This window comes from Coloeus monedula (genome assembly GCF_965178545.1).
Source record: "Coloeus monedula genome assembly, chromosome: 6".
NCBI classification, from domain to species: Eukaryota; Metazoa; Chordata; class Aves; order Passeriformes; family Corvidae; genus Coloeus; species Coloeus monedula.
In genome coordinates this window covers 9882693-10026488 of record NC_138786.1, presented here as the reverse complement: position 1 = coordinate 10026488, position 143796 = coordinate 9882693, and the positions used below count along the sequence as shown (strand labels likewise).

Sequence of the window (143796 nt, the reverse complement as noted above, 5' to 3'; positions counted from 1 at the left end):
AAAGTCACTGGGGGGAGGGATGGTGCCTTCGAGCTCCCTGGACATAAAATATGGTATCATGCAGGTGCTCACCCCTCTGTTCCTGTGCTTGCAGCAGAACTTCACCTTTCGAGCAGAGAGGAGGATCCAGTTTCAGAAAAAATGGATGTTTGGGTACAGGAGTTTTGCCCCCAGGACTGGGAGTAGAGATACAATCTCCTGCCACCACCACATGTATTCTGAATCTGCAGGAGGTCACTTTTATTTCCTTTCATAGCATTCATCACCCGTGGCAGAGGGATAAGGGCAGCAGAACGCTGCTGGGCGACTGATGCGTTCGTACTGCTCTGCACTGAGAACTGAGGTTTGTGCATCCCTCAGCTTACATACTCCTAGTACAGCCTCTTACAAGAAAGAAATTGAATGACGTTTTGCTCCCACTTTGCTCAGGTTGCATATTACACCGAAGAAGTGAAATATGCCAAGTACTCTTAACAGTAACAAAGTACAAGTTTGGCCTTTGTATAAAACCGTGTGAGCTGTTATGCTGATTTCCAACAGTTTTTCTCTTGCTTTCCCGGTGTCACTCTCAGCAGCCCCCTGCCAGCTCTGATGTCAGAAACAGCCCTGCAGGAAACAACCATGTGCTGCAGAGATCTGCCCAGGTGAAACACCCCCAGCACTGGGCATCTGCCCTGACACCGAGGGCTCAGCTGCCTGCCCAGGACCTACTGCTGGGTTTTCCCCAAGTCGAGTCTACCTGTGATGGTAATTGGTGTGTTCTCTGCCTTATCCAGCTTCAGATGGCAGTGACAGAGCAGCTTTGGTGGGCACCTTTTGCCAACCCACCTCACACTGCTGCTCAACACACATGAAATTCAGCAGGGTCCCCCTCTTGTGAAGCAGGGACCAGGTATTTATACATTACCAGCAAGACAAAATAAAGTACAGGACTGTAAACCACAGGATCACACTGCTGGTATTTCCAGTTTGAAGTAGTAAAACAAAATCTCAATTTTAGTTCCTTAGAGCATCCAGCTGGTGGTGCCAAATAGTAACTGCAAAGGTCATTTTTTCTGTATTTTGAATGCTTGGAATACAAGTTGTTTGGACAAACAACTTAGACTCTTTTTAGCAACTGTCCTTCTCACTCTCAGTGAACTTAGCAGGTCAGCTTCTAAAAGTCAACTGTTGTGTGTTTATGCCTCACACCAAGGGATATGACCCCTTCTGCTCTGATTTATTTGACAGCTCATTCTGTGCACAGGCTGTAGAAGATGTATATACATGTACATGATCATAAGCAGTGGAAGATCAGGCCCAGGACATTTTGGCCTGGCATAATATGTTTCTTACTTCATAAATCACAGGAAACCTTAAGAACACATACACCTGTTTCCTTGGGTGGTGAGTAGCTCTGTACCTGGCACTTACAACTTATGTGCCCTTGTGGCCTGTCCAGGCTCTTTATGAGTCCAGGCTGCTGATGAGTCAGCTTGTGAACTTCTTTTCCTGTGAAGTTCAGTAGTTTAAAGTATTTAGCTTGGAAGAAGACACCTGTTTTCCAATGTAAAAGGGGGGGGGCAAGGGGGAAGTGGTGAAGGAACACTACTTCATGTGTTATGTTTCATTGGCCAAACAGTGACCTATAAAATGTGCTGGTGAGAACAGAAAATGTAATGCACCATTGGCTGCGGCCACAGTTGGTTTTCATTCTTTTTGATATTTGATTATAAGGGTTAGAGCAGGAGAAAGGGAGTGCTAGCCTGAAGTGCCACCTTTCCTGCGGCTCCCTGCCACCTAAGTCAGTGCTGATTGGAAAGGGTCGTGTTCTTTGCTGCCAGGCAAGAGGCAATGAGGAACAAACCCCAGGAGGGTCACCTTTTACAGCAGGTCATACACATGGTTATTTTAGGGAGTGTTTTGCCCTGTTCTGCAGGGTGCCACTGTTCCCATGGGCCTCCTGCTTCTCGTTGAGAGATTGCAAAGAGCCTGCTGCTTGCACAAGCAGTGCTCTGCTGAGAGCAGCCAAGCAGGTGGCAGAGTGCGAGCAGTCAGGGCAGGGAAAGTGTCAGAAAGGTGAGTCAGGCAGAGAGTGACGTGGAGAATGACACAGCCAAGCCATGCTTGGACTCCAGAACTGCTGGACTCGTGGCCGATACAGCTCATGCAGGCACTGTGACAGTCATTTTCCAAAGAGTAGTTTCCATATCTTTGGCTACTGAAACAGAGCAAGAAAATGTTTGAACACTAAGAAGGACCTGGCTCCAAAGGCATAAGATTGCCACTTTTCCATTTACCAAAGTAATTCCTTACTTGATTCCAGGGATGAAGGCACTTCAGTTATGGGTGTTTATGGTAACATGACGTGAAAAGGAATAGCAATTATATAGTAAAGAAAAAATTTATGTATAGATTCTGGTGCAGTAAAATCAATCAGTGTGCTTGGTTTGTTTAGTATTTTAAAAACACACTGTGCAGTAGAAGTATTAGAGGAACAGCTCACTCTGTTCTGAGATCATGTGTCCAGCAAGCGTGACTTTGTCTGTGTTGTTTTGCTCTGGTGAAGCATACCTCGTAAAATCTCCCAAAGTATTCCCTGTGCCACTCTGGAAGCTAATGATTTTACTCAGACTCATTAAGAAAATTAAATCCTCCTCAAAGAATTAGACCCAAACATTCTGCAAATGTTTTGCAACCCAGCGGCTGCACTCTGCCCCAGTGGCTCTTGCAAAACGCAGCTGTGGAGAAGGGAGGCTGCGTGTGAGGACGGGGCTGGAGCACAGCTGGATGAGCACTTACAGCTCACCTTTCCAGCATCTCTCCAGGGAACTGGGGGGTATCACTTGCTCTTCTCTCCACAGAGCCCTGAGCCTGTCTTACAGCAACGGCCTGAGATGCAGCAAGGAACAAGCAGTGCCAACTTTTACACCCACATGAACAGTGAGCGTGTTTGAGCGCAGGGAGGTAAAACAGCCGTGGCTGGTTGAGCTCTGATTCTGCTTGAGCTGCTCAGGCCCAGGCTGCACAACTGCAGCAGGGAACAGAGTGTGGCTGCCTGTCCTCATGTGCATGTCCAGTCAGTCACCAGCCACCATTTGATGAAATCAAGAGGATAAATTGTGCCATGGATGGAAGATCTCAAGCTCTATACGTGCTGCCTTTTCCCCTGGGTGTTTAGTTAAATGAGGTTTTCCTTTTCCTGCAGGCCAGCAAATAGTTTCCCTTTTCCTTTTGATGTCTCAGGACTCTGTTTTTCAGCCTGCCTGCCTTACCTTAATTCCTTTTGATAAAAGAGCCTTTTATCATGCCTCCTAAAATTGTTGGATAGGTCTATTTTCCATGCCAGGATGAAACTAAATAAGCAGCTTTTTACACCTTGGATCAGTTCATTTTTCCATAAGTCTCATCAATGGATTTTCACAACATCACGGGAGTGTCATGATTTTTGGAGGGGATTTTTTTGTTGAGCTCCAGCTTCTGGATTTTTTACCTTAAAATAAACATGAAAAGAGCTTACATATCAAGCTGTTGTGGTTGCTGAAAAGGACTGAATAACCTGCTCAGTTTTATGAGAAAAGCAAATTACAGGCATATTTCTTGCGAGAAAGCTTCAGACTAGGGCCATGATTATAAAATGCTTGGGATCAATGATATTTCACTCACAGTTGTTTGTTGTTTGTGAGCAGGCAAGCAACAAGACAGGACTACTGGGAAATTTTGGATTAGGAATTGAATGACCATTTAGACATACTTACTGACTGTGCTGTCTCAGGCACATGGTTGTTTTCAGCATATCTAGAAATGTGACTAGTAATTTAGCCAATTACTATAAAAATTAAATGTATTTATGGGCTGGTCAGATGATCTCTTGTTTAGGAGTTTTTCTAAACCAGGAATATCTGAGCTACTTAATGAGCGTAGCCTGTAGTTACTGGGAAACACCTACAATGAACACTGTATTTTAAAGAATGACTAGAAAAAATAGGGTTTGTATAACTTTTTGAAAATAAAATTTTTTATTAGATATTGAATTGTAAAAAACACCCCTCAACATTCAAGGTTTTGCTTGGATGAGGGTGTTTTTTTCTTCCAAAGCTATTGCGTGGCTTGAAAACAGCAACCTATTTTTATACCCTGTCACATTTATTTTAAACAAATAACTTTGCACTCAAGTTTTCAGTTCTAACCTAATTAACACAGAGTTTTGTGCAGTAAATAATGGTTGCATCTCCTTCTCTTCAGACAGAAAGTATAGAAAGATACTTCAATTAGTGCCTTGATTTTCCATTTGTCTAAACTAAGTTTTAGAAACTTGTTTGAAGCACTGGAAAAGTATTACTACAGACCTTCAGCCTGCAGGGATTTAAGTACATATGGGACCTTGATGGACTATAATGATGTAATTCAGCAAGGTCAGTTCTTTCATTATATTGTGACATTTTTGCTCTTAGCCAACACTCCTGTATTTCTGACTTGTGCAGCTTTTCAAGATCTTAGGATTGAAGCTTTTAATGAATTACTTTAATGTGAAGGTTTGTTCAAAACCTTGAATTTTGCATCAAACCTCCTGTAATGAGGGAGGGGGAATTTTATGTGTTTATCAGGACTGAAATCAATACACAAGCACAGAAGACACATTTATCTGTGAATCTGCTGTGGGAGCAGGGCCATGCTGTTGTAAAACAGTTTTCATTTCATAACCTCGGTTTTACAAGCCCTGTATCACTGCAGCCTATCAACAAGAGTTGACTCATTATGCAACTATTGGAAATGAACTAAGAGGGACAACAGGAAGTGATGACTTCTAAAGAAACATCTGTACCAAATGTTTCCCTCACCAGGGCAAGCATGTTTGACTTGTGATTTATAAAATAGATGGATTTATTTTATAAATAAAGGACAGATTCGGAACAAAGTTTGATTCTTAATTACATGCTAAAGATTGTTCCTTCATGCTGCACTGTTCAGTAATTGAACAATTACATGTAGTTTTCAGACAGGCAGGAATTTATGAACTTACCATTCATTCTCTGGTCTTGCCTAGTTTTTCTTCCAATAGTAGCTGAATCTTCATTGTACACTGATCTACAAAACCAGCATTAATTGCTGTTGGGGTTTGTTTCTGGTCTCATTTTTATTACAATGAAAAAGTAAAAAAAAATATTTATAATAACTGGCATTCATCCTTCGTGCATAAATTGAATAAACCAGATTCCAGGTCCAAGTCATTGTTTTCTTCCTCTTTTATTTCCAGAATACTTTAAATTTTTCTGTGAGTGTTTATTCTCTCAGTGAGAGAAGATGTGTAAGCAACAGGGCAGAGGCTTTTTAATGACAAACACCAGCCTAAACACAGCAGGCCTGTAGCAGAAATAGTCATGGAAAATTAGATAACCTTTTTTCATTATCCAATATCAAACTTAGCAGTGACCAAGAAAACAATTCTCACCTGGCACATCCATAATCTGCCCAATTTTTTAGAATATATTTTGTTTGGAGACCTTTTCCTGCTCAGTTTCTTCTCCCCACCCCCACATAACCACACAAAACTTGTTCAAGAAATGCAACTATTTTCCCTGAAATTAAACTTCCAGTGCTTTACACAGAAGGTAAGAGGGCAAATCCACAGCCAAAATTGTTCAGGTGGCAAGGGCAGGGTAGCCTAGCTAAGCTGAGGGCTGCAAACACTCATTGCTCAGCTTTTAAATTAAAGAGCAGCTTCTCCCTTTCAGCTCTCCTGTTTCTAGCATTATCTTGATGGTTGTTAGAGGTAAAAGCCTCACAGCATTTGCATGCTGAGGTATCCAGTTTGGAGGATGAAGGTTAAGCAAAAAGGAGGCTTAGAAACAAAAGTGGTAAAACACTAAAATAGGCATTGGGTCAGGGCAGAGTACAGAATATTTGTGTCAGAAGAAAGACTGCTAGATTCCAGTCCCTATCTTTTGCAGATTTACTTAGCTTTGCATGCTGATTAAAATCCTTTGAGGCTGATAGGACTGAATAGTTGTGGGTGACTTTAAGCTGATATCTAAGTCCTGAAATGCTGCATATTCCTAAGAGTCAGGTTCTCTCCACAGCCAGCCTAACTTTTTTCTTGCTTCTGCTCTGTCTTTGATAGATATAACCAAAGTTGGAATTTGTTGAATGTTCCAGTTCTGACGCTGGTCCTGCAACATCCCATTTAACCACTCACATGATGAAGTTATTTGCAAATGTTAAATCTTTGCAGGATTATGATCTAAAGGAGTATTAGAGCCTGATCCAGCTACTTCAGAGGCCTGCCCTAGATTTTGGTGATCAGTGTATCAGAGCCATACTAACGGGATTAAGATGCTGCCAGTGCTTACTGAAGATATGGTTTGCCTAAAAGCACAGTCCAGTGTCCTGGCACTGCCACACCCAGGGCACATCACATGGAGCAGCTCACCCTGCTCAGGCTGGCACCCCTCTGATGGGATGCAGTGGCTCCAGTAGCCTTCTCTTTATTTATGCTTTCATAATCCAAATGCTTAGCAGTGTAAATATTTCCTCTGTGTGGCTCCACAAAGAGTGATGGATTTACTTATACAGTGTGTGAGGCCGTGTCCTGGAGAAGTATCAGGGCTTTGCCAGTGTCTGTCTGACACAAGTGGGTCACCTGCTGCAGTGACAGGGAGGTCACCACCTCCATCCACTTGTATCCTTTCACTTTACCTCTCTGCCTTCCTGGTGTCCCTTTGTTTCACAGGTGTGGCAAGCAGAAAGGGGGAAACGATACAGGGAGAGATTTGGCTCTTTTTTCTTTCACCAGCTGGCAGGAGATACAAGATATCCTACAGTGGGAGAGCGATGCCCTGAATGTCCAGGTGACTGAAGAGTAGGCAAAAAACCCCCCAAAATCTCTTGTTTTCTTGTGGTGAGTTCTTTTTCTGTGTGTTGTAAATCTACTATTGCACCAGAAAGGCTGGAGGCCCAGAAAAGGAAAGCAACATGCCAGACTGAAAAACTTCATGTGCAGAAAGAAAGGGTATTTCTTTTTACCCCATGTGATTTGCCACTTATTTCAGACCTACAGAAACGATGTTGTCTTTTCTGATGTGATAACAGCCCAGTTATGATGTGTTATATGGTGTGTATGTGTATCCAAGCAGTTTTGCACCCGTCACAAACACACATTAGTTCTGCTAAGAACACTAAGGGAAAAAAACCCTTTTATCACTTCTCTTTTGTGGTGAGGGTCTGTGGTGTAGCTGTGTAGCATATGGGCATGAAAATTTTGTGGCAGCCAGAATACAAGTTCCCTTGCCAGATCTCAGTGTCTAGTTTAGGAATATTTCCTTTCTCATTATGTTACATCATCATGAACAAATGATATTAAATGGTGTAAAATAACCATTCTTGCATAATACCTTTACCTTTCATCTTGGATTTCAAAGCACTTTACAGTCATTATTCTTTACCTCTTAACCCACTAATCACATGAGAAAAGCCTTCCTCAAAGAGAAAAAAACATTTCTAAATACTTTTACATCCTGTTGAAGATGAGAGGAGAAGCCAAGTTTACCCAGACAGGAACTGGGATTAAAACTCGGTCCATCTGCTGTCCTTGAGCATCTTTCTTCCTTTCAAATGTATCTACAGATCCAAAAGACCAAATAAATATTGACATGTAGGTGGTTTTGGTGCATATCTGAAACCTGATGCTGCTGGGTTTAAATTTAGGATCTCCAGCTGACACAGTTCTGTTGCTCTGCAGAGAAATAATTCTGTTGTGTCACGTGTGTCGTCACAGCTGTCTTGTTTGCTTGTTCCACAAACAGCTTTCTTCACAAGCTGGAGTTTGTTCAGTATGCATTACCAGTTCTGGCATATCAGTCCAGCAGTGTTTGGAACAAGAATAATACTTAACCAGATGAAGAATCCTCTCCCATGTGAATAATCAGTGACTCCTAATCCACTCAATCATTCTGTACAAAGCATACAAACAAAATCTATCAATGGGACAGGAACAGAGCTTAACTCAAAAAAAGCTTTCAGAACATTAACTGCAAGTTACTGGAAGATTTAAATTCTTCATAAAAGATAAAATACTGCTGTGACTTTGAAAAGTCAAGCACTATTTGTCATGTTCTGTGTGCTGATTTTGCCCTGGTTTTTAGTGTCATACTTGTATGCTCAAAGGTGAATGGGCTTAGGGCCAGTGTAAAAGTGGACTTAGTGTCTGAGAGCCAAGAGTGTCAAGCCTGTAAATGAAGTTATTTCTTCTGATGGAAGAAATGTGTAACTCTGCCACACAAATCCATAATATCAGGTTTTGATCCCTTGCATAGCTACTGTGTGTGATCTAGTGCAGCCTTTCACTATCTGCTTCTGCAAAGTCTTGACCATCCTTGTTGTTTGTTTCTCATGACCAAAAACTGCCTCTTTGATATTATTTATCTCTAGAAGGAATAGGATTGGCAACAATTCATTGCCAGAAAACCATGTGGCACTGAGGCCTTCTAAATATAACCAGTTACTGAATTTACTGATTCTATTTTTTTTCTTTATATGGAATTACTTTTCAGCTACTGTACCCTTTTGGGTTCAGGCTGTTGTGCTATTTTTTAATCTTCCCACTGAAGAACAGTATTTCAAGCATTTGAACATTTTTCTTTTCACCACTTCTAGGAGAGTCCTAGGCTTTGACCCTGTCACCACCCGAGATGTTTTGAAACTTGTCCACACCTTTATTTACTTCAGACTGGATTACTGTGAGCCCTGCCAAACTTCCTGCTCAGACACTGCTGTTAGAAGGTTTTACTATAGTCAACACAGTGAGAGCAGAAATTTATAATCTTTTTTAGTTTTCAAGTCACTTTTTTATTGATTCTTTGCATTATGGGATGACATATGTCCCTCTTGTATATTATTTTATACACAAAAACATGTTTTCAGCTTTGATTGTAGTCTAATAATTCAGGCATATAGCTGGAATGATTAAAGAATTGTTTGATCAAGCAGCATTTTTACCAAATTGTAGGATAAAAATAGATGACAAATAAGTATTTAAACTGGGAAAAGGTATGGATAAGGAACTTCAGAATAGTTATTTGAAGACTGCCAGAGGCAAAATAAGACAAAACCCGAGACAGTTTGCAAGAGGAAAATAAATAATTGATGGTAACATAAACAATATCAGTTGACAAAGTTTTATGGGTGATAGAGCTTGACAACAGACATGTACTGTGTATTTGTAAGTGTGCTGTATAAACACACCTGTGTTGATTGAATACATGATTCAATTGTCCCAAGAACACTGGACATTCTGATAAAAAAAAAAAAAAAAAGGGAGAGAGAAATGCAACGTTCAATACCTGGTTAAGTGATAGTAAAGGAAAGGTGACAGTCAGCTCCATAATGCAGCAGAAGAAACACCCTAAATTTGGAAGTAGAAACTAGATACTTTCAAGCTACAAATAACCTGCAGCAGCGGGGGTTTTTTTATTCTGAGGCACACTAGTTCGTGGTGCAGTTTTCTTTGGTATTCAGAAGCTTCTTTAACACTTCAGCCTTTTTAATTAAGGCTAAAAGACTTCTAAAAGGGGTACTATAAAGCTATATACAGAAAGTGTATGGTTAAAAATTAACAACCCACATTAGATAGGAAATCAAATTAAATTAAGATTCCTCAGATATTCATTTATGTATGTATCTTCCTTTGAGTTCTATTTTCCTTCTGACTATTACTAATCTCTGCTATCAGGGGTATATTCAACATGAATTGAAGTGGTAAAAGACATGGCTCCATTCCTGCTATCTCCACACACACATAAAACAATTCACACAGAACTTTACCAGGACCAGTGAAGTAGTGAATGGTTTTAAAAGAACTCAATACTTTGAGTGTTTTAATGTCCAGTTTCATTAGAGCATGACTTAAGATGATCCATTAACTTTGCCTGACAATGGCATTATTGTAGGATGAGGTGCTGCATCTGGGGCAGTAGCAACCCCCAGCCAACAGGACATAACTGAGTTCAGAAATCACTTAACCTGTGCTATCTACAGCCCTTCCTTTTTGTCATATGTGACCAGTTCCCCAAAGAGCATTGAAGAATATGGTTATAATTTGTTGTAAGAAAATAAGCTATTTTCTCATCACCCAGATGCAAAGCTGATCCTGCAGCAGTGAAGCCTGTGGAAGTGGGATGAGGCTAAACGGGTGTTAATTAGTCTTGTGAACGTTTTGTGTGTGCAAAAATGTGCTCAGGCTGCATCCCTGCAGGTTAGGGGACAGAGTTCCCTCAGGGGACAGTGAGGATCTTCCAGGGCAAGTTAGGGAAGAAGCTTTAATCTGACTTGTCTGCCTCTTCTCCTGCGGTATTGGTGCTTCTTTTGGCACTATTTCTGGCACAATTCACAGATTCTTGCTTCCTAAGCATTTCTTAACCAAAGACCACTGGATCTATTGCTCCTTGGTGAGGGGTTTCATTGTTCTATCTGACAGGAAATATTTATATTTTTTATACACACAGCAGTTTGTTGTGTATCTTAATTTGCCTTGTCTCAATGAAGTTTGCTGCTGTGGTTTCCCAGGAAAGGTACATGGAAGTAACTGTGGATGGGATGTAGCCAAGCTGAACTCAAGCAGTTTTGCTCTTTGCATCCACATCCAAACCTACCATATCAGGGCATGGGGAAAGTGCAAAGGAGAAACTAAACAAGTTACCTTGCACAGAAGAGAGTGAAGGACTTTTTAAGAACACAAGAGAAACAAGGGCCTTGGAAAGTAACACTGGTGGCCAGTGTTACTTTTTGTTCTGTACACAACTTATTTTGCTCCATCTAATCTAAAAAATGCAGTTGTATAATGACTTTTTGTTAAATAAAAGGTACACTGTCAAACTGTTTAATTATACTTTGGCTGACTTGCATGCATTTCCAAATCCTTATTTCCTAAGAACCTTAAAGCAGATGAGTTTTCCAAGTTCCCTCTTTAATTATTTCACCTGTGTTTACTTGGAGACTTTTATTTTTAATCCAATTTCCCCCCTCTTTCCCTCTTTCCTTCTTCTTTGCCTCTTTCTTCTCTGTTGCAGAATGCAGCACAGGCATTCAGACTTAGGCAGTTGTCCAAATCTATTTTAAAACAAAATTTAAAATCAAAACTTCTTGCAGCTATAGGGGCAAGGGTCATGTGTGCTTGCCCTGGGTCAGCAGGAAAACTTGTGAAGACATTGCAGGCCCATCTCTCTGTCCACTCCCAGTAAATATGTGCATAATGTAAAGCTATAAAAATGCTATTTTTCAAAAGAAGTCAAGGTCACCTTGTCCCATATAGGACCAGTTGAAAGATCTCTGCCTTGGAAAAAAGAGGGAAGGTAGGTATATTTTACCTAATTTTTCCTGATTAAGAGCAAAGACTTAGCAAAGCATGTCTAGATTTTGCAGAGTTAACGAGCAGTTTCACTATTACCATAATAATATCACTCAGTATCTGAGGCAGAAAACTGGAAGATGAAATGCCAAGGAGAGATGGGAGAAACCACAGCATTTTGAAGATACTGAGATATACAAAGCTTTTGTAAGTGCAAGTTCACTGCTCACACCTGTCAGTTTTCCATCCTGAACTCCCAGTGAGCCTGCAGTGATGCAGAAAAGTTGGTACTTGGGACAAAACTTGGAGCAGAGATAGATGTTAACACATTAGAAACTGCACTTGTAGCTCAACACACGCCGGTATTTTGACTTTGCCCCGGACGTTTCTATGGTAGTTATCCTTGCATGCTTTCCATCTGCTCTGGAGCCCCTGCTGCAGTGCTGGCTGTGGCAGTGAGAGAGCAGCTCCTGCAGAGGAAAGAGCAGCAGCGATAGTGCTGGAATGTGACCTCGGCCGTTTATCACAGTGACATTGTCAGTCAGGCCATGCCGCATCCTTGTTCTGCCGACCACTTCTGGCACGAAATCAGGGCAGGGCAGGATGGGGGCATCTATTGCCATGCCATGCATATGCCCATAAATGGCCTATGGAGACTCTCAATATGAATTTAGCTTAGTTAATGTGGAAAAGGTTTAATTTCAAAGGCTCTCTCTCATGTATAGGTATTTACCATGTTCCTCTGCCACTTCCAACCCGTTTTAAGGACCTGCATGAAAGAAAGCCAGTGGGATTCGAGAAAGGCTGTTTAGTCACTCTGAAAAAAATCCTAAATAAATTGAAATAGATACCAAATGAAGGTAATTCCCTTGCTGTGAATCATAGGTATTTTTCTGCTCAATAGACCACGGTCTCATAAACTCCAAGACATTATGCAGGTTCCAAAGGGTCAGGAATATTCTGGGGTTTTGTTAGTGCAAACACATTAGGACAAGACATGCAGGTGAGGCTGTCTTTAAGCTAAATGGCTGAAATGCCAGAAATGTGGTGCTTTTACATCTGGACAAAAGGAAATATTTCTCTTTTTTCAGCTGTGGAGTGTGGAAGAATTTCTGCGGTTGTAGCCATGATGAACCATGCAGATCGTAGTTATGCATGAGTTTCTGTTTTAGGATGGAACTCCATCCTTAATTTTTGATAATCCCTCTGCTCTTGAAAGGGCAATTGAGAATGCTTCTGCTCTGTATTCCAGTTCCATCTCTTAATTTTTTTGCAGATGAATGCGCTGGAGGAGGTTTATGGATGATTATTTAAATAGCGTTCATTTTTGTGCATAGGAAATGTAGCAACATCTCTCATATTCTAAAGCTGAAAAAAAAGTAGTGAGTTAGTAAATAAGCTGAAAATTACAATTTTAGCCAGTTATGTCTGTAATTCCAAGACAGTTTCTTATGCAAGCTAAAAGGATCAAGTACTTCTTCATAATAATGCCCACCCCAGACCAAAGAAGAGCAGTGGGAGACTTGTCCATGTCACAGTTTTTGGCCATTGCTTTTGAAATAAAATATTGTGGTAGAGTAATTACAGAGACAGAAAGCATTTCACAGTGAATGAACAAGCAAAATATTACCATTCTTGGTGAACAAGTACCTAAGTGCTCCCAATGACAAGGTGAACAATTTCTAACATGTACCTTTAGAACCAAAAAAAAGAGAATCAGTTTAAACAGTGTTTTGACTCATCAGTCAAGTTTTGAGCATGCTCATGATTTTCTCCCTAGTTTTGAATCCCATGTTTGGGAAGTGACTGGACTGATTGGCTGAGTCATTTTCTGGTGTCTGAACAGGAAACATACTGCAAAAGGCTTAGGGGGGGTTATAAATAGAACATGTTCTGAGGGAAAATTGTTACTCAGAGAGCAAAATCTGTTGATATATGACTGCACAGACCTTGTCTGCTGTACACCACCAGTATTTTAATGAAAACTTTCCTTTTTTTTTTCTAACTGAAATCCCTTTAATACTTACTACTATTTCTTTACATCTTTATTTTATTTAGATGAATGCATAGGGAGAATAATCACTTCATAACTTTAAAATAAACTGCCTCGATAGCTGTCCTTTTGTTTTCAGGGCCTATACTTTTGATTCCAAGAACACATATTTCATTAAACTTGTTAAACTGTCAAAATCCTGATTTCCTGTGCACTTCCTGTGTGCTCTCTTCTGTGACACAGTCTGTGTATGCCACATGTCACTCGTACAGGGAGAGAAAGGAATGGGGCATCAGCTGGGAATTCCTCTGTTGGTATTACTTCTGCCACTGTCAAACTAGGGAGTCACATTAGACACATTTTCTTATAATTTCCCTATAATTTCCTAGAGCTGTGATTTATCTTCACTTTGCTCTTCTGGAAAGGTAGGATAACCTCTATTCCCCCATTTAAGCATACTGAATACAGAGAATAATAGGATACTGTGTGATTCCCCTGAAGCCAATGATTGTCCACAAACCCAGAAAGAGCCTCTTTTTTCCCTTTTCCATCTAGCAGCAATCTTAGGATTCCTATCTGGTCCTATTACAGTGTAATTTACTGACAAATGGATCACTTGACTGGAAAGAGCAGTTCTGTCATTGTTTAAAAAGGAGCTATGTTGTTAACACAGGCAAAAAATATTGTGGACAAATAATGGAAATAAAATCAGACTCCCATAATTTACAGCTGGATCCAAAGCTAACCCAAAGCCAGTAGGAGTCTTTCCACTGACTTCATTAAACTTTGCATATTTGTCCTCAGAAGTGCTGGTAATAGAGCCCAGCCAGGCCCTGGGAGATGCTCCAAGCCCTTGTTCTCAGCTGACCCCCTTTGGCCAGAGCTGTTAGGGTGAGAGTGGTGCTAACACACAGTACCAGGGGCAGGCAAAGTGAAATTCTGGGACACAAAAATACTGCAGAAAGACCCACTCCAAACCATAAAAGGCTACATATAAATAACAGTACATGGTAGCAGGATCATGGGCTCCTTTGCCTCAGGGCAAGCACCTACACATTTATAAATAATGACATGCAAACATTAGTTTAGTTTAAGATGCTTATTGGTGCTTTGTAGACTAATGTTTTAAGCAAAACAGAAGGCAAGAGTGGGCAAATTTCCAAAGTCTGGATATGTTGTGAAATAAAAAATATAAAAATAAAAACTTTCTCTCCACGAGCACACAGCGAAATGTATGTGCTTGCTAAAAATCCTAATACTGTGCACTACGAAAAAAGCCCTGCTCTGTCGCTGCCTGGAGTACATGACAAGAGAAGTGGCATGAAGGAAACCAAGCTCTTTAACTCAATTAATTAAAATGGGAGTCTGCTCGAAATGCAGAACTTTTTTTTTTTTTTTTTAAATAAGGAAGTTTCATCTGTGAAGTTTCACAATAAACCATTCTCTGAAACAGTTTTGGATAGCATTCACATTGTATTGAAATTTAATATGAATTATCCATGTACAACTGAACTTTTGCTTACCATCTGATAACAAATATTTGTCTCTGTGGGTAAAAGTAAAAGGCCAGTGATCTCTTGATCACCAGGAAGTAAATAAACCATTTAAATCCCGTGGAGACATTTCAAACTGACTTTTTTTTTTTTTAAATTCTGAAAATGCCTTTTAGTCTTTATCTTATACATTGCTAAACAGCGTGTTGGTGAATGGGTGATGGCAGATGCTTATCTTGAAAGAGCAGCATAATTGCTGCTCATTAAGAAATTGCAAGGATGCAGTATAGGGAGCTAAAAGGAGCACTTCACATGCAGAAGGAAGCGCTTGCAAATCAGGAAGGCTGAACGGCAAAAGAAGGCTTATGAGCTGCGCTGAGTTTCACAGGTCCACCCCATGTGTGAATTGCAAATACTGCCAGATGAAGGGCACTTAAAAGAAACGCCAGTTCTGTGAGCAACGCGGAACAATCCTGCAGCGAGCTGATGGACTAAGTTTCTGCTCAACAGGACTTCCCCTGGGAATGTGGCGTTGTTAATCTTCATTTCAGCTGTTGAGGAAACGCACTTGTGCCCAGGCTTTGTTTTCTCCCCAAGCGCTCCTGTTGCCATCCCAGGCAGGTCTAAGTGGTTTTGCTCTCGGTGTATTCAGGCTCTTCCTCCACTAGCTGAGAGCTGTTGTTTCAAACTCTGGGTGTAGAGGAGCAGGAAGGGATGCCATCTGCCCTGCTGACACATTTGCAGATGCACGGGACCTTTTTTTTTAAATTAGAGAACACTTTTTTTTAATGCTGGCACTGACACAGGAAATCTACTGGCAGATGGTGCAAGTCTGAAAAGGTCTCCCTGCAAGCTATGCTTGTTTGTTTGAAGTTGCTAACGTGACATGTTTAAACACTAAACGATGAAGTTCATAAAAATATTTTGCAGGTTGTCAGGAGCAATATTGCTTGTGCTGTGATCCGGTGAGATGGCGTGAGCTGAGGAAAGCCAGGGAAGGGAAAGGAGGCTGTTCAACAAGCCCTGCTGTTACCCTGGGAGCTGGTGGCCATTTGTGAGGTGGCACCTCTTTGCCAAGCACTGAGCTAATGGCCAAGCAGGAGACGTGGTGCTGCAGAGCCTGGCATCCCAGGAGAGGCAGCAGCTGCAGCATCCTTGACATCCCCAAAACTACAGCAGGGAGGAGAATGACCATGGCCTTATTCCACACATGGTCTCAGCATTGTCAAATGCTTGCTAAAAACCTTGTTTTGCTGTGCCAGGTGGGCTGTAGCACAGGCTTTCCCTCTCATAAGCAGTGCTGAAGAGGATTGTACCCTCCTGAGCCACTCTGAAGGCGGCAGAGGGGTTTTGGCAGCACCGATGAACGTGCGCGGCCTGCATCAGTGAGGCAGCGCTGAGCTTCCCTGGGAGCAGAGATGTTATGTAAACCTTCCCTACAGGTTTATGGAAAACTGACAATGCTGGCACGGGGCCAGTTTAACTGGGAAAACTGAAGTTGACCAAGCTTGAACAACTTAATTATCCCACAAGGTTAAACAGGTAAATGGCTTTAGGCTCCATTTAAGAAACCAGGGATGAAAGGCTGGAAACAGGAATAAGCTGCATTTTTTTTTTTCTGTGATCAGATAAGAAAGAGAAATCTTCAGGGCTGCTGTAGATGGATACAAAATTTAAAGAAAACCCCTAGAGTTGCAGTGAGTAGTTAAAAAGCAATTAAACTTTGAAAAGCATATTTCTGAGTAGCAGGTTGAGAACACGGTCGTATTTTTACCCAGCAAGAAGTGCAATCTTTTGAGGATAATTTTCCTAAGTTTAAGGTAGTGATTAGAGACCTATAGCTCTCAACTTTGTAACACCAGGTTTAGGGGAAAGTCTCTTGTGTGTCTGTACTGTGGGCAGCCTGCCAGTGCCAGGAACACCTTCAGGTTTAGCAGTTGTGTTGCTGTGCTGCCATTTGTCATACTTTTTCGTTTTTTCTTTTTCTTCTTTTGTTTTTCCTCTTTTTTTTTGGTAGTTGAGCAAGTTCAGAAGAAAAGCTGGTTACTGGTTTAAATGGGCATAGAGCTGACTGCAGTGAAATGTATGGGGCTGGATGAATTTTCTCTGTCAACAATAAGAATAGTAGTGAAAAATATCAATATACACATTTCACTGGGCATACCCTCTTAACTCCTGGACCATGAAAACTGCTCAGTTTTGAACAAAGTTTACAAATACAATATCTGTAACATATATAAATCATACTGAAATGCAAACCTATAGGTAAACCTATTTTTTATAATTATCAACACTTCTTGCTGAAGTACTTTAACTATAATGAGCAAAACTTATGTGCAACCTGTAGGTCTTCAGTTATTCCCCTCCTATTGACAGGATCCTTTGAAAATCCATAAATGGCATTAAACGTGCATAACTCTTGTTTCTTAGCAACCTTATTTTTTAAACAAAGGGGGTTTGAATACATATAATTTATTAATTTTATGCTGTCAGGACAGATAGTAATGTATAACAGACAAAGCTCATGCCCAGCAGTTGCTGGTTGTTTTCTATTATCTCCATAGAGCAAGTCAGAAACATTTGTGCTAGATAACTTTTAAAAAGGACTGTATCTTCTTCCTAGCCATTCCTTCCTGGCCGAGCATGAGAAGTGAGGTCACCTCTCCTCTAATACAGTGTAATATAGCACAGCAAATGATCAGTCACCTGAATCTCCCAAAGTAAACTCTGGCATTGCCAAGGAAAGTACCTCCTTCCCCAAGATTTAGCACTGACCTTCTAACATGGGTTTGCTCGCGTGTATGGAGTCACAGTCATTAAAGAAAAAATTTCAGCAGCACAGACTAACTACAAGTGTTTAACTTAAAATGAAAGATGAGACTCTGAGACTGGAAGGATGGCACTTAGAAGTGTTGTGGTTTCATCTTGAGTTAGGCAAATATGTCTGTGTTCAGCTGTCTGAGAAACAGGGATTTCCCTAAAAAGATCTCTGCATTCAGACTTATCGTGATGGTCCTCCCTGGTTCAAACTCTCTGTCATTCTTCCATTAATGACACTCAGGGAAGTCTTTGTTCAGTAACACCCACAAAACATAAATAACATTTAATTAAATAAAGTCTCTGCTAAGATTTAATATGCTAAGATCAAAGCATGTGGAAAGTGATCTTTGTCTCTGACAGAAGGTTTCCCACAGACAAGAAATAATCTCAGGTTCTTGCTGACAACACATACAGAAAAGTTAATTTGTATTAAGAATATGTTTACAGAATGTTCCCCTTACTCACTGGCAGTCACATTCTAGGAACTGTTTCCATGCAGGTGTGTGAGTTATTTCTATTGTTTGTGTGTTTGGGTTTTTTTTCCTTTTTTCACAAAATTTCCTGTATTTTTCTCCTGATATGATCTGAACCCTCTCTGTCTGTTTTGCAATGTGACAATCCTTCAAGCAGCTGGCAGTTACTGGCTCATGCAGATGTTTTAGCACCCCAACAAAGCAGAATCTATTTCCCGGCTGCACACAGCATGGAACCACTTGGCTCGGAAGAGTGAACATTAACTTAAATTCCTTTATCACTTTATCACATTGAAGTTTCATTTTTCTCTGCAAAGTCATAATCTGAAATCAAGTATGACCAAAGTCAGAGCACATTTTCAGGGAAGGTGTTAGCACAGCAGTGCAGGAAGGAAATCTTATCAGCTTTGCTGAGCTCGGTGGGTTAGTTTTACAGAGAGTCGTTTGTCAGCACAATCCAAAGCAGCAAAGCTGCAAGCACTGGCTGGGGAAATGAGGCCTGATCCAAAGCCTATTGGAATCCATGCAAAACAACACTTAATTACTTGATCCTTTTCTCTCTGAAGTCAGTGAGATGTTGACATTTATTTCAACAGAAGCAGCTCCATGGCTTTGATATCTCTCATGTATTTCTCAGACTACCGACTTCTGCAAATCAAAGAATCAAAAGCTTCTTTTTTTATTCTTTTGAGCACACAAACCCAAGTGTCAGAAATGAAAATATAAAATATCTGTGGAGTAAACTCTGATGACTCAACATGAATAAAATAAAGGCTTTTAGTGGTATTCCTAAGGGTAACAATAAAAACATACCCTTATGAAAGACTTAATCTTTTAATAGCTGACTAAAAGACTGGCTACAAGAAGGAAAGAAAAAGATGCAACCCTTTGTAAGAATGGTTTATTCCACCCTTCATAATGTCCACCTCTTTTGATTATCTGTCAAATCTTCTCAAAATTCAAACACACCTTACAAGATGATATGTGCCCCATGAGAGGTTTGAAACTTCTTAAGGCTGTGACTGTTGCTTTCCAGAACTCTAAAAATGTTTCCATGATTTGTAATTACAACATCACCAGTGCTGACATTATCCCTTAATGAAATAAAATGACACTGAGACGTGACTCCATTATAGGAATAAATATGGGACTGTAATTCCATGCCTTACTGAAATTAGAGTTATCCTAGAGATTGAGAGGCTCATTTCTTCTGTGTTCAAAATCAGGAATTTTTTTGATTCTTGAGCTGAAGATTTTGAAGGGGCTGGTGCTGGCTAGCTGGCCTCTCTCTGTGAAATTGCATTTAGCAGTGTCTTAGGGAATGAATCAATTAATGTTGAACAATACCAGGGGCAAGATATCATCCTGTGCCCATATTTGGTGTATTATTAGAAATTTCACATCTGTAAAATCCTTCTTAGCCTCAGGGAAATTTAGCCAGCAAAGGCTTGTGACCCAAGGAGTGAAATTTCCTAGATTTGTGTCAGTAATCTGCATCACAGAAGCTCTAGCTCCTGTTTGTTAAAAAGGCAGAGAAAATACACATGGAAAAACTAAAACCACCCACACACATGCCCAAACCCCAAACATCAATCTTCACTTTGAGGGAAGAAGGACTAATGCTACCAGCTCAGGGGTGTGTTACTGACCAGGTGTGCTGAGGGATGGTTTGTTAAAGCTCTTAAAGGACAGAGGCAACACAGGGCAAACACAAACCCTGGCAGTGTGGGAGAAGCTCCCTCCTGTTTCTGCAGCAGAAGCACTGAGTGTGTGAGAAGCTGCTCACAGGAGGAAGGTGGGATGATGAAGGACCCATCCCCAAACTTCCCTAACAAATGAACTTGGAGTCTCCCGTGGGAAGAAGGCTAGAAAATTAGCTGTGCAGGCTTCAGAGGTACTTCTGTCTGCTTTTTCTAATGAACCAAAGTGTTTTGAACTCTTCCGCAATAGACCTGTGTAAATCTGTTAATGTGCTTGGAAACTTGAACAGAAATGTTGTTTAGAAGGTGTCTCACAATAGAATAGTTCCTTTATATGCTAAGGGTATTATCTGATACACCCAGGATTGGGTAGGAAGAGCTATTTCCTGCACATGTGGTAAGAAAATCCAGCTATTCCAAGCTCCAGGAAAAGTATATGCTCCCACGTAAAGAATCCAGCTTCCTTTCCTTAGATCTGTTTTCTTTTCCTCACGCTAAAGCAAAATTCCTTTAAAAGGACCACTCTAATGGCTTTCTATGTTGATGTAAACCAAAAAGCATTAATGAAGGAAGAGAACATGAAAATTTGTATTTAACTACTGATCCTCACCAGAGATGAGTATGATGAGCAACTTCAAACCAAGAGCAGGAAAATACCAAGCCACCCATAGTGGCCTTTATATGATGCAGCAGAATGTCAAGCTTTCACCCTCATAACAGGGGTTTCACCCTCATAACAGGGGTTTCACCCTCATAACCCCCACAAGGGAAGGGATTCCTATTACCTGCACCCTATAGACCACAAACTGATACACGATGAATTCTCAAAGTCATAAAGGAAATAAATAATTGAAGAGGGAGCTCAGCATGGTTTCCTGAGAGCCAGGCCACATCTTTTGTATGAAAAAATCAGTTAACTTTGAAGACATCCACAGTTCCTCAGAAAGGATCAGACAAGTTGTTTGAATACCACAAGAAGGGCTTTTGTTGTGCTGGATATGTAGATAGGATTCCATTTACAAGAATTTGAATAGATAGGCTTGCACACATCAGGAAAGGGAGCGCTGCACATCGCCAGCCACAGAGAGGGATCAACATCCTACAGCAGAGTTAGCAGGCATGGCTTTATACCACTTGATAAGGCTGGATGGTTTTTGTAAGGACTATTCTTATTCCTTTTTCCTATCCTTTCAATGGATAGGATTGAACAAAAAAATTACAAAGCAGCTGCACTGTTAAAAACAAGGGTTAGGAACTTGTTCTCAGGGGAAGGGGAGGCTGTGCAGCACCCGGGGAAGTTGCTATTTCCCTTTATGCTTGTGGGTCCCACACCTCAAAGAAGGAAGGGTGGGCTAGGATATCCCACAGAGCCCCAAGTAATGCCAGATTGGTGGTTTCTGATGAATGTTTTTAATCTAATCTTTAACTGATGTGTGTTCATCAGCCCAGAGTGACTAGACTGTATCTCAGTTATGTTTTCCTTTGGAGGTAGGTGTGACTGTGAATAAAGAATTTCTTAATTCTGGTTAAGTAACATCTAATGAAACATAATTTTTAAAGATGATTGTGATAATAGTTAAGATTAGTGTGAATTATACATTCATCTTTCAGCCACTTTCAAAGATCAGATAGTTAAGGACGATGAGTAAATACACTAATTACAGTTAATAAAGAGCAAGGTTCCTGGTGGTCTTCATGCAGCCCCCGATGATGCAGATAAATTTTGGTTATTAAAATTTATTAACTTTTTCTGAGAGTCATGGAGGGAAGAGAACAGTTGGGAAGGTGAACAGACATGTGGGAGACCAGTGCTGTAACCATCTTTCCTAACCAAAAAGGACCATCTATCCTAAAGACTGAAGTTTTGGAATATTTCCCAGTAGGGGCTAAATTCTTTAGACTTCATATTTTTTGGGTTCTCTGGCTCTCAGTGGTGGACTGAAACTAGCAAGACTTTGTAAAAATCATATAAATATGATTTCTTTTGTACACACATCCCCCTTTGCTAACTACAGATCATTTTTTTCCTGGAAGTTTGCCAAGAGGATTTTCTCATTCCTTGTTTTTGCCTTCCCCAAGGCTGCTAAAGATGATAAGTCTTTTAGATAACAGGGAAATTGTATGCACCACTATTTCTATATTCTTGCTTTTATCACTTTGAGGAAAAAGTACAGTTAATCTCCTGAAGTTAAATAAGCAGACAAACATACTGCAATTCAAAGTTAATGATTGAGTAAAACTTGGGTTCAGCCAAGCATGATGCAAAAAACTGGAAGACAAATTTCAACCCAAATGAGAGGTATTTTCTACAACAAAATTCCTTCCTTAAGATCAACAAATTATTTTAGAGAGTTGGCTAAACCACTTGGGTCATTGGAGATTATGTTACGTTCAGCTGTGCATGGATGAAAAGGGCCACATTCACACTTGTTTTCTCTCCACCTTATCCCAAGCCGCTTCAAATTTGGCTCAAGTGTGAAAAGGGTCAGAGCTCATGTCGTGGCAGCCCAGGGTCCCGCTCCTTTGTTCTGCCACAGCCTTCTGCAGCGTCACTTAAGCGTAGTGACTGTGTGGCACATGTCAAAATAGGTATGACCGGTTGAGGTTACCGATAAATTGGGCCTGCTGGGGCTTTCGTCAAGCCTTTAGATTAGCAGATATGAGCTTTAGCTCATTTGCCCTCCCTGTTGCAGCACTTCAAGTGATTCCTGATTGTTTTGCTCTGTTTCTTTTCATACAACTTCACTTCTGCATCCAGCAAGATGTTCCTGTTGATGGGAGTCGGGGAGTCGCAGCGTCAGTGCTGTGAGCTGATCTTGAAACTTTCTCCCCAGCGCTTTTCTATTTGCCTGCTGACCGAAACCTTTCTGAACCTGCGGAATACGTGACAACATTTACGCTTCCTCAAACACAGAACTTAAGCAGCCGACAGCCAGCGCCCCGAGCTCCCCAAGCCGCGCTGTCCCGTGGCAGGTGGCGGCTGCTCCGTCCCGCTGTGGCCAGACCCTCGGGGCCCGCAAACACAGGCGCGGCCGTGGGAAAGCCACACACCAGCCCCGATGGGGACAGCGGGGGACGCGCACCTTGCGCGGGCACACCGCGCCCGGCGGGGCTGGCACGGGGCCGGCGCCGGGGCCGGGGCGGGCCGGGGCCGGGCTGGGGCTGGGGCTGGGGCCGGGGCGGGCGGGGAGGCCGCGAGCCCCGCCCCGAGCCCGGCGAGCCGCGCTGAGCCCGCGCCGGCAGCATGAGGAGCGGCGGCGCCGCAGCCGGTGGGTCCGGGGCAGAGGCGGAGCAGGTGCGGCGGGGCCGGGAGGGGCAGCGGGGCCGGGAGCGGGACCCGCGGGCTGGCGGCGGGCACGGCGGTCCCTCCGCGGGCTGCCGGGAGCGCCCCGAGCCGGGCTCTGCTCCGCGGGCGGCGGCGCTCGGGGCCGGGCGGTGTGTGCCGAGCCGTGCCGGGCAGTGCGGAGCCGAGCCGTGCCGGGCAGTGCGGAGCCGAGCCGTGCCGGGCAGTGCGGAGCCGAGCCGTGCCGGGCAGTGCGGAGCCGGGCCGTGCCGGGCAGTGCGGAGCCGGGCCGTGCCGGGCAGTGCGGAGCCGAGCCGTGCCGGGCAGTGCGGAGCCGAGCCGTGCCGGGCAGTGCGGAGCCGAGCCGTGCCGGGCAGTGCGGAGCCGAGCCGTGCCGGGCAGTGCGGAGCCGAGCCGTGCCGGGCAGTGCGGAGCCGGGCTGTGCCGGGCAGTGCGGAGCCGAGCCGTGCCGGGCAGTGCGGAGCCGGGCTGTGCCGGGCAGTGCCCCACTGGCGGGTCCGGACGCGGGGCTCCCCGAGCCCTCCCGGAGCGCTGTCCGAGCCCAGGGCTGTACCTGCCCCGCGCGTCCCGGGCGCTGACGCCGCGCTGGCTCGGACGGCCACGCAGGAAAAGTCAAAATAATCTTTTCGTACCGTGAGTACCTTGCGATTCAGGCAGCCGAGTGCTTTCCAAATGTGTTACAGCACTGGAGCGGGCTATTAGTGTGGACGCGTCCTAATGAGTGTGTTAATCAGCATAACATCCTTCTCTGCTCACCTTTTGGGCTAATTGAGGATGGCATCTGCTGAGTTTCTCTTCGCGCTTTGAAGTGTTTGTTAACCTGTGATAGTGATTGTCTTGTCACGTTCATTCCGTTTTTCATGTGTAAATTCAGCATGTGACTTAAATTCAGATAGCTGGCTCGCGGAGTGGTGATTGTAGATTTATTTGCCCCTACGCCTGTAAAGTTGAACCAGTATCAAAAAGTCTTAATTGGGAAATATCTGGAGGTCTCTGTCGACTTTAAAAACTGTTTACAATTGGCAGCCTTGTTGGTACCTTCAGCCAAAAAGAGATCTGAGCGTGGAAACGGGCCTGCATTCTTGTACCTAAGGATGGTCCCTTGCAGGTCAAAACGGAGGTATGTTGGCATGGCCAGGAGGCTTCATGGGAGCGTGGCCTTCTTTTTATTTTTTTTATTTTTTATTTTTTTTTCCCTTTAGAGACACTAAACCTTGCAGTAAGGTGGAGCAGCGCAGTCCTCTGCTGGGGTGTAGCTGCCCCCTCTCTGACTCTCCTTTTGGTTTTGAGGAAGTTCTTAATCTCCCTATGACTCAGTGTCCTAATCTTTAAAATGGCTTAATAAGACTTGTCATGCTTGCCTCCCAGGGACAGTAACATCTAATTGATGCTCATGAAGTGCCTTGATCTGGGAGAAAAGAGGGCGTCTTGCTTCCCTCATTTTGCCACTTTATGTTGGGTGCTAATTATATTACAGGGTTGGAAAACAGATTATCTGACAACAGAACTGGAATTCGTGTCTGTTATCATTGGCACGGGCACTCTAAGTTAAAGCGTATGCCCACTTATGCTTAGTTTGAGGTGTCTGGATGTTTCTCTAAAAACAGTGGGGTTTATCCTTTCTAGAGGATGCATTTGAGAAATTTGCTCCTAAAGTACCGCATTGAAGCACTAATAGACTTTTGTTCCTGACTCTAGAGATACTACACAGCTTTCCTCTGTGTATTATGAGGTCAGTAAAGGTTTTAAGAACTAAAACTGTGTTGACTCAACTCTCAGCATGTCCCTGATCTTCAGTCTTACTCTGCCTGAGTCTTACGGCAGTCTCAGTTTTTGTCATGTTTCACTTCTCTAGAAATAGGGAAAACATACAATTTTACAGTTCTCCGCTTGAAAATACAAGCGTTAGAATATAAAATGTATCTTTTTAACCATTTTACTTGCTGCTCAAAGGAGTAATTAGCCATTTTACTCCCCTGACTTGAATCTTGCCCCACCTCCTCCTTATCATTGCTGCCTCCCCCTCGGGCAGATAGAAGAGACTGCGGTGGCAATAGCACAGGGCTGGGATGATGGGGTCACCTACAACACACACCAAAAGACACCAGTATTCCATAAATCAGCTGCTGTGAGTGGACACGCTGCCTTACAGCCCAGGCACAAGGGTCTTTTTCACCTAAAACTTTGAGTTGCTAAATTCTCAGTCCTTTTCCTACATCTTGGTTCCTGTGTACTGCAGGTCTGTGTGCTGGGAGGCTGCTTTGTGACGCGGTATTTGACTCATATGTTTGATTCAGTTCTCCTTTTCAGCACTGTTGCTGCAATATGTCCTTTCCTGTGCTAAACAGACCTTTAGTGTTGATACCTGACAAATACAGCTTTTAAAATGCTGTTCGACATTTCTTAGTGCTGTTCTCTTCATAGTACTAGGAAAAAATATTGTATCTTAGAGTGTGTGGTGGAGAAATGAAGTTCTGAAGGGAAACTGAAGCATGCTGCATTCCGCTTCCTCTTGCCATGTGGTCTGCAGCAAGTGATGTTACTTTTCCTGCCCTGTCTGTAAAATCAGGTGAATTCTTAACCAACAAGTATAAAGAGAAGTATACAGAAATGGGAAGTTATCTCTGTTTCACTCTGAATTGCTTTTTTGTTTGTTTGTTCTTAATTGCCTTAATGTTGTTCTGAAGTTGTATAGCAGTACCACATCCCTGACATCAGGGTCCTGCTCTTTGTGGGGAGATCAGTTTTCCTTCAGTTTCATCTAGAATCTAGAAGTAAGTATGATCTGAAAAGGTTTTGTCTTTACTAAGATATGCTGAAGCAGGGTTTTCTAGTCTTGTGTCGACATCCCATTTCTCGTGGAGATGAGAGAGCCTATGTGTTTGGTGGAGATGTTCTTTAAGTGTAAGAAACCATAAAATAGGAGAGGTGATTGCTATCCAGTTTCTCCATGAGTATGCTTTAAGTCTTTCACCTCTTTTAGCACATACCTTGTATCTGCTCCAGCTGTCTCACTGCTCTGGTATTGTATAATTAGTATCTTGAAAACTCAAGGGAAAACTTTCAAATGCTATATATTTCCCATCCAGACTCTTCCACGTGGCTGTGACATTTGTTGTGAGTCCTTGGTAACCTGTATCTGTTCCTTCACCTCACTTTGATTCCCCTGGCGTCAGCAGAAAAGCTCTCTTTCTTAGTGGAAGAGGCTTTGTTTCTTAGGGGCATGGTGCGTTTTGATTCCCTTAAAATGAAGACAATTTCAGGTGACTGAAATTCAGATCTGCCTCCCAATGGTCCTGTTTTCTCAGCTTGCTCACGTGTTGGATCTGGAGTAAAGGAGCTACAGAAACGCTGAGAGATTGATGTGTTGGGCTGCTTTATAATAGATGTGTACCTGTATAATAGGAATTTGGCATCTGCATTTTGTGTGTGAGCAAATTCTTGGCTCCACCTTTCCTGTTCAAGCTCCTTCTGTGTGAGGAGCCCGTGAATTTGTAAAGCGCAGCCTCTGCTCTGTGTTGGGCAGCTCAGCTGTGCAGGGAGGGCACACTGGTTCTTGTCACTGGGAGCAGTTTTAGAGGTGTTTATACAGCAAACTGACTCTTTCAGAAGTGGTATTAGTAGTTCAGGGTACATTAGACTGATTCCAGAAAATACAGATATTCTAAATTAAGGCTATTAAGTGTCCACTGATTCAGTGACTGTGCAGACACACAGTTAATATTGTATTGTGACACATTCTGGAAATTGCTGCGTTTATTTTTGACATGGACAAGATGACTAACTCTTTCATCTATGCATAGTTACATTTACAAGCAAGTAAAAACTTCCCCAAAATTATCTTCAGACTCCTAGTTCCATGAAAGGAAAAAACTTCAGACTTGTCCTTAAATCTGAGCTGTGTGTGCCATTGAGCCCTCTTCCTGCTCTGGGTTGATAACCCTGTGTTTGGTGGGGGTTATGTTTTTAGGGGTTTTATTTATCTCCTCCAAATTTCTGTGGGCAATTTACTGTGGGGAGAGGAACAATAGCAGCCCCATCTGTGTTGGGAAAGGTAGGTGGTACCACAACACAAATTAGAAGACGCTGCTGCCCTAGCTTATATTCAGTTCAAATTCTGATTGTCCTTATTTCAATGTCCCAGTAGCACTGATGTAACTGGGAGGAAACTTGGGTTTGTTTCTTCTTGCTTTTGGCCTCTTAGAACTGTGATGGCAAAACCTGGCGAGGCAGTTGGTTTAAGGAACTGTGTGATGGAAGTATGTGGACTAGATTTAAGCTTTTGTTCTTGGCTCTGGCATCTCCTCCTCCGTGGCCTGGAGAAATAATGGCAGCAGTTTCTCCAATGGCTGCATTCAGCCAAGGGGACATTACCAATTCAGCTTTTAAAATGACTGTGCCTGGCATTGTGTGTTGTGGAGTTTTGGCTTCCTAAAAAGCAGTTTCTTTGGATCCGTTAGTCCACGATAAATCCTTCTCAGACCTTTTAAGCTTGCAGCTTATTGCCTGTTTAGACTGTAGTAATGCCCAAAGGGGTGGTGCAGTTCACCATCCTGTATTGCTGCCATCGCCAAGCATCAAAATAGAATTTCCGAAGCCATGTGAAATTTTTGTTGGGAATAAACCGGGATGTTTTGTATTCAACTTTAAATATTCTTAATGGTAACTCAACAGACCTTAGACCACCCTTCCACTACCAAAAGGGGCTACAAGAGAGCTGGAGAGGACCTTTTACAAGGGCAGGTAGCAATAGGACAAGGGGTAATGACTTTAAACTGAAAGAGGGCAGGATTAGATTAGCTGTCAGGAAGAAATTCTTTGCTGTGGGGGTGGTGAGACACTGGAACTATGATATTTTTGTTATATAGTGTTTCTTTTAGAAGACTAAGAACATTAAAATACCTGGTTCAGATAACGTATTTTGTCATTTTCTTACCTGAATAGTTGACTCCCATAGCTATCTGGAAGGCTTTGAAATCTTCCAAGATTTTTTTTCCTAGCCTATAATGTACAAATCATATATGATGGAGTCCAGCAAAAAAAATACAAACGGTTTTGTAAACAGCAAAGCAGAAGGTGCAGCAGAAGACAAATTTTCCTCTCACTCTGAGAAGACTCGTTTTTGGCAGATAGTGGAATTCTTTTTCCCGTGTAATCAGATAAGAGTGTATTGCAAAGACCATAATCTTTGTTACTGGCTGAGGTGAGCCCCATCTGTCAGTGGTGCTAGGGATGTGCAGTACCCTTGCCCTCTAGACTCATGCATGCAGGGAGCAGCACAGAAGGATTTACAGAAACAAATGCAGGCTCTGAAGGCAGTTGCTAAAAGCAAAGGGAGGAATTCATAATGGAATGCAATGTTCTTTGCTGACACCCTTTCTAGCTGAAGAAACCCTCTGGTTAAACAAGAACTTTACAAGATACTGGGTATTTTTTGGTTTCTGCTTATTTGTGAGTTTGACTTTCATACGGGTTTACCTATTGTATGTGCTTGTTATCAGGCTGCTTTTTATGGATTGTCTTTATGGCACCTTGAGCTGATCTGGGGAGTAATTTTAAGTAGCAATCTGAGCTGATGAGAAGAAAATAGAGGGCTTGTGTTGGGCTTGACTTCTTGGTAGTAAATATGTAGTCAGTGCTAATCACCCCCATGTCATCATTCACCCCAGCTGTGGGTCAGACACAGGATCTGCTTGTGCACTTAAATTGCCATTGCTCCTCTCCTTTTAGAGGCAGTAAACGAGTGAGCATCCTGACACAAGAGCGTACTTCTCCATGTCTCATTTCCATCCTAGGTGAACTGAAAGAACTTCTGATGGAATGTGATATTTGGGCTTGGATAATTTATGTGAGCAAGTTCTCATTCAGATCTGATCTCCTGGCCTTCTGCTTGGTATTTGATTTTCCCCTTTCACTGAGTGCTACAAATTCCTATGGTTACCACCTATGCAACCAGCTGTTTCTGTCAGTTCAGAAAATTGTTTCAGTAATTACATGGCTGTAGGGACAGAAGAATATTGAAGTCTGGAGCCTCTTTTAAGATTTCAAAGTGAATGCAGAGTGTAGGTTCCTCCCATTTCAATCTAGGGATTTTTAGAAGTAACAGCTGCCACCCCTCTGTACAGTATTTGTGTTCAGAACATTAACGTGGTTGAATGAATGTTAGAAACATGCACATGGTTAAAGCTTGGACACAAGCTCCATAAATATGAACTTTTGATCCATTCAAAAACTGAATTTGTGGATGTAATCAAATACCTCTTGCTATACTTACTCTCTGAAACTCTGCCCTTGCACTGAGTCAACATTAGGTGTCCCAGCAAATGCATTAGGAAGAGTAAGACTTGTGTAAAGAGCTAAATACATCCCAGTGAACCTGTTCAGACCAAAGAAACCATCTTTCTGTTGTTGTTGGGGGGATGTGTGTGAGAGGGAAGAAGGGTTAGGGTGGTTAACTTTATTTCCTGGAAATGAATAGCATACATTTTTCAGTGCACAGAGCGGATATTACTCAGTTTGTGACCTGCTTCCTTGTAAAAGTGTCGTGGGACAGGGATTGGTTTGAATCTGTTGCTGCACTGCTGACATGCAGCACTGTGTGATGCTGCCCTGTCGCAGAGGCACGCCTCGTGCCTCGATGTATAAATAACCCTGTGTGGCAAAGGGAATTGGAGACAAAAAAGGGAATTGTGCCAAATATTTACTGATGTGCTGGGCCTTGTCCTGGGCACCTGGGCTTTATTTGGGAGCAGGTGTCCGAGCTGAAGCTGCAGCACAGGGGTGATGGGTAATGTAACACTCCCCAGCACCTACTGGAGAGCTGCTCTGCACTGAACAGAAAGGCACAACCACGCAGTGCCACAGGTCAGCCACATCTTATTTGTAGCTGTGATGCTTAGATAAGCAGACAGGAAAATAGGTTAATGTGCACCAGGCCAGCTTTGTGCATGTCGTGGGGAAAAAACTGCCTTTAGTATCCCCTGTGGAGTAATTCTGATGACTACTTCACATATCAATTTTCAGGTTAAAGATAGAATAGAACAGAGGGGAGCAGGGTTATTCCTTTGGCAGCATTGCTCTCCCCTGCTGCTCTCTCCCAGCATCTCAGTGGGATGCTGACTGCGGCCAGTGCAGGTTTGTGCTTCAGAGCAGAGTTAGGGTGTCCTGGGGCTGACAGCCCTGGGAGGGAGATGTGGTGCAGTAGGTGCTGGCATGGGCAGGAGGAGCAGTGTCAGGCACTGGGAGCTTGGCAGAGCTGGGTGCTGGCGCCTCACTAAGAGAAAAGGGTTTCTTTCTGGGTTTCCTTCCCACCTGGGAATGAAAAGTCACAGTGGAGCATTCACCTCTGTGTGTTTATGTGGGAAAGGAGAGCCACAAGGTTTTTATCTCACACTTACCTAGGCAAAAATGCAAAGGGGCAGTGTTATTTTCTTTCTCTCCGTTTTCTTTTTGGCTGAGGAAGGAGTTGTAATTGTTTGCTGAACACATCCACACAGAGGACTCCAGCGTTGCTGAATGCATGCACACAGAGGGCTCCAGCAGTATTTGTGATGCTATTTCATCACAAATGCAGAAGCTTGACATCTTAAGGCCTTATTTACACATGCATTTAGATATAGACCACCACACCTGTCTGTAGCTACTTTGTCAGCTACTACCTGGCTTAATGACTGATGGTATTAGTAACTTGTGTGTAGAAACATCTTCAAACTCAGTTATGGAATCAAAACATGTCTCCCAATTACTTTGTTTATCAGGCATTAATAGGGACCAAAAATAATTACATGGCTGTTTCAGAGCAAGGTGAGAGATTTTTGTGTTGTTCACAATGCTTTTCCCTTCCAAAGGTAAGTCCAAGGTTCTATCTGATGCTCAATAAAATACTTGAATGATGTAATGCTGTGTTTGACAGAGTTTCTTGAGTCAGCTTTTTCTAAGGGAGCATTTGTATGCACCCTTTGGATGGTCAGGTGGTTCTGCAAAGTTTCAATATGAAACTCCTGCCCTTTCTGGTGAAGCTTTGTGGATTCTGACCCAGAACTCGATAGGATACATGTTTGTGAGGCAATTTGGCTCGTTTGAAATCTCAAGCCAGTAGATCTGTGAACACCAGCTTCTGGAAAACAACTGTACAATTATCTAAGTATCTCTCTTAGTTCATTAATTTGCAAGATAAATCCAGGCATGACATATATAGTACAGCAGGTTTGCATTTGCACATGAGATTTAATTTAGAGGTAAATATTAATGCAGATGTATCACAAGATTTTTTGCTTTAGTAGTTCTAGTGAACAAAGAATGTGAACGGCTAGTTTTCAGTTTTATTGGCTCTACTGAAGTAGCAAAGGATGGCAAGGTTTTCCTTGCCTCTCTGCCTAATCAGTTGTTATCCAGACAGTAGGCCAACCCACATGTAAAATTTATTGAAAGTGTGGGCAAGAGAGAGTTACTGGGACTTCAACAAAGCCAGGTTAGTTCATGACTTTATCTGACTTCCCTGCTAGGTATCAAGAGGCATTGTAAGGTTGTGATCAGTGCTTCTGATGAGTTCATGGAAGCCTTCACTACATTTGTTTTTAATGACTGTTTCTCTAATGAAAAAAAAACCCACCTTTTTCCATACTAAGGAGCAGCTGGTGTTTGGAATCCAAATTTTCTACATTTCTTTTGGGTTTTGTCTGTTGAATAATATTTAGCTGGGATATTGTGCCAGTCACAGGGCTGAAATAAATGTATTTTTTAATTTTGGAGGAGGAGATGAAGTCAAACAGTGTTTTCTTCCTTTTGGCTGAAATCCTTCTATTATGATTTTAATGATGATTCTGATTTCTTCGGGAAAAATATCCAGAGGAGTGAGAGCTTTTCTCTTTTTTGCCAGGTCTGGGGAATTTAAAATGAAAACTAATAGATTATTTTGGACCTCATCACTAGAAAATAATATTGGCGACATAAATATTACCTCTCACAATTAGAATGAAGCAAAAAAAGATAACATTTACTATTTATTTAATTACCTAACAGATCAGTATACACATGGAGAGTCTCTGTTAAGTGTATCTGCATTCCCCCTTTTATTTTTGGAAGTGGGATCCACATTTCTGATATTTCTTACTTAATAAAATTTAATCTTAAAAAGAGTATTTGTAGTCATTGTCCTGTGTGTTTTGCATGTTGGGGTTTTTTTTTCTTCTTAAAGGCTCTCAAACTTCATTTGCAATGCTATGTCTTTCCCGTGTTCACAGATTAGTGGGAGGGCAGGAGATAAGGAGAAATTGCCTTTATTTTCAGATGAGTGGCTGGGTTCTGGCATACCCAATACGTGCTTAGTCATGTGCTGTGCTGATGGCGGGTTTCGCTTGGCACACCCTGGCAGGTGCAGTCCCTCCCCTGTTTTCTGCAGAGCCATCTCTCCGTGGTGCAATTGTAGATGACTGGGTTTGTTTTACAGCAGTGACAGTGTAATGATAACCTTGCCAACGTTCAGGGGAGGTGGAGACAGCTGAACTTTTTGCTTGTATAGCATGTTTAAAAATTTCACTCAGGATACTGTGACTTGGAACGTTTTGGTCAGTGTCACTTACAAGACTGTTGTGAACTTCTGTCAGAAAGTATCGGAGTGGCAACGAGAGTTGGGCTAAAGCTTCTTCTTTCTTCCACCAAAATTGTATTTTGATTGTTCATTCAGTTTCTTTGCCTTTACCTGTTACCTCTTCTCTCCTCCAGGCCTGTATTCTAGATTATGTTTTTATCACTTTTGATTAAAATTCCAGCAGTAAAATTGTCATCTTTGAGCTGTGAGATGCATTGGTGTGTGCAACCTCAGAGGGATCAGAAAAATAGGGCGTAGGCAAGAAAGGGGAGAAAGCCACCTGGTAATTGTGTTGGTAGCTGTTGCTAAAATCTGGGCTTTCTGTCTGGGAGTACAAGGAGGTTGTATTTACTGTATTTAACACCAGAAGTGCCTGTGCTTGTGCAGTCATACAGTCTGGCAGAGCTGGGTGGACTCTTCCCTCTGTGCCTGTAGTGCCTGTGAGCACAGGGTGTTTTCTCTCCCCACTCCAGCGCTTTGCAGACCCGGAGCAGTGAAGCCACGTTAGCAGTGGCCGTGCTGAGCGTCCTTGTGGTGATCCTTGCCCCTGCCTGCCGGGCTCTGCCTTAAGCAGATTTACTCACCTGACCTCTTAACCCGCTGGAGATGATCAGACCTCTGCCAAAGAGCTGCCAGACGAGACGGGGTGACTCCGGAGCGGCCCTGCCAGGAAAGGTAAAACGAGCAGGCACGTAAGAGCAGCTGCCCCAGCAGCCAGAAGATGGGCTGGAAGGGGCTTGTGCAGAGCTGTCAGCTTCTGTTTTTGGAAGGCAAGGGTGCTCTCTGCCTGGTGCTGCACTGACCTGAAAATACTGACGTGAACTGTTCGTGTGTTGCCATACGCTGCCTGCCAAGATGCCTTGAGGAAATGGGCTCTGCAAAAGTTGATTCATAATTAGCTGATATGCTGGATATTAGGAATCCAGTGCACTTTTTTCCTAGCAACCTCTCTTAAACTCTGTTTATATATTCATTGACAACATAAGGAGGGTTTGTAGTGGCCAACTCAACATCTCTAACTTGTACCTTTTCACAATTTTTCAGTCTTCTGTTATGCAAACCTATGGCATCTTTTGTCCAGTGAGGAAAACAGGATTCTAGAACTATTAGCTTGTCCTGTCAGTCACAGAAAACTAGGACTAAACTACTCTGGATGTCACTGGCTTATACATTAGGGCATCTGGTAAGAAAACCCTTCGTTACCAAGGCTTTTCATGTTTTTCTCAGTGTTCTCTTGTGTTGCTTCCCCAGGCAGGGTACTGGTTGTGGTCTCTGGCAGGACTGGTGGTCAGCAAAGGGCCAAGGTGGAAGAGCCCCTGCTGTGTGTGCTGGAGGGAGGAGGAATTCTGATCATGGAGGACAGATAAACCATCAAACAAAATACAGCAAAAGTTTCTCATGGAAGGCTGCACGTCATTGGTGGCAGCAGGAGTGCTGGGATATGTGCTCACAAGGCAAATCCCTGTAATATTCCCTGGATCTGTCTGTGTGGTTTTAAATATGGCAGTTTGAGGTAGCAGGTTGATCTGGCTAGAGAGGAGCCCATTTTCCCCAGTCACAGACTGTGGTCTGTCTGATGGGCCCCGTTTAAAAGGAGTTCCCTGAAGTTGATAGCATCAGTGAAGAAGTCTGCTCAGTCTGGCTTTGGTACGAACATGAGAGCCCTGCCCAGCTGCACCAGGCACCAGGAGCAGCACCAAAGGGACTGGGATGTTCCCAGCCTGTGCTGGGATAATCTGTGCTGCACATGGGAGTTGCTGGAGGATTTGAACTTAATGTACTTCACAGTGCCCTGTGCTGGCAGGGGTAAAACCTCACAGGTTGTACCTTAAGGAAAGGGACTCACTCAGTGGCAGTTGCAGTCACTTCCAGACTTCTTTCATAAGGTTTTCTGATTTAGAAATGCATTATGGAAATACCTGGCCTGGCATATGAGCTTTTTTATGTTGCTGTGCCTTTTTTTCTTCTTCTCTTTTTTTTTTTTTTTTTTTTTTTTTTTTTTTTTTTTTTTTTTTGTCTGGCTACTGGTTTGAGAGTTTTCTAGTAGTACCTGGCTGTAGTATGACTTGCACACAAAAGAAAGCACTGTTTCTTGAAATTTTTGCTTGCAGAGCTGATATAAGTACCCTTTAAACTTCACCTGAGATTTAGTTTTTATGTTGACTCAATTTTCTTTTTTCCCCCTTGATTCGGGTGAGCTCATAACATGCAAATTGTATCCTTCTGGACCTGGTGTGCCAGATGTCCAAAACTTTTTTTATGCAGTGTATCGCTTGCTTGATCTCTTTGGTAATCCAAGTAGCAGTTTGGGGGGGGGAGGGGAGGGGGGGGGGGAATAAAATATATTAAAAAAATCCCTGTCTTGGTAGAAAAGATGAGTTTCTGTGCTGTTTTCATGGGTTTATGACTGCTCAGAGCCTGTTTAGTGAGCTCCAAGGATGTCTTACTTTTGAAAGATGCTGCAACAAAGCCTGTTCTGTGCATATGGCTTTTGGGCCACTGGTTGTGTTGGTATTTAATCACAGTGCTAATACAGTATTAGGACATTAGCCAGCTCCTTATTTCTAGTAAGCTAAACCTTGATAACTGGAGCACAGATAAAGATCTGGTTACACATTTCAGTGAAATAAAAGCAGTACTGTTTACCTGTATGCAGAAGAGGGAGAAACCTCTGCTAATATGGAAACAGAATGAATTCCAAGCCAGCATTAGGTCTTGGGCTCAGTAACAAAATGGGTTTTTTTTTTTTTAAAAATGGTATTTGTTAAGTGGAGAACTAAGCAGTATTTCTTTTTTAATAGTTTAGATTCACACATTTTTCTCTCAGTCCTTTTTGTGAAGGTCAGTTCTCTGTTTTCCTTCTTGGTGTCTCTAAACTGGGGATTACTAAAGCTGTTGGAACTATACATTAAGGAACTATAATAGTGAAATACATCTTCATATCTTCAGTTGATCTGCTTTGTGTAGGCACATTGGATGGATGGATTTTGGGTCTCCTGATCAGCAGTTAGATAAAAACTTTCAGTATTCTGACAGTTCCCATTCCCCAGTCCCTGCTCTTGGCAGAGCAGGCACAGTGAGGGAGGAGCATGGTGCCCAGGGGATCAGTGGTGCAGGCTCAGCTAAAGCAACACCAACTTGACCCAAGATGTTCCTGCAAACCACTTGCCTTCCTAAATTGTTGGTTTCTCTAACAAAGCCAGTTCTAATCAGCACCTTGGGCACTGGGCACTCTGTGAACCCAGAACCAGTTAATCCCTTCCCTTTCTGAAATTTACAGGCGGTTTGGAGAGTTGGGGCACCAAAGCAGCTTTAGCTCTGTCTTGCTGTAGGAAGAAATGTGATGCCCCTTATCTACTCTGTCCTGAAAACACCACGCTCAAGTAAGCACCATGTAGTCACACGTGGCAGCATTTCAGGATCCCCAAACAGCTGTGGCTGCTCCACATAACCTCATGTCAATATATGGGAATGAACCGGCATCACTGCCTTAAAACTTGCTGGGTCTGTGTAACATACCTGTGATGTTTTTGCACTTACACAGGCTCAACTCTTTAAATGCACTGTTCACGTTGCCTTTCAGGTATGTGTGTTGATGCTTGCCACAGATGCATGATTTCACTAAGAAATTTTGACTCTTCTGTACAGTAAAATGGATGTTAGGACTAGATGACAGTGATAAAAATCAGCTTTTTAGAAAAAAATTGACATTTTCCTTGGTCGTGACACTTCAAAAGTGCTTGCATTCCTACAGTGTCTGCCCCCTTACATGCTATGAAATACAGGTACATGATAAAGTAAGTTTTCCAAATGAATGGATGACTGATGAAGAGCATGATGATAACATCTACATATTACAGCGCAGGTCATCCAGTTTGGTTGATGACCGGAAGCAAAGGGACGTTGTTGCATAAAACCTTCAATAGAGAAGGTGCAACCACCTCTGTTGACAGGACTTACACAGAGAATTTAAACCTTAGGCTTCTGGAGCCAGGCTGTGTGATGAACAATTACTATCAAGAAGTGGTTTTTTTTGGTATTTCACAGATTCTGGTAAACCTCGTTGTGTTGGAGACGATGAATCATAATTTAATCCTGACTATATCTCAGTTTGCCTTATGAAAACAGTGATTCATTTGTCATCCCTCCTGTTGTTGGTTAATGATATTCTGCCCTCATTTGGATTTTTTTTTTGTTCCTTCGTGGGACTGCTTCCTAACGTATTACTCCCATGGGTCTTTTTAAAATTTTTTTTTTCTTTTTCCGGTGGATATCCCAAAACTAATGTTTCAGGATGTATTCTATAATTTGACTGTGAGGATTTTTCTGCAGCAGAAATGGATCATGTTTTTGTAACTCTCTTGGCATCTTTGTTTGGTTTTTTTTTTTTTTTTAAACTTTGTTTTTCTTCATTTTTTGGGAAGTCTGGGCAGAGGGAGGGTAGAAATTGGCCTGCACATTTTCTTCCAAAAATACTGTTTCTACTTTCAGAAACTATGTCTTTTCCAATCTCTTCTGGTAACTGTGGGTCCAGTTTACAAGGACAAAAAACATAACACAGATAGAAAACTAACACAGTAGCTTTCTTTCTGTTTTTGTCTTTTCATGTAAATTCTCCTTGGAGCAGAGTTTGGTGTTTAAGCTAATCTTCTGGTTTCCCATCACCCTCTGGCTGACTTGTCTGGGTGCGGCTTCTCAGTTCTCCACTGTCATTCAATGGCTGTTTTTTGGTGGTGAATTGGCATTGCTGCAACCAAGGAACCTATCATTTACAACTCAGAACTGCTTTTGGGTTTCTTTGATTTTTTAACTTTGTGATTCCCATGGATTTCAGTGTGACTGATAACATTAATGTCCCAATAAAACACAGGAAGAACTGTGTGCTACCTTGTGTTTAAAAAAAAAAAAGTAATGGAGTGTGTTCATTCCTAAAAATGTGTGTGTATGCATATGAAATATTGCCCAGAACGTTTTGTTTCTTTGATCATTGGCAAAGCAATCCTGTCTGTGTTTTCAATGGATTAATCCTTACTACTGATCTGGAAGTCTGATGTCTGCAGATGAGGGCAGCTCTGCCAAATGAATTATTGTGGACTGGAGCCCTCAGGGTCTTGCAGCCCCAGTGCTGGCTGTTTATTCCTCTTGGGTAATTGCCACAGCCCTAGTAACCAGAGGGACACATGCTGGAGAGCAGAGATCTACAGATCCATGCTGGGAAAGATGATCTGAAACATACTCTTGAGAGCTCTTGGCACATATCTGGGAAAACTAACACTGGTGCTGTTCTTTTTCTCCCCCAAAACATAACCTGGAGTGTTTGCTTCAGCACAGCCATAATTTCATATTTTTGCTTCAAAAAACCCTGAACAAATATTAATTTCCTTTCTCACAGAAATCCTGAGGAGTAACAAAAGACAGCCTTGCTTTGGCATCCAGTGTTCTCTGAGGGCACTTTCCAGTGTCTCCAGCTGACGTTTTTGGGCAGCTCTCAGTTAGAAAAGCAGCATTGCTGCTCTTCTTTGCTCTCTGGGTTGGGAGTGATCACAGTAAGGGGACAGACAGGCTGTATCTGGGCATTGGGTGGCTTCAAGGAATCAACACTGGTGGCACTGTTTGTTGCTTGCTCCCTGCTGAGGTCCGCCAGAAATGTGATGGCTCCTCCAAGGCACTCCCAGAGGCATTGGCGGTCCCACGTTGCTGTGTCAGTCCATGGCCTATCTCACTGCCCCATCCTTCTGGATTATTCCTATTCTCAGAGTGCCATAAACCAACATTATTCCCATGATTGCTGACTAAGAGAGTCTGCTTTTTACTGCTTCATATGTTTGTTTTCTTTTATAGTGTATTTACATCTGTAATTATGTCCCCATGCATACAAAGGGAAAGCTGTACTAGAGGAACTGCTGCCAAATGTGGCTCGGTTTTGTTGGGATAGCTGCATATATACCAGGGGTTTTGCTGACAGAGCTCTGTCAGCTAGAGGGTACACTTTTTTTGGTGTTCCTCATGGTCACAGTTGCGCCATCCAAGTTTTCTCTGTGACCTGAGGGTGAGGAACAGAGAGGAGGACACAGGGCTGTGAGAAGAAGTGGGATGTTGAAGTTCCCACTGGCAGCTGGGCAGGAGTGGTGCCAGAGTTCCCTCTCCATCATCCCCTCGTGGCGTCCATCCCTGATCAATGTGTCTGGCCCTGCCATCTCCCTGCTCCTGTGATTTTGGGAATGGAAAATAGGGTATTACTTGCCCTCCAAATTAGTCTGGCTCAGTGGCTACATTCCTACTGAAAGTAGAAAATCTTGTGCTGATCAAAAGACAACTAGCACTGCCTATTCTGTGATTAACTTTAATATCTACGCTGTTCCAACTTGTGAGCTTGAAATTATAAGTGTCACTATAGGAAAAGAAAGGCAGGAGTTTCAAAGAGTTAAAAGACTGTCCTTTTAATTGTTTTCACTGGGACTCCTTCATAACATCTTTCTAGCTTAAATAACAGGTGCTTTTTCTTAAGAGGTATGCTTCCTTGTAGGCTGATGTTACCCTTATGGTATACTTTCTTCCTTTGTTCTTGTGATCCTAACCTAGGAAAACATCAGCATAAACTTTCTACTGTTGTTTATATTGTGTTTCTGATCTACTACAACAGAGCTGAAAAATGCTCTTCCTTGTAACCAGTCTAAACAAGAGTCAGGTTTTAATATCTTGTTTATGCATAGCATTAACCCCAAATGACTGTGGCATAATCATCTACAGTTACCTTTGAAGATGTAGACTATATGGAAACTTGGGACTTTGCAGCAGAGCTTTTAGCAGCCCTGTAAAAAAAAAAAGATTTTTAAGTACTTACTGTAATCCATGCACAGAATAATAGAGCTACAGACATTTCTCCTTAAAACCATTTGATTTGAAGGTTTAGAATTATAATTTCTACTGGTGTGGGTACGACAACATTGCTTTAAAATAAAAAAGAAAATTTCTTTATTTTACAGCTCATTCTTCAGAAATTATGGTATTTCTGATGAGTAGTTTGAGTATATACTGCACAAAAACGCCTGGAAAGCTCCGTATTGTCATTCATTTGAAAAACCTGTGCCTTTGCTTTGCAAAATGAGCATCGAAGGGTTTTAGTGATGCTCACAGGACAGGACTTCTTGTGCAGGCAGGGGAGGGGTGTCACCCCTGTGGCTGCCAGTTTTCTGTTGGGGTTTATCTGAAACCTGGGAAGTGCTGTGTCCTTGGGCCCACCAGTAGCTGGGGCAGAGGCCTGAGCCTCCATCCCTGGGATTGCACATGTGGACCCTGGGGCAGCACCCCATGCTTTCCCCATGCCAGCACTGTATGTTTCTGTGAATGGTGACACATGCAAGCTGCTGGCTTACGGGGCTGATCTCATTTTACTTGTCAGTGTCTTAGTGCATTCCCACAGTAAAGCTCCGATCAGGAACATCCAGAAACAAACTGGACTATTTTTAAAGCTTCCAGCTTTAAAATGTGTGGAATGTGACTCAGTCTGTGTGGCAGATAAAATCCTACAGATAGGTCATTTTATTTTATGCTTCCTGTGAACATATCTAAAATATTCACTGCCAAGCCTTGGTGTACTCGTGCACATGTTTCCAGCTGTATTTTATCATGGATGCTTGCAGCTGCAGCAGGTTAAATGGGCACAGCAGCCCTGGTTGGAAGGCCTGTGTTTGAAATGTCTCGTATAACCACTGCAAAACAAGCTGATAGCGTGCACGGTAACCTTGTAAGTTCATAGGCACAGAGTGTCGCAGTAGGAGCTGTTTTGAATTCCATACTTGGCCCGAAAAGTTATTTTGCAGGAGTTCTGTGGAAGTCGGCTTTTTATAAAAATACAGAGGAGTAATCTGGCTGTTTACAGAGACAGTTGGAGAGGCTTTGTTCAGAGGCAGCTTCCCTTCACTGATGTTTCTGGTAGGACTGTGCATCTTAAGGAATGTGTTGACTGTCTGTCGCCAGCACTAAACAAGTATTTCAGACCAACGTGCTTTTAAAATAGTTTTATAAGCAAAGCAAATGAGAGCTTCACTTGTCACCAGAATCACATATAATTTTTCTTTCCTTTTATGTCATTTTTAGGAAAACATGCAAAGAAACCAAACCATCAAAAAGCTGTGTTTCCTCCAGATAGAAATGTTTACATTTAAAATAGTCTCCACCAAAAAAAAAGTGCATCACAGTAGAAACTAAGCTGAAAAACTCAGAAGGTCCTGCAACATGGCCAGTTTCACTTGCAAACTTCATTTTTTGTGGTGGTATTGATCTGTTAGACAGTTCAGCCAGGGAAAGAGGCAGCAGAAATATTGTGGTTATAACTGATGATGAGGAAGGGCCCAAGTAGATGAGTACTATGATTACCACAGACATTGCAGAACCCAGCCTTTTGTTTCTGTTGTTGTTTCTAACCTTAAGCAAACAATAAATATATTGTATCCTGCGTGCCAAACTGGAGTCTTAATAAAAGAATTTATTCTTGGTAAACATGGCAGAATTAGGGCTGTATTGAAAATGGAATCAGGATTAGTAGTATTGAAATGCAAGGAATTTAATCTTTTCCTGATCTTCCCGAGGACCATGTTCTCAAGTATTAGAAGCAGCACATTAAGGGACTGAGGAAGAACTTAAGTGCTTCAAGTTTGAATTAAATTAGGGTTGCTCTCATTCCAGTGGGGCAAATAAGCCAAAAGAGGTTTTTAATTTTTGCAGACAGTACCTCAAGACCTTGCTGACAAGCAATTTGCGTGGTGCTGCTGTCAAAAAGTTTTATTATTTTCCTGTAACGACTCATATGTGTCAGCTTTACTGCTGGCTGCTGACAGACTCCATGTGCAGATGTGAACCAGCTCCATACATCCATCTGACTAGAGATACTTAGTGGAATTGCTCTGACAGTGGAGCTGCTTTTTTCAGTGTTCTCATAAATTGTCTGCAGTAGCAGAGCTTGGGGTTTTTTTCTGTCAGGAAATATCAGCCAGGACTGGAGACATTAGCTTTCCTGTGTATACATCTGTACATGCACCACTGCTTTAATTTCTGCTTTCTCTCTGCCCCTTTGGCACTGCTTTCCTTTTAGTTGTAACAAGATCTTCACTTTCTCTTGGGCAGCCACCAGGCATGAGCAGCACTTCTCAGCTTTCCTTATCTGACATTCCTGTTTGCCCTGCTGGAGGCAGAAAGGAGGCCAGGGATAACTTCTGACAGTGGAGGGGGCCATCGAAACAGAACCCTTCTTCCCAGTGTGTTTTGTGCCCTGGAGCCCTCCAGAGACTCCTGTAATCCCATGGGAAGCTGTGTGGAAGGCCAAGTTCTTGTATGTGTTTAATGCATCATGCATGGGACCAAAAATGGCAATTCTTGTGCCTAACCCACGGATGCTTCAGTTCTGACTTAAAAGAACTTTTTGCCCAGACTATTTCCTGCTCTCTTGTTCTTTTCCTTTCACTGACCCAAATTTTTATTGGGCTCTGCAGCACTTCAGTGAAGTTTCAAATAAAATGCATTTTATTTTTGGATTGTGCTTCTAGAGGAAGCTCAATAGTCACTTAAAAATGCATAGTTTGCAGTTTCAGCATCAGTACTCACCTTGATGAAGTTTTTGGCTCTGTATTTCATCCCTAGAGTGATTTATATGATGGAGTAAAAGGATAAATTATAATATTCTAAGAATTCCTGTACTTTGGCAAACACTGTTAATTTTTCTACTGCAGGTAAGCAGTTCATGCATTGCCTCTTAAGTCTCAGAGACTGTTACAGGACAGGAAACTTTAATTATCGTCAAGAATGACTCTGCTGAACTTCTTATCCTTATTGCATTATCCTTATTTCTGGTGACTTATATACAATACTGCAGTGAAATATCAGTGACTCCTCACAAAAAAATGCATACTTTTCCATCAGCTGCATATACTTACAGCACCATCTTCAGCTCTGTCATCTGTCAACACATTGTTCATGCCAAAAAAAAAAAAGAGAAGAAAATAAGTGGTGTTTCCAGCAATCCAGAAACCTTAGTAACCAGAGTCTCCTGTCTTACCCTGCTTTTTAACCACAAAATTGTGAGTTTTTTGGAGAGTATGACCTCTGACACAGCAAGGAGAAATGCTTCACTAGTGAGCAAATGTCTCTACTGAGATGCCACTCCTCAGTTTTTCAGTATGGACAAGATGGGAGTGTATTGGAAGTTCATGAGGAGAAGATTTTGTGCCCAGAAAAAAATAGTCTAATTTTTGGCTTTGTGGTGTTGGAGAAGGGAGGTTTTAAGGCTGGAGAAGGTGTTCTGACTGTCCTCCCCAGTGGAAAGGCAGAGGAGGGCCAGGCCAGGCCTGTATGTGTGCAACACCTACTTCCACTCCATGCTAAAAATGCTTTTGTCCCTTTCCCTTTGCCTACAGTGGCTCCTGCCTTGTCCTCGCTGTTATCAGCACTGTCACACGCTGCTTTTCTTCTTTGGTTGGTTCAGATACTGCTCTCATCTCTTAGCTTTGCTCTTCCCCCACTTCCTTGCTGGATGGCAACAGCTGAGGCCATAAAACTCTCGTCTCTGTGAGCAGAAAAAAGCACTGAGTCAAAGAGCTTGTGATCACACTCGCTTATCAGTTGTGCCAAGAGTTAATGTTCAAAGATACTTGTGTTTTATGAGCACGACCACAGTCTTGGGGTGAGCTAATAGAACAGTGGAGAGGAAGCACTGTTTTATAGCTCTTGTGTTGGTCAAAGTCTCTCATAGCTCCGACTGAGGCAGCATAATGTGAGTTTGTGGTGACACAGGAGAGAGTATCTGGTTGCCAATCCCTCAGACAACGTGTCTGCGGTGGGACATTTCACTGACTCTTCCCTGCTCCCCAAGGAGCTGCTCATAATTATTTTGAGAGAAAAGGAAAATACTTTGACTTCTCTGTTATAAAAATAGCTCAGGCAAGTATAAAAGTCAGGTGAAGTAAGTGTTTAGCTGTGATTTTAAGTATTTTTTTTTTTTTAATGGGCCCTCACATCCTGAGGTTCATGTATATCAAGCTGTTCAAACCTCATCGTAGCGTCTTGCATTGTGTTGCACAGTTGTTCCCTGTCTTTCCCATGGAACTTTTGGATCTGTTGGTCCTTTTTGGACTGACCTAAACCCATTGTGTAGCTCTGCATTCTCAAAGCCAACACCGGTGAGGGGAATGCTGGGCCTCCCTCGCACCCGCACCAGGGTGGCAAAGCCAGGCTCCCTCTTGCTGGCACATAGTTCTTGGAGGGGTTTGCTCATTAATCTTCGAGGGCTCGAACCTGGGAAGGTGCAGGATGTCCTAAACTCCTTTTGAGTCAATGGGAGTTCATGGCACTCAGCTGCTTGAAAAGTTAGATCTTCTGAAAGGCGTGGCACACAAAACATTTGTGCTTTTACCTCACAAAGCCACAAGGCTCTTCAGAAAAGGGCATGAAACGTACTATAAATGAAGTATTCAGAGGGGAAAACAAAAATTTCCTGACTTATTCTTGGCACCAAGTATTTCATCATGACATTTGGTCTAAGAAAATGTACAAACTCTAAACATTGCCCATTTATTTTACCCACAAACCCACAACAGACTGATGATGTGCATACAAAGGTTATTTATTTTGAGCTCAGACAAGGAATGTGAGTATTCCAAATGCTTCCTTATATCTCTCCGTGGGATTTCTTTAATAAGTGCATAATATTTTTTCTGTATTAGAGGATGGTAAGATAGACATGGTGGGTCTCTTCTCTACTTAAATACATTGGTTATGTTTTCTCTTTTCTTCTCTGAAGGAATTGCAAGCAGAGAATGAATAGTTTGCGAACAGTATTAAACTGAAAAGCATGACTTCAAAGGCCTTTCTAACAATTTATTCTAAAACTATCAGCCAACAGATGATGTTCCAAGTAAAATAACTAATTATGTGGGAAGTTAAGCAAGCATTGATTTAATTTTTGGTTTCTTTGACTGGCAGATAATTCTTTAATAGCAAGAAAAAGAATACATGACTTAAATTTCTGAACTTGAGTCCAGGTAAAGCTTCTTCTGAGGACAAGTTTATACATAACCTGTAACAATTTTCTTGGAAAATGTGAAAGCCACTTGGATATTTTCTGTGGACCTTGGCTGACTCTAATATGCTCCCCATTAGAGATGAAGAACAAGGTTAAAGAAGGATAAGGGAGTGCCGCAATGAAAGTGTTTTAGTTGTTAGAAACTTGTGTTAATTTAGAATAGCATTGCTCTTGCAGAATGTAAGGATATTTATCTGGAGTATCAGGCACAGTTTGACAGTGATCATGTTACTAGGAAAAGCCAGTGGGGCTTAGCAGGCCAAACATCATTACTTTATATCATCAGCACATGACAAGGTAAGACTCCAAACACATAACTTCAGCACTGAACATGTGGAGACGTGGAGATAAAATTCCTTTCTATGCACCGGAGCACCAAACCCTTTCTCATTTTGGCAAGAGTGTTAGGAAAAGGGGGGCTCTCTGTGATTACTTGTTTTCTGGTTTCTTCAGTTCTGGTGTAACTTGTGATGATGTTTCTGCTTCGCCTGTTTTGTGCGTTTGCTTGTGGCAAGTGATTGTGCCAATACTAAATTGCTTGGCGTCAGCTGCACTCTTGGCCCTAACTTGTGCAACAGCATAAAAAAATCAATGAAACAGCATTGACTTTTGGCTGCAGGTTTTCATGAGTTCTTAAGACCAAAATGTCACTTGCTGATACATAAATTCTGCTTGGGGAAAGAATCTGGACATTTGGGGTTTCTTCATCAGTAATCTAGGACTGAAAAAAAAAAAGAAAATTAAAGAAATGCTCAGGCTCTCAGTGAAGCTGGTTTTTCTTGAAGCAGTAGGCTTGAGTTAGCGGGGTTTTTATAACAGTCTTTGTGAGTGCAAGTCGTGACAGCACGAGTATGTTATGTTTGTAACACTTGGGTGTCACTACTTAGACTTTTTGTGCCTGCTTGTCTATTCATTGTATGCTGGGTTTTTATGTTCATATTGTATGTGCAGTTTGTGTGTTTAATTTTATCACGCAGAACCTGCTCTAATGTGACCTGCATTGGTCTTTTCTAGGGATAATATGTATGGAAGTACTTGCTATTGCTGATCACCTGTACCCCGGCACAAGAGCTCCAGCTTAATCCTCTTCAAACTCTTCTCTTAGAACATGGGGGAAAATGATGATGAAAAATACAATCAGGCTGGCCAGATATTTGAAAACTTCGTACAAGCATCAACATGCAAAGGCACCATTCAGGCCTTCAATATTCTCACTCGCCAACTTGAGTTAGACCCTTTGGACAATAGAAACTTTTACACCAAACTGAAATCGAGAGTGACCACGTGGAAGGCCAAAGCTTTGTGGAACAAGCTTGATAAAAGAGCGAGTCACAAAGAATATAAACGTGGAAAGTCTTGTATGAACACTAAGGTAAGTGGAGTTCAGTTTTGGATTTCATAGCTTGGAAACTTTTAAGCTTGTTTTTCTGCAGAAGCAAGGTTTCTACCATCACATACAGTGTGTCTGTTCATGTAGCCCTTCCTTTAATATGCTGAAACTGGTTATCAACTGATTTGGTCGAATTTTAAGGTATTTTTTTTTCTGAAAGTTCTGTGGAAACACTATATAAAAGAGTGGGCCTTAAAGCGTCCTGCTTTCTGGTCTATCTCAGATATTCTGTCCTTTTTATACATCATCACCAAACAGGCATGAGATGCAAACTTCTGAAGAAGTAGGCTGCATTCATTCCAGGCTCTCAAGAACTACTTACTTTATTAAACAGGGCTTTGCAAGGTACAGACTGTAACATATTCAGCAGGCTCCTCAGCTTTGTGCGTGCCGTAAGAGATCGGGCCTGGCCAAATGTCTTCCAGCAGCAGTTCCTAAGCTGCTCTCTGAAAGTGCTGCTTGGAGGTGTGGGGATTTGTTTTTGTCACCTGGCATTGGCTCTAGTTGCTAAAAAACAACAAAAGAAAATCCTGCACTACTGATGGATTGAAGTCCTTTCCTGGCAGTGCTTTTTGCAAGCGGAATGTGGCTGATTGCTCTGTGGTAGCTACTGAAGGAGGCTTGGTTGTGGAGAGGACAGGAAATTATCTTCTTTTCACAGAGAATGCCATACATGTTTTGATAGAGAGCACTACTGAACACTGGTATAAGTCTTGCTGACAAAACTGTACAAAATACTCCCTGCCAGTTGTTTCATCTGGCTATCATAGAGTATTTCTACTAGCTTTGTCCCAAGAGCAATTCACTTATTTACTGCCAAGTGATGGCTAAATGTTACCCAAGAAGGGTAACTTTGTAAGAAGCTACTCAACTGTATAGAGACAGAACGGAGAGGAGGGACATACTGAGGGGTAACGAGACACCAAAATGTGGAGGACTTTTTAATTAAAACTGTCACTGAAGTGTTCTTTCATGGACTCAGTAGATAGGCAGTTTTGAAGGTCTCTTTCTTCTGGTTTGCATCATTGACCGAAAAGTCTCAAAAGCACAAGGGAGAAGGACACCAAGTTACCTTCAGTACATGTAGAGTCCTCTGCTTTTATTCATTTTTCATAAGCTCCCAATGATTATTAATGTTTTCTAAGGTCATAAGGGTCCTTAATATAGTTTTATTTAGTAAAGGAGTATCACTGCCGCTATCTACACTGTTTTCCTGGCAGGCTCTGTTTTTCTCCTTTCCTTTTTCCCTTCATTTCCCTTTTTGACCTGTGCTTCCTTCCTCCCTTTTTGTTCTTTGGAAAAGTCCATGAACATATGTCATGGAGCATCTTTGTGATGAAAACAGACAGGAAAGGGAAGGAATGAGAAAGTGTCTGATGATCAGCCAATTATAGGAAATATTCCACATGTACCTCACCATACACATACAGCCGCAGGTCCAAATTTCTATGGTCGTGAGTTTGAGGAAGTATTTGCAAAGCAAAAAAGCAGTTTTAAGACCCATGTGAAATATAAAATCTAAGTCTTCTCTCAGGGTGACATTACAAAACCAAGGCTTTGTTCTGTAAACTTACGAAGCAAAGCGATTAATTTTTATTTTGTGAGAAGTCTTGTGGAAATGGGTTGGTACATAAAATGTATAGCCTGTGTAACTAATGCTTTACAAGGTTGCCAAGAAGAATGCTAATCAACACCTTCCACAGTGTGGAAATATGGTATTACTGCCCCTTGAGATTAAAGATTTATTTTTAGTGGCATGGTGTAATGAGTACTTGCAGAAATTAATGGACATTTCAATGATGCGTACAAGACCAACTTGCAAATGGATATAGAATGTCTGTATGTGAAGAGTGTGGGTATAGATATTCCATGAAATACTTGGAGATGTTCATCATGAACCTGGACCGTGCCCAGACCTGCACTTCACTGTGTCATCGCTGATTTAACGAGAGAAACATGAATCTTCAGATTGCTGGGAAGGAGAGCAGCAACCACAGTCTGCGGGCTCGGTGGGGATATCTACCAAACATTCCTCGGGTGTGAATCACAGGCTGCTGCAAAGCCTATCTGTGCCTTTCCCTGGGGAGAGGAGGCCTGATGTGCTGGGAGAGGAGTGTGGACCCCCTGATCATTGCGGTGGTGGGCTCTGACAGCCCCTGTTACAGATTAGGGATTCTCAGAAATGCTGGCGCCCCAGCCAGTGCAGAGAGATTAGGCTGCAGCATGCATAGCACCCTTTCTCTCCAGTGCAGCTGGTGATTTTAGCTCTGTCTTACCTGTGTGCTGTGCCAGGTGCTGTTTTCAGCCGTGAAACAGGAGTTCACAGCTAAATCCTGGCGGTGGTGCCCAGCACTCACCTCTGTGGGACTGCCTGGGGACTGCTGGAAGTAGATCAACCCAGAGTAAAAATCCTACTTGTTAAAGCAGGATCACAACTTGAGCAATGAGCTAAGTGGATTTTTGCAACTGCAGCTCTGTAAACAGAGCCAAGGTTGCTAGTAGGCATCATTTAAAAAGAAAAAAAAATACATGACTTGAAGGCTTTAAATGAGGTTGTGGCCTTGGACGCTCAAGCTGAGCCTGCAGCTCATGGTTCTTAGATACGACTTTGCAATCTTCCTAATCTTTGGAGGAGATATGGGAGATATAATGTAATTGGGTTCTAAATTACTCAGAGGAGGTTTTTGATTGTTTTTTGGTTTTTTGTTTTTTTGGTTTTTTTAAAACAAAATGAAAATCTGCTGCTTCATCCCAAAACTGTTTGGGTGGGGTTTTTTTTTTTTTTTTTTGCATGGTATTTAAGAGCTGAATGCTGTACTTGTTGATTTTTGTTCTTATAAACTCTTCAGCCACACTTAAGTTACTCATTGCAATATACGCAAGTTTTATACATACAGACCGTTCCACTCTGGCTAAATAACAATAATCCTGTGTCTTAACTACTCTTGAAGAACATTGCCAAATATGGCTCTCAGTTTCTACAATGATACAATTTTAAGCTGGATGAATAAAACCAGTTGAGCAATTTTTAAGAAGTTCAAACCCACTGCTCTTTCAGAGTTGTCTTACTGGGGGCATTATTTTGCCTTGAATTCTTTGTAGAAGAAAAAAACCCCACAAACGCCCCAAAATAAAACCAGAGTCCTGTAAAAAGACATACACAGAATTGGGGCAGGAATGAAATTTCTGAAACTGTAGGAGTCCACCTGTATGAGTGTTAAATCTGTACAGAACATGAGCTTCCTTCACTCTTGAGCTTGTAAGCTGAGAATGAGTCCTGTTCAAAATTTGTTTCTGGAGCTGGCACTTACCCAGTTCACCAGCGTTAGAGAGAAACAGAAGTTTGTACTAATCAGGCAAAAGTGTAGATACCACACTGTGCTTTTTGCAAATATGTCCATAAAAAGCACAAATTTTTTATACTGACAAAATTTCTCTCTAGTTTTCATCTTTTACTAATTAATGCAGAGGAGCACAGTTGGACTCTGAAGTGGACAATTGAAGAACGTTAAAGGTTTAATGCATGTTGTTCCCTATGCCAACAGTTTGAATGTTAGGCTAAATTTCTGAACATGCAAAACATGATGCAATGATGACCAAGAATTCATCCAGCTAGTGTTAGTATATTCATTAGCCTTTTAAAGACATCTGCGTTTCCTCTCTGTATGGAGCAGATTCATTACTTGCACTTGATTTATGTTTACTTTCAGTTTACCTGTGTAAATGATACCAATATGTGCATGCACATATAAATGAGACTCCCTCTGATGTTTGAGATAGGTATAAATATGTATCAGGGGGTAGGACCTGGCTCATGCTGTGCATCTGAAATTCTGTCACTCCCATGCTTCAAGAGAGCAGAGATTTCTGCACATGAAAACATCCCAGGCTTACTCTGAGAGGAGGTGTTGGTTCTCTAAAGCATGCAAATACGTAGTGTTGCCTTCCCCTTCAAAGGTCCATGCTGTTTTTGCAAAACACATGCTTACACCAGAGAACTAAGGAAACTTTGCATAATTATCAGCTGCCTTGGTAGACTCTGGCATTTCTCTCTGGATGGACAAGTTTTGGATCAGTGGAGGAGGGACAAATTCCTGGGCACAGCTTTGGTCTTCTGAGCATTGTCTGTATTTTAGACCCCACCTTGGGCACAGTTTCTGGGCAGGGGACTTGTACAGTCTGAGCTGTTGTTTCAAGGCTGAACAATATTAGCATAAAGCAAGGAAATAAAATTAAGCTAAGAAGTTTTGACAGCTGTGCATTTAAAAATATACATATATGCATTTGTAGGTATATGTGTATATGGAATCATATAAAATCCTGAAAAACAAATTCAATGATCTTGAAGTCTATCATAGAATCATTAAGGTTGGGAAAGGCCTCTAGGATTGAGTCCAACTGGTTAACCCAGTACCACTTGTATTCACCACTAAACCAGGTCCCCAAATGCCTCTCTTGTTTTACCCACTCCTGAACTTGGCCTTTCAAATCTTATTTTACAATAGATGAATTTTCCTTCCAAAAACTCCTGTTGGGAGACTTTTTGCAAGAGAATGACTCTAAAATTATTTTTAACCGTGTTTCCAGGACTTAGATAAGAAGGGAGTGGCTCTTTTTGGCACTGTCATGTGCTGTCAGTCTGACTGGGACTCGGTGGCATCGGTGTCCCTGCTGCACAGAGGGCTCCACGGTGATGCTTTAGCCTACGCAGCATTACAGAGAGCTTGCGGTTTCAGGGGAGTTGGGCCGGGGTGAGTCAGCAGAGGAGGAGCCCTGGGTCAGAATTGGGGTTGGAGGTTTTGTGACTGAACCTGAGCTGTGCCTCCCCGTCCTAACCACACTGGTGTACCCATGAGTGATAAAATGGGGGATGGTCTTTATCTGCAAACCCTTTCCACTCCTTTTCACATTGTCTCCATTTCTAAGGATGGCCAAATGAATGCCTTGGGAGTTAACAAGCCTACTTTGCTGGTGCTCTCCTTCCCACAGAGCTGAGAATGGGAAAGGAGCTCCTGGTCTGTGCCGGGTGCTGCCGTGTTCCGTAGCCGCAGGGTGATCACAGGACGAGCAGTGGGTGCCAGGTCTCTCTGCTTGTTGTGAGGTAGAAATTGGCTTCCTACCAGTCCTCACTTGTTTACAAACATCCTATTCTGCAGCCTTGCCCCTTGTGGTAAATCAGGGAGGTTGTTTTCCACGAGTCTTCCCACCTTCCTCTGTCATGCTAGACAAATACTTGTCTCTTAATTAAGCAAATCATCCAGCGTGTATAAACCTGCAGGTAAGGTGGCCAAATTTCCTCTCCAAGGGCTGACACTTGTTGAGCCTTCAGAGGCAACTGAGATTTTCAGCCAGGTTTCTCCAGTGCTGTGCATACCAGTACACAAGCCACTGAGTTGGAGTGTTCAGCTGACCTGACTGATTGCATCCCTCAAGACAAACATTTGGTTTTTAATTGAGTAATTGAATTGTAAGATTAAAGAAAGGAAAGCCAGTTATGCTCCAATGGAAAAATATCCATATTATAATGAAAACTTTTACCTCTTTACTCCATAAAGAGTAAGCCCATCCCTTTTTCTAGATTTACTAATTTCTTCGAAATAATTATGGAATGGGGAGATTTCCGAACCTGACAACCAGGGTTTATAATGAACACACCAAACTCGTTGCAGATTTATTAGATAGTGTTGCTAGCTTGCTTATCTTTATAGAAAGGCATTCTCTGTGAAGTCCACAAGACTTGAACTAGTCAGCTAGAAGATGACTGCCAAGTTTAGGAAGCTGAGCGAATGAAAGGTTGTGGCTTTTTACAAAGAGACATTCAGCTGCTTTTTTGTGTGTGTGTGTGTTGTTTGTTTTAAAAAAAAAAAAAAACAACGAAACAATCAGTGCTTGAGTAGTAGAGTCCAGAAGCTGTCAAGGTTTTTGGGAGTATTAAAGGCCACATGTTCTACTGACTTTTTAAGTGGCACCTAGGTGTGTTTGGTGTACTTGAAATACAAGCTGTTTATCTTGATATTGGTGCTTCTTTGTTTTTGCCTTTTAGGACAGGGCTTCTAAAGCATTGCACTGGATTTCCATTGTAGATTTCTTTTAAAGGATTTTAATAAGCAACTTCTATTTCAAAGCTGGAGAAAATATGGGACTAATGAGGATGAGTGGCAAGGAAGATTTGCTTGAGATGAGTGGAGAAGCAGTAAAATTACATATGAACATGCAGGGAAACCACAACTGTTGAACACTGCATCCGTGTTCATTTCTCGAAGGATTTTTAGAGAGGGGATAGGGAGAAGTTGGGGTGATGACAGGACACACAGCAGACAGTTCTTTGAAAACAAAACAAAGTATTTGACTCTTTGTGATGTGTTTTATACTGAGATTAGGCCAAATTACATCAGCAAAAGCAAATGTTTGGCATGTGATTTGGTAATGAAATCACTTTATTTTCATTATCTTGGAGACACTTCCACAAACATACAGTTTTTTCAGCTTTATCAGTCATGAAAAGCAATGAAGCCTGGCCAAAGCAGAGTAATCAGACAGTCTAGATAAGACTTTTTAGGCATTTGGAATGTAAATTTCTTTTGTCTTGGAAGGTAACAGTAGCTTTGCATCTGTATTTTAACAGAACTGTGCTGTTTCTGTCCCTCACGTAATGGCTTTGCTAGTAATCGAGAGAAGGGAACTGTCCCACCCTGACCTGATTTCCTAGATATTTTATAAAGATTCCCACAGGGAGTGACATGCAGTTACTTTCACACAAACCACCACTATTGTCACCGCAAGTGGCTTAATTAGGTCTGAATGAAACAAAAGGCTATGACAGGGTGTGTTCCCCTGACCCTGGCTTTGTAGGGCTTTGGGGTTTGGTTCTTTGAGGCAGCTGGGCCGTGTCCATCCACCAGGCAGGCTGGTGTGGGGGGTAAGGGGGGCTCCAGGGTGGGATGCTTTACTCGGATCAGGTCTTTCTCCTGCCTTCCAAGAGACCCATGTGGATGTTACAGGGTCGGTGCCAGGTGTGGTCGTTAGGGGTTTGTTGTTAGCTACACTTTCAGCTTCGCTCTGGTAATGTTTGTGTACTGATAAGTGAGGAAATACATAACTTTTGCTACCAAGAAGTGATTAAACATTTGGCTGCTAAACCCCAGATTTCAGACAATAAGGCAATTTCCTGTCTCCTGCAGCTGAGGTCCTTCCCGAGGTTCCCATGTCTGCCCTGAGAACAGGGGGTTTTGGGATGTGGTTGCTGTCTTTCTGCTGACAAATGTAATTCTACATTATCTGCTGTTTAGGTCTTAGTGCAGATAGCTTTTAATACACTTTTCATAGAATGTAAAATACCACAGTTCTAAGGTGCTGTATAAGAACAGAAAATATATATTATCTTAAGCAAACAAGAATATTTCTATTTGCGTTTTCTCTCTAAAAAGCCATAACAGTGATGGTGTTCATGGTGAAAAAAAGAAGTTTAGCTGGTGTATGTTGAAAAGAAAAAGTAGGAATTCCTTTTTAATGCACCTGAAATTAGTTTAATTTGCTTTACTGTCTTTTCTACACTGTTTAAAGGTGGATTATTTTTGTCAGACAGTTCTTGAAATTCCCACCTTCCCTAACAAGTTTGCACTTACAAAATTTGTTTGTGTCTACAAACAGCCAGGTTTCTGCAAACCGTTTGTCATCTCTGGGATATGTGTGTCATAACCTGAGAAAAACAGGGTAAAATTGCCAAAACCTACTAGAAGATTATGAACCTTCCAACAGAGGAGTGTAATACGTGGAGAAGATTTGGAATATGCTGCAGAAAATGATCTGGTGCTTGTAAGGACCCACAAATCCAGCCACCTTCTTGGTGCAGGTGAAACTCCAGCTAAAATAGTCTGGCAGATAAACTGGAACAAGTCCAGAGCAGAGCAGCAGGAATGGTCAGAGCTTTGGAGAATGTGACCTCCAGGAGAGGCTTCAATACCTTCACCTAATCTATGTTAGGGAAGGCCCCAAGGGGAACACCACAGAGTTACTTGGAGCACAACCAGAACTGCTGTGGCATTTCACCTTCTGTCTCTTGTAGTCTTGCTGACGCTGATAGATCAAGTTCTGATCAGCTTTCCAAAGTTTGCGTTTTGCCCTGGACATTGCTACTCCTGAAGAACAGCTCGTGTTCTTCCAAGGGTGCGCTGTTTCTACTTGACAAACCAACCCAGAGATACTGCCTGACTTGTCTTGCATCACTCTCTGGATTTGTTCATCTGACTGAGATACTGTCTGAGCAGGAACCGTGTGGTTCTGCCACGCTGTGAGTTAGCCTTGCGTTGTTTCGTTCTCCTGCCCCTTTGAAAGATTTACGAGAGCAGCTCTGAAAGGACCTGTGCAACAGCAAGTGCTCCTTCCTCCCGGTGCTGTCCCAGCTGCACTCTGCCATCCTTGCAGGATTTGCAATTCAGATAAAACCACTGCTCCGGGGTGAATTGCAACTCAGATTAGAAAACAGTTGCAGGAGATGGCGCTGAGCTTCCTGCCAAGGCCTGCACACCCAGAGCAGTAATAACAAGTTAAGCACATCAGCAAGGGCTCAGTGGAAGGCAAAGGCATTTCTCTCAGGTTTCTTCTCCCCCACTTTTTCTCTTATTTGTGCTTTAGCAAGGTAGGAAATAATGGCATAGAGTAGGAAGCCGTTCCTGGCTGCTGGGGCTGCTGCAGGGTCTGCTCCCTGCTTGGCCAGCCATGGTTCTGCGTGTCCTACCTGGCTGGAGGCACCTGGGGTAGGAAGTTCACTGCCTGCCAGCCCAGATACAGCCCTGATAGTGGCAGAACAAGCACAGCCGGTGTTGTTGAGGCAGGTGCCTCCATCTGAATTTCTGCCTGCCTGGAATGTGAAAACAGACTCATTAGTACGTGTAAATAAACGCTGGTCTTCTCTGTATGTTTATCTCCCTTCTATTGTGTCGGATGTTTGTGTAAAAGAGACGATTACACCTCATGATGTGTAATTTGCTGCCAAATTTTATGTCCTCAGCTCTCTGCCCCTCTTTTTGAAGCATGCTTCTTTTTATGTTTTTTCACCATTTTGTATATAATTTTATTTTTTTCAAGTCTCTCTCCCTCAGTAATAAGGGTTATTATGTACCACCTTTGTTTTCAGCCAGGAAAGGTTTTGGAAATAAGAACTAGAGGTGCTGAAATTTAACTTTCACTGTGTGACATGCTGCCAGCAGCCTGGTTTGTGGGTTCTGTGAGTGCTGTTAACTTTCTCCGCTATCAGAAACCTTCGTAAAAAATGTTATGCTAAAGGTAAATATTTTTAATTCTGGTTGTTTGAAAAATTCAAGTCCATCTTGCTTGCTGGCACTGCTGGATGCTATGTTACTAAGAAGTCCTGGTTGGTAATTCATAGTCTTCTCAAGTTGTATGAAAAACTTAAAAAGTAAAGGTACTGTGTACCCATGGTAAATTGGTTTGTGCAAGCGACCAGTTAAACTGGAAAAAAAAACCAGATTATCACTCTTTCTGGAGCTGTATTTAGATTTCCTAGTTAAGTGTCTATGAGTGCTAGCAGTGGAAATGCACTGACTTTGATGGCTGCATGATGAGCTGGAAAAAAAAAAGACCCCAGGAGCCCAGAATTGCTGCCTTCTTGTACAGTATTGCATTTTGAGCTCACCTATAGCTGATGTACACTGTTGTACAGTCATTCTGCTTAGGAGCCCTAGGAATGATGAGATTAAATGATTAAGATCTTTAAAAATAAATATAATTTAAAAATCTGGATTCTGACTCAGACCTGATGTCTAGTTCTATATGAGCTCATTTACCCAGGACTGGCTTCTAAAAGCCACGTCTTAAATGGGTGTTGGTTAATGATTCATTGAATAGGAGAATGTATTTTAGATCATATTTTAAAATATTCTGTGAAATACCCTCAAAGTAACTTGACTCCCCACTCACTTGAAAAAGCCAGTTTCCAAGTGGAAGCTCAGCTCATTTATTAGATTGTTGTGAGGTTTGGCTAAAATTTCCAGGGCCAGGCTGGAGCAACGGGGGTGTATTTTTAAAGTGTGTTACCAACCTCTTGCTGTAGCAAAGCCACGGTTGTTGACCAACCTGCCTGCATGCTTTAGATGCCATAGAGCATGAGAAATCCTTTCCTCTGGGTACATAGACAAGTCCTTTGCTGGCTGGCCAGCCCCTGCCCCTGAAAACCATGCAGAGAATTAACCATTTTCTCTCAGTCACTACTCACAAAGTTCCCAAGACTCAGGGCTTGGCCTCTGCTGTGCTCAGAGCTGAGGCTCTTGATGCCTTTATTCCTTTATCTCTCTTCATCAGTTCTTCATTTCTGGATGAATTATTTTGTTTCATGGTTTTGTTTTGGGTTTTTTACACTAAGTTTTTAAGTATAGCCTTGGAGCACTATCTCAGCGTGACAGGCGTAAGCCTACAAAAAACAGGCCAGGTACTTACATGCTGCCAACCATGTTCATGGCTGGAATAGTCAGGCAACATTCTTTCTGCAAGGTTTATCTTGTTTTCATTTTGATTGTTTAAGCAACTGGCCAAAAAAAGAAAAGAAAGCAATCTCTTCTGGGTTTTGGGTGTGGGCTTGTTTGTTTTTTTTGTTTTTTTTTTTTCTTCCTTGTGTTTTGGTTACAATGAAAGGCAGGTAAGAAAACAGCAAACACACTTAATTCCAAAGGATGTTAGAGGGCTTATTTTGTGCTTTATTTAAGGAGATTTGGGGGTTAAAGCAGTTGCCTGGCTTCTGGTGGATATGTTTACTGAAATTAGTAGAACATTTCTTGTTAGTAAGGTCTAGGTTTTTTGGATAACTGTAACTGGTGCAGGGGAACAGAAAGTTTCTGGGAATACTTTCCTGTGTTATGATTATCAGTTGCAATTTTTTAAAGATGTATTTTTGCAAATTGTTCTAAAAGATCTGAGATCAAGTTACCCTATTTTAATACAACTAATGTCACCTGAGAGAGCTCTTCAGAAAACCTCCAAAGTCCTGACAGCTCTGCTGCATCATGGAAGGTACCCTTGACCTTCCAACACCCGGAGTGCACACAGCCCCTCTTTAATGTGTGACATAGCAGAATATAAGTTTCGGATGTCTTTCATACCGTTGTTTTAACTTCAAACTATGGAAAGGATTTTTTTTTTAATACACAGATCTAATATTAGTACCTATATCCATGTGACAGAGAGGATGGATGGACAAGTGTGTCCAAATACATCCAGGAAAAATGAAGGCACATGCTTTTTTCCATGCAGAAGCTTATCTTCCAAAAAAGATTAAAAAATCCCAGTAAAGATGAGCCAAATGAATGCAATAAATGTACTAATGTTTCACTTCTGGCATTTTGACTCAATAAAACAGGAGGGCAATAAAGATAGATCCTCTGATCCCTGGATTGTGCTGCATCCAGCTGTGAGCACAGCAGCTGCAGGGCACAGAGCAGGGGACAGAACTCTGGCTAAAGTCACCCTGTGTTAGGTGGCCTTGGATACATGTTAGAGTCTTAGAAGGAGAAAAAAAATAAAGCTGGGACTTCTTTTATGCCAGTCACTGATCTGGGAGAGGATAAAACTGCACATTTCTGAGGTGCTCAGCTGGGGGTACAAAGGGTATAATACTGGTGGGATTGAAAGTGGAAGTGGACTCGTAGTGATGCACTGAATTCGTGCCCTGACGCAGGGTTTTGTTGCAATTAGGGGTGTGTGAGCCTCCCTGTTCCCAGCTGCCTTTGAACTTCCCCAACAGTGGTATTTATATGGTGTTCACTCTCCAAAAATGCCCATTCAGCAAGATCCAGCTAGTCTTAATAATATTTTAAGGTAGATTTTCAGAACTATCTGTAGTGTATTTAAGGAGTGTCCACATAACTCTTTGGAGAGTTAGGATCTCTCATTAAAATACATCTAAGTGAATATTATTTTTGTAAAATGACACCCTAATTCTATGAGGAGCTCATAAAAGAGTACAACAGAGAAAAATGCCCTTTTAAAGATTACATAATCTTTGTAGTGCAAGTTTAGTTAGCTTCTAGGCCTTCTCCCCCCTTTCTTGGGGTGGAAGATTGAAGATTTAATTTTTATTAAAAATAAAGCTTCAGCCTGTGACATTTTTAATGTTATCTGAAGTGGCATATAAATTTTCATTTTTCAGTGTCTTCCATGATGATGTTTCAAACTTTAAATTGATTATTCGGTGGGTTCAGGGCACATTTGGCTGCGGTGTTGTATCCGGTGGCTGTCAGTGAAGTTGTGTGATAAAATCTGAGGCTGCGAATGGGAGATGAACTGTAAGTCAGTAAGTCAGGAATGTCCCACTGAGCCATCCTATTTTTGCCAGAAGCATTTTCATATCTAGTAAAGGGGATGGACTGAAAGGCATTGTGGTGGAGAAAGCTTCTGGTAGCCGTCTGCCTTAGCTGCTTATGCAGCTGTTTTTCTCTGGAGCCTTTCCAGGGGAACAGTCGCTGCTGTTCCAGAAAATGTGTTGTTTCATTACATTTTGTGCCTGTCTCATGTTGCAGCACATTAAGCCCTATCACTAATAAACACTTGTCCAAATCCATGTAGGATGTGACCCTCTGGAATCAGCCAAATTAGTCCTTGGTGCGCCCCTGTCACTTTGGGTGTTGCACAAAGGCCAGGGCCGGTGTGAAAGTTGTCTTCTCTCGTAGTCCCAGTTCTGCTAACTGTGGAGATGAAGGTGCCTGAGGCGCAGAGCAAGTGATGGAAGAGGGTTTGCCATGGGAAGGCAAAGCCTTGTCCCTCTGCATCCTACAGGCAGAGCCTCCTGTCACTGGGTGGGGGGGCCGACAGCTGCCGAGGACAGTGCAGCCTCGAGGGTCAGGGGGCTTGGAAGCATGTGGGGAAAGCCACCCCTTGGTGCTCCTTTCTGGGAGTGTGATCCATGCCTGTAGGTTGGCTTCCAGTTGGTGGTTTGGCTGAAAATTGTGTATGAGCTAAAGGCAGTTAAATAACCTGGGTGGATGGTTTTTTGCTGGTTTTTTTACCACTCTGTGTGTGCATTTTCACTGAAGAGTAGCAGTGGTGCTTCTCACCTGGCATGCCATAGGACAACAAAGGGGGTGTGTGTGTCTGTGCAGCTATTGTTGAGCTCAAGGCTAAAAATAATATCCTCTTTTTCACCTCCAAAACAACTGAAAGGCAGAAATGAGGAAGTCTTGGATTCCTGGAGTGATTGAAGCTTCTGTCTTCATCCCAAGAAAATACAGGGAGTGGATCATTATTTAACACCCTCTTATTTTCCAGGATTAATTTAATGTTTGGGTACCTTGGGCAGGAGAGGAGTGAGGGATTTAGAGTGGGATGACAACAGTGGAATAATGCACTGGGCTACAACAGGATTTGTCTGTTCTTAACTATGCAAAGAGATGCTGTTTGTTGTATCCCCCCAGCCCCATGCTGCTACCAACTGGTAGATTCCTTGAGCATGTAAATGCTGACAGCTAATTTTTTTTACTTTTTTCAAGGTCAATGAGTAGATTCTGCTGTGCAGTTATAGTGGATGAGATTTTTGTGACTAGGTTGTTGTTGAGTGTTATTTTGAGGTGTTTTTTTTGGGTTTTTTTGGGTTTTTTTTGTGTGTTTGTTGTTGTGGGGATTTGTTTGTTTGTTTGGGGGTTTTTTTTGGTTTGTTGGTTTGGGGTTTGTTGGGATTTTTTTGTGAAACACAGTGGTGGTATTTTTGCCCTTTCACTCCTTTCTTCCAAGCCCTCCCTTGTTTCTGCAAGCTTACTTTACTGTGTGAGAACCAACAGAGGCATTCTGCAAATTCTCAGCTGTTAAACTGCATATGGTTTTTCCAGAATGGGTTGCAGGTGCCTGGATTCACAGGCTGCCAGTTTAATAGTGGGGGAAAGGAGGGATTGCAAGAGGCCTCTACATTGTATCCCTCTCCCTTTCCTCGCCTCCTGTTTTAAGTCATATATTTGTACATTATATACAGGAGATCATCTCAAAATCCTGTGCCTGGCGCAGAAGCCATTGTGCTGTTGGAGAGGTAACTTGTGCTGCCATTTAGCTCAGCACTAGGAATATTTCCTGGAGATTTTCAAGGCATGGCCATTCCTAAACACACTCGTAGAGAGAAAGTAGCATCTCTTAGAGTCAGACTAACCCCTGAGTGGAATCAAGCTTATGGGACTTACCAAATGCTGTGTGTGTTTGTTAGTACAAGTGAAAATTTCTGATACATTTTAACTGTAGCAGAAAGAAATCCATGAAGTTCTGCTCTATTTCAGTCTGAAGATAAATAATGCATTGTGTACTGTGCTTGGTTATAGTGTGGGACAAGATTCATACAGAAACAATTATCTTTTAGGGCATAGTAAAATACTTTTTAACAGTATCATAGAAACATAGTATGTACTCAGCAACTTGGGTAAACAACTTTTATAAAATATGCAGGGGTTTATTAGTGTTTTATTGTGAAGTGCAACAGTGTCCATGCTTTACTTACTAAGTATGAATTTAAGCTGAAATAGTCATAAGTTAGTCACTAGGCAACTGTTATTGGCCTGGAAACTTGCATTAGTCTCATTCAATGGGAATTTTTGAACCCACATTCTTTCTGTAATTTTGCCTTAACTAGGTGCTGTTCTTGGGGAATGTGTTAAATTCAATGAAGCGTCTCATTTGACAGAAAATATTCACATACATCTGCAGGCAGAAGATCAGCCATTTGTACTAAGAGGTTTTCACCAAGAAAATTGTCTTCTCTCAATATTATTATCTGGCATTAACACGGTGTACTCGCAGTAGTAAAACAAGATGTAACATCCAACATGATACTGATTCTTCAGGCAGGTCGCAGAAGTCTGGCCATGATCTTATTCTTCCATAAGCTGCCCTGTAAAACTATACAAGACTCTTCATTTCCAGCTTGAGCAAGAAATATGCAAAAGCTCTTTGTCTGTTCTGTTCAGCAACTGTTACTTGGAATAATTTGTAGGAGATGCTTTGAAAAGTCAAGTTGCCCTTTAGCTTTGTAGGGGATGATCTGGCACTGTTAAAAGGCAGTTGATGTGTGAATGGTGATGTGGATGTCAAGAAGCTGTTGGCATTTGTTCATTCAGGATTGATTGTTTTGAGATTCCCTTATGTGATGCCAGCTGTCACGATCTGTGTTAAATTGCAAGAAATTAGTTTCAAAAGCAGGCCCTGATGAGCCAGGAGACTGGGATAACAGGAGGAAAATAAGATGCCATTCAAAGTTTGTTCTAGACCGGCTGCAGGAAGGTTTCTTCCGGGACTTTGTTGGCAAGCAGACCGCTGGGGAGCGGCAGGGGCCCTTCCCTTACTTAGTAAAGACAGGAACACAAATATAGTAAGAATTACTTTTGCAAGGGTTTTGTGCTGGTTTTGACCCCAGAAGTTTCAAAATTAGATGAAAAAGTGCCAAGAGTAAGTCCTACACCAGCAGTTAGTGTCCTCAATAAATCAAAGAACAAATAGCTCTGTGATGTAGATAAATATGTTTCTGGAGGTAACCATGGATGATGGCAAACATACAACCATTTTTCCTGGTGTCTCCAGGCAATTATGAAGTTACTTTGTCAGTGGTGACAGGAGGAGGGGAGAGGGCAGAATCCTCCTTAAAATTCTAACATACTGTGTTGCAAAGCACCAGGAGGAGGGAAGGGTTTTCTGTGTGGGTTTTGTTACTTGGCAGGATCCACTATGACTAAATCTCCAAAGACTGCAGTTTCTTTTTATTTTTAATTTTCTTTAAAGTTGCATTTATTTATATATAATACAGTTTGTAAGTGAAAAAACCAACCTTGCCTTATCAGACCATGTAGGGGCTCTATTTGTAATGTGTTTCCAACTGCCTGCTCAACATGCCTGGAAAACCCCATAGCTGTGAAGGCTCAATGGAGTCATTCACTTATCAGAGCCCAGAGTCCCCATGTTAATCACAAGGAGCATGAGCAAAAGAGTCTGACCCAGATCCACCAGTGATCCTCTTCAGCTGGGCTACGACTGCACTCTGTGGTCTTCCTTTATATTGTTACATCTGTTGTTTTGTTGGTTTTTTTCTTTAATATTCATCATGCAGTGAAGAGTGTTCTTCTGAAATTGTGAATTAAATACGTTCTTTTAAGAGGAACAAAGCCAAGTGGCTAATGCAACAACCTAACTTTAATATCTCTGGTTAACAAAACACTTGCCTAAAGCGAAGCCAAAGCACCTCACAGGAGTTCTTCTTTCAGTGGGAATTTATTCGAATTATTTATTAAATTTAAAAAAGACATTTTTGCACTTTTATAATTTGGATTGGACAAAAGTCAGCACCAGATACTTTTTGCTTAAGTTGTTAAATCTGAAAACAAATGATGGCCAAACCAAAATAAATAATGACTCTATTTTCTGAAATTGCAATGTAATGGGAACCAGACTGGAATCCAGCGAGCTGCAGATAGAGGCTGTGCTTGCTTTGAAACTGCAGTCACTGTCTGGCTCTGTGTGCGGGATGCACAGGAGCGTGTCTGGCCTCTGACATCATGGGCTTGGATTTGCAGCATGGCTGTGCTGGAGCTCTCTCATCCTCCCAGACCCACCTCAGATCTCCCTGCTCCAGCCACTGCAGAGCTGGAACTCATGGCATGGATTTTGTGAAGCCTGTGGGGGTTTGGAGGAGTGGAGGGAGTTTGTAGGAGGTAGGGAGCAACAGCATTGTCCAGCTATAAGACTGTTTCTAATCAGTTTTTAGTAATCAGTCAAGGAAATGTAAGCATGAGATATGCTTGGGGTTTAATTAGTTTGCATTCTGGAAATCCTTTGTCTGTTAGTCCGTGAAAAATTACAGCTGTCAACTAAAATTTGGGCAGGAATCCTCTGTAATCATTTTGGAAGTGGTTTTTCCGAGGATGCTTAGAAGCATAAGCTCCTAAAATGTGATTGTCCTAAGAGTGAGGATGTTTATCACTGGGTGAAATGGAATAGGGCAGGATGAGTGCCCTGCCGAAGCCAGGACAAGTCTGCTGAGTTCCCTTGGCATGTCCTGCTTTACATCAGTAAGTGAACCAGGCTGTTACATCCACCCTTGCTTGAAAGAGAGTAACTAATCCCGTAAGGCTACTGGCTTATTGTAGGTTTGTCTAACAAATCTAGTAAATGTACACCCATTTCCTCTTTAAAATAAAAAAAGCCTACACTGAGACCGCTTACTTCCTTTCCCCTCCCTTTTACACAGCTGTAGTGCTGTTTACTGCAAGCACTTGAGAAACGCTAAACGGGGTTAGATGCGCGAGCAGATACTCAGAAGCGTTTGGCTTTTTGCTGTTTCTTCTGTTACTTCTCTTCCCCAGAGTCTTTTGTGTCTGCATTAAGCACAGTTTATCCCCTTTTTTAAATAGGCTGAACACCACATGCAAAAAAAATTTTCATTTTCATTGATTTAAATAAATGACTTGTATGCGCTCTCAGTAGTGCAAGTCCAGTTGAATTTCAAGTCATACCAATAGAGTAAGTTGGAAACTCTGTGGAAGTAATACAAAACCCTGTGTCACACTCCTCCTTTTCTCTGCCAGTGTTTAATTATTGGAGGTGGCCCATGTGGCTTGCGGACTGCCATAGAACTTGCCTTCCTGGGAGCCAAAGTTGTTGTTGTGGAGAAGCGGGACACTTTCTCAAGGAACAATGTGCTGCACCTCTGGCCGTTTACCATCCACGACCTCCGGGGACTGGGAGCAAAGAAATTCTATGGAAAATTCTGTGCAGGATCTATTGATCACATCAGTAAGTATCTGAGGGCATGGGCACTGTTTGGAGAAGAGGTTACCAGGATCAGAACGTTAATGGAGACTTTCTTGGTTTGGCAGAAAGTTCATCTGCCTTAAACATGTGCAAGTGCATGTGTGCACACAGAGAGGAAAAAATGGCCTCATTTAAGCAAAGTGACAATAGAACAAGTCTTATGGAGCAGATTTTTTATTAGTCTGGCTGGGCTTGTTAAACAGTAAATTTTGATTATGAACTATGAACAATACTGATACTCATTCCAGTACATTGAAGGTAGATAAAACCCTGATCTAATGAGAAAATACACAAAGTGGGCTATTTTCCAAGGAAATGTACTGTAAAACTTTGTATTCTAAAATATGCTGGTTAGCAGATCCTTTAAATATCATTAAGAGGCTAACCTCTACAAAAGTATTCTAAGAAACTCAAATGAGTTTTGCCCACAAGATTGTGCTGCAAGAGGAAAAGGAGGCGGAAGAGAACAACATCCTGTGGTGGTTGCAAAGTTTGCTTTCATTACAATATGGGAAATAGAAATGCTACATGCTGGTGTTAACAATGAATTTCAGTTCTCCAGCAGGCTGGTGGCAGCTGTGATTGCTCACTTATCAAACACATCATTGTCACTTGCTGTCCACAGGTATTCGACAGCTTCAGCTCATCCTCTTCAAAGTTGCACTTATCCTGGGAGTCGAAATCCACGTGAACCTGGAATTCGTTAAAGTCCTGGAGCCTCCTGAAGATCAAGAAAACCAAAGTATTATTTATCATAATATAGTTCTGTTCACAGCAACTTCTTTTTGTGTCAGGTGTTATGTGAAGTCATCCAAGGCAGTTGAACTCTGTTTAAAAAGAGTAAGAGTTTTTTGCCCTTGTTCCTCAGCCAGCCCTGCTCTCTGCAGTTACAGGCATGATAAGTATCAGTGTGACAGAGCACTGATAAATCTTAAAATACAACCCAGGCTGAGAAGCTGAGGTTTTGCACTATGCCTTCTGGCATGTGTTTGAGGCTTTGTAGGGAGTCTGGTGTGGCTTCTTGGGATCTTCTTGCAAAAACAGATTTCGATTCATAATATAAATATTGAGGATGGATTAAGCACCCAGGGCCTTGTTTTGCTTTCACATTTGGTATAACTCCCACTGGCACACAGAGTCTTATCAGCATTCTTATGCAAGATTTTTAAACAATAGAAGAAGATTTCTCGTTTTCTGTACTTTTTTTAATATTAGTATTTAGGATGTAGCATCACTAAAATATTTTAAAGTTTTACTTTAATTAAAATACTATGGTATCTCTTCAAAGGGTCATATGATGACAGTAGAACAAGTATATTGGTTTAAGTAGTTGAAGTATATATAATTTTAAAATATGGACAGTACAAACACTTTCACATAATCAGCTTTGTAAAAAGACCAAATTTAGCTTTGTGACTACGCTTCCATTGAATTTCTATTTAAAAGACAAATAAAAGCATTGATGATGGAATGCTGTTTTTCTTCTTACAAGAGCCAGCTCTTCCTTGCTGTAACCACATGTATGTACTGTCCTGGTAAGGTGGCTGTGGGGTTATTTCTGTGAGAATGAAGTGCTTGAGCATCTTCTTGTGGTGTGGGTCTGAGAGGGAGTTACTGCGTGAGGTGATCCAGAGGATGAGAAATGTACCCTTTATCTTAGTGCCCTTTCCTCAGACTCTGAAATCACTTCTGCATTGTAATACTGAAGAATGAATAAATATTACTTGTGTTTTCAGAGACAGGTTGGAGGGCTGAATTTCTCCCCATGGATCACCCTTTGTCAGAGTATGAATTTGATGTTATCATTGGTGCGGATGGCCGCAGGAACACGTTAGAAGGTGGGTGAATGTGTGTTTTTAGACTTATGAGTGGTCTTTACAGTGTCTTGAAAGACCTGAAAGTCAGAGGAGAACACAAAGCAGCAGGTCAGTTTTCAATCCACTGAAGTCTGTGTGGAAGCTATTATTTTTTGTGGTACCTTTTGGTTTTGTTGTTAAGTTGTAGCTCAAAATAAAAGACATTTAATGTCATTACTACTTCTGAGCTCTGTGTGTCTGCACTGCCTACAGAGTGCATCATGGTGCCATTGAGCTAGCTTCAGGGTTAAGGAATTACATGATGATTTAACTTGAAGGAGGCTGACAAGATAGGTGTCAGGAATTGCATGGCCTTTGCTGCTGTGCTGTGAATTTGCCCTGTGTGCTTGAACTAATGACCAAAAGGTGGCTGCCAGGTATTTAATGAAGACAACATAGGCATTGCTTCTTTGTAAATGAGAATGAGCTTCAGAAGTAGTTCCTTTAAAAACAACAGCAAAAGATAACAAATAGCTCTAAGGTGTATGGGAGGAGAGGGGGTAAATGTTTCCTGAGCTTGAGTCACTGCTGAGAATTCAGACCATCTGGGCTGTGGTTCTTAGAGAGACCCTGGCTAAGCTGCTCCTGCATCACACCAACAAACCTGTTACTTAATGATGTATTTCCCTTTTAACTCTAATTATATCCATATTAGTTTCCGTTCACTAAGTACACTTCGTCCTTTTTTTTATTAGCTTCGTAGTTTGTCTGCTGATTCTTTTATCTGCCAACCACAATGCACTTAGTTAATTCCTTACAATGCTGTACTGGAAATTTCCCTACATTGTTGTCCAGCTGTCCCCCATAAAAGACTGTTTAAATAGTCAGGTACCAGCAAAACCTAATTATTCTTACTTCACCTGCAGACTCCATCGAGAGGTTAATGTTTACCATCATACCAGGTTCTAGGGGAGTATTTGGTGCACTGAAGATATGTACAGAAGCTGGTGTTGTCATATCAAATCTCTGCCAGTGAAATAAGGAGAGCATATCAAGAAGCACAGAGACAAAAATTCATAACCAATTTATTTCTTATTATAAAATACACATATTCTCTGAAGTCATCTGCAATGGGCTAAAAATACTCTAAGGATCCTCTGTCCTACTTCATAATTTAATTACGGATGAGGGGAACATACAGATGGAAAAACTTCAATGTGTGATTGCAAGATTGTGGCTTAGTGGGCTTTTTTCTGTGAAAAGTGGAAGCAAGGATAGAGCAAAGAGCTTCTCAGTCAGTCTCACCTTGGAAATATAACAGTTAAGCCACCGAATATTTTTCAACCCTGAATATCTTTGAAAAATCTGATTAGCTGGTAGTGTGTGCACCTAAGCACTCCTGCAGAGGTTTCTATTTTTCACATCATTCTCTGCTGCTTTTGACTGCTGATCTCTTGTGTCTTTTTTCATGAGCTGTTTACTGCCTATATAACAAATATCTAAGTTGCCATTTAGCCTGTTAAAAATGTCTCTCTCCACTGCATTTGACCTGTTCTATTCCCAGACATGTCCCAAAAAATTTCCATGTTTTTCTTTAGTCATAATTTTTCCTTAACTTCTTCCCTTAGTTCCCCACCCAACCATTTTTTTTTTTATGAGACTTTATCTTGAATGCAGCACAGCTCCAGTTTTGCAGCTGAAAATGGGCAGAAAAGACTCTTTACATTAGAGGGAATTTTGAAGTAATGGTAGAATCTACTGATGATGTGCTGTTTGGTGAAGTGAAGGAAAGATACTGAGCTGCCTTGAGCTGACCCTCCCTGGAAGTCCAGTCTGAAGTTTCCAGTAGTTTTCATTCTTTTCTTTGCTCACCAGGCTTCAGGAGGAAGGAATTTCGTGGAAAGCTGGCTATAGCGATCACTGCCAATTTTATAAACAGAAATACAACTGCAGAAGCCAAGGTAGAAGAAATTAGTGGGGTTGCTTTCATCTTCAATCAGAAGTTCTTCCAGGACCTCAAAGAGGAAACGGGTGGGTGCATCCTCATTTTTTCCCACTACCAAATACAAGAGGCAGCAGAGGAGCTTTTTATGTGCCAGGCCACCCGCTTGTTGCTGGTAACATCAGTTTTGAATAATCTGTAAAGAAAATTTCCAAGTGATAAAATGTTGTTGATGTCAGAAGCTTGCAGATAGAGGTATCCATTTATGGTACAGTGGGATATTTTTTTAGCTTGGGTGTTGCCACATCACGGCTTGTTTTCATGTTTAAATTTTTCTCAACTGCAAAAATGTCTGCTATGTTGAACAAATTTGGAAGAGCGTTTTAAGGGCCCAGAGATTTTCCCTTAAGATGTGATTTGTTTTGTTTCTATCCGTTCACATGCTGAACAGCTTAAACCCTTTGAAAAAGTCTGTGCCCTTCTGGGAGGAGTTTATTCTTGCTTTTTGATGTGTGGAGCTGATAAACTGAGAAGAACTAGAATCTGCCACAAATACTAAAAATATAAGCTGTGAAGTACATCTTAATGGAGAGGCGTTTCAGAACAGTTGCGTTCACTGTCAGTACAATCAATTCTATTCTTGATTTACAGCTGATTCTTTTTAAATTACTGTTACAATTGAAACCAAACCCCCTGGTTAGACCCAATGCCAGAGCCCTAGCAACCTGAAAAACACTTTGTTGCCTTGGCACCCAGTTCTACCTCAGAAACTGTTAATGCTGAGTTAACTGGGTCCCTGGAAGAATGCTGAATAACTTTAAACTGTGCTGAGAAAAGTTCTTGTTGGGTGAGACCAATCTCCTCTCTTGTTTTGTTCCATAGCATTTTGCCCACTAATCCTTCCTCCTAGCTGGGAAAGTGAGTGCATCCCAAGAAGGAAAGGCACCTGTCGGGATCAATCACATGTTGTTAGTAAATGACCCAGACATGGCACTGCACTTGGTAACAAATGTATATCTCTTTTCAGGGATTGACCTGGAGAATATTGTTTACTATAAAGACAGCACTCACTATTTTGTGATGACAGCAAAAAAGCAGAGTCTTCTGGACAAAGGAGTGATTATTAACGTATGTAAAAATGCTGGTTAAACCTTATTTTATTTACTTGGTGCAGAATGAGTGTGAACATCTGCATAAATGTTGTTGCATGGTAAAGAGGGTGTCTACAGACTTAATCACTTCATTCAAGTTCAGGTCACTTGGACCTTACTTTGATATTTTTAGAATTAGCTTTCAGTCAGCTCAAAGTTTCTATAGAGAACTGAAAACAATACTTCCTAAATTTATCAGTTCTGAAACTGGCTGAAGTGGGATCTTGACTCACCTTGGAAATATGTGGTGGGATCATGACACCAGTAAGTAAAAACCTCAATTATTTAAGGGTGAACTTAGCACAGCTATGTCCAGTTTTATCAGGAAAAAAATAAGGATGCATAAAAACCTACCCTAGGCTAAATTGCAAATTCTCTAAAGTGGGTGAAAAATGATAGAAGAAGGCTATAAACTTGATGGCCTGAACTTTCAGGGGTACTTGGGATTTTGAGGTATTTTTCTCTTTTTCTTCTTTTTTCTTCTTCTGTAAAATGTAGGGGTTTCTTTTCTTTTGTTTCTAGAAAGTGTTATGGCACCGCTTAAACTTCCCTTCCTGGAAACCCTAGAGAGGTCAATTTTTCTTGCAAAGTAAGACAGTGCCAAAACAGCCAAGTGTAATTTCCTGAAGGAAGTACTTGTGGGGAACTTTCAGAAGGCCTCTTGGCTTTCTGATGGGACCACTTAGCTCAGTGCTGTGATTCCCTGCCCTTTTGGAGGCCAGGGGCTCCCAGGGCAGAGCTGCTGTCCATGACCAGCCAGGGCAAGGGCGGAATCCCTTGGGGGGGAGTGGGTGGTGGGCCCTGGGGTTGTGGGGCTGGTGTTTGTAGGTGGAGGCAGTCCTAGGGGATGTGTGGGGTTTGGAGCAGAGGAGCAGCAGCTGTGGCTCATCAGAGCTGTTTTCCTGACCTACTCAGGTCTGAGTGGAAAAAAAAAAACCACCCCAGCCTGTCTGGAACAACTGGGCTAATAGCGGTTCTGTGGTATCATCTGTGATTAGGGGTCTCATCCACGATTAGGCTGGAAATAGAACCTGCCTTATTAATAACCACTGGCTTTAAGTAGGATGACCTGTAAAGGCAGGGTCCTTCACCACTCTGGCCAAAAAAAACCCAACCCAAAAGGGAACAACAGAAAAGCTGCTGCAATCCAAATTTGTGTGTGGTGGTGTTACTGAGATGTCGAGTCAAGCCTTGAGGCTGAGCCCCACATGTTACAGCATCAGTAACCACGTCTGTCATTTCAGACATGGGGTGCACGTGTGCAGAAAAGCATTGCAGTGATGTTGATAACATTTTTTGATGTGAGGGAAGTAATATCCTGAAAGTAACACATAATGAAGGAACTGGGAGAAGCTATAATCTTCTGTTGCAAAGAAAGCTGCTTGTTCAGTGTCGGCAAGGACAGTTCCTGCTTGGGGTGGTACCTGTGTTTGTGCATTGGCTTTTTGGAGGAGATGACAAGTCTTGCTTGTTTCTTGTTGCTGTATGGCTCCCAGTCGTGCTGTGAGACTCAGTGTTCCAATTCAGAGAGGATATTGGAGTCTCTCATCCCACATCCTTTTCTCCTTGCAGGACTCCATTGATACTGAGCTGCTGCTCTGTGGGGAAAATGTGAACCAGAGCAATTTGCTGTCCTACGCCAGAGAAGCTGCTGACTTTGCAACCAACTACCAGCTGCCTTCCTTGGATTTTGCAATTAATCACTATGGCCAACCAGATGTAGCAATGTTTGATTTTACTTCCATGTATGCATCTGAAAACGCTGCGCTGGTGAGAGAGAGGCACAGACATCAGCTCCTGGTGGCTCTCGTTGGAGATAGTTTGCTTGAGGTATATTTTGGAATGCCTTCCAAGTAGTATTTTTAATTTTTTAATTTTATTTCCTTTATCCAACCATTCAGTCTACCCTCCAATATAAAATGTCCTCTTTTATATCTCCTGAAACAGTGGTACCTTCTTTGGAATAGACTTTTTTTTTCTTTTATTCCTTTCTCCTTTTTTTATGCCATAGTTTGTCATAGCTAATGCTTGGCTGGCAGCCTCTGGCTGAGATCCCATTTTGCTTTATGCAAGCTGTGTTTCTGTCTGAAAACCGTGAGCTCTGTGTCCTCAGCTTGGGTGCATGGCATAATTTTCCTGAATTCCATCATAGACAAAAACTTGATCCAAATTATTATTGCAGTCTCTTTGCCCTAGTATGTTCCCTTTTTTTCTTCCTGGAGTGAAAACTGTATTCTGCAACTTTTTTTTTTTTTTTTCGTCTTGTGCTGGCAGCTTGAGGCATTTGAAAAAAACACTCCAAAGCAAATTTAGATGAGAAGGGCACCTTTTTTTTTTTCCCTTTTTTTCCTTTTATAAATCTTGAGGCTTTTTTTTTTTCTCGGCATTTACCTTTTGAGGCTAAGAAATTTGTTTTTAAATATAGAAGTTAAAAAAAAGGAAAAACTGAAAGAAGTAATCTTTTTTCCTTACCTAAGACTTAGAGGAGAGCCACATTTCAAACCTGCAAGTGTTGCCTGTGTTGCATTTTGACTCTTTCTGGGCTATTTTTCCAAGACAGTATGAAATCCTAGACTCCAAATTCGCATTGAAAATTACCTTTGTAATAAGAAGTTAAGAAATACAAGGAGTTAAAGTGTAAATGCTTCTTACAGCCCTTCTGGCCAATGGGTACTGGCTGTGCAAGAGGCTTCTTGGCTGCCTTTGATACTGCGTGGATGGTGCGGAGCTGGGCTCAGGGGAAGCCCCCGTTAGAGATCCTGGCCGAACGGTGAGTGCTGCTTTGGTCTCCAGTGTTTCAGAGAGCATTTCCAGTGTTTCAGAGAGCATTTCCAGTGTTTCAGAGAGCCACAGCAGTGGTGGAAGGCAGTGGATTTCAGAATGCTATCAGGAGAAATATTACTAGGGTTTAAATCACTGATTTGTATCACTTAATTAAATGTGATCCTTAAGGAAATAAACCAAAGAGACCTTGTATCAAAAAACCAAACCTCCAACCATCTCAACACCTGGTTTTTTATCAAAAAAATCCTGAAAGGACTCTAAATAAATTCTTCAACACTAACAGCTTTCAAAGTTGGTCTCTGTGATTTTAACTCTGCAGTTTGGCTTAGTGGTGCTCTCTTTAGGCTGATAAAATGTGGCAAAGGAGAATTGTTATAGTGCTGCACCAGAAGCTTTTTTTTGACTGGAGCAAAAAATCTGTTGTTAAGTACAGCAGCAGTCCTGGTGTCACCATGGTCTGATGGTTGAAGTTGCTGACTCTGGTCCTGCTGGCAGCCACCCTGCTCTGCTACAGCTGCCCAGGCTGTTCTGGGGCAGATATGTAATAGGAATAGTCATGGTTGTGGTAATGCAAGCAGGAGCTTTATTAACTACAGCACTTTGAGAAGTTTTAAGATAGAAGCCTGTGGGATGACTCAAACACAGCCTAGTCCCAAATGGAAAATCGAACAGCATAGTAAAAAAAGCTGTGGTGGTTATAGGAATTGCAGGATGACAGGATTTAGTGCTGTTATGTGGTAAAGAAGTTACTCCTTGAGTGGATGTTAAAGCAAAACCAGATGACTGGATGATGTAACCTCCTTTTCTTTTTCTTCCTTCTTTTTCTTGCTCACTTCCTGCCTCAGGAAAATACGGCCATAAGCTCTAAGTGTCTGTCTTACTGTCCTTTTTCTGTCTGGCATCCTTCTGTTGAGTGGGGATAAGAAGTGGGATGGATGCATTATGCATTTAGTCTGTAACACTTGTCCTGGCAGAACCAAAATGAGGTTCAGGCAGCTGCAAAAAGCCCCCAACCTCTTTATATGATAAATATTTATTTTAATACATAATTCTTGCATCTTTTTCCTCTGTAAGAGAGAGCATTTATCGACTCTTGCCTCAGACAACCCCTGAAAATATTAATAAGAACTTTGACCAGTACACCATTGACCCGGGAACAAGATACCCGAACTTGAACTCGAGCTGTGTTCGACCTCACCAGGTCAGTACTTAAAAGGCTTGCTTGTGAAATCAGTTCTTTTTTTGTCTAGGATAAATAGAGCTGTGAGGAGTGTGTAAACAAAATCTTCAGGAGACTCCTTAATTTAGAACCAGCTGCTGATAAAGTTAACCTGGAAACAGAACTGGTTTTTTTGTCTGATGTTATGCTGGTAATTGCTTTTCCTTGTAGGTGAGACAATTGTATGTTACCAATGAGCTACAGCAGTGTCCTCTTGCAAGAGTGAGCTCCATTAGAAGATCAGTGAATCTCACAAGACAAGGTAAGTGGCATCTCCTGTTTGCTGTGGAGACATTTGTGGCCTTCTGGGCATGCAAAAACTGACTGAAATGTTTGCTCTCCTGTTTCTGCAGAGTCAGATATTCGGCCTAACAAGCTTTTGACGTGGTGCCAGAAGCAGACAGAGGGATACCGAAATGTTAATGTCACTGACCTGACCACCTCCTGGAAAAGTGGCCTCGCTCTGTGTGCAATCATCCATCGCTTCAGGCCTGACCTCATGTAAGTGACATCTGTGGAGCGTGTTGGGTGAGGCATTTACCAAAGTGTAGTGTAAGACCAGCCAGAACAACCCTGACACTCCGCAGTCCCCTTCTATGGCTGCTTTCTGCAAGGAGGTGCACACCACGGCTGGGTTTGAGGGGTGGAGAGGATGGGGTTGGTTTTGCTTTGTTTCTTCTTTATGTCCTTGCATACCATTTAAAATGAAATATAAATGCTTTCAAGGAGCTAGGAAGGCTTTGAACCCTATGACTGATCATGTTTGTGGGAGTCATGTGTCTATTTCAAATGAAATTTGCAGTGCCGGGGGAATGTGTAGAGCTGTGTTCCTGGATCCCTGGAGACAGGTTTTCAGTGTCCTTTTGAAACCACAGCCATAAGGCCCAGTCATGTGTTACAGAAATACTGGGTGAACCTGGAGTGAGCCATCCTCCATGTGTTGAACTGGTTGCTGTGACATTCAAGTAGGGAAGTGCTGGACAACTGCCTCTCTCCAACTTCCCGGAAGGTGGTTGTGGCCAGGTTGGGGTTGGTCTCTTCTCCCAGGCAACAACTGACAGAACAAGAGGACACAGTCTTAAGCTGTACCAAGGGAAATTTAGGTTAGACGTCAGAAAAAAATTCTTCACTGAAAAAGTATTGTGTGCTGGAATCGTCTGCCCAAGGAGGTGGTGGAGTCACCGTGCCTGAACGTGTTTAAAAAAAGACTGGATGTGTCACTCGGTGCCGTGGTTTAGTTGATGAGGAGGTGTTAGGTCAGAGGTTGGACTAGATGATCTTAAAGGTCTTTTCCAGCCTAGTTCATTCTGTGAATCTGTGATTCTGTGTGACCATGGAGGTGGAGGTTTTGCCCAGCTCTCTGTCCAGGAGAGCGCAGAGCCCTTTCACGTGGGCACAACAAGGGCTGGCCCTTGAAAATTAACTGCCCTAGGGACTGAGTGTAAGCCAGCATTCCCCTTTTAGCAGTGCTTCATGCATCTGAATATTTTGTAATGTCCCTTAGATACAAGGGGGTCAGTGTGTAACAGTGTCAGGAAATGGCAATTGCCAGCACTGCTGGGTGCAGTCAGTGGGGCGACTCTCTCTCCTCACCTGTCTCCAAAATGCAGTGGATGCATTCTCTTGTCTTCCTACAGAGCTTTAGGAGTCACACATGGATTACTGTCAACCTCCCTTTATTGTGGATAAATGAAAGGAATGACTGAGCTCTTTTATGAGGTGTGATAAATTGGAAAAAATAGGAGCAGTACCTAGGGTGCTTGTTTGTACAGTTTTGCCAGAGGAGGAACTGAGATTTTAAGAGTAGGATATTTTTTTTTTGCCTTGGGTTAGTTTAAAACAATTAGAATTATGGATGTTTTTGGGGGAAAGGGTGTAGAAAGCAGAGTAATCTTTGCTGCCTGTGGAAAACGTGTTCTCTACACTGCTCTCTACAAAGTTGATAAATTTATCTTCCTGAGCTAACAGACCTCCTGCTGTTTAATTAACATTGTGTTTGGGTTTTGTTGGCTTTTTGTATCCAGTGAGCCTGCTGTAGGACTTGGCCAGATAAAAGCCAGGCAGGCAAGAGAGGTGGCTGCCAGGGACAGCCCCCAGCTCCAGAAATGGGCAGTGGGTGGGTGAGAGAAGAAATTCTTTGGAGAATCAAAAACTCACATTCCGTTGTGAGGAGAAAGAAACTACCCTGCCTGGAGCTTTGTAATTTATTCACATGTTTATTTTAATCATGAATTTTGGAAGCTGTTCAAAAGATCAGAGTCTTAGAATAGGTCCCATAGAAAAAGGGATTAGAGAGTGGATAACAGAATTCCAGATGTGTGATGTACTTATTTAGTGCACTGCTAAATTCGGTTATGACCTGGACAGGAGGTCCCTGCTCAAACTGTGTGTGTAACACCTTAAAAAAGGAAAGGTAGTGCCTGTGCATGTGTGTGCACACGCACATATAACATGCTGCTTCCATAGAGTGCTATCCTAAATTTAGTCCTCCTGGCTTTGATGATTTATAGAACTAATTGAACCTAAGTAATCCGTTCCTAATGGATGAAGTCTGTAGTAGTTCAGCTGTATTTGGAGAAGGAAAAGGTTTCTTAGCACTTCTGAGGAAGAATTGCATTTCTCCATAAATAAGAGGATCTTTTTTTGTGGGACTGTGTCAAGATCCAGTTCAGTGAAAAAGCTTTTAAATTACATTTCTGGCAAAGCCAATATTTCTCATAATGGGATTTGTGTGAGCTCGTACCTTTGGCATTGTGTGGACTCTATAGCTTTGACCTGGGGAGGTGCCTGTGCCCTCATTCCTGGTGCTGCCCTGCCCCTCTGCCACGGGCAGGCGAGCGCTGTGTGTTCCCAAAGGGACAGAGAACAAACGATGCCCCCGTGTTGTGCCCGCAGCGACTTCGACGCGCTGAACGAAGAGGACGTGGTCAAGAACAACCAGCTGGCGTTCGACGTGGCCGAGCAGGAGTTCGGGATCCCCCCTGTGACCACGGGCCAGGAGCTGGGCTCAGCCAGGGAGCCCGACAAGCTCAGCATGGTCCTGTACCTGTCCAAGTTCTACGAGCTGTTCCGGGGCACCCCTCTGCAGGCAGTGGGTAAGGCACGCCCAGTCCCTGCAGGTTTGGGAAGCACTTCATCCAGGCTGCTGACGAGCACTGCTCTGGAGCCAAGAGTCCTTTCCCAGCTGAGCCTTTCTGGCTTAAAACTTGTCTGCAAGTCAACTTGTCTGTCAAACTCTTGTCTGCAAGAGTTACCTTGGGCTTAACAAAGGAAAGGGGGCAAAACTTGATTGAAGACCAAGGTTTTGTGGGTCCTTGGTGGTTTCAGGGAACAGGAGCAGCTGGATAACTGCTGTTTGACATCTTGAAGGTTGTGTATCAAGTTGTTGGTGTGATTTCCTGGTAGGGATGACTGCACACAGCACATTCATGCTTGCGTTTTAATCTTTCTTTTTTTAAAAAAGTCACCCTACATTCTATGTATTTACTTTTATTTGCCTGTGTTTCTTATATATAATTGCTGCCAGCACTCGACTGGAAAGCTTTGGGTTAGTCAAAATAACTTAAAACCAAATCTAAGTAAATATCCTAAGCAGTTGTTTTTTGGACAGATGCTGCTGAGAAGCAAAATGGAGAAAATAATGATCTTGGTTCAGCAAAATCATCGAATTTCATCTTTAATAATTATATCAATTTAACTCTTCCAAGAAAACGAGTACCAAAGGTAAGTTGTGAAGGAAGACTTGCCCCCTGATTTTTTTTTTTTTTTTTGGAAAGATGAAAATAAACTTTCAGGCTCAGAAATAAGGGGTTTATATATACACTGCTATAATTTTCTGGGCTATTTCTACCTGTAAGAAAAAGATTCCTGTAGCTCTGTATTCCTGGAGTTAAATATACAGCCATTCTATTATATACCAATTCAAATAATCATCCTGGGCTGGGCTGTTTATTGATTGGGAGGTAGTGCTGCTTTTTCAAAAAAGCAGTGATTTGCATGGTTTGTGGATGCTGTCAAGGTTCTGAAGGAAAGCTTTCCAACTCTTTATAGAAGAGTCCTGTAATGGTAACAAACAGTGGGCAGATTGATCAGCAGCTCTGGGATAACAATCTCTTAGTCATGCCTGTATACTTTTCTCTCTTGGTCACTTATTAATGAAAACTTACTGACAGGCCCCGTTATGTCCCTATCTTATAAAAAAATCTATGCCCATACATGCTATGATTAAAGACTTCAGAATCTTGAACCTTTACAGAGGCCTGAGTTAACACATGTACACATCTACTGCATTTCTCAGTATTTTAATATACTGCTTTTTAAATTTGTTTCTCTCTTGTCTTGTAAAAATGTGATTTCTTTTTTCACCTGAAGAATTACCCCAGAATTTCCAGATACTTCCTGTGCTGACTTTTGTCTTGAATATTTTCCATCCACAAACACTTTCTCAAAACCTGTGGACAGTCAATTGTCCAGTAACTTCATATATCCTTGTTAGAAAATTGTTTTTCCCTGCCACCCACATATACACGAAACCAAGTGACATGGTTCCCAGATAGTCAAGCAGTGAGAAACCAAATAGGCAAAATAAACTTTGCTTTTTCTTGTGGGTGACTTCTTTAGAAAAAAAACCTTTATCATGACCACAGTGTTGTTTTTCAATGAGTTGTTTGCAGAAGTAAATAGACTTTTAGCAGTGGGGAGAGCTTTCCATTACAAAGCCATACAGCCTCTGATTAACCTCCTGTCATGAAATAAGCCTCCTGTCCTAGCAGGAGCTGTAGTTCTTGGCAGTACATGAAAGCACGAGGTGATTTGCTTGAAGGGCCCCTCTGGTTTCACACTACAGGGGCTTGTTGGAAATGAGAAGTGGAAGTGGTATTTCCCCAGTCAGCTTGGGAAACAAGGCATTCTGTGTGAGGTTTTGCAGCTCTGTTATGGATAGGGTGTGAAACCAAGCAACATGGGTTAGGGTGCCTTGGTTAGGACAGCCTTGGGAGTGCCACAACCATCTAGCTGGGAAATGAAGCTCCTTGTAAAGCACCTGCTTGAGTTCAGAGTTTGGCTGTGGCTTCAGTTTTACGGTTCTTTCCCCTGCAAAAAGTGGTGCTGAGCATTATCCAGGTGTATATCTATTAAATGTTCTATCCAGGCTTTAGGAGAGCACAGAGTGTTGCTAACTGAACTTTCCATGGCTTGTAGTTTGTTCTTTGATTTGGCTGGAGGAGGGATCCTTATCTGGGCACAGGCTGTGAGAGACCAGGAAGCGGGGCCTGGAGCTGGTTTGGCTGTAGCTGTTCTGGCAGCCTGTGCTGAGCTGGATCATGTTTTCCATTCTCCTCTGAGTGTCAGCCCGGCTGGAGAGGAACTGAGATTTCCTGTGCTCCAGACTAATAAATGAATGGAGGTGTTTACACAATACAGGGTGCAGCCCTTTTGGAGCCCTGCTCGGCAATTAAATTGCTTTGTCTTTCACTTCTTTGTCAGCATGTTACTGAGAGTCCTTTATGTCAGGTTTCTGAAAGGCAGCATCTTGCTTGCTGCATTCACTCAGGCAAATTCTGCTTTTATGTGGCACAGGCTATTATGCAGAATACATTGTGCTGCTCTGTGTTCACCCTTGCTGGGTAGACTGATGACTATAGGTGGTGCAGAGCTGGGTTATACTGAGCTGCTGCTTGAAAGACAGTGTAGCAAAGCAGACAAAGTAATCAAAATATTGTCATCTGATTCTTTTGGTGTTTGCCCAGAAGTTGTTTGGGATTACTCGTACTCACTGCATAATGATTTATTGTAAACAGTCTATATGTAAAAAGGAAGCCTGCATTCTTTGATCTTTCTTTATTCCTTTTTGAGTTTTTTTAAGTTGACTGAGCAGGCACTGAGTTACAGCATGGGCAAATGCAAATAATTGGAATGTAGTTTGTTGTTCATAAATTGTCACTGTATGAAATCTTCACGACTGAATGTTATAAGAAGTGATAAAAATTTCCAAGCATTGACTGTTCTTCAAGTTTGTGCAGACTGAGTATGAAATATTATTGATTTGTGTAATCTCTAGTTGAGTAAAATAATGAAATATGTGCATAGTTTGAGCACAAAAGAAGCAGTTTGGTTGCTTAAGTATTGTAATGTTCAGCCATAATCAGGGAGGTGAAACTTAGAAGGGAGACAAACCTTTAAGACAGTCAGTAATTGCTCCAAAAAGGAAGTATGACTGTGCTGTGAATTCATGATCTGTGTGCAGATAGCTGGGTTAAGAGAGATTTGGGGGTTATAGTGAAAGAGTGAGGGGTTTTGTTACTTCTGGATTTTGTTACTTCTCTGGAAAACAGTGCAGTCTAGCAGAAAATTCACAGAATAACTGATGCTGTAAAACCTTTTTCTCCAAGGATGTGTTAGTGCTTTATGAATTATAAACTCTCCAGTACTGAAAGATGGAAAGATAAACACCTGAGTTGTAGGGCTTGTGTTCAGCAAAGAGTACAAGCATGTGTTCTCACCCATTAGAGTCCAGTGAGAGCTCTGGGACAGCCAGGGGCTATGGGACAGCCTTTACTGACCTGACACCAGCCATGAGGAGCAATCCTGCTGAGCTGGGGGGTCTGGCGGGGCAGCAAGACCCCTTATGCTGGCACTGGTCACCTGTGTGTGCCTGGTTGAGCACAGGCCAGACCTCACCTGGCTGGTGATGGAACTTGTTATCCTGAGAGGAGCTGCTGGGGTAGGCTTGGAAGCTGCTGCAGTAATCCAAGGAACTTGTTTTGGCTTTGCCCTTTCAGGCTGAAGGGAAAACGGAAGAAAATGAGACGAACAAAAGGCGTCGGAAAGGACTCTTCGGTGTCTTCGAGGAGGTTGGTGTTCAGTGGTGCCCACCTGTGTCCAGCTCCTTGATGGGCACCAGAGCTGAGGAAGCAGTGGGAATTGGGGGGCCAAGGCTTGGCCTTTGGAGCTTGGCAGGAACAAAAAGCCTCTCCCCTAAAACCTTGAATTTACTGTGGCATGCACTAAAGAAGAGCTAAATTAGTTGAAATCATTTGGTAGGGAGTAGAGCATTAACTGAATTACACTAGTTTTTGTTCTGACACAAGAACTTTTAAGGTATTGGATTTTTTTTCCTTTTCCTAACTCAGCTATTTAGACAATTTGTAATTTGAAGAGTTTGCATTGCAGCTTGGTTTCTGTCCCTTCTCTGATTAGTTACCTTTGTGACTCTGTTTTATGAATAGCAGCACTGATTAATGTTCCCTTTTACTGTACTCTGGGACCCAAGAAAATATTTTTGGTGACTTTTGCATGCTAAACATGTCATTTTTAGTATACTGTAGACTGTATTTCCTTTCACCCTTTGCTGATAAGGATGTTATCTCTCTCCTCCTCTCTCTTCATGAGTGTTGTAGGAAACCTAAGAAAAACACAGTTTGTTGTTTCCTTGCAGACTTCGGGTTTTCCAAGCCAAGGGACAAATGCTGGGAAAGAACAGAGTGATGGCAGAGAAGGAACAAACCAGAACAAAGTGAAATCAATGGCAACTCAGCTGTTGGCAAAGTTTGAAGAGAACTCTTCAAATACGATTTTGCGGAGACAGGTAGGTCATGGATGAACATGAAAGTCATCTCTGGAATTAAACTGTAGTCCCTCCTTGTGAAAGTGATGCAGATTTCCAAGGGAAAAAAGGGATTTGTTAGGTGTTCAAATGGGCTGCCTTTTTTAATACTTCATGCAAATTAAAAGTATTTCTCTCAATTCTTGGTGAACAAATACAACTCATATAGATTGACTAATGTGTATAAATATGATGTATTACTGTGTGTTATAGTGTCTAGAAATCTCATGTAAGTCAGCCTGTAGAATTTGTGTTATTTGGAAGTCTAAGCTGGCTGCACACAGTATTGCAGAAGGCCTGTTGTTGCCTATATTTTTCAAATAAAGGACACTGCATATCCTGTGGACTCTTTCTTTGTGGAAAATCTAGGAAGTGTTAAAAGGGAACCTAATCTTTTGCAAGATAACGTCTGGCTGCCATTTCCATTGCAAAACTAGGCAGAGTGGAACGCACTTGTGCATTGTGCAGTGTTTTCATGGTTTGTTTTTAGTGTGACTAGAGGTGTTTTAAAAACAATCCCATGCTGCAAAGGTAGGGATGAGAAGCTAAAAATCACACTTCAGCCAGAAATAGTTTGAATCAGTAGAGTTTGGATCTGTCACCTGAAAGATCTGAAGGAAGGAGATGAGCGAGGTGTTGATGTTTTGACAAAGATGGTGGCTTAATTCTTTTTCCTTGTATCCATTTGTTTATTTAAATATTTAGGTCCTCCAGTAGTGTAGGCTTTATAGATGTCCAGTGACTTTCTCTGTCCTTGAACCAAAGTTGTTTGCACACTACCTGGTTCCTTTCAATGCTCTGAGCTTTTTGTGTGGTAAGTGGCCAGAGATTTCCTTGGCCATGCTGAAGGAAGCTATTTTGATGAAAAATTCTTTTAAAGAATACTGAACGTGTTCAACTTCAAGGATATATTTGATGGTAGAAGTTGCTAATAAAATGGGTGGGTGGCAAAAATCTGCAGTACGTGTTGTTAAGCTTCATAGTTGTGTCTTTAAAAGCAGCTTTTATTTCTTTCTGCCTCAAAAACTCTTTGAATCCTATTTACTGTCTTCCTTTTTTTTTTTTTCCTTCACTCTGTCTTTGCAATTTTAAAAATGCTTTACAAGGAGCTAACAGATAGACCAGCCCTGCTCTCTTCTGAGCCTCCTGTTAATCCTCGCTTTGCTAAACCCTTGGATCCGAGCCTTCTTCCACCTCAACCAAAAAGGCAGGTAGGAAGCTCAAAATGGGTAACACCTGGCAAGCACAGCATTCCTCTTACTGCTGGGAACTCACTGTCATTGCAGAGCTACACAGTATACAAAGCCATGTTTGGATGGGGTCTGCAGAGTTCACAGACACATTGAGCTGAGAATTGTGAAAAGCACATTAAAAGTTTAAGGCTGTTTTATGCCTGCTTCTCCAGATGAGAAAACTCTCTGAAAGAGTGGAAATACCCTGAAAACATAAGTGTTGATTTCTGTGTTATCACATCTAGGCTTCAAATTGTATAAATGTAATTACACATCTACATTGAACATGTGAGAAAACTACAGCAATACCTGAAAATTTGTGCATGTACTCGATGCTTCGGGCTATTGTAATGAAAAGGCTAAGACAGAAACCTGGCAAAAATGTCTAAGATAAAATCTTGAGCATTGAAAAGCTGCTATTGATGCCCAGGTGTTTTATTTCTGTAAGCAGAACTTGTGATAAGAATTTCTGCTGAAAGCTCTTTTGCAGCATCACATATATGGGGAAAATTTTTTGAAGACGTAATCTAAATTTTTCTCTTAGTATTTTCAATGAAAGCAATCTCATCTCAAACAGTATTGATATTCACTTTACATCAGAGTTTTAAATCAAAGTAAACATCCTGTAGTGGCATTTCAAGAGCAGTCTGCAGTGAAATGAGATCTGTATTGCATGTGGAAATCTGCAGGTCAGAAGCTCTTTTATATGAAAACTCAAATTCAGATATGTGTTCTGAACTCCTCAGAAAATGCCTTAAATCTGAAATAGGGTATATCTTGACTTGTGTCAGACTAGATCTAGAACTATGGCAAGAAATACTGCTGAAATCCTCATACATATAATTTGATTATAAGCTTAGTTTTGGGCAGATGTGATGCTAAAAAAAACCAGCCCAAAACCTTTTCTATAAGCCCTAGAAGGAGATGTAGTTCTTCTGCACTGATGCTGTCTGAGGTTATTCACAAAAACTCACAAACCTAGGGAAGGATGTCAAGGCCTGCATAAGTTGTGATTTATTTCAGTGCATGTGCACAAGCACCAGAGGTGCAGTAGATAGTGTGCAAAGAGTGTTGTGAGAACATTTTACTTCTAGTTATGTGCATGACTGTGCCGTGCTTTCGGAAGCATCCTTAAAAGCTGCATATGCTGCATGGGAGTGCAGAAAGCAGAGTTTTTTTCACTTCCAGTGTTTCCCAGTTTCAGGTGGTAGCTAGGAGTGAACACGAGGTCAGGGAACCCAAACAGTCTTTAAATGGTTCTGATCATATGGCCAGGAGAGCAAAGACTGTGCAAAACACAGATCCCCAGCCCAGTCTGTCAGAAACCTCTGAAAATCTCGCATCTGCCTGTTCTGCTGCATTTGTACTTTCTGGAGTGCTTGAGCGTCTTCAGCACCTGGAGGAAAAACTGAAACAGGTGACAAGCAAATTCTTTTCCTTTCTGTCTCTTAACTGCCTGTGATATTCTGTGTACTGTTTTTGGTGGCTTTTTCTCTGTTGACTGTAGGTTGTATTAAGACAGTAAGAAGTCTTTCTACAAACCTCTATGTTGTGTTGATGGATGTGGTTTTAACTGAAATCTCTCTCTTTCTTTTCTTGGCTGTCCTTCCCTGGCTGTCACTGCAGAAAAGAGCTCAGACCATAGCAAATAGGGAATTCCATAAAAAGAACATTAAAGAGAAAGCAGCACATCTTGCCTCAATGTTTGGATACATGGAGTTTCCGAAGGTGAATTTTAAGTTTTGCACCTGAAGAGCTGCTGAATTGGAAGACGTATAAGAATTCATGAAGGGAAAAAAATTTCAGTGGTTTTGGTTTTAACTTTCCTTTCATTCTGTGTGGATCTGAAAAGTAACGTGGATTCCACTGAAACTAGTAAAAAGCGTTGTTTAAATATTATTGCATAATGTAATTGAGGTAAAACAGTCTGAATCACAAAGCTAATCAGAGTGCTTTGGCTGGAGAGAAGTGTGTTCAAATAAACTGTCTTGTGCTTAAGCCCACACTGCTGGCTCACAGTTCCTAATCAGTTGGTGAGCAGTGGTACTTGGTGCACTCTGGTTTTTCCTGGATTTCATTATGCTTTCTCCCAGCACTATCTTACCTTACTGCGCACTGTGAATATTTCTATTAAAAAATCAGTACAATAATATCATTTACCATGAAGATGCCATGATGATTTCCATGGTTCCTTACTGTGCAGAAGTAGAGAGAGGGGTAGAACTGTGTCATTGTTACCTTCCTGGTTTTTTTGATGCCTGATTGTGAACTTAACCTGTGTTGATGTCACTGTCTCTTGGATAACTCTCCTGTTTCTGCTCTATACAGAATAAGCTACCTACTAAAGGCTTATCCTATTCTCAGCCCCCAACTCCCTCTTGCTCTCCACCTCATCATTCAGCTGTTGCTGCTTCATCATCTGTTGGTTCAGCTTCCTCTGCTGTTTCTTCTCAACAGGTACTCTATTATAAAGAGATTTTTCGTGTAAAACCCAAACTTGTACTCAAGCTGCTTGAGAAATGGCTTGGATGGAAGGTGCTGCCAGCAGACCTCTTGTATAGGTTGTAATTCACGTTTAAATCAAACTTAACTTTGTTTACTGTTGTTAGTTCTGCATGTTTGTAAGAGAAATGTCGTCATCAGAAATGGCTCAGGTAAAAGCTGAAGAACAATGCAAATAGTTAACATTTTTTTACTTCAATTCTGAGCACTCTGCGTTGCTGCTTATTTTAAATGGTCTGCTGTTGGATAATACCACAGGCATGCTGAAGAAAACTTCACACTATAAAGCAAACAGGATGCTGTGGGGTTGGTTAGTTGTTCTTGGGTGGCATTTGTGTTTCTTTCCTTAAGAATATCTGTCTCGTCTGCCGGGGAAAACCTGCACAATAATGGTTATTTTAACCAGAAGACGTCTTAGAATTGTATGAGCACTTACCAGTGCAGACGTTTTATTGTTGGTTGTTCAGTGATTTGTACTTTAAACTTGCTTATGCATACTAATACCTAGAATTCAGTTCTTTGTAACAGCAGACCTTATGGAGAGGAAACATGCATATTCTGAATGAAAGAGATGACACTTGAGTCAGAGATACTCAGTTCTTCCTACTTAGGCTGATGTTAATGGGCTGTGTTGAAATGACTGCCTGGCTCTCAATCCCCAGGGAAATGCAGTGTACACGGCCCTTCAAGGACACTGCAAACTCAGCGGGTGCCTTGCTGCAGTAATCCCCTAATTCCCTTCAGCTTCCAAATAATTCCTTTGCCTGGATTTACCTCTTACTTTTTATGACCTAAGAGGTAATGCATGTGATGGGTTTTAAGCTAAGTCATGGTTTCCAAAAGACTGGGGGCTGATGCTCATTTGATTTGGAGAACTATTGTGACTCTGCAAAGAGAATAAAAAAAAACAACCCACCCCAAACCCAAGCTATCTTGAAAGCCCTTTAGAATATGAGAACTAGGCTTTTAATCATATGGAAACTCTGTGAGCAGTAATTTCATTGGGATTTTAACATCTTTTCTTGGAAAGCCTTTGTCCTGTGCAATCTTTTTTCTTTTTTTTTTTTCTTTTTTTTTTTTTTTTTTTTTTTTTTTTTTATATTTTAAAAACTGCATTTTGTTTTAAGTGCTCGGACAGCCTTTATTAGTTTACTGTTGTATTTAAACAACAGTAAACTAATAGTTTGCTGTGACTTGGTTTCACTTAGGCTGAGTTTACTTCAGTTGAAAAGTGCTCTCTCTAGAGATACTGGCAGAATGCAGCACAGCTGAAGCAAGAAAATCTAGTTCTGTCACCAGCACAGTAAATATATGTTCATCTCACTGGGTAAATATTTGGCTGGTTAAGTAGGACTGCATTTACGCTTTGGCAGGTCTACATGCATGAGCATCTTGATGCCTGCATACACAGCTCCATAGGTTGTACAGCTCAGGGCCTCTTGTACACTGTATGTGTTTCATAGGTGTACATATGGTGCATTTTGTGTGGCATTTTGGAGAACTTTTGAACAGCAGGTCTGGTAATGATCAGGTGATCTTTTACTCCTTCTGTGTGGGACAGCTGTGCTCATAGAATCTGTCCATACCCTTTCATGGTCAAATTGTTGTCCCTGTGTGTTATCCTTATCGATTGCACACTTTTCAGAATGTGAAAATTTTATCCTACTCTATAAAACACTGACTAAATGTGCAGTGCTATATAAATAAAAATCCAGCAGTATTTCAGATGCAGTGTGCATTTTCAAGTGCTGTGCATGATAATTCAACAATACGTTTGGACCTCTCTGCTGTGAATGTGTACCAGGAATTGCCTGTGTCTATGTTATCTTGAGGGGGGTTATAGGTCTCAGAATTTGTATTTCTAGTCTCTGTTCTGAGAATTATCACTAGGTAAGACTAGACTTCAGTATCAGAACGTCTTTTGGATTGATAACCCAACAGGAAGAGCTCCTGTGTGTTGCTGTCAGTGTTTCTGCTTTTTCCCCAGCAGAAAACCAGAAGGTAATAGAAGTGTTTTGAGTTCTGTAAGGCTTCATGGTATAAGACCTATAAATATCAGCACCCTCCCATGGTTTTAAATAGCTAGTGCTGTCATTTTAATTTCAGGTGAGTTCTGAGGTTGTTACCAGACATGATGATCCGTTGCACCTGTTGAGTTTTCATTGGAACAGTATTAGTTATGGTGACACAGTTATTGAAAAGGGTGGCTATGAAATCATACTGTCTAATTACAGACACTTGCTATTAAGTGTAAGTCCTGAAAGGAACACTTGAAAAGAAGACTGTGGGACTGTATTGTTTCTTTCAGGCCATGCAGTCATTACAACTTATTAAGAATTGCCTTTTATGTGCAATATGCCAGTAATAATCAAAAGTACCTTCTAGCTTCAATCAGCTGTCAAAATTCACATAGCTAGAATTGTGACTCAGCCTATGTTCAACTACAGGCTGGGCTTTGGTTATTCCTGTTTTTGCTTGAGGTTGGATTGACCTTCATAAAACTCTGTTCATCTGAGCTTTGCATGAGTGAATCCACACAGTGTGTTGTAAGAACTGTGAAGTTCCTGCAATCAGTGTGCTCCCTGCAGAGTTTGGACCAACTACTTTCCTTCAGTGACGTGACTCTTAATTACCAGCAGTAAGCAGGGCTTGGGTGTTTCCTACACACAGTAACTTATTACTCAAATGTTGTTTATCTCAGAGGGAAAATAGACGTAGCAGGTTGTACCAAAAGTAAATAAATCACCCTCAAAGCAAAATAAGACCAGGAAAATCATTAAGGATATGAAAGAACAAAGGGAAAGCATTGTATGCTTTTGGAGACAGAGAGCATGTTTCCTTTGTTTTATGAGAATGCTACTGAGGTTTACTTGGCTGGCTGTGCAGTTCTGAATAATAGCACAAGGAAATACAGAATAGCCACCCTGATCAACCTGCTGAAAAGCAGCGTGCCACTGACAGGTCAGCAGTCTGAGTAAATCGCAAACACCTGGGATTTTTAAGTGTTGTTCTCTGAAATTTGCTATTTAAGGTAACTCTTTAAGATTCCTGTTCATAAAGGCTTTAAAGCTGCTGGCATAAACCTGCCTGAACTGTGAGCAGTGGCCTGTTCCATGCAGACAGTGACCTCAGCATGGCAAAGCTGTGTGTGTGACTTCACGTACAGCAGTAGCCTCAGGGGCTGTAAGGACATTCTCTGCATGTCTCTGGGGGTGCCAGCTGCCCTTGGGGCTGCCCTGGTGGAGCCTCATCCTGCCCTGATATTTCTTGTTGGTGATTGAGTGGCACTTGAACAGGACACAACAGAATAGTTCTGTTGGAGGGGATGTACAACGAGCAGCTCTTGACCAGTTCAGGGCTGACCAAAAGTTAAAGCATGGGTTTGAGGGCATTGACGCTAAATTAAATTGAAATCCCATTTGCTTTTACTTGGAATGTGAATTCACATTCATTACAGGAACATTTCCTTTTAATAACATTTTTGAAGTATGTATAAACATACAATTTTCTTGTTTTGACTGCTTTAATGTTGACATAGATTGTTCCAATGGGTGGAGAACAGCAATCAGCCAACCTGATTAATTTCAAGGTGTAGTTTGGGCTCAAGGATACTTTTCCTGAAATTCAGCTGCTTGCACTTTATGCACAGCCTTGTTATTTAACTGATTGCTCCAGCACTTACCTAGTTCAAGGAAAACTTTCTGCTTCACCTGACTTTGAACACTTTCTTTTACCTTGGAGCTTGTGGACAAGAACTTGTACGTGGCCTAGAGATTGCTCAGCATATTCAGAGGTGCCGAATTTGGGGAGGAAAATTTTTTCGTTCCATGTTCTTAAACAAATGAAAGGAATGTAGTTTTCCTGTAGCAGCAAGTAGCACTTCTTGTATTGGTTTATAATTTGGTGTACCACTTAGGACAGCATTGTGGTATGTAATTAGCATTTTCCTTTGCAGTGGTTACCCACAAGTTGTCCAGATATTGAATAATATTTTAAAGTCTTTTTATATTAAACAAAACCAAACAGTACAGAAACTTGTTCCTTAAAAGGCCTTTGTATTCTTAACATGTATATTTTGTACCTGCCTGGATATCAAGTTAATTATGAGATAATTCCCAAAAGATAAAGGGAGCAGTAAAGGGTTGGACATGTTCCCTTGAATTTTTTTTATCCATATTAATTTTTGAAAACCCACAGTGCATTATAGGTGTTTTTAAACTGGATAGAAAATGCTTTAAAATAGTTTTAAAGTACTGAAAATACCGTTGCATTTATCTTTTTCTCCCTTCTTCATGGTAACTTTCTGGTATTTAAAAACCTTTCAATTAGCAGGACTTGGTGTGGTGGCAGTAGAGAAATCATTTCACTGAGAAGAGGGGGACTTCCTTAAGATTTGGGCTCTGTGAGAGGCAAATGGAGTGTAAGATACGATACCATGTATTTATCCTCCCGGGAAAAACAATGCCCTGGCTTCAGAAGCAGAGTACCAGATCCCTGGCCAGACCAGGATGACCCTGGCTGCATTTGCTACCAGAGGGGTTGTGGGATCTTACATTGACTAGAAAGCAAAAATCTAAATCACTACAGGAAATTTGATTTAGGGTAGAAAATATTTCTGTAAATCTGTGAAGTGTTTACTGTCTTTTTTTCAGGACCAGAGTTACCTACCTACCTGCTACCACTCGCACACTCCTGCACACACATCCTTCCCCTTTTCCAGTGTCCAGGCACGTGTTTTGGCAGGGAAGAATGGGTCATGCTGATGACTATCAGTCTGTCTACTGTGCTTTTGGAGCCACAGCCTAAGCAACTGCTGTCTCTTTGCAGGCCAGATTGATAAATTTGGTTAAAACCAGCCTAACTTTCATGGCTGCAGCAATGTGAAGCTGGTTAAAGGAGATGTTTCTCTCTCGTGAGCATAGTTTCTTCAGTTTTCCCTGGAATTACAATGAGTCACTGGGGAGAGGGCGAATGGTTGCCCTGTGAGCATCAACAAAACATTTCTGTGTGGGACTTGGCTCACACATTTTCCTAGAATGTTCCCTGAAATGTCACAGTTTGTGGAGTGTTAATGTGGAGCTCAATCCCACTCCTGTTCTGAAATGTAATAACCAAGTCCCAGAGAAGCTGAAGTGAACAATGGGGTTTTTTTAATGTCAGAATGTCCAGCTCAGATAGCCAGGCAGTAGCTCCCAGCTCAGCCTTTCATGAACATAGCAGGAGGCCTTGAGGAGAAGCATTTGCTCCCATCAGGAATTTCTCCATCAGCCTCAGGGAAAGTATGTGGGCTGCACAGAAGCTTTCTGTGGCCCCACCTGGACCATGCTGGTCACGCATGAACGTGCTTGTGCTCTGTTGGACCTGCCTTCTGCTCTTTCTCCTGCCTCCCTTTATCGATGTTTGCACGTGTCCAAATCATTCTTGTCCTTTTTTGTCTTTAAATTCTCTTTCAAGGGTAACTAAAGCTCTTCCTTCTATTCTTCATCTTCTCCCCTTTCCTGGTTAGACGACTGTAGGAAAGGTCTCATGTGCAATTGGAGCTGTGGCTGAAGTTCTTGTAAATCTGTATGTGAATGATCACAGGCCCAAGCCACAGCTTGAACTGGTAAGACTAAACCCACAAAGAAACAGTAACTTCACTTAAGAGTGGTGTTCCCAGAATGCCATCCTCGCCTAAGACCCCAGTTGTGGAGCACTTGAAGCCTTATGAAGGGTCTTAGTCTAACACTTACTAAAGAGTCAAGTGCGCATTGGCACAATATGCCGATGGAAGTGTTGCTCACCACATCTTCTATTCATATTTTTATTACTTGACTGTGTGAATTAAAACTTCAGGAGGCTTTTATTAAATGTAATTACTGTAGAATTAGTAACAGAAGACAATTATTACTCAGGGTGGCTTCTAAAGAAAGTTTTGTGCATGCTTATGCAGTTATTTTTAACACAAAAGTGCTGAATCACCGTGCCTCCTTTTGAAGAGGGCTGTTTCTCAACTCTGACACTGTTCTGTGTTGAATTCAGAAGCGGTCTCTGGACAGAGCTGCAGGTTCTTGCCCCATTCCTGACTCTCCATCTGCTGCCTCCACTGCTCAGAGCTGTCAGGTATTGGGAAGCCAAGTAAGGTGTTGTGTTGTGGTGATGACACTTTACTTACCAGCCAGCACTAAACTCAGTTGTTTCAGCTTCGTTGTAACTATCTGATCTATTAACACCTTGTTTTTAAGAACACATCTGTGTGGTTTTCCATTTGCATGGTTGGTTGTTTGGAAAGATTGATGCTCGAAAATGATCCATCAGAGCAAAACGGACTGCTAATGGCAGATCTGGAATAGGACTCTCAACTTTTAAGCACAGGACAACGTGGCAATGACAACTGTGAGTTCTACTTAACATTAAAAATGATTCCAAGGCCGCCTTCTGCTCGCAAATGAAAGATGAGTTGTATGGACTCTGTGCTGCTGTTTGAATGTGCCTTGGACTTTTCCTCCTCCGTCCCACGTGTGGTACCTCTCCTGTGGCAGCAGGGATGGTGGAAGGGGAGGGAGGTGGTGGTGGATGTGGCTGACACAGCATGCTCATCTGTACCAACCATAATACAGTAATGCAAAGTAACATCCTCATACCTGCCTCTGATAAGAAAAGGGAAGTCCAGTGGCATCTAATCAATTCCTAGTTCACTTTTCTGTACCCTTTGCATGTATATCTAAGAGGGGATGAGGTTTGTGACAATTAAAGAACGTTAATTGCCAGCCTAATTTCAACAAACTTTCAGAATAGTTTCACGTTGTTAATATGGATTATATTTTGAATGTGTTAAAAGTGTTCTGAATGTCTGTGGTAGGAAACAAACTGATTTTTAAAGCTAACCAAGCCCCAGCTTGGGCTGTAGTCTCAGGAGGAGCACGGCTGAGAGGGGAGGCACATCTGTGGCGACGGGAAGGGTGGTTCAGACAGCAGCGTTGAAGACTGTCTGCTTTTCCTCCTGGACCTTAAAGCACAAGCCTGCATTTTCCTCCAGAGTGTGTCTGAACTGAGTCTTCAGGGCATCTGTTTGCTTGGCTCCAGATGCAAATCTGTTTGAGGCTGGTGAAGTGTGCCTTCACCTCCTGAGAGAGACACGAGTCCCTCACCCAGGGTGGTGCAGGGTGACGAGGGAGCACTCGAGGATGGTGCTGCTCTTGGACCTGAGTAACTAAAATGCTGGTGAACTCCCAGAGGGAACCTGGATGCAAGGCCAGCATGAAAGTCACCCCTTTAAAGTCCTGATGTCAGATTTATTAATTGCTGCAGAAACCTACAGAATTGCAATAACAAGTAATAAAAAAAGCTGCCTGATGCTTACCGTAATTGTGCTTGGAGGGTGCCGTGCGATGCTTCAAGCAGCTAAAGCAGCTGCCCCCTTCATCAGGATTTATATCTGGCTGTGGGGCCACAGCCTTATGTTCTGTTTTTATCTTTTAACAGGGTTCTCTGCGAAAAGAGTTCCCCATGTCTATCGGGGGGAGTGACATTTGTTATTTCTGCAAGAAGCGGGTCTATGTCATGGAGAGGCTGAGTGCAGAAGGCCACTTCTTTCACAGGGAGTGCTTCAAGTGTGAAATATGTTCTACAACACTCCGCCTAGGAATTTATGCCTTTGATGTTGAAGAAGGTAATGTAGGAGCTATTTAAGAGTATTTTGAAATGTCTAAGTATTGGTGCTTTTAGTGGAACTGGGGAAAAAATCTGGCCCAGTAGCACGGTCAGGAGGAGGTCTGCCAAGTGTGGTGTTTGTGTCCGTGCTGATCTTTTGAGTCCTTGTACTTGCAGTCCTAGTCTTTCAAAAGAGCTGAGTTATGACAGGCCTGAGCTTTAAATGAAGAAATCCTCAGTGGAAAATAAGTGGAGTGACCAAAATGCACTTTGTCCAATCACAGGTCAAAGTAAGGGGAGGCAGAGGGAGTGAGGTTTCTCTAATAGTACAGAATTATTCTTATCTCTCATTTAAAACTGGCCATTAAATAATGTGATCTATAAGAACAAGCCATAGTAGTGGCAGATTTACATGGATGCAGGGAATATAGGTTATTTCTTTTAAGATGTTATGGTCAGGAGTTGAGAGCAGTAGGACTGGCCAAGCACAGTGTAATTTATTCCAGGTTCCAGCCTGCTGTAGAACAGGAGGTTCAGATCTTGGGTGCTCCATCCCATCTAGAGCCTTCTTTTTTTCTTTTTTTTTTTTAGTTTGGAATGGAATTATCAAACTGAATTAAAATTCCTTTGCCCCTTCCAAATTATTTGAGTAGATCCGATTATTAACCTGATGTCCCTCTGAAAAGGATTAAAGATTCAAGGTCAAAGTGGTTCTTTTTTGGTCTGGAGAATCTGCAAAGTCGTCTTTTTGAGCTGATTATTTGACTTTTTTTTTTCTGCTTGATGTCTTGTTTTGGTTTGTGACTTTGTATTTATGGGATGTTGTTTTTTTGCTGTTTATTAATGTTATACCTGAGTGGTAGATGAATTACCTTGTGTTACTGAACTAATGTGCAGATCTGTAAAAGAAACCTATTCAGAGCTGTTTAGCAGTGTCAGTGCCAGGTTTCCCATTCCTTTTGCTGCCAACTGTTCATTATCCTGGCTTCATTTTTTTTATAGATGCAACAGTGATTTTTTCCATATATGTATAGATAACATATCCTATAACTGATGTTTCCTTCTTGTAGGTAAATTTTACTGTAAACCTCACTTTACACACTGCAAAATCAGTACGAAACACAGAAAGAGAAGGGCAACAATACAGGTCCATGGAAAGGTATGGATTGATTATATTGCTAATGCACTGTTGAGGCAGCTTTATATCTGGAGCAGGGTGCACTACTTACATGTCTGTGTGGATGTTTTCTGCCTAATGTGCAGTAAAACCAGTGCTAAAATACAAACCTCCTGGTTCTGTGAGTTTGGGGTGTTTATAATCTGGTTCTCAACGGAATTTAGCTTTTCCTATGCAAAGTGAAGTTGAACTTAAGAGCAACTGGAAATGAAAATGTATATAAAGACCTGAAGACAGTAGCAGAAACTGGACTTACATACTTTAAAAGCATATTTAACACTTTTTATTTTTTAATGCTCTTTATAAGGAGGCGATAGAAGCATGGAAGAAAGTGGAAGCCAAACCCACAGAGATCACCAGAGAAAGCACTTTGTCCACTGCTAGCAGTCCAGAGGCCAGGTCCCCAGGTATCCTGACTTCCTTCTTTAGGGGCACGCTAAGCTGGCCCCTGCGGGTGACAAGGGATCTGCTTGACATTCCCAGACGCCTGTCTAACTGGATGCATGGTTTCCTGCACGCTACCCACCTCCATTTCAGGGACAATGCATATAACTATACCTACCTGTACGAACTCCTGAGCCTTGGTGTGCCACTCCTCTGTGCTCTCCTAGAGGTACTCACTCACATGTACCGGGAAGCAGAGCTATCACTTGAAAATGTGCTTGAAGGGGTGAAAAGATTCTGTAGGGTTTGAATCCTTCTACGTGTCCTGCTCAGTTGTGCCTTTCAGATTTTCAAAATTAACAGCCTGGCTATTTTCTTGAGGGTTTTTTTTTTTTTTTTTGGTTTGGAGGGATTTGTTTTTGCTTTTCATGCAATTTCATGCATGACTTCATTGAATGGTGGATCCCTTCTGATGGAAATGAGGTACAATCGAAATTTACAACATAAAATGTACTGTATGTTAGAGCATGAAGGACAGTGTCCAGACACATTTCCAGAACATGGAGACAGATGAAGGATGTTTTGTAGATTATTTTCCCCCCTGTTTTATTCTGTGATCAGGCCATTGGGGAAGATGGTATGTTTTGAAACCATTTTTCTCCCTGCCTCCTGTCCCCAGCTTTTTTTTTCTTTTTTCAGTTAGACCAAGAAAGAATAAATGTTCTTTCAGGGAGTATTTCTGACAAATGACTGGGTTTTGAAACCTGAGTGTGGCGCGCAGCTTTTTTTTTTCCTTGCTTTCATCTTTCCTCTGGGTTATGAGGTTTATAACATGCATGAATATGTTTTTTAAAAAATCATGTACATAATTCACATTGCTCCTAGTCATGCCTTTTGCATTGCTTTACATGTGATAGATATCTTTTGTTAATAGTGGGTGTTACCTGTTCCACTAATTTATTTAAGGTTTTTGAATAAATTTGAAGAGCAAATGTTAGTTGAGTGAAGGCTTGATTGAAATTTTAAGTCAAAGGAACTGGTAGAAAGAGGTGGACCAGACACTCTTCAAGTCAAGACTTCCTTGGCTTATACAAGGAATACCAATTTATGGAGCACTCCTCTGTATCTGAAGTTACTCCTGTTGTGCCTCTGTGCAGGCACTTCCCCCCCGTCTCTTTTGGAATTTTTTAAAGAGACAAGTTTAGAACAAACTTCAAAAGCCTATAAATGTATTCTTAGGAGATAACTTCTTACTTGGGTAATTCATTTCAACGTTAGTGGCAGAAAGGTGAAATTCTGTTATCTGGAGCAGCAGATAAGTAAATTCTTTCAGATGTCCCTCAACGAGGTCTACCTTAATCAGGTGGTCTGCCTTAATCTGTTAAACAGCAAGGACACAGAGACATCCCAATTCTGATTACTTTCAGGCTAGTTAGCCAGCGAGGTAAGCATGCTCCCTGCCTTTCAAGTATTATATATATTCAGAAGTTTACCAGGAACTGGGTAAATACTTAAACATGGCAATATGTGTAGCCTAAAATGAAAAGCACCTGTAGCATTTATTTGTAGCCAAAAGAATGTGGCATGAACAATAGGAAATACTGTTGCATTCAGTTAGTACCAAAATTGAGGATCACCATCCAGTGGTCCCAAATGACTGTGCTGCTTATGGGCTGGCAGGTCTTGGGGTTTGGTTTTTTGTTTTGTTTTGTTTTAATATAGTGTGGGAAAAGATGATTTGAATTGTTTTGCCTCTTAGGTATTAAAAGGAAATGTGTCTGCTGTTTAAAATAAATGACTAACTGGATCTTTCTTCTAGATAGTTTGACTTTCTTTAAACAATGAGGATGAGCTTTTCACATTTTAGAGTGGTTATGTATTTTGGAGAAAAACATTGTTCATTTTATGCACAGAACTTGAAAAAGTGCTTGAAGAAAATTGTTTGATATAAGGTAGCATTCCTTTGACATAAATTGCCATTAATGCTCAAACATGTATTTCAGCCAAACTTTACATCATTGACTGGACACAGCAATAATTACAGTAACATGGTGGGCATCTATATATATCTAAGGTATCTGTACCTTTCTTAAAGCATGTAAAAAATCTGACTTTGAAACACTTACTATTTTTAATTACTTGCTAATGATAGTAACTGTTTCACCCTAAAAAAGAGACAATCTGCAGTGCAATTTGCCATGTTACTCCTGCAACACAGCAAACTGCTGAGTGGTGAAGTTTTCAAATTTGGGCTGCCATCAGTTATGATTTCAGTTTGTCAGTAGGAGAATGTTTAGGAATGCTTTTTCCTACAGTTTTCTCCTGCTGTTTACTACAGCAGAGTGAGCATGATGGTAAATTTAGAGAAAATGGTGATGTAGTAAGAAACTTGGAAATCTCAGGCCAATGAACTTAAAGCAAATGAATCTTACTAGTAGAAAGTGTAAAGATAAGTTTTTTAAAAAAAACTTTGAAATCCGATATTGGTTTTATATGTATTTATATAATGGGGCATAAAATCCCTACATTTCCACAACAGAATTCAGGAACTTGCATAATGACAATGTTTTCCTGAGGAATCTTAATTACCATGCGTATTCCACTGGGATTTTGCTGGTGATTCTGTTGGGAGGGTTATTTCATTGGTATCACTCCAACTGCTTGATTTTTTCACTTCTCCATCTTACTGTTCTGCTAGTAACATTCATACCTCCTTGTCCTCATTGATAATTGAGTGACGAAAAATGCAGTTTCATTTTGGCCAGTTCTTCTTTGTACCTGTGTAATCTTCCTGATGCTTTCCTACATAACCAAGTGAAGTTCTGTGTTTTCTTCCCTGCTGTCTTCTCTGCAATCTCCCTCATTGCTTTTAGTCCAATTCAACATTCCGGTGCTGCACCCGCTCACTGGCTGAAGCCTTTCTGCTCTCAGGTGACTTTTTTTTTTCCAGATCCAAAATTACATGACTAACCCTGTTGTTTGACAGCATTTCATTGTGTGTTTTGGGGTTGTTTTTTAACTGTTGGAGCAATCTGTGTGTCTGGTATATTAATGGAGCTTTGGCATGATGATTTAACCTGTTGCTGAGTCCACAGTTCTAGAAAACGTGTCGTCTGTGCTCTTTGTAGAGAATGTTTTTCTCTCTGTGTCTGTGCATGTGCGCTTCCCTGTGCCTTTAAGGTAAGTTAGGCAAGTAAAGGGTTTCTTGAAAGAACTTACAAAGCCTTATTTCTTTCAAAGGACTGAAGGAAAGATTTAAAAGAAGGTCAGGGTGTGATTACCCAGCTGATTCTCCTGGTTAACATGAGCGCCTATTTCCATCAAACTCAAACACAAAATGAGCAGGCAGTGTCTGAGCACTTCCCTGCTTTCCTACTGGAAAAGTATGGTATAAAAAGGTCTTGTAGAAAAAGTAGCCAAAATGATGCAAATTCTAGTCTGCCACCCCAAGTGACATCGTAGACAGGCCTAAAAGTGCATGTGGTTCTCAGGCTGAAATATCAGCATGCCAGGTTTCTATAAGCAGAGTGTTTTGGTTTGAGTGGTTTCATTAACTAGGCCTCATTTGGCACTCTCATGTCTGGGGTTGTCTTGGCCACCCCTCCTCCAGGACCAACTTCCACCATTATTCTGTATGTATTTTTAACATAAGTTCCAGTTTGTATAGTCACAGGGTGACAGTGTAGAAGGGGAAATGAATCCCAGCAAGAACCAAGGGCTCAGGCTGACCAGCAAGTGCACTGAGGGTCTGGCTGACGTTGTCATAACCCAGCTGTCCCTGCCAAGGATCCCTTTCAAAGGGAAGGGCCTTTGGGAATTGATCTTAGGAGCAGTTTTAGGAGGGGCCAAACATCCTCTGCCATTTGCCCCATTTCACACACCTCAGCAGGGAATGTGGAAGGGCAGCAGGGTCAGAGGCCTGTGCTCCTTATCTTGCTGGTCTGTATGTTCACATGACTCAGCCAAGAATATTTATTTATGTGGGTATCCTAAAATGACTTGATGGCTTTGAAAGTCCCCACACTGTGCCCACACAAAATCTCTCTGTATTTTAAATGTCACTTCCTGCACAAATGGCTGGGATGTGACTCCCTGTGTATTTCAGGGCTGCAGTGTGTTGCTAGAAAGCTCTGCATGCTTTTAATATGAAGATCATGACATAAAGGTCTGCCATTTCAAACCACTTCCTACTGCTGTGTTTTTTACTCTCTGTTGCAGAGTCTTCCTTGCTCTCCTGCCCAGTGAGGATTCTGTCCTTCTCCTCCTAAATCTTCTGTCTTCATTTTACTTTATAATCTTAACTGAATATTTTTATTAAATAGTTTTTAACTCTGTATTTGAATTTTCACATGGAAATTCTGTATTTTGCACACGGTGAACATTGTTTTAGCTTTATTTATGATATCTGCTGTAAACAAAAATAAATGTAGTTCTTTATAAGTCTCCTTGTTTCATCTCTTCCTTTTATAAAAATTTCCTGGGTACAGAGACTTAGCAGTGACTTCATGCTGGTTTTGCACATTCCTCTTGTGGTGGATGCTGTGGTGTTGTCCTGCTTGTGGCCTGAGCCCAAGGCCCGAGAGTTTCACTCTGGTGGTGTAATTGCATGTGTGTCCCTTTTGGAAGGGTACACATCAAGGTCCCTGACAAGTTATCCCATCGCTGCAGATCCAAGGTGCCTGGTGTTGGGATTTACCCTTCCTGGGAATGATGAGCTGGTGTTGGTGGGCACGGGGGTTGCTTGTATTGCATACACAAACAGCACTTGTCCTCTTCTCTTTGGCCTCAGCTACCTTTCCTTATGCTATTATTTTACATATTAACATACGTCATAAAGGTAATAAGTTAATGTGTTTAGATTTTATGTTGTGTTCAGGAAAAGCAGGTAGTAATCCAGGATAAATCTTTGCCTTTGCTACTTGCTCTGGAGTGCTATTCCCAGTATCTTCTGGAAGCTGCAGCTCGTGGTGACCTATTTCCTGTTAACAGTTACTTTGCTTTATTTAATTTTTTTTTTTTTTTAAATTTTTGTATTTTAAGCTGCTGGTGGAATTATTTTTAAACAGCAGGTTCTCCAAAAGAGCTTTCCTAGGTCTTCCTCCCCTTCATTTTCTTTCTTTTGCTTCCTCTGCAATTCTCTTCCCTTGCATTTTAAGAAAAAAACAAATCTCAGTAAGAATAGTCCCAAGAGCTTAATGGAAAGATTGTGTGATTTTTTTTTTTAAATGAATTAAAACTAAGCCTCACTGGGGTTGTTTGAATGACAGAAATGAATTTTTTTAAATTGTTGCTTAAGACAACATTGCCAGAGAAGAACAAATGTTCTCAATGAACTATTCCATCTTCCCTGCCAAAGGAAAAGCCACCATGCATAGTAAAAAGTTTGCTGTCCAAGGGGGAGATGATACCCATAATGAAAACACAGGGCAACAAATACCACTGAGGACAATACCTGGCACTTCTGTAATTGTAATGGACGAAGCAATTCGGGTAAAACTGAATTTACTCTTTGCACAATTTACAGTTTTAGGCAGAGGCAGTGGCAGGGAAACATCAGAAGAGTTTTTGCCTGCAGAAGGTGATGATTTGTTTGGCACTGGAGTGTTGAGAGGTATCAGATGTTCATGCTGTTCTCATAAAGTTTTACTTATTCCTGCTAAAATATCAGTACAATGACTTGGAATTGGGGTAATGTTAGAGTCTGGATTTATTTCTCATAGAGATGCAGAAGGCCCCAAGCAGTCACATCACTAGACAATCCTGTCAGCAGAGGGATATACCTTGCAGTAAACAACCCATGCACTGGTGGACAAGGCAGGACACAGTATATGGATAAGAAATAAACCTGACAAAATTATCCAAGTAAGGGGAGGAAGTTTGTTAGTTCCCTCGCTCCTGGTCAGAACCATTACACAATAAAACCACATATTCCCTGGTTTGCTCCTGGTAATGCTGCTGAAGGGAGAGCCTGGTGGGTTAAGTTCTGTGTGAATTTAACGAGCTGGTTCAGCACTCCTGTCCTCATCTTGGTGTGTGAGCAGAGCTCCCTGTGAGCAGGAGAGCTGGATCTTCCTATTGCTCTGCTCTGGAGTTCTCTCCAAAGCCGGGGTGCTCCCAGCCCCACGTGCTGTCAGCAGTGCCCCCCAAAGCTGTGTCCCTTTGCTGGAGTTACTTGAGAGGCAGACAGGCTGCTCCTCTGGGCTCACCCTGCACCCAGTCCAAGGGCAGGGTGAGCCCAAAACGGTGGGTTTGGAGCAGAGGGCACTAATGCCTCTTTGCACAGTTAATGCTCTCTCAGACCTGATGGTACAGATGCCATTGCAGCATGAGAACGGCAGAGGTGACACTGGCAGGCTCAGGAACTGCTCTGTCCTTCCTCCTCTTTACACTGCTTCAAATGGGTTCTCAGCTTGTCTGTTGCCACGAGGGTCATTTGGATTGAAACTAAGTACAGAGCTGTGCCTTTTTTCTTTATTAAATTTATTTTTTTGAAAAGCCGGGCTAACCTTTCATTCTCAAAGCCAGGCAGCATTAACTGCCCAGATGTCTGTTAATGAAAATCAAACATGTCAGGATTCACTAAAGGTAACCCACCTTTATTATAATTATGCTAAGCCTTTAAAATTAAAAAGATCTTGCTGGTTTTAAACATACTTGATTTGAATAGAAGAATATAGACAGAACTTCTTAAAATTGCTCAGATTCAAACACCAGCCTTTCATTAACTCTACCATGAAGAGTAATTTCTGTTCCTCTGAGTTTCTTCTAAATTGCTACAGCTGTAAAATGCCAGTGAAAGTTGCTTCTATGTGTCTTCCAACCTCAAGCAAAGACTATGGTCTGCATTTTTCCACAGCATTATGGCAATTAGTTACTATGATTGGCTTTCATTCACTTCTGGCTCACTCATTCCTCACATTCCAATCAAAACAGTGAGTTTTGAAATGCACTAAATTCTGCATTAATATTTATGTTTTTGAAGACATGACATGTTTGCAGATGACTTGATTTTTTTTGCCTGAAAGATCATGTCACTGAAGATCAGAAGACATTATGTATTAATGCCTGGTGCAAGTATACATATTAGTCATGTAAATATTTCCCAAGTCTCTTTCCTTTCCTTCATGAAGTATGCTCACATAAAAAGAAGGGAGGCTTTAATCTCATCAGGTGGTGGGCTCCAAACCTGTTTGAAATGGATGGAATTTCTGAAATGGTTTTTTGAAATGTGAAATGATGAAGAAATTTCCGTGTTGCTATAGTATTGAATTTGCTCTTTTAGCATTTGTTCTGCAGGTACTCATTCATTCATTCATTCATGTCTTTGTTTTAAGGTATTTGGTGCTTTGAATCTATGTCCAAAAATACTATTTTGACGGACACTGGAAACTGAAAGTGTTGCAGCTGCACTCCAAATTCATAATTAATGCATGCCTTAATATACCAGACTAACACAGATTGCTCTGATTAAATATTTATTTACTCTAAAATAATAGAAGTAGTGTGCTATCATAGCAGGTTTTGCTTGAGAATCACTTCTTCCTAAAGATACTTACTCAGTATATCTAATAGGCTTTCTCTAAGTTTCTTTTTTTAATCTCTATTAATTTTTGTTCAGTTGTATTAGCACTCTAATGTGCACTGTTCTCGCACATGCATTAAAAAATCATGGGGGGCTCTGTCTGGCTTTGAGAGCTTCAAATTCCTGGCTGTATTTTGTGCCAGAATTCAGAAGCGTCTGTTTATGAAGTAGGTGATGGAGATTTGGAAAAAGTGTTTTGCTGCTGAAGAACTTGTGTAGGTCTGGTGTGGGCTCACAGGAGAGTGGGGGGAGATGGTCTCCTGGTGTGGGGACAGGAGGAGGGGGTTCATCCCTGGATCATGGACGCAGAAGAGGGTGCAGGAAAGCATTTGTGAGGCACTGGTGGCTGGAAGGCAGGCAGGTGATCTGGTCCCACTGCCCCAGGAAGCTGAGTGCCACCCCGTGGATAATGGGAGCAGCAGTACCCTTTATTCTTTGCTGTGTGTTAGCCTCAATAAAGTGGAAATTACTTCTGTTAGAAGTGTGGATCAAGTATGAGGAAAAAAAAGAAGGGGAGATGTGGCAAGAACTGAAATCTGTGAAATGTCAGCTATCATACCTTTTGTAAGAATCCTTTTCCAAGGGTAAAAACCTGCCTGGTGGTATCTCAGGTGAGATGAAAAGTCAAAGTTGGGACAGCACATCAGTTTGGGAATGCTGCTGGAAGCCTTGTAGTCTCCTAAGGTAGATCTGTGGAATACCTCAGTGGGATGGCTTCAGTTTCCAGCTCTGACACAGGCAGCGCTCCCATGCAGCCTTGTGTGTTTTGAGCTCAGGTTACAGGATGCAGCTGAAGCTCTGACAGGTTTGAGGTTGGGTTTCACTCGTGTGGGCTGCTGAGCCCTGTATTTCAGCAACACCAAGGTCTAACCAAGCTGGAGGTGTTTCCCCATTCCCACTGTCCCAGTCCCACGTGGGCTGTGCTTCCCAGGGGAGTGCCTTCTGCTCGGGGTGTCGCCCCTGAGCTCACTGGGTTCGTTTCAGCTGGGCTTGCACAGCTCTGGTGTTAGGACACCTTCCTTGTGTCTCCACAGCTTTCCTAAGGCACTGCTGTTTTGTAAGCTGGACTCAGATTATTTTTTTGATTTATTACACAGTAAGAAGTCAGGCAGCAAAGTGGGCTGGGTGTGCTGTGGATCAGTTTGTGGTCTGCTGACTGAATTTCTTAATGCCAGGTTTTGATGCCAGCTGGTGTTTGCTTTCACCATCAGAGCTGCCCATGTGTGTGAGTAACTCCACTTTAGAACTGCCCACTCCTGTCAGTGCCTTAGTCAGCAGCTCCATACAAGGCCAGGCAGAGTCCACTTACCCTGTGAATGAGTTATGAGGTGACACAGTTTAGTGGCCAGCCAAGAGCCTTGGGATTGCCAGCCAGGAATGCAGGATGCAAGTTAGGCTGGAGTCTTTAATGGGGGGCACTGTGCTGGATGGGACCAGCTGCACAGCAGGGAAAGCGAGCCCTGTGCCAGCCCTGGGTGCCAGGCACCCACACCCCGCTGACCAGAGCAGCACTCTGGATTTTGGTGCTGCCTTTCACCTGAGGACCAGAAAGCCCTGTGCCAGTCCTGAATGGCTGGGGCAGTTTTGGGTAAGTACTGTTGTACTGTTCCTGCTTCACAGGCCTCAGGGTGGGCCAGAGGTGTCAAAACATCACATTCCGACTGCAGGTTGGGACAACTGATTCCAGGAGGTTTCAGTTTTCCTCCCTATTCCCCAAACAAGGCCCACAAGGAATTGGTTGTTTCTTGTCTGCTTTTCCATAGCTGTGGGGCAGGGGTGGATCTGCCTGCTCTTGGGGCAGGGCAGTTGTGGCAGGGTCCCCTTGCACTGCCAGCAGCAGGTAGAGAGAATTTCTTGTCCCATCTGAGGGCCCTGCTAGGGGGTCTCCACCTGGTCAGCCACCAGACCTTGTGGTTTGGTGTGTGGGGACCCCCTGCCTGGGCAGATCAGGAGTTCTTGGAGTTGTTTTCAGGACCAGCGTCCCCACAAATACTTTGTTCCTGACCACCAGTATCCTGAGCATGTTGTGGCCCAAGGAAGAAAAGTAGATATAATTTTAAAATTTGTTGTTTCCTGGCTCTGTTTGTGCTTTTCACCTGCCTTCAGGGATGTTCTCTGGGTTTGTGTGAGTTTTCATACTTTGGTTGACTCGGTGAGGTTCGCTCCCCTTTTCTTCTTAATGTGGGGTTCCCATTTGGCCTGACTCCCTTTAGCCAAGAAATCCCACGGGATTTCCTTAAAAATGTATTCCCCTAACATGACTTAAAACCAGCTATAGAGGAGGAGGGAGGAGAAATGTGAACACTTCTGGCTGTTTGTGGCCCAGCAGCATTGGCTTAATGGGCAAACGGCTGCAGCTGCCTTGGCTGGGGATTTTCAGTGGAGCATCTTTGACCATTTTTGTCCATGCTGGACAGAGGCACGTGGGGAGCAGCCGCTCCTGAGAAAAGCCGATCAAAGCCAGCTGCCCTGAGCCAGCTGGTGTCCGAGCCGCTTGGCACGGCGCTCCTGGTGGGGAGGGGAGTGATTTTTGGCCGAGTCCAGGCTTTGTGCCATTGTGGGCGGCACGCGCTTTGCCTGCGCTGGGGAGGAAACGCCTGACCCGGTCCAGCTGCCCCGGCAGGAGCTTGGCTCTGCCCGAAGCTGGCTGGGTCCCAAGCCCTTGTCACCTCGTTGCCAGGTCACAGCAGTGTGCTTTGCCCGGCGCTGGCTCGGCAGATGACTCGGGAGCAGCAACAGAGCCCGCACGGAGCCAGGCTGCCCTGTCAAGCAGGACTCGCAGCAGGGACAGCATCTCCTGCTCCTCTGGCTGGTGGCCCTGGCGCTGGGGGTCGGGGCACTCAGATGCTGGAGCGATCAGCGCCTTACAAATGGTAACCAGAGAAGGTGTCAGAGCCGCCCGCGAAGCCCCGCGTGGGTGGGCGCTAAGCCCTTCGGAAAGGGCCGCTCCTTTGCCGCGGCTGCGGTGCCACGCTGCTCCTGGGCGCGTTTCTCAGGGGGACCCGTGCCAGGGGCTCCCGTGGGATCGCGGTGTTCTCATCAGCTAAGCAGAACCCATTGCAATTGCGCCTCCAAGCCTGGCGTGACAAGGATCTGACAGCGATCCTGCTCCTCCGTGCAGCCGAATGGGCACGGCGTGTGCGAGACGGGGACCCCTCTGTCCCTGAGCCGGGCTGGTGCCATGGCAGAGCCTCTGGGACCAGGAGGAGGGATGCGGTGATGCATTTGTCTGGTTTGCATTAGCAGCGGGAGCTTGCCTGCTGGTGGACGGCGTTCAGCAGTTTGTTGGTCACGGAGGGGCAGTAAACAGCTCTGAGGTTTGGGCTTTCAAAAACCTGCGCTGGAGATTTTTGGCAGAGCAGTCTAGGAGAGCTGGTGCAAGACCATGAGGCAGCATCAGTCCTGGATTTGGGTCTGTGCAGCTCAGCGCCCCCTGCAAATGCTCCCTCGGCCCCGACAGGGACGGGCAGTGGCAGCCTGCGGTGTGGGGAGGGGTTCATGGCACAGGGAGGGTCCCTGTGGCTGCACCTCTCCCGCTTGGCTTGAGCCAGAACAGCACAGCTGCCTGAGAGCCCCGCAGGAGACCTGCCCTGTGTATCCACGGGCATAAACTGCCTTAAACTCACTCCAGGAGTGAGTAATTGCTTCCAAAATTATTGCAAGCTTTCAGGCTGTAGGAATATTCATGTAGCTCATGTCTGTAACAGGCAGCACAGTACAGACAAGAAGGATCTCTCCACAGCTGTGCTGGACTGTCAGCTCTGCCCTCATACCCAAGGAAGAAAGGCAAACTAACGCGTTAGCAAAACCTCTTGAGATCCCGGAGCCCCACATCCCAGGAGATTTCTCCATTCCTGTTTCTGGGCATTGGGATGACTTTGGCTCTCCCCACTGTGGGGACATAAGATTTCACTGCCATGTTCCTGCCTTGGACACAGAGCCTTTGCAGGACAGTGATGCTGCATGAGGGCCTTGCTGGATGCTGAAATGCATCCAGACCACTGAGGTTGCTGTTACGGAAAGTTATTTAAAGAAGAAAAAAGGCAAAAATGCTTTTTAGGTTATGGTGGATTATCGCTGTGTAAGCACGTGAATTTTGCAAGCCTGTCATTAAGAGAATCAGGGTTGCACTGAACTTTGAGTGAGCAGAGGAGCCGTGCTGAATTTGCCTGCTTTTGGTTAGCATGAGCTTCCTGAAGGGCTCAGGCAGGGAGAGCATCTCCAGAGAGATGAAGGGAAAGGTCTTTCATAATGTCTTTGTCCCTCACTGCTGCATCTCTGACTCACTCGAGGCCTGGTGCAGACATTGCTGTCTCAAATGCAAAGGTGAGCTGGCAGAATATTGAATTAAAACAGTTGGCATGACACTTAATGCAGAGAAAAACTGTTTTACTGGGAAGGGGTTTATATTTGTCACTGGGGTCTGCAGGGGCTCTTAGGCTAAGCCCATAGATTGCAGTGAGTTTTGACCAGCCCTGACCTCTGGGTGAGAGCCAACCCAGATACAAGCTCTGCAAGCTGAAACCTTAGGAATACTTCCCAGTCCCCACAGGGTTTAGCTAAATCCTTGCCCTGTAAGGAACAGTTGTTTCTCTGCCCATGTGAGGAGGATGAGGTGAGTTTTGAAATACAGACAAAGGAGAAGTTGTTTTTATCCACATTTTTCATCGTGTTTGAGTGGGAAGGCCAGATGAATACATGATTGTTCTGTTCAAATCACTGGCTGTATTGCTGCTGTTTAAGTAGCTGAAGGCAGCTAAGCTTCACCACTTGCATTAAAAAAAATTTAAAACCCCAACCACCAAACAAACAAACAAAAAAACCCCACGAAGCCTAAAGCCATGTTATTTGCCCTCACTGCAAGTCAGTCAAAGACCAGGATGAGAAGGATCATCATATGTGGGTGACAGTGGAGTAAGGAGGACGTTAACAGCTGAAGGAGTGGAAAACATGAATTCCCTTAATCCTATCAGCCCTTTGGACAGCAAGCTGGAGCTGTGTAAGTGTAGACCCTAAAGCAGCAGGAACACCCCGAGTTGTGGTGGCTGTAGGACCTGCAGCTCCTGGCCAAGCAGAGCCAAGGGCTGCCCTCACCCCTGCACAGGACAGCCCCAAAGCACCGGCAGGATTTGGGAATTAGCAGATTGGCTCCTTGCCTGGCTCAGGGAACTTCAGCACCCCGAGAGCGCGTCAGTCGTCGTCAGGAGGTTTCCCTTTACCTGGCTGCTCAGGGACACCCGTGGCATGTGCTGCCTGTCCCTGCAGCCATGCTTGTGTGACAGACCTGCTCTGACTGTGACACCTACCCATGGCTTGTGCGTGCTCCTCCAACCCCCTTCCGTGGGTAAAGTGAGTGTTTTGGCAAAGGATTGGCAGGGACTCCTGTCCAAACCATGCTGTGGAGCAGGCAAATCCCCTGCTGGAAGTCTTTAACATGCTGAGGCACAGAGAATAGGAAATGTGAAGTGAGCACGATGGAAATGAAGTCAGACCTTACGCAAATGCTATTTTAGGGACTGCTTCCTGAGGGCTGGGGTTCCTCTGATAACGCCCCGTGCTGCAGAGGTCAGTGGCATGGCACCAGTGTGCACAGGCAGGAAACAGGGCTGTGCCTTTTCCATCCTGCACACGGGACACCTCTTTAGCTTCTACTTTTTATAAAGTTCAGTTCCTCTGACTCAGTCTCTTGGCTTCTAATAGAAAATCTCCTGTCCTGGGGAGGAAGTGATTAGGGCACTGAAGCATCTCTCTTATGAGGACAGGCTGAGAGATTTGGGCCTTGAGGACAGATAGCTGAGAGGGGACCTCATCAAAATCTATAAATATCCGAAGGGAAGGTGAAAAGAGGGCAGAGCCAGGCTCTGTTGGTGATGCTGAGCAATGGGACAAGAGGCAGTGGGCAGAAATTGGTGCACAGGAAGTTCCACCTGAACACGAGGAAGAACTTCTCCACTGTGCAGTGGCTGTGCAGAGGAACGGGTTGCCCAGAGTGGGTGTGGAGTCTCCCTTGCTGGAGATACTCAAGAGCCAACAAATACAGCCAGGCACAGACTTAGGGAAGGACTCAAGTAGTAGCAGCCTGAGGTCCTAGCAGTCTCAGCCTGCAGTATGATGGGAATCAGGGCACTGAGGTTTAGAGCCTGGTTTCCACCCTGAAGTCAGAATTCCAGAAAATCAGGGTCCTGCTGCTCAGCCTTGCTGTGGTGCCATCTCATTGAGTTCCTTGCTGGTGCTGCAGGGATGGGTGGCTGTTCAGGATTCAGGGAGAGCTGCGAGGCTGGAACTTTCTGAATCTCCTGTTTCTAATTTAGCCTAACATCAGTTCAGGCGCATAAATGTGTGCCTCACCTTTGTGTAAGTACTCAGCCTTTGGGCTGATTCAGCAGAAATCAGTTCCCATAGCCCTTCTTATCTAACTGTGCAAAATAAGAGCTTTAAAGAAGCCCCAGGTTTCTTTCTGAACGCTTTGTTTGTATCAGAACATAACTTCTCCTTTTTGGTACTGCTCAAACACGAGCAGCAGCGCTGGCCCGCGGCAGAGCCGCAGTGGTGGCCGGCTGGATGTGTTTGCATTGCTGTGGGGGAGCAGGTAATGATTGCCAGGTGGGATCCAGGCCTGTGGAGCTCCAGGCTTTTTTTTGTTTGAGTTGGCCACACTCTTCCCCCACGGTGCTTACACAAGGCCAGCAGCAGCAGCAGCACATCCCTGCTGCCCTGAACTCGGTCCGGACCCCCGTTGTCCTCGGCGATTGGAAACTCCACTGCTTTTTAGGAGGGACCAGTTGTATGGTGTAACATCCTCAGAGCCCACAAAAACTCTGGTGATGGGGCATCTGGGACATCTCTGCTTTCTGTTTGAGCCTGTTAGTCGAGGTACAGCGCTGCGATGAGGGACAGCAGTACTATAAACTTTCCAAGTGCCCTGCAGAATGTGTGAGCCAGTGTTGATGTGCTCATGTGGGTGTCCCACGCACTGAAACACCAAGATGGTCCAGTCTCTGCTTTTGTGGAGCTCAGTGCAACATAATTTATTCAATTTATATGTCACAATACAAATACTGATAAAATATGTTAGTAAGGAGTGGGTTTGCTTTCAAATCCTGGACTGGTTTGGGTGGGGAGGGACCTGCAGAGGACTGGTCCAACCCCCCTGCCATGGGCAGGGATGCTGCTGCGGGATGCTGATCTTCATCCTGGTTGGTATCACTGTGGATGTAAACTTAGCTTGCTCAGAAAAGACTTGGCTGTCCAACAGATTCCTGAGAGGGTCAGCTTGTGGAGTTCAAGAAAGGGAGAGATTGTGATGCCAGAAAGAAATTTAAACAACCAGAAGAATGCAATGGAAAAAAAGCAAGCACAGAAATTTACCTCTTCAGAGAGGTAATGGTGCCATCCATCACTGTCATCTGGTGTCCTGGATGACACCCTGAGGTCCTTCACCAGCTCTGACTATTACATGTCCCTAGTGATTGGAAACTGGATGTGTAGCAAGCTATTGCAGAGGGATGGGTTGACTGGAAATGCGATCACGTTCAGGAGCCATGCTGGGAATCACTGTAGGTAGTCTGTCTGTCTGTCTGTCTGTCTGTGGTTTTGATGGTCTCCAGCTGTGTGTCTGTTAGTCATAAGCATGTTTTCTCCTCTTTCCTGTTAGCGTGGCAGGGAAAGCATTAGTGCGTGGGGTGGGAAGGGAACACGCTGAGGGTGCAAGCGAATGGCAAAACTGACTTTCTTTAGCAGCCACTTGAAGTGACTTTGGGCAGTGCTTCTTGCCAGCATGGGTACAGAATTTACAGAAAGAGCTGGAAAGCTATTATTTGGGTTTGCTTGCTCTGATTTGCCTGTAAAATGCACCATCTTTTAAGGAGAAAGTTGGGTTGAAAGATTTGAGTTTTACAAATTGGCTCACAACACTGGTTTCTACTCAGCTGCTGGAGCCCACAGCATCTTTGGGGGGTGGCCTGGCTAGGCCAAAGTAGAAGTCAGACATAAAAATCAGAGAGGCATGAATTTCTTCCCATTTCCCAGAGGAAATGAAACCCCTGCAGTCAGGAAACACATGGCTGCTGTGGTGCTCTTGAGCTGGGTGTAGGGGCTGAGCATGTTCTAGGTAAAAGCTCTTGCAAGGAGAAGGATGGGGTGAGTGCACTCCTGCAATAAATGGAGGCGCTGCAAGTTAAATAGGAGTTTAATTGATGTTAACTAGATGGTTTGCTCCAGTCGATGAGAAAATAAGCCATGTACCAACTTAGATTTTTTTCCCCGCTCATACAGGTGTAAATTAGAAGCACCAGTGTTGAATTGGATGCACTAAAATCACCACACAGGGGCAGTGAACCAAGCAGAGCCACTCTCCTGGAGCTTGTCATTTGTCCATTCTGCACCAAGCCCCAGGGAAGCTTTGCAGCTGATATGTTTGTATTTGCTTGGGTGGGAGATTGTGGATAGGTGAGGTTGCTCAGAAATTGAGGATTTCACAGGGAGAGATGAACTCCTGTCTCAGTCGCCTGGGGTGAGCGGGGAAACGTGGCTTTATTCTTTATTCCTCCTGTCTGAATGTGAAGTTCAGGGATAATGCTGTTTAACTGCTGGGATGCTGCTTCTTTCCACAAATCAGGGTCTGTATTTGCTGTATGCAATCAAAACTAACCTGAAGGGTCTGCGTTTATTTTGCTCTGTCCTAAACTGACCTAAACTTTCGGTGTGAGGCTGAAGGTTCAGCCACCCAAGCAAGGCTGGTTCATCTGCCTCCTGCCACACACACAGGTCCATAAGGGGCTGGAAAAGAGCCCATAAATCCCTACTTGTGTGGCTGGCACGTGTGGCACTGCTGCCACCAGGCACCAGGCTGATGTCCCTCCCACTGAGCAGCGCAAAGACCCGCAGCTGCCGAAGCTGAGGCTGCTCCTGAAGTTTCCTTCTCTCTGGATCCAAGCTGAGGAGCTCTGACAGGGCTGTTCTGGGCTGGAGGGGTGTTTTTGCTACGCCAGGCTGTCTGTGCACGCACCTTTCCTGTGCCTCTGGGGACAGCACAGGACCCCACGCAGGAACCACCAGCCAAGGACCACTCAAGTGCAGGGGTGAGGTCCCCCATGGACTCCCTCCTCCCCTAACACCCTGCTGTCACCTTTGTGCCTTCCCAGGCTGCTGCCTGCCCGTGGCTCATGAGCCCACCTCCCCCAAGAAGGCGAAGAGCATCCCTAAACACCACGACCTGGAGAGCTGGTTCTCACCCCCTTCCCCCGAGTGGGCCATCGTGAGGGTCATCCCTGAGGAGGAGATGACTGAGCACAACCTCCTCGCTGTTCGAGTCATGGTCACCAGCGATGCTAGCAGGTACTTTAAAATACAAGTAAACCTCTAAGAGCAGTTTGGTGTTCTCTAGAATGCTAAAGAAAATCGTAACAAAATATAGAACTGGATGTATGTACAACTGGGTGGGTGGGGGAAAAGAACCAAACAAAAAATCTCCCACAAATGCTCAGGATAACAATTGTTCTTAACCACAGCCACAAATCCCCCCAGGCACATGAATCACTTTGCAGGAAATCTTCAAACATTCACATCCCACACAGGGGCCTGAATCAGAGGGATAAACATTGCTGTGATCAGCTTGGGTTCAGCTCTTGGAACTGATGGTTTTTGGTGCACAGGGATTTGGGCAGTGGGTGTGTTGTGGCCAAAGGTGCATCCTGTGACCTGGCCACCTCCCCCCCTTGGGCACCATCCTGCAGCTCCACACCCTGGGCCTCTCCTGGGTTTTGAGAGCCTGCCCATCCCTAAGAAATCTGAAATTTGATGAACCTTGGGGAGCTCTCAGAGGAAGCCCAATTTCTATGTACACATTAGAATATATTTGCTTTTGGGCAGGATTCTGTGGGAGTTTGTTCCATCTAAAGATTAGATTGGTATCCCCTGACTAAAGCAGTTTTCCTTACTGAGAACTAAAAATTAAGAGGGAGAGTGAAAAAAATAAAAAAAAGCCCAAACCAAGACCAGCTGTTGCAAGCACTGCTGCTCTGTGGGGAAGCTCGTTCAGATTCCTGACACCCTCCAAACACCTGTTTGTGGTGCTGTGTGTAGGTTTTGGAGAGCAACCTGGCTCTGAGGTTGCTCAGAGGGCTCTGAGCAACTTTCTGCTATTCCCTGAGGTGGTTTGAAACAGGGTTTGTGCTCTGTGCGTGGGTCTGGCTGCTCTTACAGGGAAGGATGAACCTATCCATGGGGAAGAGATGAACACAGGGAAGGGTTTCCTGCCTGCTTAGCAGCTCCCCTGCAGAGCATGTGCTTGCATCCCCCGCTAACACCCTCCGGCTCATGGTGCCCTGGTGGCATCCAGGCAGTGATGAGAGCTGGCTAATCCCCTGATCTGAGGGATCAGCTCCTTTCCTGCGGCTGGACAGCAGGGCCCCTGGCTCCCTGCCAGCAGGATGTGGCACAAGGGGTGACAGCACATCTGTCACCAGCACAGCGGGTGCCAGGGGCTCCGAGGCCAACCTCCCGCTGCACCCTCCGGCTCGGGCTGCTCCGGCAGGACTGCCCCTGCCTGGAAAGGGGGACAAGAGAAACAGCAAGTGACAAATGGCACTGCTGAGCTGGCTGCAGGGAACTCAGTGGGACTGGGAAAACGAGCAGCTCGGTGACACAGCTTTGCAGTTCAGGCTTTAGGTACTGTGAAAAATGACCCCCATTCCAGCAGAGATGAGAGGAGAAACCTCATGCTATAGCACTCAGCTCCTTGCTGGCCAAGGAAAATACACGTTGTGCTCCTTAAAACAAAAAGATATAAATCAATGTTAATGGCAGGGCTTTTTTTTTCCTTTAGTGTGGCCCTCTGCCTGATCTCAGTGTGGTATCTCTCCATCCACGCAGAGTCTCAGCTATCAAAGCCTTCACATACTTATATTTTTACATATATATATATCTGTATCTGTCTATTTGGTTGACACTGCTTGAAAGTCAGCTTAAAAGCATGTTTTAGCATGAAATGGATGGCCACTCTGATGCAGCCTGCCAAGAGAGCAGCACACGTGAAGAGGTGCTCCCTTCCCTGCTGTCTTGCCTGCCCTGGCCTCCCAGTACTGCTGGTTTGTTCTGGGTGAAGCTGGGACACAGGACTGGTGGGTACTACCCAAAGCATGGCTTTATAGGGTCTGCAGCCTCCCTTTACCTCTTCTTCCTCCTGGGCTATGCCCTGGGCTGTCCCAACAAAACTTTGCTTTCTGGTGTATAAACACGAAGCAGCGTTCTCCTGCCACGCCAACAGGACTGCTCGTGCTGTGAGCTCCTCGTTTTTTGAGGCACAGCTATTAATCATCACAGTAAATCTAAGAATTAGGTTGGCAGTATTGTTTGCATTTAAAAGAGGCTGAGTGGGATCCTGCTGCACTCATGCATGGCAGTGGGAATGTGGTCACATCAGAAGGGCTGACGGTGTCTGTTCCCCATAGTCTGGACTTCAGAGATGAAAGAAATGGCCTGATTATTAGAAAAAGGGCTAATAATCACCTCAAACAGTTGCTCTGCCCCGAGGCAAGGTCATGATGTGCATGTCATCCACACGTGTGTTTGTGTGGTGTATTTTTAATTACATTTACACAAGGGGATGCCACAATCTGCCTCTGTGATCAGCTCAGTGTTACATGGGCTGGCCCAGTGGCTCCTGCAAAAGAGGAGAGTTTGTTTCCTTGATCCCTGCAGACACCTTTTGCACATTTGAAGGCTGCTTAGGTAGCTTCACTCAATCCTCCTCCTCTAGACTAATGCTTACAATTTTCTCCACCTTCTGGACTCTGCCTTGCTTGCTGGGCCCATGGCTCTCCTCATGCCTCTCCTCCGGACTCCTTTCTCCTCTTATTTTCAAAAATCTGCAGGAAAAATGTGGAAAGTGTAGAGTTTTCCCCCTCGAGCCTTGTTTCCAGGCCTATTACAGCGTTGCAAATGCTGTTTCCCTTACTTCATCCTGCTGTACAGCCTTGGAGGCAGAAGGGCCTGGCCTTGCTAACCAAGCAGTGAGGGCTTTCACCCCAAGTCCCTCTCAGCAGCACTTTGATTCCAGGTGCTGAACGTAGTGGCTCTGGGTGCAAATCCAGAGTCTGATGGGAATGGGGGTAGCTCAGCTGTGGAGTGCCTACAGCAAATTACAGTCCTGTAATAACAGTGATGAAAGCAGGAAAATGGGGACATCAGCTCTGGGTGCCAAACACCTCTTCCTCTGAAACACCCACACTGCTGTCAGTGCTGATGCCAGTGCTTGTTGCACCCCCTGAAATGTCCCACTTCCATCTTGCCCTTTTCCCCTGTAGCTCTGAGCTGGAGTCTGATTTCAACGGTGACTCCTCAAACTCTGAGGTGAGCGAAGGACAGACCTTGCTGCTGGAACCCCCCGCCTGCTCCAGCCCCATCCAGAGGTGGGCACAGCTCATCAGGAGCCCTGTGGTGCCGGAGGAAACCTCCAAAACATCCAAAGTGGCTGATGGTAAGCAGTATCCTGACCTGGGGGTGCTCCAGCAGCCTCTCCTGAGACAGGCAGGACTGGGGGAGATGTTTCAAAGTGGAGGCTTTTCCCTGCAGTGTGGCCAGGTTGTGCCTGTTAATGCTGTCTTTTGGGGGGGTTTCTGCCTTTTTGGTGCTGTAACTGAAGCACCATTTCCGTGGTGCAGGATAACCTGGAGGAGTTGTGCCTCGTGCTTGGCTTGCAGGGGTGGGGTGAATGTTTTCCCACTGGTAAAATGTTAGGATGTTATTAGTCAATGCAGTATCTGCAGCACTGCCTAGGCAAGGGTGATGCTGGGAATCACTAGAGAGCTCTGCTTGGGAAAATTTATGTTTCTACGAGTAGCTGCTTAAGGTTTTTGTATCCAGTGAAAGCACAAGGAGGAAAGGATATAGCTAGTAGGGAGGTGGGGAGAGGTATGGGAACAATCTGCCTTCAAATGGAAACTTGTCTGGAGCTGGTCAGAACTAAAAGATGTGCTAAAAACAGCCAAAGAAATGGTTCTGCAGAAAATAAAAGGCCACCAGCACTCGTTTCTTCCCATCTCCCACTACCCCCGCAGCCATATATGCATTTTTAATCCAAGCAGAAAAGAGGGAATTTCATACAGCAATTTAAATCAACTCTTGAATAATGGAGTCCTTGTTTAAGGCAAAAGGACAGCAGCGGACCCCAAAATGTGCCCAGCAGCATGTGACTCCATGTAGCCACTAAAGAATTTTATCCTCTTTCTTCCCCAGTTTCACGCTGTCCCCCATCCCTGGCTGCTGAGGTCGTTTTCCTGCCCCCAGCCCCGAGTGGGTTTGGGATAAGTGCGAGGGTTGCTGAGCTCCGCGCTGGGAGCTGCTCCCGGCATCCCGCGGCGGGTGCGCGCTGCCCTCTCCCGGCTGGAGGCTGCTTGGAAAGCTGACCCCCCGCCGCCGGGGATTTGGGGTTCTGTGCGTCCGCTTTTCTTTTCTCCCCAGCTCCATTTCTGCCCTCTGGCTTTTGCTGCATTAGCTGATCCTGTGTCCCTTTGTTTCTGCTCAGCACTCCAGAGAGCCAACAGTTTTCAGTCCACGGCATTAAATAAGTATCAGAATTGGAGGAGAAAAATCCAAACGAGTGAGTAGAGCCTGACAAGTGATTGTATTTTCTATTCATTCTGTTTTCCTGCCTTTTAGTTTTCTGTTTCCCTTCCTTTGAAAACGGATATCTAAAACACACCAAATGTTTCTTTTCCATTTTCTTACCCTCAAAAGAAAAATTCCCTTGCTGTGTGACTATGCACAGTTCTCTGTGTAACTACACCCATCAGCAAGTGGTGTCCACTTTAATTCTCCAGATGAGAACACTCACTCCTATCCCAGAGCTGCATATTTTGTCTCTAGCCCTGCCTGCACCGATTGCTTTTGATCAGGTAGGATGCTGGCTCTAACCTGGTGTCACTCATTAGAAATGCTCCTGGAGGTGCCTGTTGACACACTTCCACAGGTGCTCTGTCACCTCTTTTCTGTTGGAAAAAAAACCCCAGGTGATATTTCTGGGTTGGTGAAAGGGAGAAAGCCAATCCCAAGAGATGAGCTGGTGAAAATAAGTGTTAGTGATCCTTGTCCTCTAGCAGTTTCCCTTGGTTTGGGCTGACCTGTGGGAATCACACAGGACGGCAGTGATTTTGACAGAGGTTGGATCTGTGCTCTATTCACTTCTGGTCACCCCTCCCAGCTGAGGCTGCATCCAGGTAACCTTTCTCCTGGGCTGGAGTCCCCAAACAAGACAGCCACCCTCGGTTTCACCCCTGCTGCTTGGGGCTGTGTTGCCCTCCTGCCTTGGCACAGCTCCTCAGCAAGTGCACGTGCTTTCCTCCCAGCCCCTAGGGACTGGCAGGTTCCTGCTGGGATTGGCCTCACCAGTATGGGGCTGGGTGAGCTTACCAGCATCCCAGAGCCCCTCAAAGCTCTGCCAGAAGTGCAGTTGTACCTGGGAGACTGGGGTGTTGGCAGGCTGGAGGGTAAAACATGGATGTGCAGCAGCAGGAGGGCGGGATCTGCGCATGTGACCGAGTGCCATGGTTTCTGAGCATGGAGACAGCGGGTTTTGGGGAATGCTGGTGACAGCTGCTCTTTAGCCCTGCCCTAAGCTGCCCTCTGCAACGAGGGGGATTTCTGCTGCTGCTCAGGGTCCCAGTTGCTTTCAGAGAAGTTATGGCTCTGCTTCTGAAACAAGTAGGATCCCTGTGCCCATTGTGGGACCAGTGCTCAAGCAGAGGCTTTTCGGCTTGCTTGCTTTGAATGCCTGAAGAAAGCTTTGAGGTTATTTGCAAGTACCCACTGTGGGATGAATTTTTATATCTCAAACAATGAGATAAGATGCATTTCCTCTTCCTGGCATCAGCCTTGCCTTCAAGTCAGGTGCACATGAGCACTGTCACTACCCACCCACAGTCTCTGGGAGGTCTCCAGTGCCTCACATCTGGAATAACTCAGTAAATCTCAGTAGAGTATGCACAGGGCTGTTTCATGGTCCTGAGAGGAGGCCCCCACCAAGCTCAGCTTCCTTCCCTGTGAGGGTCTGTCCCTGGAGAGGCAGCTGTGGCAGGCAGACAGGCAGGACAGGGCTGCATTCCCTGGGATTCCCTGCACATCTGAGCCATGAGGCTTTGCCATGCTCTGAGAGGCTGCATGGGGTGTCTCACCCAGGGGAAGGCTCCCCCATGCCGAGGATGAGAAGGTGGAACAGGCTGTCCTCAAAGTCTCATGGCATCTGTGTCAGCCTTGGCTCTGCCTCTTGAGAACTGTAAAGCATGGGGGAATTGGCATAGACATTAGAGTTTGGCTCCACCAAAGGCTTGGATTTAAAGTCTTGCCTTAATTGATCTCAGTTTTTAAAAGATCAATCAATAATGATGCTTGATCCAGGTTTGAGCACGGCATAAGACAGACTGTGAGAAAGGAAAGCAGAGAAGACTGGACGGGGTGTCACTCTTAATTTTGACTGATTTTCAGCTTGCTCTCAGCAAGGGCATCACTTAATGGTTTGCCAATTAATTTTCCCATCATTGTGTTAAAATCTTCCATGTGTCTCAAGGGCTCTAGAGGGAGCTAAAAGCCTTTGAGAGGGGAGCGGTGTGCCGCGTGAGTCTGCCTGAACCTCCAGTATGCTGTCAAAATGAGGTGTAAAGCACAGTCAGCACACACTGGGAGCAGAATAAAGGCTTTTTTTACTCTCTGGAGGAAGACTGTAAGTCATAGTTTCTATATTTAATCCAATTTGATTACAGGAATTCATATGATCATCAGTCACATGAAAAAAAATCTGTCTCCTTTTCAGACATATTTCCCCAAACACATATGTTTCATAAACAGCACGGGGTAGGCAGCCAAGGAGAGGAAATCAGTGTCACGGCTGTATTGGCTGCGAGGCTCAGAGCAGGATATTACCTTTCAAAACCTTTAATCCCCATCACACGGCCACAGGGAACGCCGTGCTCTTAATTTATCTTGGGAATTTGGGCCAAGCAGATCATGATAGTGCCCTAGGGAACTTTTTTTTTTTTTTTTCTAAAATCCTGTTTTGAAAGCAAAGCTGAAAATACAGGTTCAGCATCTTGGTGGGAATGAAACCGTTTTCCCTGTGACAGATGGTGGGCTATGGCTTTGTGTGGAGCAATGTTCTCCCACGCGCAGGCCCTGTCCTTGCGAGCACGCCCATGAGAGCAGGGGTGGGAAGCAGTTCTCCCCATGGGCACAAGCAGACTCCTGGGCTGGGGGTTTTATGCCCTCATCAGTGTTCTGGCTGTTGCTGCTGCAGCACTTGCATTTCCCCTCGGTGTCCTGAACCATGGCATTTGCTCGTGTCAGGAGGCTCAGGGCCTTAGTGGATCAGGCTGAACCCACCTGGCTCATTCATGCAGGTGGTGGTGGTGGCTTTTTTATCCTAACTGTGGATTGCCATGTTTTCCTGTAACTCAGTTACAGAATATAAAGGTCAGCCCCTGGTTGCCATCCCTGCAAGAGTTCCTTAACAGGCTCCAGCAGAGTGTGTCCCTCTAGTCTTGATCCAACATGACAAGTTGCATCAGGATTGGGTATGAAGAGGTGAGACACTGAGAGGAAAGGAAACTCGGCTTCCCTGCCTGGCTTGCCTTTGTTGAAGCCCACATGCAGGAGCTGTCCTCTCTCTCTCTGGAGTGTTGCTTTTGTCCTTACGCAGCTTTTAATCCCTATGTAGAAGACCCAAAGTTTGCTTTGGGAACTTGCATGGATTTCAGAACTAATGCTTGGGTTTGGGAGTTAATAATTGAGCTATAAATATACTTGTCATATTATAGCTAGACATGATAATATCTTGGATCAGGGATACTTTTGTTTGTCCAAAGATTATTTATTATGCAAAATTCCCACAGGCACAAATATTGGAAAGTTCTCCTGACTTCCTTCAGGTGCAAGTTGCCTCCTTTAGCAATTATTTACCTTGCCTGTCCTAGGGGAGCCCCATCATGCTGCCCATTGTCCCTGCTTGGGAGACTGCAGCATTTTTTCTGTCCTTACTGCCTGCAGGTGGATGCATTTCTCATTTTTTTTCCCATTCTGATGGACAGCCCTCTCAGAAGTCATCCGTTTCCTTCATTTCTTGGAATTACCCAAAGTTCAAAAGTCACAGGTTGTTTTGACTGCCTGTGCTTCTGAGGCCCAAAGGCCCTCTAAAGAGGGTTGGTTTTCCAGAAAGTTTCCTGGAACTCAAAAGCTGCTTCACTACATCCAGCCAAAAAGTGGAAGCAGTTCAGGTCCACTGCTGAAAATATCCACATGTGTTTGGCACAGCATGCACACACACATGTGAGCAAGGCCATAAACTTCCATGTTGTAGGTTAGTTCTTCAGGTTTAACTCTATCCAGGCAGCTGTTTAATCTTCTACTCTTGTTCTTTAATTGCAGACTTCACTTAAGACAAAGTCAATACCAATGTGAAGGTAAAATTTGTGTCTCTTGCAGGCTTTCCTCTACTGTCGAGCAAGAAACCTGGGCTCTGCTGGAAGGAGAGCTCAGCCAGCTGTCAGAGTGGTGCTGAAGAGGAGCACTCCCAAACACAGGTAGGAAGGAGAATTGTGCAGGGCAGAATGACTGTAGCTGCTGATAGGGCATGTCTGCTCTCAGCAGGCTGTCTCTGCTCCCTTAGATAGTTTTGGTCCTCACAGTAACCACTGAGGTTGGCGTTGTACTTGTGCTGCAAGTAGGGAAGAGACTTGGATTTGATGTAATCATTCCCAAATCAAGCAGCTGTGAGACTCAGGCCTTGATCACATGAGGAGTTAGCCACTAATCTGTTGCACCAGTCACAAAATCACAGAATGGAAAAGGGCTTCACATCTCCCACTGCTCAGGAGCATCTTCTGTGTCCTTCAGGACCTAGGATTTCCATGGTGTTTTCTGGTCTTTTTTAATGTTGGGGTTTTTTTAAGGATGAGGAAGGGTGGGCCTGCCATGAGCACAGCACTGCAGCAGGAGGAGTCATGACTGACCATCCCGAGCAAAGGGCAGCACGTTCCCGGGCTCCCGGAGCCAGGTGGAGCAGGGACCAGCCCACATCCTCCATGCCCTGGACAGTTGTCCTCACCCTTGGGTTAAACATAGCTAGAATTGCTTGACCTCAGGGCCTGTGCTAGGAAAAAATCAGCTCTTCCACATCCACAGTGGTGGCTGAAATCCGGTGCAGGACAATGGGGCCAGGAAAGGAATGTCCCAGGGGAGCAGAGCTGCACAATGCTGCCTGGCCATGCTGTGCGTGAGGAGAGGGGACTCCATCAGCTCCTGCTCTACAAGCACTGCTTAGTGGCCTTTTTCTTACTCTAAAAAGCGAGGAATAAGAGGGTGTTTGTTTGTTTATTGTGTTTCTTACATTTTGCTATCTGAGGTCCTGGCCAATAATAATTTTAGTCATCAAACAGAAGTGTGAAACGGAGTGGATCATTATTGCCTTACTTCTGATGCTTCTGGGAAATGAAAAGTCAGACAGATTAATGCCTTCACCCATGTGAATTTGGGTATCTGGCACATAAATGGAAGCAGGAATTCAATCTTCACACCATCCATTATCACACAGCACTGATGATAAAATGCCTCCTTTTTAAGACGGAATGAAGAACTCTCGTTTTGTCTGCTGGCTACATAAAATGGGTACTTATCCCTGTTACTATCTTCAGCAGAAGATTTTGGTGGCTGGAGTAATGAATTTAAACCTTTACCAAAGGAAAAATAATCATGAGAGGGAACTAATTGAATTGTTCAAAACTACCATCTTGCATTTTATAATCTTCTCTGGGTCACTTCTTTCATTCCTACCTGCGCTACATAAACATGCAATATTATAAAAACATTTGGAGAGGATGGATAATGGTCTCTTGTGCTTGCTCAAAACTCTTAAGGTGATGCAACTGGAACACACACAGGAGAATAGAGCAGATCTGCTCTTGTCTGTTTTCCTGGAGATAGGACTGTTTCTTTCTAAGGAAAATATTAAAGGTAATTCATAAAGATATGACAGATTCTTTGCATGGATAACATTATTTTTAGACTATTAAAATTTCCAGTAGTATTAGATTTCCACTCCTAGAGAAATATTAGTCCTTTAGGCGGAAAAGCTTTTCTTACATTATCATTTACATATGTATTTGTGTACAAATTAAATATTATGTTCATTACTATTATGTTAAGATTAAAATGGATTAAAGTATTTTATGAAATAGAAGCTACACAAAGCAGTATTTTTATATCCCTAAAATAGTAATTTTTTTTCATGCACTTCACAGTTGGTTTCTTGCAAGAAGCCACCAGAAATTACAAGAGGACATTCCAAACCCTGCAGCCCAGTATTTCAAAGAAAAGAAGCAGCCAGGGAAATGCCTGAAGACACACATCACTCTGTTCCCCACTGTCCTTTCCAGGGCAGCACCACAGGTTCTCCATGGACCCTTCTTGGGAATGGGACACCGGCTGCTGATTTTTATGAGCCTGAAGACACAGATAGTGACATTGCGACACACTCAGCCTGGGACTGGATGGAAAAACCACAGAAATCTACCTCTGAACCAGAGGATTTTAACAGGAAGACAAAAGTGCTGTCATCTCTGGATTTGAAAGAGAAAAACTGCAAAAATACCAGGCACCCAGAAGAAAAGCTTGAGCAAGAGTTAAAGGAGGCAAAAAAGAGGCTGGGGCTTTGTAGTCAACAGCAACCCTTGTATGGCTCAAACAGGACAGACTTGGGTGGGAGCAGTCCAGGGTATGGAAACAACGGAGCCCCGTGGACCCTGGAGAAGAAGGATGCTGGCTGGACAAAAGAAGTGTTCAAACAATCCCGTTGTCCTGGGCCTCTCTTATCTGCAGATGGTGCTCCACCAACTTTGTCAGCCGACACAAAGGATGCTCTGAGGATTCCAGATGTGGTTTCCAGGGAGCATGCAGCCGGCCAGCCAAAATCCCCACTGAGGCTCATAGCCAATGCTATCAAAAGATCCATTTGGGAGCCTCTAACCTTGACTCCAGAAGGACTAAAGCAGGACTCAGAGAGCAAAGTCAAAGCCTCTTCAGAACAAGTTTTCTTCAGCTTCCCCAGCACTCCTGGGTATTCCCTAAGCCAAAGGAACAGGAACAACAACAACACTCAGTCACAGGATCCTAAAGTAAGGGAGTGGGCAGGAAAATATTCAGGAGATGGGAGCCCTTTCTCAAATCCATCTCATTCTTCTTTCGGCTCTGAAGAGATATCTCTAAGGGATTACAGGGAAGAGGTATCCTTCACACCCTGCAGACCTTCCAAGACAACCCATATACCTCAGAAATCAGTTTGCACTAGGATGGAGGAAGTCCCAGGACTCCTAGAAAGGTTTACCTTTGAAGACCGTCCTCTAGGGGCTCCCATGGATGAGATGTGTATCTGTAAGGAAAAGTCCACGCTTCTTTCATCTCCAGAGCCCAAGAACTCCTTCAAGGACAGTCTGGATGACTCTGCACAAAAAGGGTCGCTCTTCCACAGAGTGAGAAGTAAAGCTCGTGAAAGGGAACGGAATTCCTTGGTGTCATCTCTGCCTGTCATGAAGGACCATTCTCCAGAAAGGCTGTGTTATCCTTTCACAGGTGAGGACCTGAGTGGAATTACTTTGTTATTATTACTGTTATGATTATTATTATTACTATTATTATTGTGTAATTGCACTTAACCTTCAGAAGACCTGTGCGTGATCATGCAAGCACATATCTATTGTGCATTATATTTGATTTCTAGGTACTTTCTACTTAAGGACACTTAATAAATACATTTTTTGGCTAGAGTTTAGGAGTTGCTACAGATTTAAAGAAGCAGAGTGGATTTGCAAGCAGAATGCAGCTCACTGGACCCAAGTTTGGTTTGCTGCTCTCTGCTGTTCAGACACATTTGGATCAGGGAATTCTACTCAAGAGGTGGAAAGGGTAGCAAGGCATCCCAGCAAGGGATGCTGGGCAGAGCAGCTTCTGTGGTGACACTGAGTGGTGGAAAGAGGACTACAGCAGGCAAGCAGAAGGATGAGCACCAAAACCTCCAGTTTCTGCCGTGCAGGGTACATTTGTTTTTCTTCCTGTGAGGAACCAGAGACTGAAGCACTGTGGTTGCAACAGCAAGAAGCTTTGCTCTGTTTGTGCTTTCTCAGCAGGTGTCTCCTCAGCTCTGCTGTCAGAGTGACTGAACTGTGGACATACTTTTGGGAGCTTTGCAGTGTCATTAATATCCCCTTTAATTTGAGAGGAGAGAGCACCTTATTGACCTCCTCTGACCTATTTGTGAGTCTATCTGGGCAGTGATTAAAAGGCGTCAATTTTCAAGTTTGCTTGCAAGAGCAAGGTTGGTATTACAATTGCAGACAAGTCCAAGAAGTATTGATGTCAGACCAAGAGCAATCTGAGTAATCTGAGCATAGGCTCAGAAAGAATTAAGTGCAGCACAGATTCAGGTATGAAACATGAGGCATGAGGGCTGCACCCACCTGTCTTTCGCTGTGATCCATCTTTCCACTGCAGAAAGTCTCAGTTATATAACTAAATAACTACTGAGTTTTGTCAACATACCTGTTTGTTTCTTACCTTATTAAACTGCAGCCCAAACTGTAACCCCAAAATTGCTGCTGTACAGCAGCAATAAAATCTGTATGCAGAATGTAAAGTCACTGAAATGTTCCCAGTGAGCTGCCAGATCCTTTTGCATCCCTTCTGCTTCAGAACTGCCACACACAGAGTGTGTAAGCCACTTGATCTGGAGCTCATTAAAACTGATAGAACAACTCCTGCTGTCGTTCCTGAATTTTCGGATTGGATTCTTGGAGCATCCTTTATCTAACAACTCACAAAACCAGGCATTCCCACTGAGCCAGAAGATGCTAAGGACTGCACTGAAGCCACAGAGTTGCTAGTTCACACTTCTCCCTGTGGTCTTAAATGGGAGGCCTTTTCAGAGTCTGTGCCTCATCACTGCCCATCAACCGAGCCAACCTGACTTGCTCTTAACTAAATGCATTACAATAATTGGTATGTTGTGCTCCAACTAATATGGGAAAAAATTCTTGTAAGGTTTGAATAATGCTATGCCTTATTGATGTTGAGAATAGTTTGGAAAAACATGCAGGTGTAACATGTTGCATTCCTCTGCTGTGCAAGCCAGAAGAGTAATTATTAAATTATTGCACTTATTAAATATAGGCAATGCAAAGTCTGTTTAGAAAAAAAAAGGAAAATGAAGCTCTAATCTAGCCATTTGCCCAGTAGTCTGTTATCTTCAGTGTTTCAACATTGTAGCTCTCAGAAGTTTTTAAAACATTCATATTTGAGTAAATCAAACTGGTAAAGAGCTGAGTCCTTCTTGGCTCTCAAAAATGGCATTTGTGTCTCATACAGGCGCTTGTCAGAGGCCCAGGCTTGGCAAACTTTAGTCATGAAGTGATGACAAGCTTTAGCCCACATTTCTTGTTATTATTTTCCTCTCTTGAAATTTACCACAACTTTCAGAAAATTTCTTTAATGAAAAAATCAATTACTCCCAGCACCTTGCAGAAGCCAATTTAATGAAACTCCTTCTAATACTCCTCTTGGCTCCTTGCAGTAGGGCTTTCCTATCCTGTTTGGGGCCAAACTTGTTCTGTGCAGGTATGGTTGGTATTACATCACACTGCTGTTTTCTCCCTCAGTGGCTTGTGGATCCAGAGGATGAGCTGGGTGATGAAAGTCCATGGGCTTGAGATGAGCCTGGGCTAACTCATGGCAGAGAAATCCCCTGGGGAGTAGGCAAATATTTGGAAACCACTTCTGATATTTAATATGTTCTGTCTTCCTGTCCTTTCCTGCCACGTGCTCAGCCCCCAGCTGAAGCTCAGCAGGAAGAAGCAATCTTCAGAAAAATGAAGCATCTTAGCAGCAGATTGCCTGTTGTTCAAACTTAACACCTGCAGTTGCACCTCCCATATGGGTCATTCTAGTTTCTGATATCCAGACCTAATTTTAAGGCTTTCTGCCTAACACTTTCCCTCTGTTTCATAAGAGTTCGTCCTCAGAGCCACTTGGAAATTTGGGGCTGTGCAAAGATCCAACAGACAACTTGTGTGGGACAAAGACAAAGCTTACTGAGTTAAGGGGGGTTCACGCACACTTCTCAGGGAGAGACTGGTTTTAAAAAAAATAAATCCAAAGTCTGCCTGTAGAATATACAGCTGTCCACAAATAACCACACTGGGGTTCCTAAGTGCTGTTCTAGATTTTTGATTTACTGCAAAAATATCTTTAAGGCTTTTGTCCTTTGATGCTTCCTTTGTGTTCCAACCTGCAGTAAACTCCCTCACTAAAAAAAAATTGATCAATAAAATTGTTCAATTACATGGCTAACTGTTCCCCCCTAATCCTACTTGCCCTTTTGAAATTCAAAAAAATGCCAAAGTGCCATTTTAATTACTGATACTTTAAGCAGGATAACCAATTCAGCTGATGAGAAAATGTAATGTGCTATGAACTCACTTTGCTGATTTTGTGCACCCCTAGACTGAGAAGGGATTGCCTACAAATGTTTCAGGTTCCCATTACTGCATCGTTGTGCCACGGAAAGTCTGTGTGTTTGCAGTGTTCTGCTCAGTGAGGACACTGCTCTTGCACTGATTTTGTATTTTAGAAGGGCAACTGAGGCACTAGAATATTAATTGCATGCATAAGGCCACAGGAGAAATCTGTGGAGAAGCAAAGATGTGAAACCAAATAGCCAAGTCCTCTCCTTCTAGTGGTCATTCTACTGAATTTCTACTGGACATTCTTTTCATTTCCTACCTCATGCCAGCTTCCATCTGGTTTTGGACACCAGTCCCCCTGGAGATATGTGTAACTATCTCTCTCTTTTGTAAAACACTGAAGTTCTTACAGAGGTCATGATTAACTCCCATGACTTTATAAAAATATGCAGTCTTGGACAGTTACAGAGGAAGCCAACAGATTAATATAGCATTATGTTATCAAAACAGTTCCTGCTCCAAAACATCGTGTGTATTTAGGCTGCAGTCACTACCATGACACAAAAACACCCGAGGAAAGAAAGGGAAGTGAGCTGTGACAGGCAGATTGACACCAGTGGTTGTTTCCCCTAGAAACCTCCAGGACAATCAGTAGTGCTCCCACATCTAACACAAGGGATCACCTTATAAGCCTCTTCATGTGACACCTCCCTCGTTTTTCAGAGGACCTCAGGTTTCCTGGGAAAATGAATACCTTGGATGTTCATGTTAAAGAAGAGGTTCTCAAAAGCATTGCACTTTCATCTGAGGCCTTGTTACATGCTAGTATAACATATGCTAATTGGGAAATTAGGAGATGCTAGAGTACTTAGGAAATAAGAAATACATAATAAATAACTCCCAAGCTGAAGGAATGAGATGCCTGGAAAGTGAAAATCCAAGGTTAGAAGACTTGAGTTAATATTTGGAAAAGAACCTGCTTTTTTGAGATCAGTTCTGTAGCAGGTTGAGCTTTAAGGCTTGGCATATTTGGAGGCAAATTATTATCATCTAACTTTAGTATTGCAGTTCTAAGTTTCAGATTTTAATGACTCAGTAAAAGTCCCTAAGTTTGAATGTTTTTATGTTTGTTTTGTCAAAATTCTCACAGCTGTTGGCTAAGTTCTGCCTATCCCACCCTGTTTAGTTTGAGGGGTTTTTTGGGTTTTGGTTTGGGGCTTTTTGTTGTTTGTTTGTCTTGGTTTTGTTGCCTTGAGGTTGAAATTTGCATCTGGGGTACACTTTAGAGCATATTTCTGGTCTCTCTCACAAAGAAACAGCCGAAGAAAACAGGATTTGGATAGTGGGGTCCCTTGAAAGGGCGAAGTGTTTTGGAGCAATCTGAATGGCTTTTCTCTGCAGAGCAAGGTGCAAATGCCTGGCTCTCCACAGCAGCGAGGCATTGGGAGGACTGGGAATGCTGTGAATCCATTCTGTACACAGGCATCAGATTCCTTGTGCTCATGAGACGGCCCTTGGAAGCCTTTGGGGAGGTCACTGACCCTCTCTCTGTTCCAGAAGGGCAGACAGTTCCCGAGGCACACGCCCAAGGGAGGAAGCAGGTGCCCTTGTGTTGGAGCAGGCTGCTTCTCCCCCACACCTTGTAACGCCTCCTAAATTATTGATATCCCCCAAAGGGGCGGACAGGGGAAGCAGTCACTTATTCCCAGCACAGCTGAGAGAAGAAAGGGAGCTTGTGTTTCCAGCCCTGCTGGGCTGCAAGGTTTGCCCTTTGCATATTGTGGAATTTGATTTCTCCAGTGGCAAGACCGCAGGGTAGTTACTGCAAACTTTTGGTTGCACAGGGAGAAGCAAGGTGGGTGAGTTTCCTCATTAAAAGAAGCAGTGGCTGATGCCCCCACACCTGGGGAGGGCTGTGTCTGACTGTCCCTGCCGAGGACAGAGGTGGAGTGCAGCAGCCCTGTGCAGAGCATGGGCAGCGTGTGGCAGTGGTGTGGCTGCAGCACTCGTGAGCCACCAGCCCCTGGCAGGTCCGAGCAGGAGCTGTGTCCCTTCTCCAAGCACTGCAAGGCGGGGAGGTGTGGGCTGGCAGCTTGGGCAGGTCTGGAGCAGAGGCCCCTGTGAGGCTGGAGACCCACCTGGAGCGCTACTGCACCTCCGTGCTCAAGGACCTGCATCCCAGAAAGGATGGCAGGACCCAAGTCTGCTGCTCTGAGCCCTCGGAGCTAGCAGCTTCACTGAGCACAAGGACTGAAAAGAAGAATATTCAGAATTTCTGCCTCAAATTAACTTGGATTTGCTTTTATTGCTTTACTGTCTGGGATGAACATGTTTCATGGATCCTGAGTTTAAATTAGGGCTGGAGGCAAAAGTCCTGCTTCAGCCGTGGGACCCAGAACAAGGCAAAGAAGAAACATTTACACTGGGAGAAGGGGAGGTGATTTTAATCTGAATGCAGCTTGCACCTAGAAAGCCAACTGTTACCTTGTAGATACAAAGAAAAACTAACACTGAGCTTTAAATAATGTACATTTCCAAGATGCCCAGCTGTTAACCATTAACCCTGTAGCAGGTTGAAGCATAGAGACAGATGTTCCAAAAGCGGTTTTATTTTCTGAAACAAAGAGAATGAAGCTATGCATTAGACAAATTAAGAAGAAATGCAAATATTTACACCCAGTTGAAACAAGATGCTGGAAAAACAGGCGTGATAAAATTGCTGCAATTAAATGTAATTTAATTTGTAATTCTAAAAGCACGCTTCTTCCAAAGGCAGCCTTTGAGTTTTCCTTATGGAGTGTACTGTTGTGATGTATGGATTTTCCTGGCTTCTTATGGCATTTTAATCAACAGCCCAATGATGTGATAATATTCCTAAAGCAGAAAAATAAGTGACGTTTGTTTAGACATAATTAATGAAATATTTATGTTGCATGAGGCTGTGTGATAAAGCCCTGTTCTCTTAGTCCATTTGCTTCTGATTACATTTGTGATTTTTTTATATGACCAGACATTCTGACGCCAACTATTTTACACTGAGCAGATGTCATGTAGTAAAAATGGGTGCCAGATGCTACAAGCCACATAAGGGTAATTTGTTTAAGAGCTGGCTCAGACTTTGTGCATTCAATTACACTGTATAGTGAGCCTTATACAATCATTTGGGTAATATGGCTAACTTCAGATATACATTTTAATGAATGTTGAGTGCATTCAGAACAACGTGCTACATGCAGAGTGCTCAAGGAATTAATTTATTTGTTTGTAGTACCTAGAAAAAAAATAAAATATATAGCCAGACATTTTTTGACAGGGATCAAAAATTTAATTAGTGCTGTCAGCTGAATTTCCAAATTGCTCTAGGTGCTGCTGATTAGAACTCAGGGCAGGTGCAAAGTGTCTAAGTTAAAGAACAGTATTCTTTGCTTCACTGACAATTTTGTTCCTGCATTTTAGGATATGAACACCTATCTGTCAGAAACCAAGCTACTGAGTATTCTACTTCATCCTCCGATGAGGAATTTGAATCCAAGCCTTCATTAACACACAAGGTAATCTTGACTTGGAAACAGAAAGGTATTTCCTTAGCTGGGCTGTATTTAAAATTCATCATATGATTCCGATCTAAAACACGCAGCGATTCCTCAAAGTGGGGATTGGAACGCTGGAGGTTACATGTCACGGAGAGAAAATACATTAAGACAGATGAACATCAACATTTCTTTTGCCTCTTTGGATCTTTAATTCCCCCAGGTTACAGCAGCGCTGACAGAGGAGGTCTTAATTTGACAAACAGACATGTTTCACTGAAATCACTTTGAAGCTTCATTCTTAAGTGGCCTTAATACGTAGCCCAACAAGCAAACTATTGAAAAAATTAGACCAAACAGATGCAGATTTCCTTTGGGGGAATACAGATTCATTTGAGAAGTGCTGCAGGCAGGTTGCCTGGAAAACACTCTGTTTATCCTAATCAGCACAAGTGTGTGAGCCACAAAATCACACTCAGGCCCTGTACCCTGAAAGAGCTGACTGCAGGAGTGGGAGCCGGGGGCTACAGCACCCTGAACCCTCCATACCCAGCTCTGACGTGGGGAAACACAGCTTTTTTGTCTGAATAGCTCATCAGAACTGTGTTCTCTCTTTCCTGTGGAGCATATCAGTAAGTGGAGTTAACAGTATGAGGTGGCCTTTTGATTTGTTGCCTTTGAGGGCGGGAGGAAGAGGAAGGAAAGCAAAGTACTGAAAAACACTGAAAAATACGAAAGCTAAGTGGGACTTTGAATGGAAACAGAGGAACCAAAACACAGCAATGTGTGGTAGCACTTGTCACCAGTGGCCCTGCGTCAGGATACACTGAGATGTCAGGATTCTTCATTCATCTTTCCTGTTACAGGAAAGCCAATCTATAGTATGATAATGTTATGGTGAATTAAATAAGGTTTGAATAAAATAGAGAAAAGAAGGGAGGCATGAGAGCAAACTGGATCAAAGCAACCCCCAGCAGTTCAGGCAGTCACGGGGAGGGCAGGACCAGGCAGGGAGAAAGCAGAGCTCCAGGGGAGCTGCCAGAAATGGGGAGAAGGATCAGCTGTTGCACATGGGCATTAGCAGTGATTCAGTTCTGATGCACATTCCTCACTCAGTGTGTTTCTTTCAGCTGCCTCCTACCCATCCCTTTTCATGCCAGTTCTGGCTGCTATTTTGCCAGTACCACCACTGGTATCTGGCAAAACTTGGTGGGAAAAATTTTAGTGACTTCCTGGCTGGTTAATTTTTTAATTGTCTGGCCTATGGTGCTCATGTATGCTGTCTCCTCAAAAATGGGAACACCACAGCCTTGAAGCACATCAGGATAGCTTAGGTTAAAGGCAAGCTGGAGCAATGGCAGATGATTCCCTGACCAGCCTTGCAGTATGTGCTGTCCTGCTCTCCTGGCAGCAGCAACAAGTGCCCTGGGGAAAAGCAAAAATCTCTGTAATGCAGCACAGAAATAGCACTGGGCAAGGTTTCACAGGGCTTCAGGTACTGTCCCATGATGTAAATTTTACTACTTTATAGCTACAGCAATGGAAATGGGTTGAGTTTCCTTAAACTGGTGCTTTCCCCAGCCTGTGCATGGCCATGTGCAGTGGGATGCTATATACAGTCAGCTTTGTCATTTGGACACTTTTTATTGACATACTTCCCACTCACTTATGGTTGCATTAAGAGCTTGTAGGGATTTAAAGCCAACATAGCAAATGCATGTAAATGTTCCTGCAGGAATGTTTCCCTTTTGCCCCGAGCACCCTGCAATAGCTCACCCTGCTTTGGGCAGGGGATTGGGGCAGACCTAACCTCAGTGGCTCTGTGATTCTGGGGGAGGCTGGAGGAAAGCTGCAATAACATACTTCTGCTTTGATTGCCTTTTTCTTTCTGTGTCTTTTGTAGGCAAAAAGGGCTCTCAGAAGGAGAAGGAAGCTGGAGAAGGAGACAAAGCAGTTGATTAAACAAGAGGAGCTGAAGAGGCTTCACAAAGCACAGGTGAAAATGTAGCTCGCAGATGTCCCCTTTGTCTCCCAAGAGTGACTCGTGAGGATGGGGGTATCCAAAACGGGCTCTGCACCTCCCCTCAGTCCTCACTGTGGCTCACTGCCTTCTGTGCTGAAATCCCCCCAACCACCAGGAGCAGGAAGGTGCGTGTGGCAGGGCCCTGCATCTCTCTGAGTGACAAATCCATGTCAGTCCCTGGAGATCATAATTATCATCATAATTTTGTAATTGTGGATGAAGAACAAGAGGGAATAGTGACTGGCAATAAGAATACACTGAAGAGGGAAAGAGACAGAAAGGGGAAATAACATCAACCCCACAGAATGTAAGAAACTCGGCGATTACCTCTGTGTATTACAGGAGGATACAAAAATACAGTGATGGCTTTTGTTCTCTCCCTGCCATAACAATGAAAGTGAACCATTTTTTTTTCCTTAATGATGGAAAGTCACTTCATTTTATACAGGCCCTGCTCCTCAGAAAATGCTAGAAAAGCTCTGGACTCTACTGACGTGTTATTATTCCCAATTACAGTTTAAGATTTGTAAATGCACTTCTGCACAATTTGATCTCAGATGTATCCTATTTAATACAAAGGAAGAGCAACTATGTTTTCTTTTTTATCTGAGAATTGTAAATTATCTCAAGGTAAAATTAGATGCATACATGACTACTCTTATTTTACTGCTTTGTGGAGACAATCAAGTCCAAACTTTTTGAATGATCTTTCGTATTAGGCTGTTGCTGAGGGCTTGGCTTGGAATGCCCTAACACAGCCTGAAATGGGAACTGCTGAGCATCTGTCTTTGACATTTCAACCTTTTAAGGTGTTTCATGCCTTTTATCCCCACCACACCTCTGAAAATCTTATTTAAAAGGGAATGGACAATGGATGTAGAAATCCTTCCTGAAGTGCCGCTGAATTGTCACATCTTAGCTATTAGACCCTTTTCTTTCTGGGTCAAAAGCTTGTGAAATATGAAAGAAAACCAAAAAAATCCCATGGACAATAAGATAGCTAGCAGAGCTTTCTAGTTGTAAACCTTCCCTATTTATATGAGCTTTATCAATGTAATATCTCAGAATATATGTCTCTGAATATGAAAGTATTGACTTTTTACGCCTTGTGAGACACAGAAACATTACGATCTCTTTTTTACAATGGGAGAGCTAAAACTCAGAAAAACCTGAGGTTCTTTTGGTACCTGTGATACCCCCATAAAATTGTGATCGACATCTAGTGGCATATTTAAATTGCTTAGGTGCTTGGAACACTTCATGAGTTGGCAAGAGCCACGACTCCTCCAAGACCTTTCCAAGATGTTTCTCTAAGCACTGAGACCATCTTTTGTCTCCGAATTTTGAAGCTCTGTCTGTAGCTTTTATATCGTTACATTTTTGCAGGCAGTCCAGCGCCAACTAGAAGAACTGGAAGAAAGACAAAGAGCTCTGGAGATTTTTGGTGTTGAACTGGAGAGAGAACTAAGAGGAGAAGCAGGTACACAAAGCAGTGTTTGCTTGTTTGGTGGTGGGTTTTTCAACCTGTTTCAAAGCAGAGGGTTTTAATGGTTGTCATGGAAATAGTTTGATGCAAAATCTGAAAAGGAACAATAACTGGCAGGACAAAAATAATTCTTTAAGCATTTTCTCAAACTCTTTGTTAGCTGAAGTACCTTTACATTGAAGGCTTTAAATTTTCTGTTGGTTATCACAGATTTGGAATGATTTACAATGCTATTGAACCTGAATTTACTTTTCTCCTCACCTCCCCCCCTTTTTTTTTTAAGTCCCATCCTGAGCTTAATTTCATCTTGTGGAGGGAACCAGTGAGGTTTCCAGGAGCTGTATCTCAGTTACCAAGCCAGCAGCAGCCCATGCCTAGTAACAGAGTCCTTAATGACTTTCCTGGAGTGTGAAATGCCATTAATATGATTAGAGCCAGTGGCCATGCTATAGCAACAGCAGCATGCAGGCACACACAGAGATCCCAGCAGCACAGCTTTTCACCCAGTGGGCAGAAGATGACAGGGATGTCACCCTGGCCCCAGCCAGAGGCAAGGTTTTCCCTCACCTGAGCTGACACTCCCAAGCCCCGAGGGTTGTAGGATCCTGCCACTGGCCCAGCCTTGGCACTGCTCCCCAGCACACACGGGGTGAAGCACAGGGACAGGACACCTGGGGCTCCTGCCAGGCTCAAAATGGGGATGGGCGTGTGAACCATGCACTTAAAGGACTTCAGAGGGGGCGGGGGGTCTGTGCTGAAGGGACTGACAGCCTGAATGCAAATGTGTCTTTCTTTACCTCCACTTTAGAAAACTGAGCCTTGTGTTTTCCTGACAGGCAGTTGCACAACACGGAAAACCCAGATATATTTTGGCACCTGATCTTGTTGTTGTCTTAACCAGGCAATCCAGTCCAACGCTACGTGCTGGCCTTTTAAATGCCATATTTCATAGCTGCTCTCACCCCTATTCTGACACTGCACTAATCAGTTTGGCAAGAGAGCATTCGCCCAACCTTTTATATTTATTAACTAATTTCCTAGAATTGATCGTGTCAGTCTATTCCAAATTTTATTTAAAAGGCTAGCATCTATTTTTCTTAAATGAAATCATAACCCTTTATCAAAGAGCACCCACCTTACTGCCCGTGAGACAGTCTGCTAAAAATGCTTTGAGGATTTGGAGAGTTAGCTTTTTTCTTCTGATTTGTATAAAGGTGGTTGTTTTTTGGAAACCTCAAAAATAGAGAGGGACAAGAATCTTCTAGCTCTTGGGATAGACACCGAATACCAGGATAAATGGCCTAGAGCCACTTCTTGTTGTTGCTGTTTTGACAATCGCATTTCCTAAAGAAGGCTGTCTGCCAAGAGATCGATGCTTCTCATTCTCTTACCATCCTTGGTAATTGGATTGCCCTCATTAAGGTGAAAGTACTGGTTTTTTCTCCCTGTTGATTGTTTGTGTGTAGGTGGCCAGTTACAAATAGGGCAGATACTGAAACGTAGGATGTTACTGTCTCTCAATAACTCTTCTGGTGCAAAAGCACGAAGCTGTGAGTTTCCCAGACAAAATGTGAGTGCTTTGTTGCTTGTAATAACAAATGTGTAATGATGCAGGAATTGGTGAGTTTAATATTCTGTTCAAGCTTCCTAAAAATAATGAGCATTATTGTTTAATGAATGACCAGTGTTTATTAGGTTAAGTTGTATTTAAGCAGGTCTGCGCTTATGCAATTCAAGTGATTTAATAGGTATTATTAAGGTAATTAGAAAACGATCACAGTTCAGCAATAATATTGAGCTGCAAAGGTTGTGAATAACCAAATTTAGAGGCAGGCCTGCAAACACCAGTCTTCAGTGACATTTACGCAACTCTCCCCTAATAATTCTGTAAGCCTGGGATGAATGGCCCCTTTGTTAGGGGGAGTTATTCATTAGCTCCTCAACTGAATTAGAAGAGAACATGCGTGGGTGCGAAACAACTGCCATGAAGACTGATGAGCAAAATGAGGTTTTGATGATCTTCTAATTGTAGTGACAACAATTCATGCATTAAAAAAAAAAAACAACAAGGCCCCCAAAAAACACCCCAAAAAACCTGAGAAAAATAGTATCAGTCCTATGAGTAATTTTTCATGCTCATTATTTCCTTTATTCCACTTCAAAATACCAAATAATAAATCACTGATGTACCATTGCTTTGTTTTCCACTGACATTTGTGAAGGCTTATGGAGAGCTTCTGCCTACAAGAAAATACAGAAATAAAAATCTCAAAACACGTTTTCCACTGAAATTAGCATAACGGCTCAGTTGACTAAACAAATCATGAACAATGATGGTAAAGAAGAAAACCTACGTTGAGAGAGAACATCAAGAAATGTCTCGGTGCTTCGGAAGGCGAACAAATATCTGCACATGTTGTAGCTAGTTTTTGATTTCATAAAAAACATATCCAAGGTGTCTTGGAATTTTCAACAGAGTCAAAAGAAATCAGTTGTAAACCTGTAGAAGTAAGGAATATGAGGTTTAACTGTACCTATAATGGTGCAAACTGGCCAAGACCCCTTTACTGTGTGGTGACTGTAAGGAAGGACAGTGGAGCATCAATCTGGAGAACAGAAGGTTCAGGTTTTGAGAGGAGTGTTCAGTAAATACTCCTCCACAGCCTGTACAATTCCTTCCAAAGTGATGAAAATAGAAATACCTATGATGTAATTAGAAGAATGTCTGACTTTCAAATGGATCTCAGTCAAAAGAGACTTGGATAAACCAGGAGGAAAGGTTTGCTTTAGCAATGCTGTAGGGAAAAGCCAACACAAAACAAACTCACAAACTGTTTTCCCTCTAACCTTTAGAAAGATCTGTCGAATTGCATTATGCAAAATGCTTCTTTGGTTTGGTCTACCCTTGGAAGGCATCGAGCACTCCATCAGACTTAAATAACAATTAACATTGGTAGTAACAAACATTTGAAAAGCTCAGGGAAAAAATGCCCCTGGGAACACTTAGGGGACGTTCTGTGGGATGGAGGAGGAGGCAAAACAAGGGCTACTTTTATTTCATCTTGCACTGAGGATTTTGCAAAAATGAATGTTCTTCTGCAAAGTGTGTTATCTTTGCTTACCTCAATCAACCTACAATACACAGTCTTTTATTAGAGATACAGTGATTTTAACGTGTAAAGAGGAAAAGTTAAAAGAAGGACTATTTTTGCCTAAACAAGGAAACAACAAAAATGGAACAGTAACATTTTGTGTCTGTGCCACACTTAATGCATAACAGCGATTGCAGTGTTTTTACTGACAGTAAAATAAATCAAAGTTTGATGATAACTTCTTATGGTGGCATACAAAGACCTAAGGCTCTGAATACTAATGCTGCATCCTTGAACTGGATCTGTAAGAAACTGGCATGTTCCAGCAAGGACTGCTCCTGCAGTCACTCTGAGAAGACACTTTTTATCACCGCTTGCTGACCTGGAAGATCCCACAGGAACACATCCATTACTGCCAAGTTTTAATGGAATCAGGCAGAAATTGAAGAGGGATTGCTCTGCCTTCTCCTGCTGTTTTATCGTCCTGTTTCATGGTAATTTCCAGTTGGGGTCAAGTCCTGATGACAAACTGCAGAACTGCACCCACACCAGCATGGGCCCAGGTAACTCCTCCGGCGCTGGCAGGAGGTGACCTGGGTTCCCTGGGATGATGGTGTCTGGTGAAGGCATGCAAATGGGCTGGTGATCCCAAACACCCAGCAATTTCTCTTGGCTCAGGAAGATGGCTAAAGGGCTTCACTGGGTGACATCGTTGCTGCCCCAAGGATATGGGCTTTAAACTGCTGCTTTTGAGTGGAGTCAAATCCTGGCTCTGACCTAAGAGTGAGGGGCAGCTTAAGTTGTAGAGACAAGAGGGTAATACCTGGGGCAAAAAAATAAAGCACATTTCAAAATGACAAGAAAGAAAGGCATCAGAAACACTGCTGAACTGCCCAGGACTCTGTCTGTCTCTCCCCTTGGTAATCTAGTTTAGTGATACTCTTGTAATTGATGTCTCTGGAGCTTGAACCTGAGACATTTTGGGTTAAGTTTCAGTGCTCTCAGTCACATAAAATACAGGTGCAGTCCTCTTAAAGTACGAGAAATCATATAAGCTTCCATTCATAGAAAACAGCCAGGCTGGTTTGTGGGGATTTTATTGTTGGTTATCTAGCACTGTGGTGTAAGGACTGAGGAGCAAAGAGCTGGTTCCCCTGCCTGCTGGCAGTACTCCTTTTGCTGCATCCTAAGTCTGGCCATCCCTGCTTCCATGTGTGGTGGGGAGTGCAAATACCATGTGCTGGGGCAGGAGCATGGGCTGGCTGTTGGCTTTATGCTTCTGAAGGTGCCAGTGTGTCACTTAGATTGTTGCCTCAACCTGGAGCAGTGAAAGATACTTGCTTCCTACAAGTGATCACCATTTTGTGGCAGCAGGCAGTGGATGGGCAGAACAGAAGTGGGAGGTGTGTTGGCAGTGCCATCACTGCCACTGTAATTCTGCAACAAAGGGAGGTGGCGTGGCTTTGTTTTGGGAAAAAAATGAATGGAAAATGTGAGGTCATGAGGATGTTACAAAGGACAGCAAGGAAAAGAAATACATATGTTCTCTGACTTGCCATTTGAAAACACCCAGGGGTTCTTCCTTGCCAAAGAGTTTTGTACAGATGGTATTTTAGGAGAGTAAAGGTCCTCACTTGATGAAAGAGATCCATCATTTTCTTCAGCAAGGCAGAGTCAAGCTGTGAGCTCTTTGGGAGGACGACTGTGTACTGGTGATGCCCCAGCCCAAAGTGTTATAAACCCACGCAGTAGTCATAGATTTGTCATTCAAAGCAGCTGCAGATTTAGAGGCCAGGTGACAAAGGAAGGGAAATTTGAAGAGGATTTGGTTGTGTGTCTGATGTCCACTGGAAGCAGAGGTTAAGTTGATACTTGCCAGCATGTGCATCCTGAAGGCTGATTGTGTTAATGGAGTATCCACTTAGACATAGCTCAGCTCTGAAGCCCAGTTTCAACAGAGAAAACTCTCTTATCAAAGGCAGAGCTAAGAGACAGAAATAGTGCCCATTAAAGTCTACGTGATTATTTGAAAGGAAAATCTTTAAGACAAAAGTGTTTTAAAATCCAGTGCATCTTTAACGGCAATTAGCCACAACAGTCAACAAAAAAGAGACAAAAAAATGTTATACTTGTTGTACCCAGCCATTACTGGTGGAAGTTGCATACAGCAAAACCATCTCCATTTGAATAATGTGGGCTTACAAGGAGGACTACTGAAAGAGAACTTAGTTGGCAAAGGCATTGGAAAGAAAGCTGGTAAAGCACACTGAAGTCTCCTATTTTACACAGATTCAGGCACAAAGGATGAAAATCAGATGCTACATGAATGGTTTGAGCTGGTCATGGAGAAGAATAAATTAATGCGTTATGAGTCTGAGCTCCTGATTATGTAAGTAAGGACAAGCATTAGTATTAAAGATGGGGAGGGGAGAGGAAAAAAGCGTACTCACAACTCACAATGTACCTGAACACCTTGCTGCGTGCTGCAGTTCGAGACAGTTGTGGAATAAAACCCAGAGTAGCTACAACCTGTTTGAACACAGATCTGTAGTTGAGGCCTCCTCGTCCTTCCCTCTCTCAGTGGTTCAAATATTTCAATCCTATATGATACTCTGAACCAATGTGGCACAGAGAGCTCTGCCTTCACATAATATGGGTCTAATGAACACTGGGGCATTTTTTCCTGGGAAGAATAATAGTCTGACAAATTCATCTGGTTTTACTGAACATAGGAAAAAAAGATCTAGAACTTCACTACAGCAATGAAACAAGCAGGTACAGCAACACAACAAGCAAATAAACCCCACCTCAGATGCCACTGTTGTGGTTGATGGAAACAATGTTTGCTGTAGCTCCCTCAACTCGCCTCCCCGCTAACACACTGGAGACAGGCCGAGGTGACTCTTGGATATTTTCTCCACTGTTTGTGGGCAGTGTGGGAAGGCAATGGGAGCCTCAGCAGTCCTTACTCACGCCTGGGTTTCCCACCTGTGCAGGCTGCTCATTGCCATTTATCATTCCCATATCACCCAGCCCAGCCACGAGCTCCAGCTGCACCCCAGTTTCTCCCCGGCTGTGCTGATGCTGCGGGGGGCCGACCCTTTCTTGCCCCTCTCCTTGTCATCGGTGTTGTGGTAGCAATGCTTTCTTCTCACACTGTCTGGGAGTTAAAAAAGCAACAGTGGGCTGCTTTTAGCACCGCAGGACACAGAATGTTGTTGTCTGGGTGTGTTCACGTGTTAATTCCTCTCCCTCAGGACCTGTGCAGAGGGCCTGGTGAGGCCCCTCATGTGTGGGAGTGCTCAGCCCTATCCAGAGTTACACTGTGGGTGCCACCAACAAAGCACAGATGGTTCAAAGCCTTAAGCACTGCTGGGTATGGGGGAGTTTAATGCCATACATAATGTAAAAGGTGGCAGTGGTACTTCTGGAGCTGCTCCGGAGATGTTGGCACAGGCAAACCTTTTAGCCTTGGTAGCCCATGAGGAGAAAATACTGGATAAGCAGAACACAGAATCTCGTAATTGAAATAATATTAACATATATGTCTTCACTGAAAAAAGCCTCTTCTTTAACATATTTTTTGCTGCATCCAGAGCCCAAGAGCTAGAATTGGAGGACCACCAAAGCCGGCTGGAACAAAAGCTGAGAGAGAAAATGGCCATTGATGGTAAGTCAAAGGGGACAGTGTGCTCCAGCCCACAGGGACAGACCATGCCAACCCCTTGTCCAAAAAGGACCAGGATGGCCAAGGCTCCTGTGCTCCCTCTGAGTGCAGCTCAGCCAGCAAAATGTGAGATCTCCTCTGACTCCTAGTGAAGACAGCTGAGCTGACCTGCCCAGTTCTACACTGAACGGGATCTGAAGCACTGCACGTGTAATTACACTAATTGTGCTCTCCAGGCAGCCATGTCCAGCTGATAATGGGCAGCAATGGGAAGAAACTTCTTCAGTCACCTAAACAAAGGAGGTTATCTGCTCTTATGTAGCATTGCTGGTTACCACAGTGTTTTGGGACTGCTTTGAGGTATTTGGGATTACAGTTTGGGCTTGTCCTTTCATGTGGCATTTGAAAAGGGAAGCATGGGGAGGAGGAATGCAGGGAGAAGAGTGGCTCCATAGCACTGAGTACCCCAAAATATCCTGCTGTGTTCTAGGCATGTAGATTGCAAGTGACAGCAGTTTTCAGTACGTTTTCTGAAAAATACTTTCCATTTTCTTACAGGTACTACATTTCATGTTGGGATTTTTACCTTATAAACTAAATTTAAACTACAGCTTAGTAGTTTTTATAAATAACTAGTGCTTTTCCTATCCCTTCCAGTCTAACTTTTGTTAAAAGATCTACTCTAGACATTATGAGCCCTAGTGGTCAACTTCAAATGGCCCAAACCCAGGAGAAAATTTCCCTGAACCCTGAACTCTAACTTGAAAAATACTAACTACTATTGACTTCATTATAGTCATTGACTATAATGTTAATTCAAGCTGTGCACTAACAGTTAAAATGCAAACAGTGCTCTGGTTTTTAACCTCTTTTTTGTGATCTTTTAGACAGCCTTAAAGATGAGATGGATCTGAATGAGGAGGATGAAATTTTTACTGAGATGATGAAAGTGGTTGAAGAAAGGGACAGACTCGTCTGTACCTTAGAAGAGCAGAGAGTGAAAGAAAGAGCAGAAGACCAGCACTTCGAAAGCTTTATCTTATCTACAGGTTATCAGCTGAGCAGGATTTAAACAGCCACATGCAAATAAACATCCTTTCAGCAGTATTCCCTATCACGGGGATACAGTCTTATGGAAAATGAAGGAATTCATATTTAAAATCAGCTTATTTGGGAAACACATCATTTTGTTATCAAAAGCTTTAAAGTCGTTCTTTTGCTCACACCAGAGACAGCTGTTTCACTGTCAGCTCAAAGGATCACTGGGATACAGATCTGGACTGAATTTGCCTGTCTGATGGGCACCAGGGTCTGTGAAAGGGAAATCAGAGCTCTATTATTCTCTTGGAATTTTATTTTAATGCTCAGAGTAGAGTTTCTGAGGAACATGATGACATCATTTAGTATTCCTGAGACAGCCTTACTTTCCATCTGTTTGTCTGAATCTCTGTGTGGCTTTGTTAATATTTTGTCACAGCCAAGCTATGGTCAACTAAAGAAATGTCAGAAAACAAGCATCTCATAAAAATAGTGTTAGTCTTTATTTCTGGTGGAGGAAGAGTCATTTGACTAATGACAACATATAAGCACTTACTAAAACTACTGTAAATGCAATGTCAGAAATTAATTTTTCAGGTATTTATAAGTTTTATTGCACTGTGTATTTTTGAACAAGAAGTTAAAGCAATGTTAAATCCCTGCATTTTGTAAAATGGTAAGGGATTATCAAAGGGATGACTATCCTTTCAGCTGTTACATGCTCGAAGAAGTTTCTGTATATCAGAGATTATTAAAGTCTTTAAAATACGATAAAAGATAATTTTAAAATAGTAATTCAGACCCAATTGATATTTATAGGGCAGGCTTTACTATGACAGACTTTGCAATTCCTTCAGAACATACATCTCAAGTTGTATTGTTGAGTGTGATGAATGGTATAGCATTTAAAGACCTCCCCGAGAATAATCCCTTAAAATGACTGCAAAAAATGTTGAGTTTTTAATATCAACATTTGATAGAAAATACTGTGCTATGTCTAAATTACATTTATCTTGCTGCTTGAGAATATATGCACTTTTTTTGCTTAAAGGGACCATCTCCTATCCTTTTGGTACATGCATTTGTAGATATTGGCAAAAAAGTGCAGAAATTCTCCTAATTTAAGTACCGTCTTAAATCTGAGATAATTCTGCAATTTAAGATTGGTAATATTCCCAACTGTATGTGTGATGCACTAGATTTTCAAACTGAAAAAAACTGAAAGACTGTTTCTTTCTGAATATCATTTTACCTCGTGCTCTGAGAAGATTTGATGCTCTCATTATTTCATGAATGGTGCTAATTTGCAGCATCTGCCTATGGTACAGCCAAAGAGAGAAGCATTCCTGTTAAAAAAGCTTTAAACTGAAAAACCTTTTGGTGAGTACAGGTAAAGTAACAGACACACTGGATCCTGTCACAATAATTTATTAATTATCTTCAGGGTTGGGGTTTTTTTGCTGTTTTGCAAGAAATTTGAAATACCCTTTCTAAAGGTAAAAGCAAGTTTTTGTTATTGGCCACAGATAAATAATATACCTCTGTTGGTGCAAGCTTTATACTATTGCTCTGCAGTATTTATTCATATTTATTTATTAGACTGTTTAAATAGGGTAGGAGTGTCTGGTTACATTTTACAGTTTGGATGTTGTCTCTAATTTTGATTGATAAATGTGTATTTCTAACAGCTGTGTACAGCAAAGCTGTGCATTGTAGAGTAGACAGCTTTATAGATTTGGTAAATAATTAGCAATAAAATATGAATTAAGATTTTAAACAATGTTCTCAGTGACCATAACTTGAAGGGATACCCTTAAAACACAGCATTCAGGGCTTTAACATATAATTTGTCTTTCATCATACTGGGAAGATAGGGCAGAATCCTTAAATGTGTTCCAAAATAACCACCAGACTTTTTTCCCCCTGTCATTCATAGGTTAAGCATACCTGATCTTCAGATGACATTTTTACTATGATGGATTGCAGTGATTGATTTTTTTAAACTAAATCTATTACTTAAGACTGACACAAGTAGGAGAGGCAGAGAAGCAATAAATATTTTAATTTTCTCTGTTGAGATCTGCTGGTATTTCCAGTTTTGTGGAGAAAAATTCTGGGTTTTATCACTGCCTCATGTAGTCCTGTAGAAAAAGACAGTCTAGAAAATCTATCATAGTTTTCTGTGAGAGTCATAATGTTTTCAAGATATTTTTAAAAAGTCTGAAAGCAAAATTCTTAAAGCTTTGCACAGGTGGGGAATTCTGCAGAAATCTCCAGTTATATCAAAGACTGGTTTTTTCACCTCATTTTACAATTAAAAAGTCCATTCACATTTGTGTTGCTGTTGCAAATAAGCCCTGAGATTTCAGTTTACAGCATATACCTGTTCAGCTATAAAACCAAATTCCAAAGGGTGCTTTCCCTTTAGCTCCAAAGCTGAAGTATCAGAGTCCACAGAAGCTGAGGGCCATCAGAACTTAATGGACATACAAAATTATCTCGGCTAAAGAAACACTTTTCTGGATGCCCTGTGGTTGTTACACATGCCCCACCCAAAACTGTCTGCTCCTGGGTGGAAAAACCTGTCAGGCTACTGTTACCCTGCCTGATATTAAGTACCTCACAAAATTAGATCCAAAAATAAACTGTGCAAGTGATTTAGAAAATCATAAACTCATAAGTCATTTAAAGCAGGTCTTTGTGTATTGTGAGAGTAGAGAAGGGGGTTAAAAAAAGAGAAGCTATGTGCACTGTTCACAGGTCAATTTCATATGGTTGGCTTGTATTAGAAATGTATTTAAACACTGGTTTGGTTATGAGTTTTCTTGCTGCTCAGTCTTTTTCTGTAACTTGGCTCACTAATTTGTAATAGATTTGTTCATTTTTAAGTTCACGGCACTATCATTTCGGGGTATAATGTGATGTGCTGGACTGTACTGAGTGTGTCTAAATGGGCTGGTTGTGAGAAATTTTCTATTGGAAAGAATAAAATTCTGTCTCACTCTTCGAAGTCCCCGAATCATTTCCATAGAAATTTCTCTCCACTGACACCTACAGCATAATAATGTGTGATGAGGAAAGATCTACTGGTAAGAAATTAAATCATCTTCTTAGCTCATATACTGGTAAGTAAATCACACACAGATTCCTTTTGTAGTTCAGAAATAACAACACTCTGAAGTTAGGGGGCACCTTTAACAGAAGAGATTACAAACCCCATGAGACCAACAACTTCCACACATGCTTACCCAGGAATTCACCAGCTGGTTTCCTTAGGCTTGACACACAATTTATAACAGCTCCTTGAAGACTCAAAGGAAAAGTGTTGATCAAAGGGTGATCAAAATCTTAATTGTCAAATAATTGTCAATTTTCAAATGCAACTAACTTTACCTCTGTCAGGTCACTGTGTTTTGTTGCTTTCTACCTGTGGGAGAGTCTTACAGGGCAAGACAATGTGCTGCCCAGAGGAGAGACAAGGATAAGCAAGACTGGGGCCAGCATGACTGTTCCCTGCTCAGTGACTCTGAACTGATTGATAGGTCTCTCCTCCTCACAGGACAGATGGACAGCTCCTTCTCTACAGAGGTCAAGGTAATTTTTGGCATCTTTGAACTGAGATTTTCCTTTTACTGTCATGTCCTTTCCCTTCCATCTTGTGGAATTTTCTGGCCCAGGAGCAGGGTAGAAATGCCACCACAGGAATTTACTGAAGTTCTTCTAATCCTAGTGCATGCACACACCCTCCTTGTCCCCTCTTCAAAAGATCACAGGTCTAAAGAAACTCGGTGCTTAGGGACATGGTTTAGTGGTGGATTTGGCAGTACTGGGTTAATGGTTAGACTTGATCTTAAAGGTCTTTTTGAACTTAAACAGTTCTGTGATTCTATAAAAAGTTCGTGAAAACGATTTTGTAAACTACTGTTTGAATCAAGACCGATCCATTTGCCTCCAAGGTAAAGGGACACCTCACTGACTTTTAGTGTGTTTGACCAGGTTTCCCTGGGCATAGGAAACAAATTTAGAGGTCTTGTGCCTTGAAACTTCCGCTTTGTAGCCCAATGCGTTTCAACTAGGATTTTCACATTAGTTTAGTAGTCTTTTTCCAGAAAGATACACTGTTTTCTTTCTTGCTTGAGCAAGTAACAGGATGTGGCATAGCAGATTGGAGATTCTGTTTATCTTTCAAAACTTTGCTTCTGTTAAGATCTAGAGCTGTCCCTGCTGGGTTTTGCCTGGACCGTACACTTTGGCATCGTTTAGCACAATGGGCTTGCCGTGGTAGCATGGAAATATTATCCCTGCAGTTTTCATCACAGCCACATCTCATGAACCTGGATCCTGGCAAATACTTCATGATGGGCAAGGTATTTGCTGGATTTCACCCAAATCTCTTTGCCTGATATTTATGAAAAAATTGTGGTTTCTTCTGTTGCTTCTGATGAAGAGACCTGATGGCCCTGCATGCCAGTATTGTGCTTGCTGGAATATTCATGTAACACACCTGTACATAACTACAGGC

The 143796-nt window shown here is 42.9% G+C and overlaps 1 protein-coding gene across 4 annotated transcripts; it reads left to right on the top strand.

The window, feature by feature from the left end:
- Positions 1-23018: 23018 nt before the first annotated feature.
- MICAL2 (microtubule associated monooxygenase, calponin and LIM domain containing 2) lies at positions 23019-139388 on the top strand. 4 transcript variants are annotated; one of them, XM_082283566.1, is made up of 36 exons: positions 23147-23736; positions 45783-46140; positions 63717-63924; positions 64568-64684; positions 65679-65780; positions 67614-67769; positions 68708-68808; positions 70404-70661; positions 71486-71601; positions 72690-72816; positions 73006-73096; positions 73188-73335; positions 75730-75929; positions 76445-76557; positions 79614-79685; positions 80270-80419; positions 81544-81648; positions 82868-83086; positions 83296-83397; positions 83998-84126; positions 89678-89776; positions 90193-90273; positions 91636-91822; positions 92874-92962; positions 93288-93387; positions 110090-110282; positions 113252-113424; positions 114472-114546; positions 118416-118513; positions 120230-121556; positions 127895-127989; positions 129872-129964; positions 131378-131471; positions 136859-136958; positions 138166-138239; positions 139124-139388. In XM_082283566.1, the coding sequence occupies exons 2-36, from the start codon at positions 45877-45879 to the stop codon at positions 139306-139308; spliced, it is 5841 nt and encodes a 1946-aa protein (XP_082139692.1). In that variant the 5' UTR covers positions 23147-23736; positions 45783-45876; the 3' UTR covers positions 139309-139388. The 4 variants fall into 4 exon arrangements, 3 of the variants coding, with proteins under 3 accessions (XP_082139694.1, XP_082139693.1, XP_082139692.1); XM_082283568.1 differs by lacking the exons at positions 23147-23736; positions 110090-110282; positions 113252-113424; ... (7 more) ...; positions 138166-138239; positions 139124-139388 and adding exons at positions 23019-23094; positions 96238-96295; positions 97583-97807 and having other exon boundaries at positions 84034-84126; positions 90193-90288; XM_082283567.1 differs by lacking the exons at positions 23147-23736; positions 110090-110282; positions 113252-113424; ... (7 more) ...; positions 138166-138239; positions 139124-139388 and adding exons at positions 23019-23094; positions 96238-96295; positions 97583-97807 and having other exon boundaries at positions 90193-90288.
- Positions 139389-143796: the final 4408 nt, after the last annotated feature.

What these genes read in the sequence shown, in the direction of transcription:
- MICAL2 (XM_082283566.1), top strand. Translation starts at nt 45,877, where the DNA reads ATGGGGGAAAATGATGATGAAAAATACAATCAGGCTGGCCAGATATTT. An exon ending in CCAAGCCACAGCTTGAACTG is followed by an intron (nt 89,777 to 90,192) that starts GTAAGACTAAAC and finishes TGTTGAATTCAG; the next exon opens with AAGCGGTCTCTGGACAGAGC. An exon ending in GTCACCAGCGATGCTAGCAG is followed by an intron (nt 110,283 to 113,251) that starts GTACTTTAAAAT and finishes TTTCCCCTGTAG; the next exon opens with CTCTGAGCTGGAGTCTGATT.